This window comes from Procambarus clarkii, chromosome 38 (genome assembly GCF_040958095.1).
Source record: "Procambarus clarkii isolate CNS0578487 chromosome 38, FALCON_Pclarkii_2.0, whole genome shotgun sequence".
In the NCBI taxonomy this organism is placed as follows: Eukaryota; Metazoa; Arthropoda; class Malacostraca; order Decapoda; family Cambaridae; genus Procambarus; species Procambarus clarkii.
In genome coordinates this window covers 12,874,048-12,986,288 of record NC_091187.1, presented here as the reverse complement: position 1 = coordinate 12,986,288, position 112,241 = coordinate 12,874,048, and the positions used below count along the sequence as shown (strand labels likewise).

The 112,241-nt window shown below is 42.2% G+C and overlaps 4 protein-coding genes and 1 pseudogene across 8 annotated transcripts; 2 read left to right on the top strand and 3 right to left on the bottom strand.

Annotated features, from left to right (window-relative positions):
* The first annotated feature begins 10,603 nt into the window (after nucleotides 1-10,603).
* Nucleotides 10,604-12,584, top strand: LOC123772012 (DNA/RNA-binding protein KIN17 pseudogene; annotated as a pseudogene).
* Nucleotides 12,585-13,786: 1,202 nt separating this feature from the next.
* LOC123771951 (cocaine esterase) lies at nucleotides 13,787-29,575 on the bottom strand. Its single transcript, XM_069337733.1, has 12 exons — nucleotides 29,475-29,575; nucleotides 26,544-26,790; nucleotides 26,142-26,273; nucleotides 24,477-24,630; nucleotides 23,096-23,281; nucleotides 22,212-22,405; nucleotides 19,255-19,438; nucleotides 18,634-18,717; nucleotides 17,498-17,598; nucleotides 16,344-16,426; nucleotides 15,735-15,935; nucleotides 13,787-15,044 (listed from the first exon to the last, which is right to left on the bottom strand). Exons 2-12 carry the CDS (start codon nucleotides 26,736-26,738, stop codon nucleotides 14,846-14,848), a joined length of 1,713 nt encoding a protein of 570 aa, XP_069193834.1. The 5' UTR covers nucleotides 26,739-26,790; nucleotides 29,475-29,575; the 3' UTR covers nucleotides 13,787-14,845.
* Nucleotides 29,576-32,935: 3,360 nt separating this feature from the next.
* Nucleotides 32,936-47,220, bottom strand: Uev1A (Ubiquitin-conjugating enzyme variant 1A). The gene is made up of 4 exons (XM_045764793.2): nucleotides 47,006-47,220; nucleotides 40,719-40,861; nucleotides 35,944-36,069; nucleotides 32,936-34,551 (listed from the first exon to the last, which is right to left on the bottom strand). Exons 1-4 carry the CDS (start codon nucleotides 47,022-47,024, stop codon nucleotides 34,411-34,413), a joined length of 429 nt encoding a protein of 142 aa, XP_045620749.1. The 5' UTR covers nucleotides 47,025-47,220; the 3' UTR covers nucleotides 32,936-34,410.
* A 237-nt stretch (nucleotides 47,221-47,457) lies between these two features.
* Nucleotides 47,458-78,234, top strand: Art7 (arginine methyltransferase 7). 3 transcript variants are annotated; one of them, XM_045764792.2, is made up of 15 exons: nucleotides 47,458-47,585; nucleotides 50,675-50,884; nucleotides 53,329-53,470; nucleotides 54,090-54,239; nucleotides 55,212-55,274; nucleotides 58,920-59,078; nucleotides 59,508-59,633; nucleotides 61,284-61,408; nucleotides 61,988-62,166; nucleotides 65,870-66,035; nucleotides 68,895-69,091; nucleotides 71,870-72,015; nucleotides 75,249-75,476; nucleotides 76,729-77,004; nucleotides 77,996-78,234. In XM_045764792.2, the coding sequence occupies exons 2-15, from the start codon at nucleotides 50,697-50,699 to the stop codon at nucleotides 78,173-78,175; spliced, it is 2,325 nt and encodes a 774-aa protein (XP_045620748.2). In that variant the 5' UTR covers nucleotides 47,458-47,585; nucleotides 50,675-50,696; the 3' UTR covers nucleotides 78,176-78,234. The 3 variants fall into 3 exon arrangements, with proteins under 3 accessions (XP_045620748.2, XP_069193827.1, XP_069193828.1); XM_069337726.1 differs by lacking the exon at nucleotides 47,458-47,585 and adding an exon at nucleotides 47,699-47,877; XM_069337727.1 differs by lacking the exon at nucleotides 47,458-47,585 and adding an exon at nucleotides 47,704-47,725.
* A 3,686-nt stretch (nucleotides 78,235-81,920) lies between these two features.
* LOC123771955 (uncharacterized) lies at nucleotides 81,921-97,422 on the bottom strand. Of its 3 annotated transcripts, none has more exons than XM_069337723.1 (4): nucleotides 97,377-97,422; nucleotides 88,139-88,336; nucleotides 84,653-84,822; nucleotides 81,921-84,222 (listed from the first exon to the last, which is right to left on the bottom strand). In XM_069337723.1, exons 3-4 carry the CDS (start codon nucleotides 84,812-84,814, stop codon nucleotides 82,642-82,644), a joined length of 1,743 nt encoding a protein of 580 aa, XP_069193824.1. In that variant the 5' UTR covers nucleotides 84,815-84,822; nucleotides 88,139-88,336; nucleotides 97,377-97,422; the 3' UTR covers nucleotides 81,921-82,641. The 3 variants fall into 3 exon arrangements, with proteins under 3 accessions (XP_069193824.1, XP_069193823.1, XP_069193825.1); XM_069337722.1 differs by having other exon boundaries at nucleotides 97,364-97,419; XM_069337724.1 differs by having other exon boundaries at nucleotides 88,139-88,267; nucleotides 97,274-97,393.
* Nucleotides 97,423-112,241: the final 14,819 nt, after the last annotated feature.

Sequence of the window (112,241 nt, the reverse complement as noted above, 5' to 3'; positions counted from 1 at the left end):
AGAAGGTCCGCAAAATAACAATTCACTTAGGGTATATTACACTAACAGTAGAAGTCTAAGAAATAAAATTAACGAATTAAATGCTCTTGTCTGCACAGAAAAAATAGATATTATTGCACTTACCGAAACGTGGATGAATGTAGAAAATAGAGAACTATTAGCTGAATATCAAATATATGGATTTAAACTATTTCACACAGATAGATATATTAGACGAGGAGGTGGAGTAGCCATATATGTTAGGGACAATTTGAAATGTAGTCTCAAAGAGGGAATCAAAACAGAGCCACACTCAGAAACTATTTGGATTGAATTAAACGAAAAAGCTAATAATATTATAATAGGAGTAATATATAGGCCACCAAATTTAGACAGAATGGAAGCAAAGCATCTATGGGATGAAATATCTAGAGCATCTAGATCTAACAGTATTTATGTCATGGGTGACTTTAATTTTAGCGGAATAAACTGGTTGAACAAAACAGGGAATAGTGAAGCAGAAGATTTTCTGGAATTAATTGACGATTGCTTTCTTACGCAACACATTAAGGAACCAACACGGGAAAATAATATTTTAGATTTAGTGTTAACTAACAGGGAAACGCAAATTAATGACATCGAAATAGGGAGTGAGCTAGGGAGCAGTGATCACAAAGAAATCAGATTTAGCATAGAATGGAATAGACCAGTAGGAGAAAATTCTGTTAAAGTGCCAGACTTTCGAAAAGCTGATTTTAATAGCCTAAGAAATTTTTTGGGTCAACTTGATTGGAAAGGCTTGGGTATGGGGTGTGGGCCGGTCTTGGAGCGAGACATGAACCCAGCGATAGGTGACTTAAATGGGGATTTCGATGTGGATTCAATATATAACTTATTTATGAATATTCTAAACAAAGCACAGGAACATAGTATACCATACAAATTTAATAGATCGAATACTAATGACCCAAAGTGGATAACAAAGAATTTGAAGAACCTTATAGGTAAAAAGAGAGCTTGGTACAAAAGGATTAAAAATGGGGAGGTCACTTTAGAACAGGAATTCGTACAACTGGTTAGAAATGTTAAAAAAGAGATAAGGAAAGCAAAAAGAAACTATGAAGTTCGCATAGCAGGGCAAGCAAAGACAAATCCTAAAGGGTTTTTTCAGTTATATCGTACTAAGACTAGGGAAAGGATAGGTCCATTAAAAACTGAGACAGGTCAAATAACAGATAGTGATGAAGAGATGAGTAGTATTTTTAATAAATATTTTGTATCTGTATTTACTAAAGAGGAACTTAACAATATGCCTTCAGCCGAACAAGTCTATGTGGGTGGGGACGAGGACAGGTTGACGAGTTTAGCAGTTACCAGGGAGGATGTTCTTAAACAAATAGTAAAACTCAAACCAAACAAATCCCCAGGGCCGGATGAAGTGTTTGCTAGGGTGCTTAAAGAATGCAAAGAGGAGCTTTGTGACCCACTGTCAACCATATTTAATAAATCAATAGAGTCAGGCAGAGTGCCAGAGTTTTGGAAAGTTGCTAATGTGATACCAGTTTTTAAGAAAGGAGATAGATCACTTGCGTCTAACTATCGACCAATTAGCCTAACGTCTATTGTGGGAAAGTTACTCGAATCTATAATAGCAAATAAAATTCGTCTTCATCTTGAAAAACATAAATTAATAATTGAGTCGCAACATGGTTTTATAAATGGCCGTTCATGTTTAACAAATTTGTTATCTTTTTATTCTAGCATTGTTGAGGCAGTTGATAGTGGTAAGGATTGCGATGTTGTATACCTTGACTTTAGCAAAGCTTTTGATACAGTGCCACATGAAAGACTGATTAAAAAAATAGAGTCTCATGGTATTGGGGGTGCTATATTAAGCTGGATTAGGGCATGGCTATACCAAAGGAAACAGAGAGTTAGTATAAATGGAATCAAGTCAGAGTGGGAAAATGTTGTAAGTGGAGTGCCTCAAGGCTCTGTCCTGGGACCTCTGTTGTTTATAATATATATAAATGATTTAGATTCAGGTTTGAGTAGCAACATTTGCAAATTTGCCGATGATACGAAAATCGGTAGGGAAATTAATTCGGAGGAGGACTCACTATCACTTCAAGTTGATCTAGATAGGGTTTTGAAATGGTCAACGGATTGGCAGATGCAGTTTAATGCTGATAAATGTAAAGTTCTGAGGTTAGGTAATGATGATAGAGTTACAAGATACGAGCTAGATGGTGTTGTGATTGCGAAGTCGGATTGCGAAAGGGATCTGGGAGTTATGATTAGTAAGAATTTAAAACAAAAGGATCAATGCATAAATGTTCGTAATAAGGCAAATCGGACACTTGGATTTATTAATCGCAGCGTTAGTAACAAGACACCTGGTGTGGTTCTCAAGCTATATCTTGCTCTAGTTAGGCCCCATTTAGATTATGCAGTTCAGTTTTGGTCGCCATATTATAGAATGGATATAAATTCACTTGAACGTGTCCAGCGTAGGATGACTAAGTTAATTCCCCAAATTAGAAATCTTTCATATGAAGAAAGATTAACAAAGCTTAAGTTGCATTCACTGGAAAGGCGAAGAGTTAGGGGTGACATGATAGAGGTTTACAAGTGGATGAATGGACATAACCGGGGGGATATTAATAGGGTATTAAAAGTATCAACACAGGACAGAACACGAAACAATGGATATAAATTGGATAAGTTTAGATTTAGGAAAGACTTGGGTAAATACTGGTTCAGTAACAGGGTTGTTGATTTGTGGAACCAATTGCCGCGTAACATTGTGGAGGTGGGGTCCCTCGATTGTTTCAAGCACGGGTTGGACAAGTATATGAGTGGGATTGGGTGGTTATAGAATAGGAGCTGCCTCGTATGGGCCAATAGGCCTTCTGCAGTTACCTTTGTTCTTATGTTCTTATGTTCTTATGTATACCTTGACTTTAGCAAAGCTTTTGATACAGTGCCACATGAAAGACTGATTAAAAAGATAGAGTCTCATGGTATTGGGGGTGCTATATTAAGCTGGATTAGGGCATGGCTATACCAAAGGAAACAGAGAGTTAGTATAAATGGAATCAAGTCAGAGTGGGAAAATGTTGTAAGTGGAGTGCCTCAAGGCTCTGTCCTGGGACCTCTGTTGTTTATAATATATATAAATGATTTAGATTCAGGTTTGAGTAGCAACATTTGCAAATTTGCCGATGATACGAAAATCGGTAGGGAAATTAATTCGGAGGAGGACTCACTATCACTTCAAGTTGATCTAGATAGGGTTTTGAAATGGTCAAAGGATTGGCAGATGCAGTTTAATGCTGATAAATGTAAAGTTCTGAGGTTAGGTAATGATGATAGAGTTACAAGATACGAGCTAGATGGTGTTGTGATTGCGAAGTCGGATTGCGAAAGGGATCTGGGAGTTATGATTAGTAAGAATTTAAAACAAAAGGATCAATGCATAAATGTTCGTAATAAGGCAAATCGGACACTTGGATTTATTAATCGCAGCGTTAGTAACAAGACACCTGGTGTGGTTCTCAAGCTATATCTTGCTCTAGTTAGGCCCCATTTAGATTATGCAGTTCAGTTTTGGTCGCCATATTATAGAATGGATATAAATTCACTTGAACGTGTCCAGCGTAGGATGACTAAGTTAATTCCCCAAATTAGAAATCTTTCATATGAAGAAAGATTAACAAAGCTTAAGTTGCATTCACTGGAAAGGCGAAGAGTTAGGGGTGACATGATAGAGGTTTACAAGTGGATGAATGGACATAACCGGGGGGATATTAATAGGGTATTAAAAGTATCAACACAGGACAGAACACGAAACAATGGGTATAAATTGGATAAGTTTAGATTTAGGAAAGACTTGGGTAAATACTGGTTCAGTAACAGGGTTGTTGATTTGTGGAACCAATTGCCGCGTAACATTGTGGAGGTGGGGTCCCTCGATTGTTTCAAGCACGGGTTGGACAAGTATATGAGTGGGATTGGGTGGTTATAGAATAGGAGCTGCCTCGCATGGGCCAATAGGCCTTCTGCAGTTACCTTTGTTCTTATGTTCTTATGTTCTATAACCACCCAATCCCACTCATATACTTGTCCAACCCGTGCTTGAAACAATCGAGGGACCCCACCTCCACAATGTTACGCGGCAATTGGTTCCACAAATCAACAACCCTGTTACTGAACCAGTATTTACCCAAGTCTTTCCTAAATCTAAACTTATCCAATTTATACCCATTGTTTCGTGTTCTGTCCTGTGTTGATACTTTTAATACCCTATTAATATCCCCCCGGTTATGTCCATTCATCCACTTGTAAACCTCTATCATGTTACCCCTAACTCTTCGCCTTTCCAGTGAATGCAACTTAAGCTTTGTTAATCTTTCTTCATATGAAAGATTTCTAATTTGGGGAATTAACTTAGTCATCCTACGCTGGACACGTTCAAGTGAATTTATATCCATTCTATAATATGGCGACCAAAACTGAACTGCATAATCTAAATGGGGCCTAACTAGAGCAAGATATAGCTTGAGAACCACACCAGGTGTCTTGTTACTAACGCTGCGATTAATAAATCCAAGTGTCCGATTTGCCTTATTACGAACATTTATGCATTGATCCTTTTGTTTTAAATTCTTACTAATCATAACTCCCAGATCCCTTTCGCAATCCGACTTCGCAATCACAACACCATCTAGCTCGTATCTTGTAACTCTATCATCATTACCTAACCTCAGAACTTTACATTTATCAGCATTAAACTGCATCTGCCAATCCTTTGACCATTTCAAAACCCTATCTAGATCAACTTGAAGTGATAGTGAGTCCTCCTCCGAATTAATTTCCCTACCGATTTTCGTATCATCGGCAAATTTGCAAATGTTGCTACTCAAACCTGAATCTAAATCATTTATATATATTATAAACAACAGAGGTCCCAGGACAGAGCCTTGAGGCACTCCACTTACAACATTTTCCCACTCTGACTTGATTCCATTTATACTAACTCTCTGTTTCCTTTGGTATAGCCATGCCCTAATCCAGCTTAATATAGCACCCCCAATACCATGAGACTCTATTTTTTTAATCAGTCTTTCATGTGGCACTGTATCAAAAGCTTTGCTAAAGTCAAGGTATACAACATCGCAATCCTTAAGAACATAAGAACATAAGAACAAAGGTAACTGCAGAAGGCCTATTGGCCCATACGAGGCAGCTCCTATTCTATAACCACCCAATCCCACTCATATACTTGTCCAACCCGTGCTTGAAACAATCGAGGGACCTCACCTCCACAATGTTACGCGGCAATTGGTTCCACAAATCAACAACCCTGTTACTGAACCAGTATTTACCCAAGTCTTTCCTAAATCTAAACTTATCCAATTTATATCCATTGTTTCGTGTTCTGTCCTGTGTTGATACTTTTAATACCCTATTAATATCCCCCCGGTTATGTCCATTCATCCACTTGTAAACCTCTATCATGTCACCCCTAACTCTTCGCCTTTCCAGTGAATGCAACTTAAGCTTTGTTAATCTTTCTTCATATGAAAGATTTCTAATTTGGGGAATTAACTTAGTCATCCTACGCTGGACACGTTCAAGTGAATTTATATCCATTCTATAATATGGCGACCAAAACTGAACTGCATAATCTAAATGGGGCCTAACTAGGGCAAGATATAGCTTGAGAACCACACCAGGTGTCTTGTTACTAACGCTGCGATTAATAAATCCAAGTGTCCGATTTGCCTTATTACGAACATTTATGCATTGATCCTTTTGTTTTAAATTCTTACTAATCATAACTCCCAGATCCCTTTCGCAATCCGACTTCGCAATCACAACACCATCTAGCTCGTATCTTGTAACTCTATCATCATTACCTAACCTCAGAACTTTACATTTATCAGCATTAAACTGCATCTGCCAATCCTTTGACCATTTCAAAACCCTATCTAGATCAACTTGAAGTGATAGTGAGTCCTCCTCCGAATTAATTTCCCTACCGATTTTCGTATCATCGGCAAATTTGCAAATGTTGCTACTCAAACCTGAATCTAAATCATTTATATATATTATAAACAACAGAGGTCCCAGGACAGAGCCTTGAGGCACTCCACTTACAACATTTTCCCACTCTGACTTGAGTCCATTTATACTAACTCTCTGTTTCCTTTGGTATAGCCATGCCCTAATCCAGCTTAATATAGCACCCCCAATACCATGAGACTCTATTTTTTTAATCAGTCTTTCATGTGGCACTGTATCAAAAGCTTTGCTAAAGTCAAGGTATACAACATCGCAATCCTTACCACTATCAACTGCCTCAACAATGCTAGAATAAAAAGATAACAAATTTGTTAAACATGAACGGCCATTTATAAAACCATGTTGCGACTCAATTATTAATTTATGTTTTTCAAGATGAAGACGAATTTTATTTGCTATTATAGATTCGAGTAACTTTCCCACAATAGACGTTAGGCTAATTGGTCGATAGTTAGACGCAAGTGATCTATCTCCTTTCTTAAAAACTGGTATCACATTAGCAACTTTCCAAAACTCTGGCACTCTGCCTGACTCTATTGATTTATTAAATATGGTTGACAGTGGGTCACAAAGCTCCTCTTTGCATTCTTTAAGCACCCTAGCAAACACTTCATCCGGCCCTGGGGATTTGTTTGGTTTGAGTTTTACTATTTGTTTAAGAACATCCTCCCTGGTAACTGCTAAACTCGTCAACCTGTCCTCGTCCCCACCCACATAGACTTGTTCGGCTGAAGGCATATTGTTAAGTTCCTCTTTAGTAAATACAGATACAAAATATTTATTAAAAATACTACTCATCTCTTCATCACTATCTGTTATTTGACCTGTCTCAGTTTTTAATGGACCTATCCTTTCCCTAGTCTTAGTACGATATAACTGAAAAAACCCTTTAGGATTTGTCTTTGCTTGCCCTGCTATGCGAACTTCATAGTTTCTTTTTGCTTTCCTTATCTCTTTTTTAACATTTCTAACCAGTTGTACGAATTCCTGTTCTAAAGTGACCTCCCCATTTTTAATCCTTTTGTACCAAGCTCTCTTTTTACCTATAAGGTTCTTCAAATTCTTTGTTATCCACTTTGGGTCATTAGTATACGATCTATTCAATTTGTATGGTATACTACGTTCCTGTGCTTTGTTTAGAATATTCTTAAATAAGTTATATATTGAATCCACATCGAAATCCCCATTTAAGTCACCTATCGCTGGGTTCATGTCTCGCTCCAAGACCGGCCCACACCCCATACCCAAGCCTTTCCAATCAATTTGACCCAAAAAATTTCTTAGGCTATTAAAATCAGCTTTTCGAAAATCTGGCACTTTAACAGAATTTTCTCCTACTGGTCTATTCCATTCTATGCTAAATCTGATTTCTTTGTGATCACTGCTCCCTAGCTCACTCCCTATTTCGATGTCATTAATTTGCGTTTCCCTGTTAGTTAACACTAAATCTAAAATATTATTTTCCCGTGTTGGTTCCTTAATGTGTTGCGTAAGAAAGCAATCGTCAATTAATTCTAGAAAATCTTCTGCTTCACTATTCCCTGTTTTGTTCAACCAGTTTATTCCGCTAAAATTAAAGTCACCCATGACATAAATACTGTTAGATCTAGATGCTCTAGATATTTCATCCCATAGATGCTTTGCTTCCATTCTGTCTAAATTTGGTGGCCTATATATTACTCCTATTATAATATTATTAGCTTTTTCGTTTAATTCAATCCAAATAGTTTCTGTGTGTGGCTCTGTTTTGATTCCCTCTTTGAGACTACATTTCAAATTGTCCCTAACATATATGGCTACTCCACCTCCTCGTCTAATATATCTATCTGTGTGAAATAGTTTAAATCCATATATTTGATATTCAGCTAATAGTTCTCTATTTTCTACATTCATCCACGTTTCGGTAAGTGCAATAATATCTATTTTTTCTGTGCAGACAACATAAGAACATAAGAACATAAGAACAAAGGTAACTGCAGAAGGCCTATTGGCCCATACGAGGCAGCTCCTATTCTATAACCACCCAATCCCACTCATATACTTGTCCAACCCGTGCTTGAAACAATCGAGGGACCCCACCTCCACAATGTTACGCGGCAATTGGTTCCACAAATCAACAACCCTGTTACTGAACCAGTATTTACCCAAGTCTTTCCTAAATCTAAACTTATCCAATTTATATCCATTGTTTCGTGTTCTGTCCTGTGTTGATACTTTTAATACCCTATTAATATCCCCCCGGTTATGTCCATTCATCCACTTGTAAACCTCTATCATGTCACCCCTAACTCTTCGCCTTTCCAGTGAATGCAACTTAAGCTTTGTTAATCTTTCTTCATATGAAAGATTTCTAATTTGGGGAATTAACTTAGTCATCCTACGCTGGACACGTTCAAGTGAATTTATATCCATTCTATAATATGGCGACCAAAACTGAACTGCATAATCTAAATGGGGCCTAACAAGAGCAAGATATAGCTTGAGAACCACACCAGGTGTCTTGTTACTAACGCTGCGATTAATAAATCCAAGTGTCCGATTTGCCTTATTACGAACATTTATGCATTGATCCTTTTGTTTTAAATTCTTACTAATCATAACTCCCAGATCCCTTTCGCAATCCGACTTCGCAATCACAACACCATCTAGCTCGTATCTTGTAACTCTATCATCATTACCTAACCTCAGAACTTTACATTTATCAGCATTAAACTGCATCTGCCAATCCTTTGACCATTTCAAAACCCTATCTAGATCAACTTGAAGTGATAGTGAGTCCTCCTCCGAATTAATTTCCCTACCGATTTTCGTATCATCGGCAAATTTGCAAATGTTGCTACTCAAACCTGAATCTAAATCATTTATATATATTATAAACAACAGAGGTCCCAGGACAGAGCCTTGAGGCACTCCACTTACAACATTTTCCCACTCTGACTTGATTCCATTTATACTAACTCTCTGTTTCCTTTGGTATAGCCATGCCCTAATCCAGCTTAATATAGCACCCCCAATACCATGAGACTCTATTTTTTTAATCAGTCTTTCATGTGGCACTGTATCAAAAGCTTTGCTAAAGTCAAGGTATACAACATCGCAATCCTTACCACTATCAACTGCCTCAACAATGCTAGAATAAAAAGATAACAAATTTGTTAAACATGAACGGCCATTTATAAAACCATGTTGCGGCTCAATTATTAATTTATGTTTTTCAAGATGAAGACGAATTTTATTTGCTATTATAGATTCGAGTAACTTTCCCACAATAGACGTTAGGCTAATTGGTCGATAGTTAGACGCAAGTGATCTATCTCCTTTCTTAAAAACTGGTATCACATTAGCAACTTTCCAAAACTCTGGCACTCTGCCTGACTCTATTGATTTATTAAATATGGTTGACAGTGGGTCACAAAGCTCCTCTTTGCATTCTTTAAGCACCCTAGCAAACACTTCATCCGGCCCTGGGGATTTGTTTGGTTTGAGTTTTACTATTTGTTTAAGAACATCCTCCCTGGTAACTGCTAAACTCGTCAACCTGTCCTCGTCCCCACCCACATAGACTTGTTCGGCTGAAGGCATATTGTTAAGTTCCTCTTTAGTAAATACAGATACAAAATATTTATTAAAAATACTACTCATCTCTTCATCACTATCTGTTATTTGACCTGTCTCAGTTTTTAATGGACCTATCCTTTCCCTAGTCTTAGTACGATATAACTGAAAAAACCCTTTAGGATTTGTCTTTGCTTGCCCTGCTATGCGAACTTCATAGTTTCTTTTTGCTTTCCTTATCTCTTTTTTAACATTTCTAACCAGTTGTACGAATTCCTGTTCTAAAGTGACCTCCCCATTTTTAATCCTTTTGTACCAAGCTCTCTTTTTACCTATAAGGTTCTTCAAATTCTTTGTTATCCACTTTGGGTCATTAGTATACGATCTATTCAATTTGTATGGTATACTACGTTCCTGTGCTTTGTTTAGAATATTCTTAAATAAGTTATATATTGAATCCACATCGAAATCCCCATTTAAGTCACCTATCGCTGGGTTCATGTCTCGCTCCAAGACCGGCCCACACCCCATACCCAAGCCTTTCCAATCAATTTGACCCAAAAAATTTCTTAGGCTATTAAAATCAGCTTTTCGAAAATCTGGCACTTTAACAGAATTTTCTCCTACTGGTCTATTCCATTCTATGCTAAATCTGATTTCTTTGTGATCACTGCTCCCTAGCTCACTCCCTATTTCGATGTCATTAATTTGCGTTTCCCTGTTAGTTAACACTAAATCTAAAATATTATTTTCCCGTGTTGGTTCCTTAATGTGTTGCGTAAGAAAGCAATCGTCAATTAATTCTAGAAAATCTTCTGCTTCACTATTCCCTGTTTTGTTCAACCAGTTTATTCCGCTAAAATTAAAGTCACCCATGACATAAATACTGTTAGATCTAGATGCTCTAGATATTTCATCCCATAGATGCTTTGCTTCCATTCTGTCTAAATTTGGTTAGAATGACAAGAGCATTTAATTCGTTAATTTTATTTCTTAGACTTCTACTGTTAGTGTAATATACCCTAAGTGAATTGTTATTTTGCGGACCTTCTCTTTCCCTGATCGTTTTGCCTAAGATGACTAAGTTAATTCCCCAAATTAGAAATCTTTCATATAAAGAAAGATTAACAAAGCTTAAGTTGCATTCAATGGAAAGGCGAAGAGTTAAGAGGTGACATGATAGAGGTTTACAAGTGGATGAATGGACATAACGAAGGGGATATTAATAGGGTATTAAAAGTATCAACACAAGACAGAACACGAAACAATGGGTATAAATTGGATAAGTTTAGATTTAGGAAAGACTTGGGTAAATACTGGTTCAGTAACAGGGTTGTTGATTTGTGGAAGGTGGGGTCTCTCGATTGTTTCAAACGTGGGTTGGACATGTATATGAGTGGGATTGGGTGGTTATAAATAGGAACTGCCTCGTATGGGTCAATTGGCCTTCTGCAGTTACCTTTGTTCTTATGTTCTTTATGCAGTTACATTCATTTTTATGTTAAAAGTTGTAGCATGGACGTCTGTCTTTTGCCTGGTCTTTGCCACGGACAGTCTTACCCGGACCACAGGACAGGTGGAATGCACCTCACTCACCACATAAATACGCCGAGATAGAGCGCGAATAGCCAGTCTTTCCCGAGCCTGTGAGCTACGAGTAAAAGTGGATCTACTCTTGCGATAGTCGTCGTTCAAATATTCCTCTGCTAACTGCAGTGGTCCCTACAAGCGACGATTCCCAAGTAGAATCGTTTCTTTATCTTTCAGAATACTGAGCCAACATGGGGAAGGCAGAAAAAGGTACGCCAAAAGATTTGGCTAATAAGATGAAGGCGAAGGGTTTGCAGAAGCTTCGGTGGTATTGTCAGATGTGCGAGAAACAATGCCGGGATGAAAATGGCTTCAAATGTCACACTATGTCTGAAAGTCACCAAAGACAACTTCTTCTCTTTGCTGAGGACCCTGATAAATACCTGGATAGCTTCTCTCAGGAATTTTTGGATGGTTACACCAGTCTCCTTAAACGTCGATTTGGCACAAAGCGTGTTCATGCCAACAACGTATATCAGGAATATATTCATGATCGACATCATATTCACATGAATGCCACGCAGTGGGAAACTCTGACAGATTTTGTTAAATGGCTTGGTCGTGAAGGTCACTGTGTAGTGGATGAAACCGAGAAAGGTTGGTACGTGGCTTATATTGACCGAGATCCAGAGACAATTAGAAGACAAGAGCAGATGAAAAGACGGGAAAAATTTGAGAAGGATGAGGAAGAAAGAATGCAAGATTTCATTAATAAACAAATTGAACTAGGACGCTCAAAGCTGGCTGAGGATGGTGAGACTCAGTTTACGGAATTACAACGTGATGAAGGGGAGACTATAGCTCTCAACATCAAGTTAGGAGGAAGTAAATCAGCTAAGCCAAAATTGGAAGGAAATAGTGCGCTAAAGGCACCTTCAACTAGCAAGATAAAGATTCAAGAAAAAATAAAAAAGGATGTTAAAAAGAGGACAGCTTTAGATGACATAATGGAAGAAGAGATGAGAGGGAAGAAATCCAAAGAAATTTATTCTAAAAGGCAGCTGGATGGAAAGTCGCAGTCTGAGGAAGGTCCTTGGTTGGTCAAAAATATTGTTGTCAAAGTGATTACAAAAGACTTAGGTTCCAAATATTACAAGCAAAAAGGGGTTATTCGAGAAGTAATTGATAAATATGCTGGTTTAGTGAAGTTATTTGAATGTGGAACTAAACTAAAACTAGACCAGGCACACTTAGAGACTGTAGTCCCATCCATAAACAGAAAAGTACAGATTGTTGGAGGTCGATACCGGGGACAAGAGGCTATGCTCAAAAGCATTCAAGAAGCGTCCTTTAGCGCCACTTTAGAGCTACAAGATGGCAAGATTATAAACGAGGTTCCATATGAACATTTAGTAAATTATATCACTCCCTAACGAATTAAAAAGTTGTCAAACCTACGAAATATTCAAAAGTAAAGTAAAGAAAATACCTAATTTCATCCTCATAGTTTCCTACCTAGTGCTTCAAACTCGCATTGTATCTTGCGCTACCCGCTCCCCCAAAAATATGTCTAAGCCACACAACTTTGTTTTAATCATTGCTATCATTTTATATCACGCTTTAATCATTGCTATCATTTTATATCATGCTTTAATCATTGCTATCATTTTATATCATGCTTTAATCATTGCTATCATTTTATATCATGTTTTAATCATTGCTATCATTTTATATTATGTTTTAATCACTGCTATCATTTTATATCAGTTGTCATGTTATGAACGCAAATTTCACTGAACAAGTCCGTTCAGTGCGTTTGCACTGAACGGACTACAGTGCACCTAGAAATAATCCTCAAATTATGCTACTATGTACCTGTTGATAATCATTAAACTTTACTATAATGGACCTCCTAGTTTTCTTACAATGTACCTGTTAACATTTTTCAATTTTGCTACAAATTACCTTCTTAATATTATCTGTTAGATTAAGGACCCACTATGCGTGTTAGTGACTTTACAAGAATGTAAAATATACTCTGTTATATATAAATGTTATATATACTCTCATAAATCCAATGTATCTTGTATTATATATATATATATATATATATATATATATATATATATATATATATATATATATATATATATATATATATATATATATAAAATAAAGATTCAAGAATTATATAAATACGCAATAAAAATAGAAAAAGTATGAGTACATAATAAACTAAACCTCCACGTACCCCTTTATAATTACTGGTGATCGCTCTCACGAAAGTATAAAGGTTGTTCCTCCGCCCGTGGCAGACAGCAGCCGACTGCCGCCTCTTCCACAAATATCGGGAAAGGATAACAAGGGAACGCCCACTCCGCCCAGCGACAAACTATCAGAACTACCATTTAATATGGTATTTACCTGAGGGGTCACTATCTCTAGTGCAGCACCGCTCCTGTGCCAGGTAAGTCTACTACGGGCTCACCATAGCCCGTGCTACTTGGAACTTGTTCTGAGTAGCTGAATCTATAACAACAACATATCTCTAGTGGCCTCGATGGGGACAAAGTCGGTGACTTGTTAAATATACCCAAGGAATTTTTTTTCCAGCCGTCAAATACTATAAACGATGTAGGCTATTAAAATTTATTGTACGTGTACCATTGTTTATAATGGTAATACTTACATGCTGCCATACATCACGATAGTCGCAAATCTGGCACAATGTTGAGATTTTTTTAGTATATGTTAACACTTTCTTGAACAATTCTCATTAGGTAAATATTAAAAGGTCACGAAATCTTAATTTATGGTTCAAGAAACCGTTGACAAAATTCTTGTTTTGACTAACCAGTAAAAAAAACATCGGTCACTTTGAAATTTTGTACGTTGTGCCACAACGTACAAAAAAATGTTGTACTAAAACTAATATAGAAAATGTGAATGATTTATAGAACAACATATTTTGTCCATTGGGGATTTTGACGTCAAAATGCTTTTATTTGAGAGGACAGGTTGTGAGAACCCTGCCCCAAGCTGTTATTTTTCTGCTCATTCCAATCCTCTTTCACTTTCCTCTATCTTTATCCCCCCCCCCCCTCACCACCTCTCTTCGTCCACCAACCCCCTCAACATTTCTGTCTTTTTTTTTCTCTATACTTCTTCCTATTTCGTTTTCTCCCTCTATACTTCCTCTTTCTCATACATCTAAATGTTTCATTCCCTGTTCTCTCATCTATACCTTCTCACCTTGACCCACTTTAATAAACAAAATAAGCTCTTGGAATAAATATGAACAATGAAACTTGAGAAAAATTGGCTACAAAAAAAAATCTCAAAGATGTCGATAATTTCCTGTCTCGGTAGATAATAAATTTTACGTATATATGAACAATGAGCCAAATGAAGAAACTATTTATCACCTAGTAATTAATATAATGAACAGATAGCACAGGAAATGAAACTAGGAAATGCATTTGGTATTTTCGAGTAATATCAGATCGTCATGAAATTCCTCCTCTTGTGTCAGCTCCTGCAGGATGCCGTGGTGATGGTAGGTGTGCATGATGTTCTTAGGACTACTGAATTGATCGTGGATCATAGTCATGAAGATCCTCCTGCTCTTGGGTCAGCTCCTGTAGGGTGGTAGGTATGGATGTTGTGTTCTTAGGGCTGGTGAACTTCTCGTGGATCATAGTTCGTCATGAAGCTCCTCCTGCTCTTGGGCCAGCTCTAATAGGATATCGTGGTGGTGGTAGGCGTGGATGTTGTACAGCATCTGTGCGTGCTCTGGGCTGGTGAACTTCTCGCGGTAGAACGATCCATCCTCGCCCAGCACTAACGTCTCTTGACTCTCAGTTGTAAACAGGGGCCAGTCTTCCCGAGGAACTCTGCCAAGAGATTACAACATTAAGTGAGAGTGTAGTGAACCGCTTATTGCATTAGATATTATATTTATTTGAATATTTACTAGCGCAGTGAAATATTTTGTATGTGTTAAAGCTAATAAAGTAGTCGAGAGACAATTTGCAGTAATTTTAAAATCATCATAGTTAATCAGTTTTAAACAAGGGATACCAAGAGAAAGATGGAGTTCGAAGAGTGGCCATAAAAAATAAGATTAATGAACAACAAATAATGAAGGTTAAAATACTGAAAAACATATAATGAAGGTGATTAAGAGCATATTCACAAAGAAATCACATTTACGTGAAGTATAATAAATTCTGTCTTCAGATAAATTAGACCCTTCGTTATTTCGAGGAATTTTTCCAGCTGAATTAAAACAAACGTGGTGGTTTCCGTTCCACTGAGTGCCCAAGAGTTAACCTTGTATCGCCGATACTCAATATAGTTAAACAAATCTTTATTCTAACATCAATTACATCACATAACAAGTGGCTGCAAAGTACTTTATGAACGTACCAGACCATAGTGTTTCGTATATGAGCCAAGGGCCAACGTTGTTTAAGATTCGCTACCTGGAACAAAAGGTTCCAAGTAGCACGGGCTATGGCGAGCCCGTAGGGCCAACGTCGCCCGTAAATCAACCTGAACATAACATTTCACAGAGTCCTCACCGCCCATAAGCATAGTTCTCCACGATGTCAATGAGATCCCGGCTGATGACTCGCTGCTCGCTGGAGAGGTTGAAGAGTCCGTGCTCCGGCAGGAGGAGCATCATCTCGTCCCCGTGGCCCACGGCGGGAGGCATGGGCGGCGCCTCTGAGGGATCCGGGTGGCGCAGAGTAAATAGTTTGGGTCCTCCCATGTATTCGAACCTGGCCAGGGATACAAGAGTGTGTTGTAAATGATACAAGTCATATTATACATAAGAAGGTTCGCTGACGGGTTATAAAGCCTACTTAACCTTACCTAACCCAGCCGAACCCAAGCTAAAACATCATAATCTAAGGCCCATTATTTACTGTTTTAAGCCTATTTACACGTTAAAATATACCTTCTTGTATATAAATAAATAAATAAAAGCCTGACATGTATGAATACACTCTGGTTTCCTGTCTCCCGACACAGTGAATTAGTAATTATATATAGCTTTGTGTGTACTTTGGTGCGAGTAGGTTGGGAACCTACTCGCGTACCACTTGTTGCTATTCATTCTTTATTTAAGAGCTCTACTTCCACTTTCAATAATGATGAGTACTGATCCTGGACACATGTCTACCAACCTTAACACGCGGGTCAACACGTGCTCTGAGAGAAGGTTGGCAGCACTGAGGATTCCCGCCTTGAACTGCAGGTCTCCAAACATCTGCAAGATAATATATTAATTATATTTGACAAAGTATTTGATACATACATTATCATAAAACAGGTTTCTCGATCTGTTACACCGTAAACAATGCAACTGTTTTGCCTAATCAGAAACGTTAGTAAACAACCCACTTACCTTGTCGAAGCAGATGCATAAATATCATCAATATTGCGGTGGTTTAATTTGTACTAATACGCCGCGAATTTAACGGATTGGTCGATTCAGTAAAAAAACTAAAAAAAAAAAACACTACCATTTTCAGTCAAAAATAGATGAGAGCATCTATTGTCATTAGTGAAGTATTAACACTGAGAAAAAGGTGAATAATATTGCAAAAGATCATAGATATTAGATAACAAAACTTTGCAAATATCCCTCGTCCATTTATTATATTATTCATAATATAGCAAGGAGCACAAGGCATTACACATAGCATACACTAAGAGTCATCCATAGCTTCGGCTTACTCAAAAATCCACAGATTAGGCTTGCTCAAACAGCCACAGATTAGGCTTGCTCAAACAGCCACAGATTAGGCTTGCTCAAACAGCCACAGATTAGGCTTGCTCAAACAGCCACAGATTAGGCTTGCTCAAACAGCCACAGATTAGGCTTGCTCAAACAGCCACAGATTAGGCTTGCTCAAACAGCCACAGATTAGGCTTGCTCAAACAGCCACAGATTAGGCTTGCTCAAACAGCCACAGATTAGGCTTGCTCAAACAGCCACAGATTAGGCTTGCTCAAACAGCCACAGATTAGGTTTGCATACAAATCCACAGATTAAGATTGTTAAAACATCCATAGATTAGGCTTGCTCAAATATCCACATATTAAGTTTACTCAAACATCTACAGCTTGCTGAAATATCCATACATTAGGCCTGCTCAAACATCCATAGATGCAGGGAAGAGGTAGTATGAATGACATAAATGACGTGACACGGTAGAATCCACTTCATTCTCAAGATTTAAATGAAGAGAAATACAAATTGTAATGTTTGATTCATTTGTAATTAATTATCATACTGAATCAAAACATTTCTGTATTTACACTGATGACAACTTACTTGTGATAGACCCGGGAGGATTTCGTCGATGTTGTTAAACTTAATTCCTGGAAAATAGAACTCCGCAAACTCTTCCTCGTGTGTTGTGAAGTCAGAAATATCTGTTGAGGATAAGACAATAATGTGATTACAGTACTCACCTAGTTGTGCTTGCAGGGGTTGAGCTCTGGCTCTTTGGTCCCGCCTCTCAACCGTCAATCAACAGGTGTACAGGTTCCTGAGCCTATTGGGCTCTATCATATCTACACTTGAAACTGTGTATGGAGTCAGCCTCCACCACATCACTTCCTAATGCATTCCATTTGTCAACCACTCTGACACTAAAAAAAAAGTTCTTTCTAATATCTCTGTGGCTCATTTGGGAACTCAGTTTCCACCTGTGTCCCCTAGTGCGTGTTCCCCTTGTGTTAAACAGCCTGTCTTTATCAACCCTGTCAACACACCGTGTGTGTGTGTGGATAGGCAGGCAGGAGGGTTACTAAGTAGACAAAATATTGAACTTCTTACAAGGAAGGAAGCATTGTGATGGTATGAAACATTGATTTACTATATCAACTATATGTAGTTTTTTCCTTGTAAATTAATGTATATATGACTCTTATTTATTATTTAATAAAGAGAAAAATAAATTATGCATTCATATCTACAAGTGCATCCACCTTTATTCTGGGGTAATATATTGACTTAGAATAAATATACTTTAGGCTTGTATTAAGAACACCCCCCCCCACCCAAGGTCCAACCACTGACCCCCCCCTCATGATGCAACCCCACAACAGTTGCCTAACTCCTGGATACCTCTTGACTGCTGGGTGAACAGAGGCATTAGGTGAAAGGAAACATGCCTAACCACTTCTGACCCACCCCCGGGGATCAAACCCGTTATAGGATTTCAATGATAACCTATAGATCCCGAATTCAATTCCCAGTGGGACAGAAATGGTTGGGCAAGTTTCCTTTCATCTGATGCGTCTGTTCACTTTCAGTAAATAAGTGCCGGGACTTAATCAACCGTTGTGGGTTGTTAGCCTGTGATGTACAATTTATATAGCCACTAATTACATGCAGCGTTTCGGTCATGTTTACAGCAATTACTGTATCGAGTTTTACATTTTGAGATAATACTTATCACCTACCGTTTTCCTTGAGTAACAACTCAAGAAGTTTACCGAGAAACTCCTGGTCATTCGCTAGCTTGTACTCCATCAACTCGTAAAATTCTGCAATACCAAAAGCATTCGTTAATACCACTCTGACCTGTATTAAAACAAAGATAATACAATAATTAGTTTTACCACCATTAAAGGTATAATCCATGGTTCGGTAGGCAGGAAACTAGTGCAAAAGTGTAAGCCAATTCTCTGGGGGCGGAGAAATTAGCTAGTCAGAGTAATCCATGGTTTGGAAGGCGGGGAAACTAGCACCAATTGTTGAACATACATAGATAAACATTATACAAAAGCCTCGTCCTTTCTTACCCATGTCAGTGTCGGTAGCTATAATAAACTTAATATCTGATAAGCCCTTCAAGCTACAAATCTGAAAATAAAGGAATTGACGATTTTTTTTGACGATGTTTCGCTCCGTCCATTATCAAACTAGCCGACGACTTCGCCGGCAGCAATCAAAATAGTCAATTCCATTATTTTCAGATTTGTAAGTTAGTAGTCTAATTTTCAGCCATGTTACTGCAACTATCTGGTTACTGAACGTACATAAACGTCATATAACAACCTGGGTTGCTTTTGTCCCCTCACCCATGTCAACGAGGTAGCTGCCGACATCTCTGGTCACGCCCATGAGGACGGGCACCTTGTGGAAACTGCCTTCAGTGAGGCCCTTGAGCGGGTGCTGGTGAAGGAAGAGGCTGCTCTCGTCGCTCTGCTCAGCCTTCTGCACGTGCGGCGCCAGCCTGTGGTTCCCCACCAGTGGGTCGCGACCCTGTAGTCACCATATTAACTGTTAACTCCAACAAATTTAAAACTAAATTCACTTATTTATTTAAGTTATGCCCAAACGCTCTGGGTAATTAGTGGCTTTATATGTTATACAATTGCTGTACCTACTATGTAACCACTGTAGTATATGTACCACTGTATTTTATAAATATTATTATTAGTATTATAGTTCTCACAACAGCAAACACGTAGCAAACAATCATTTATATTTGTATTTTTTGCATTATTTTAATTATTATAATTATTTCAATCCTTGGACTTGGCGGTAGAACGACGGTCTCGCTTCATGCAGGTCAGCGTTCAATCCCCGACCGTCCACAAGTGGTTGGGCATCATTCCTTGCCTCCACTCCATCCCAAATCCTTATCCTGACCCCTTCCCAGTGCTATATAGTCGTAATGGCTTGGTGCTTTTCTCCTGATAATTACCTATTATTAGCTCTCTCGAGTCTGGTTTGTTTTGTTAGTCCTGAGGCCCTCAACCTTACTTAGTTCCAAGATGGGTTTTTGTCATTTCAACTTTCTCCGAAGCAATTTACCTGAGGGTTACTAACAATAGTGGTTTCGGCGGGGACAGGAAGCTGGCGGCTTGTCGAAGGTCCCCTCATTTGCACACAGAAATCACAATAGCGTGATGCATCAAATGAGCAAATCCACAAGGGCCGTGATGAAGTTTCGAACTTGCGCTCGGGATGATCCCAGACGCTGCCTTAGTCGACTAGGCCACGACATGGTAAAAGAATTGTAACCGGGAGTTCCACTGACCTCACGCGGATACTGCAGCCTCTCCTAGACACAAACCAGGGTTTCACATAAATCCCCCATGCACTCGGGCTCTGCCAACAAGCTGTTCTACCTCTCCGCCCTCACTTCAATACACTCATCTTCAGAAGACCCTGTCTCCTCATCTTCAGAAGACCCTGTCTTCTGAAGATGAGGTCACCATCTTCTTATGGTCTTTTGAAAGTGATGCCTCAAGGCCTGGATACAGTAGTCCAGATGGTGGAGGGCTCACCAAAGATTTTAAGGGCCTTAATAACCACCACCTTTTCTTTGAAATTAGAGGCTCCTAGGATTATTAGTCCAAAGATTTGGTTGGTTTTTTTCCTATCACAACTCTTGCTTGTTTATCGTTTCAATGGCTGGTGTTTCATAACTTCTTTAGGTCCCTTTCTCCAAAAGTCTGCTGCACAGGCATTGTTGGTACGGTAGTCATGATAAGTAATGGTATGTATATATACAACATCTTGCATTTGTTAATATTGAAAAGCCTTTGCCTGTCTTCTGACTATTCGTGGAGATCATGTATTGTTTTTCGAAACCTGAATAGTTTCCGCTCCCGATTTTACCTTAGATTTTTATATCATATACAAATTTGATGGTGGATTGTGATTTTGTCATCTATATTGTGTATCTATTACAAAAAAGGGTTGGCCCTAAAATGGAACCTTGTAGTACTCCACTCAGAACATTTTCCCATCAGATTATCTTCCATTCAGTTCAACTCTTAGCTTTATTTTAACAATCTGTTATATCTATTTTTACCCATTTTATTTTTATCAAAAGCTTTATTGAAGCCGACGTAGATTACATCTACTGGAAGTCCTTTATTTGCATATTTGCTGCCGTTTCCATAAATGTAAACAGCTTCGTTAGGCACCGTTTCCAGAAATGTAAACGGCTTCATTAGGCACCGTTTCCAGAAATGTAAACGGCTTCATTAGGCACCGTTTCCAGAAATGTAAACGGCTTCATTAGGCACCGTTTCCAGAAATGTAAACGGCTTCATTAGGCACCGTTTCCAGAAATGTAAACGGCTTCATTAGGCACCGTTTCCAGAAATGTAAACAGCTTCATTAGGCACCATTTCCAGAAATGTAAACAGCTTCATTAGGCACCGTTTCCAGAAATGTAAACAGCTTCATTAGGCACCGTTTCCAGAAATGTAAACAGCTTCATTAGGCACCGTTTCCAGAAATGTAAACAGCTTCATTAGGCACCGTTTCCAGAAATGTAAACAGCTTCATTAGGCACCGTTTCCAGAAATGTAAACAGCTTCATTAGGCACCGTTTCCAGAAATGTAAACAGGTTCGTTAGGCACCGTTTCCAGAAATGTAAACATCTTCATTAGGCACCGTTTCCAGAAATGTAAACAGGTTCGTTAGGTGGGCAGGATTTATTGTTGACACAATCTATATTGTTATCCTTTTACAAGATTGTAAAAAGATGGTGTAATGTAAGGCCGATTTGTTTGTAGTTTCCAATCTAGGGGAAATTTTCCTTTGTCAAGAATTCATCGGACAGTTCTTATACTATTTTTTAACGAGGTAGGAATAGTGAATGAATTGGTGGGGGGTTTGAATATTGTTGCCTTCGTTTTCTATATTGCTGTGAAGCCTATAATATCCTTTGGTAAAAGCTTGTGAAACTCAAGAATGGGAATCTGATATTGATGATGAATTACTATATTTCTATTGTTATAATTATTATTAATAATAGTGACAGATTCAGAGAAACCCCAAGTCGAGAGTACCTGGTTGTAAATCACTTAGCAGGATGTGTTTCAGTGAAAACTAGTAGGCTAAGGCTTAAGATGAGCTAACAAGAGTCGGCTCCTGTACGCTGCCTAAACACACTAATATCAAACAACGTTTCGCCTATAAGGACTTTATCCAATGCAAAAATCTTTCCTCTACAATTAAAACCTATCTTCTTTGTGTTTGCATTATGATTACCATCAGTATTATAAGCTTTACCTCGATAACAATTTGAGTAGGTTCGAGGAGCTCTGCCTGGTCGAGCTCCTGGAGGCACTTGAGGAAGAGACTCTGGTCGTAGGCTGGACACTTTAGTATGTTGGCCAGAATGAGCATGAAACGATGGGGCCTGGAGTTGAGTGCCCATGGTGACAATGGCGACCCGGACAGTGATAACACGCGCTGGAACAGACCTGTTACACACCTTCGTTACTAGGCTTATTGAGCACTCACAGTGGAACAGACCTGTTATACGCCTATGTTACTTGGTTTATTGAGCGCCTACACTGGAACATACAGTACCTATAATTCTAGGCTTATTGAGCACCCACGGTGGAACAGACCTGTTAGTCACCTATGGTAATAGGCTTACTGAGCCTCTACAGTGGGACAGGCCTTTTGCACACCTACGTTACTAAGCTTACTGAGCAGATATAGTAGAAAAAATCTGTTGCACACATCCACGTTACTATGAGTTTATTGAGCGTTAAGGGTGGAACATTGCTAGGCTCAATTTAGTTTATTATACACCTAGTTATTCCTATCCCGTGAGTAGTAATGGAAAATGTTACAGACACAAAAACAAATCAAGAACTGAAGGTAAATACAATAATGTAATTGTTACTATGAACATTAGTACTAACGTTGGATCAGCCCAATAACGGACGTGCGTTACTAAGTTTATTAGTTAAAATAAATATGCACGCTGTAATGTTTAGATAAATTCGTGAAATGATTATGGGCAAACACCAAAATCTTGATTTGATGAATATCATACAAGTAAGTAAGTGGTTATCAAAAGAAGGCACCAGGGCGGGAAGGCTATGTAGCACCAGAATATCATACGAAAACAAACCAAATCAGAAATTCGAGTGGTGTCCCACCTTGCGATAGCGGAGACAGCATGTGGTAGATAGCGGCCGCCCCGCCTCCACAGTCTCCAGCAAGGGTGACTTCCTCAGGATTGCCGCCAAAGGCAGCGATGTTGTCGCGCACCCACCGAAGTGCTTCTACTTGATCCAGCATCCCCATGTTGCCTGGAATGCGTCCGGTGCTGGTGGCGAGAAACCCTGGAAAAAGGCTTTGTTAATGAGATTGTGCAGCCTAACAAGAGTCATTATACATTTTTCATTACATTTGGGAGTGTAATGTTACTCGGTTCGTATTTATTCGCTTGACTGAGGGCCATTTGTATCCTCAATATATATATATATATATATATATATATATATATATATATATATATATATATATATATATATATATATATATATATATATATATATATATATATATATATATTCAATTTATATACCACCTTGTGCATCTGTTTGGTAGCGTGTATCATTTTCTTTAACGAATAAGCAATACCTGAGCATCTAAACATATCATCTCTTAGCAATTGTGACGACCTAAACCTATACATTCTATATAAGAACAAAACTGATCCTTGTGAATATTATTCCTAGTAAACCTTCCTGCGTAATTGCTAGACATAGACAGCATAACTATATACAGCCCATCCTCCTGTTTTGGTAGTATTTAGCATAGTAAATATACCGACGTTACACGCAATTAGAAAGCAGAAATCTGTACTATTGAAATTGGACAAACTGGAAAATATTTTCTATGTTGCAAAGGCAAACTAAACTAACCGAACCTAACCTTCCTAGGCCTAATACACGCTATCTGAGGCCTAATTGAGTATATATGTGCTAGGCTTATGAATATTTAAGATTGTTTTTAAGCTTCATATTTGTTCGGCTCTATAATCTGAATAGTACAAAATTCTATTTTTTAATTCCTTAGTACGTCAATATTTGTACCATGTTGCACGTTATAAAAATTACTATATAAACAGGATGGGTTGCTCTATAGCCATATCTTACTATATTTAATTCGTTTCTAATTCGCGAATATTAAATTTGGATGATTGTGTTAACTTTTATGACAATTTTGTTAAATATTTTTGTAATTGAGCAGTAAACTGGATTTGTAAAGTGATTGGAACAGAAAACCTATTAAAATACACATTATAATTTAATTACGAAAAAGACCCTTAGAAAAATTAAAATTACACTGCAGCATTAGCATACTCACTAGAAATTACATATACTGTACAACTATGTAACAAGATTAGCATAACATTATATCAAATTACCAATAATAACTTTTTAAACTAACCAGCTAACTATCTTTTACAACTTTCTGAACGATGATACTCAGCCTAGATACTAATATTATCACATACAAGAGTTGTGGTACCTAAGAGACCCAGTCGGTACTGGGGAATGACGAGGACGATGTCCCGGTCCATCAGGAAGGACTCGTCCAGAGAGGCGGCGCCGCCCACCACGAAGCTGCCGCCATGGAGCCACACCACCACCGGCAGACTCACCACATCATCCGGAGCCGGCACCTGCCACATGCCTCGCCAGGGGAAGCAGGTGGACCGCCAGAGGAAGCAGGTGGACCGCCAGAGGAAGCAGGTGGACCGCCAGAGGAAGCGGGTGGACCGGCAGGTGGACCGCCAGGGGAAGCAGATGGCACGCCAGATAAAGTGGGTAATTATATGTTAACGAAGAATCATGATACATTGATCTTATTATTGCGAGGATAACATAATTAGCCTAGTCTAAATTGATTCTGTTGTCCATAGGCCACATTTGTATCTTCAAATCTATATCAGTAACATAGAATGCCTGTGTTTGTCAGAGGTTGGAAGCCTCGCCCAATTATCCACGATGGATCATAATGGGTAGGGGAGTGTCATAGGCTAGTTGGTTTCGGCCAAAGTGAAACGCTTGAAGAAATATAATTTATAGAGAGACTTCCTTCCCTATGCGATTTTCCTAAGTCATAATATTTGTTGTGTTATCCGTAGAATTGTTCAGCACTTACAATGCTTCTAAATAATATATTTTCTGAGAGAGGGAGAGGACGAGGTGGGGAACAGGAAAAGGCAAGGGGAAAGAGACCCGGGCACAGCCGGCTACCCCTTTCTATTTAATGTACACTAAGAACATGAGTAATGAAGACATGACAGAAGTATACAAATGGATAAATGGGTATAATAATAGGGATATTAACACAATGCTATATACATATATAACAATAAAACATGAAACAATGTATACAAACTGGATAAGTTTACAAGTTCAAAATACCTGGGTAAATACTGGCTTTGGACCAAATTACTGATAACGTAGCAGATGTGGGTTGGCTTCATTCTTACAAGCTTAGGTTAGATATGTATAATATGAAAAGACTTTGGCTTGGGTATAAATAGAAGCCGTCTCGCATGGGAAAATTAACTACCTCTCGCAGGACGAGTACCAGGTGCACAATAAATTACCTCTCAAAATGAATACGAGGTACACTATAAACTACCATCTGCAGGATGAATACAGTTGGCTTTGTTCTCGACCCACAACCATGGATCCCGAGCTTAATATCCGTGCGGGAGAGAAATGATTGGGCACGTTTCCTTTCACCTGATGCCACTATTCACCACTATTCACGCAGTAGATTGGTACTCGGGAGGTAGGCAACTTTTTTTTTATTATTATTTTCTACCACAGACGTGGCCACACATTTACCCACACCAGCATATATACATTTTCTTCTGTCCTCCATGGACAGGGTTAGAGATCTGTTAAACATATAGTTCAGGGATTTATTGAACAATCAACCACACAAGGTGATTGTAGTGCTTCTAAAATGCTAAGTTAACCTACATACGAAAATACATAGATACACAGATTTACGTCTGCCCTACATAAAGTGTTCGATGTATATATGTATATTAATGATTCAGAGGCTTCCTGACCCCAACAACAAGAATTTAACTTACCACTCTACCGAAGCTCCCTCGACAAAGACAGACACCCACTCACACAAATTACAAGGAGTGCAATTAGCAATAATTACCTTGGGAGTGTATACATATAAATTGAGACAATCCTCAACACCAGCAGTTATGCCGAGGGCGGCCTGAGCGCACGGCTGTTTGGGCTGAGTAGCGTCCAGCACTCCTGACCATTCTGCTCCGGCAACCGTCGGCTGAAATCACAATAGCGTGATGTATCAAATGAACAAATCCACAAGGGCCGTGACGAGGATTCGAACCTGCGTCCAAGAGCATCCGCTGCCTTAATCGACTGAGATCGATTAACCCTCCAGAGGTTAATAGGCCTAAGCCCATCATCAAATAAACCTAATACATTTAAGATGTATATGATTGTATAACAGAAACAGATTGACTGTGCCCTACGGTAACAATTTTTGGTATTTACTCTTAAAATATATTTGTACTAATTACATTTTCCTTACCATAAATCTGTTCTTTCCAACTGGCGGCTGGGCGTAAGGAATGGCATTGAAAGCGTGGTATTCCCGCCCACTCTGGCTCTGCCTGACCGCGCCCCTTACCACGCCCCCGCCCACCGTTACCTCGGCCGCACATGCACCACGCCCACACCCAACAACCAACACCCACGCCCACACCCACGCCAAGCCACGCCTCATATCCGCAGTCGATTACCTTTGTCTTTTCAGTTAAGAACAATCGACCATTCCTCTGAAAGAAAAATATATATTATCTTTACATTTTAATTTTGTATATAAAGTTTTATTTATGCCAAAAAGGATATAATTATTTGTGAATTATTTCTTCAAGAGTAACTATCAGGTTAGGTTAGAATGCAGCGAGGGAGGGGGGTGGGGGGGGGGGCGGGAGGTTAGACTCAAGTCTTTAACATTCCTTCAATTCACAATTTAAGTGGTGTAGCAGATCTACAATAAAAAAAACTAAGCCCGCATTACTATGTAGGAACCGGAAAGATTTCTATATATAATGGACGGATTGAAGAAACGGTGCCTAGGAACCATCGGGGATCGAACGCCGACCATGCAAAAAACCTACCTGTCCAAGCAGATGGCCATAGCAAATGTAGAGAATACAATAAAACAAGTTATTAAGGAACTGGACATTACTTCGGAATAAAAATGATGGCTTGTTAATTAACAATTTAAATCCCGTTGAAATCAAGTTATCTTGAGATGATTTCGTGTCCCTGCGGCCCGGTCCTCGACCAGGCCTCTACCCCCAGGAAGCAGCCCGTGACAGCTGACTAACTCCCAGGTACCCATTTACTGCTAGGTAACAAAGGCATCAGGGTGACCTCTGCCCATTGTTTCTCGCCGGCGCCCGGGATCACGCGTCCAGTGTTCTGTCCGCTCAGTCACGGGCTCCCGTCCCTATATATGGCAACCGTTACATGAGCTGTGTATTTTAAGTTAGATTCAGGGTAGCCTATGAATCTATAGCTTATGTACCACCCCGTTCTCACAATAGACATGCGTCTAAGTTGAAGCAGTTTTGCCTAACCTTAAGCACTAAAGTTCTATGTATAGTTAGGTGCGGATTAGGTTATGTGGCTAGGTTCTGCATGTTGGCCATTATTGGGATTTGCAATAATTACATGCAACCCGTCCTCACACTAGGCTGTTTAAAGCAGCAGCCGTCCTCCCTACACGCATTCATCAATTTTAACATCCAGTGTATTAAAAATAGGTTTGTTCTCATATATATAAATTAATAAAATTATACATAAAAATTATATGTATAGTTAAACGTAGGCTAGGTTAGGTGTTTAGGTTCTGTTGGTAATTATTTGTATTTGAAGTACGTGGGTGAAGCATTTATAGAACTGCAACCCGTCCTCGACTCAAGTCCATTACATCCAGCGGTCAGCTCCACAGACGCATTCATAAATTTTTACATGATGTTCATTCAAAACAGGATTTTTCTCAGATATAAATTATTATAATATATTAACATATTGTGCATATATAGATTAGGTTAGGTGTTTAGGTTCTGTTGGCGATTATTTGTATTTGTAGTACGTAGGTGAAGCATTTACAGCGTTGTGGTTCGAACAAAATTCGTGTTAATATATCATAATATGAATTTATATTTGAGAAAGGGTCTGTTTTGAATGAACAATGTTAAAATTAAGAACATAAGAACATAAGAACAAAGGTAACTGCAGAAGGCCTATTGGCCCATACGAGGCAGCTCCTATTCTATAACCACCCAATCCCACTCATATACTTGTCCAACCCGTGCTTGAAACAATCGAGGGACCCCACCTCCACAATGTTACGCGGCAATTGGTTCCACAAATCAACAACCCTGTTACTGAACCAGTATTTACCCAAGTCTTTCCTAAATCTAAACTTATCCAATTTATATCCATTGTTTCGTGTTCTGTCCTGTGTTGATACTTTTAATACCCTATTAATATCCCCCCGGTTATGTCCATTCATCCACTTGTAAACCTCTATCATGTCACCCCTAACTCTTCCCCTTTCCAGTGAATGCAACTTAAGCTTTGTTAATCTTTCTTCATATGAAAGATTTCTAATTTGGGGAATTAACTTAGTCATCCTACGCTGGACACGTTCAAGTGAATTTATATCCATTCTATAATATGGCGACCAAAACTGAACTGCATAATCTAAATGGGGCCTAACTAGAGCAAGATATAGCTTGAGAACCACACCAGGTGTCTTGTTACTAACGCTGCGATTAATAAATCCAAGTGTCCGATTTGCCTTATTACGAACATTTATGCATTGATCCTTTTGTTTTAAATTCTTACTAATCATAACTCCCAGATCCCTTTCGCAATCCGACTTCGCAATCACAACACCATCTAGCTCGTATCTTGTAACTCTATCATCATTACCTAACCTCAGAACTTAACATTTATCAGCATTAAACTGCATCTGCCAATCCTTTGACCATTTCAAAACCTGATAGTTGATAGTTGTGTCTTTATAGCTGGATAGAATGGACTTGGTCTGAGAACGGGTTAATGTGTTCTCGCATACAAAAAGATCGTTAACCAAGCCGCTAATTCAAGTTAATCAAGATGTTAATTTAATTCCTACAGCTGAGCAAAGAAGTTTAGGCCCTATTGCCTTTCACCAGATGCCTCTGTTCACCTAGCAGTAAATAGGTACCCAGGTGTTATGTATCTTGTGGCTTCCATCCTTGGGAGGGTCAGTAATTGGCCAAAAGGGACCTTGATAAACCTAACAGTCACTTGTTCCTGGTTAATAACAATGGAAAACGTTGGGAACAATGGGGGGAACATTTGATAAGCCGCCGGCTTCCTATCCCCATTGAGGCCACTAGAGCGGCCGTTAGGTAAAATCAGGTAAATAACAATCCAACTATGACGGGAAGGCGCTCACCTGTGTACAGCTTGGTGGAGGCAGACGGGTGTGTGAGCCGGCGGAGGGCTGGCTGGTGAGTGAGACCCGCGCCACCTGCTGCAGCACACTTGTGTATAGGTGGTGCAGGTGGTGCAGGTCACACGCTGCTCCCATGTCCTGGGACACCACGCTGCTCCCATGTCCTATTATACATGCAGTACAAATATATTTTGAATGAGTTAAGTTGGTTGAGCCTACAGCTCTATCAACTGAGCCACCATCACCCCATAATAGGAAGGATTCCTGAGGCACTTATCTGCTGTCCAACTGGCACTTTAGGACTTTCCTGGGGTGTCACTTTGGCTTGAAGGTGTTAGGTGATCCACCTCCTAGTCATATAGGTTGCTATCCACCATATCGTGTATAATAATATTTCATTCACCTGGATCATAGAAGTCTTGAACCGCACACCACAGAAGCAGCAGTCTGCAGCTCTACCAACTGAGCCTAAGAAAGAAACGAGAAACTTAGTGGACCGGCCAGAAATTCTAGTTATTTGCTGAATATTTCAACATTCGAATATATAATTTGGAGTCGAGTTAGTTATTATCTTTTATACTCTTTAAATATTGTATTATGAAAGGAAAGGAACTATCAGGAGAAAGCACCAAGCCATTACGACTGATTAGCACTGGGAAGAGGGTCAGGATAAGGATTTGTGGATGGGGGGTGGGGAGGAATGGTGCCCAACCACTTGGACGGTCGGGGATTGAACGCCGACCTACACGAAGCGAGACCGTCGCTCTACCAGCCCATGTAGTCAGGCTACTGTATTATGAAACCCGCGGAGATTAAGATTAGATAAGCTCATTAGAAGTTATAGAAAAGCCTCGCTAAGTGTGGGATTGTGTCAGGTGCGTACTTGAGACGGTACTAGTACAGTGGCTGTACGTTCCTCACTCACAATTGAAGGTCCTGTGTTCGATTCCCATGCGGGACAGAAACGATTAAGTTCGCTTCCTTTCACTGATGTCTCTGTTCACCTTGGAGTAAATAGGTACCCGGGAGTTAGGCAACTGTTGTGGAGTTGGTTCATGGGGAGGGTCAGTGGTTTAACCTTGGGGGTGACCTCGATATCGACACAAGTCTAAAGTATACACATATATACACAGGCTTCCTGTCCCCAACAAAAATGAATTATACAGGTTAACGGGACTTCAGGATTATAAAATAATTGTTCGATATTCTTTACAACACAAGAAAATATGAACATACAAGAAACGAAATGTAATTAGTTATTATAAATTGATTATTTGGGTATAGCTAAGTATATCGCTACGAAAAGATGGAAATAAGGAAATAATTAAATAAAAAAATTAATACATGTTTGGTTAAATATGACTGCATTGCTGGCGTCATTGATCTTATAGTGTAAATTTCTATGCTTCTAATTTCTTAGTATCAGTAAAAAGAATAGCAATCAAGTTATTAAAATTCAAGGTAAAGAAACTAGTAATTATTGAAGAATTTATTTTCTACGTTTAATTCCTCTCTGGAACTTCTTCAGATAAAGAATGACTACATCATTAATGAAGATTAAGCCACCCAAAAGGTGGCACGGGCATGGCCCGTAAGTGGTGGCCCTTTAGAGCCATTACCAGTATCAATAGATACTGGAGATCTGAGGAGGCGAGACTGTACCCTGCGTGACGGGAGATGTCTCCCGTGATTACATGATTGATTGATGAAGATTAAGCCACCCAAGAGGTGGCACGGGCATGAATACCCCGTAAGTGGTGGCCCTTTCGAGCCATTACCAGTATCAAAAGATGATACTGGAGATCTGTGGAGGCGCAACTGCACCCTGCGTGACGGGAGATGTCTCCCGGACCAAGTGGTGACCAAATGGTGGATTACATGATGTACACTTTTTGGTTAAATACACGAGTCTCGAAGGAATGTAGGGTGATGTGAAGGGTCAATCAAACATAGGTTAAGGGGCAATTAAACACAGGGAAAGGGGGGGGAAGAGTCAATCACACATTGGGTTAACTATGGTGGGTACATGTCAAGACCTCGGCAGAGATTTCTTCTTTCTCAATTCACTGTCAGGGATTGCGGGCGGGACAAAAATGGCCGAGTATATTTTCTTCCATCTAATGCCTTTAGTCACGGAGCAGTAAATGGGTACCCAGGAGTCAGGCAACCATTGTGAGGATGCATCCAGGGGAAGGTCATTAGTTGGACCTTGAAGACCAGACCACACACTAGAAAGTGAAGGGACGACGACGTTTCGGTCCGTCTTGGGCCATTCTCAAGTCGATTATTGGACCTTGATACAAGCCTAGGTATATATACACACACGTTATATGACAAGAGTGCTGGGAAGATGAAGGGGGAAGGGAACTATCAGGGGAAAGCACCAAGCCATTATGACTATAGACAGCACTTGGAAGGGATTAGGATAAGGATTTGGGATGGGACGTGGGAAGGAATGGTGTCCAATCACTTGGACGGTCGGGGGATTGAACGCCGACCTGCATGACGCGAGACCGTCGCACTACCATCCAGTCCAAGTGGTTGGTCACCTAGACAAAGAGGAGCAAGAAAAAAAATAATTAAAATAAGAGCCAATTACGACACAAATAATCACATGTAAATATCATCAATTTTACAATGTTGGAATGTTATCCGTTTGGAGCAGTATGTAGTGCTTCCTCTAAGTTTCAAGACTCGCAGCTCAATGATCTGCTGTATTTTTAACGTATAAGATAAACAAAACTCAATTATCCAGGTTTGCACTACTTTTAAATGAACAATAAATTTATCACTTATTCATAGATTTTTATTGGGTTAGTAGACATTTGCTAAAGGTTGTAAAAGAAAAGAAAATGTTAAACTATCAAAACTAGGCTGAGAGTCGGCGTGTCAAACAGCCTGATTGACCTAATCATCGACCTGGCCTCAGAATCCTCAAAAGGTAACCAACCATCCATTATTCACTGTATGGTCCAGTCAAAACAAAAAACCTGCACCACCTACACCAATTTAAAACTAGTTTTATTTACATTAACAACATCACCGCTAAACTTGGCAGTAGGATAGTCATTTAATTCATTAAAACTCATTTTGTTTCAAGTACAAGCTGTTCTCTTAACTAGATATTAATTTGCTTTGCAGAGTAAATTATATTCATTCTATTCACACACGACATAACATTCAAATCTGATTAAAGATTGCTTAAAAACACTATAAAGTGTATGTTATAATAGCATCAAGATGTATAGATACATTAGTGAAATACAATACTTGTTACAGGAAGAAATTATAAAAAAAGGCACCAAGCCACGAAGATTACATAGCACCATCTAAATTGCAAGATATTCCTCTAAATTGCAAGATATTCAAAATATGCTAAACATCACTCGGGATGCCAAAATGTGAATGAGACATCAGGCGAGAATCATCAAAGGTTGTTTAAGGAATAGAAACACTGTACCTATATGGAGTAGAAATTTTTATTATCTTTACTTCTCACAATTTAAATCATTACAATGCCTTCAAACGGAACCTTGGGCGGGGCAAAATGAGCTTTTTCCCATGATGAATGAAGAGTGGGGAAAAAATTTAGGAAACCTGATGTATTATAAAATAAACCAAAGTTAACAGTACCCTAGAGATCCTTAAAGACAGATTGTACTACACTAATGTTGCCCCCTAACAATGCACTTGCTGAATAGTAATATAAGTTAATAAAAAGCTTGCCAACTTGAGGCAAGCGTGCCATGGATGGATGGGTCCAAAAGTGGAGAACAGGGAGAAAGTAAATGTATTAAAAATGCTTGGAATAATTTAAGTCCACCAATGATTATAACTGAATACAAACCAAATAACTTAACTGGACATACATTTTAATTTAACATATACTGGTTGTACAGTTTACTCCAAAAATTATAGGTTATCATAAGGTAACATTTCCATCATATAATCATCACTGAGGGACAAGTGAAGGAATCTAGATATGACAATATATATGAACTTTGTAAACACAAAAACAAGACTTGTGGGAAAGCATTGTGACGGTAATTCACAGTAGCTGGAAAACACAAAGCAGTCACATGGACTCTGCACCACAGATTGCATGCTTGCCGCCTACTGTCTGTTGCAGTAATTTACTTCGGAAACAGGATCATAAAAAGAGCAACCATGGACGAGGTATGAAGAGGTGAATGGACACTGTAAACCCTCGTGTACATCGAAGCAGTGTATTTCCTAGTGTGGTGGCTCCATTACAGGGTCATGCACACACATGCACCATGCTGCTAAACTTACCCTATACCTTTTTAGATATTACGCAACTAATAAAGAATTGGAATGAAAACTTTATTTAAACCATAACCAAACCCTGAGCCAGTACCTAAATCTTACCAGTCTTCTAGGTAGAAAGGCAAGTTAAGGCTACAAATACACTGACCTCTGACGTTTTGTGATAACTGTCTTAATACATTAGCTACAATTACGAATGAAACAGCAGTTGACGAAACTACTGATTCACATCAAAGAATCAACCAAATCTTTACTAAAAAAAAATTTGATAGTATCAATTGATATGGACATGCTTTCAATACAAGTGTGGTATTCATTAACAATGAGCATTTACTAGCCTAAGTGATTCAATTTCACATTCTATCAAGCATTTTTCAGGCTCCCATGCTAAGCATGATATGATCAGGTTTATGTACCCTTTTTAATCTGATAAATCTTTTAAATCCCAAGGCCTCGGTAACATGATAAAAAAAAGTGTCAGCAATAATGCCTATTCTTCAATGAGGTCCACTGGTATAAGAAACTCAATGTATGGGCAACACCCTGCAACTAGCAAGGATGCTACCAGTGTGCAGCAACCCTTCCACGAGAGAAGAGTGTTGGTGGCATAATGGAGGGGGTGGTGGGGGTGGTTAGGTACAGTGGACAGCTAGTAGTTGGTGCCCTCTGGCGGCTGTGTTAGCTTCATATTCTCCTTCTGGGTCATAAGACGCCTCAGCTCTTGTAACACTGTCTTAATTGTGTAACTTCTTTGCCAGCGTCCCAGTACAGACACATGTCGACGATCCACCTGAAAGCAAGCAAATCTCAGAAAACAAAACATGGAAATTCAATACATTTCATACTCTTACTCCAAATTTGTGCTCCGATAACAATAAATCATCCTAAAACCATGTCCTAGCACTCCAATGATTCAAGATGAATCTTTTCCAAACTTGACTTATTTCATAATATGAGGCAGGCTTAAAAAATCATGATCATGAGTGGCCGGTGTACAGGCTACACTTCCTGAATAAAATCAGTTACCAGACTTTATTACATTCATGTTACTCCCTTCAAGTGCTAACCTTCTCAACTACTTTTCTCAGGATTGGTATGGGTACAAAAGTATGTTGGCCCAAAAATTATTTACAATTTTGCTTTTATAAAACTAATAATACAAATCTAGAGCAGAGACGACATTCAACAAAATGACACCAGAATGGACGCCATACATACAATACCAAGAGAAGTTAACGAAATGGCAGTCTCGGGAACAATGTTACATGCCAGTTGCCTAGACACCCTGGTGCCAGTATTCAGAAAGATGGGCACTTTACCCATTACACAGTGATAACTGTGTAAACACGTAATATGTTTATAATATCGAGGCATTATTACAAACATATAGAGCTAGAAATAACCTGCCGTGACCGATTATCTGCATGCAAGCATACATGCTCTTGGCGGTGGTGAGAAAGAAGCCAACACTAACACTTCCACTAAGGTCCAGTAACGAGGAGGCCTAGTCTAAGACTAGGCCGCAGGACGCTAAGCCCCGAAACCATCTCAAGGTAACTGCAAGGCAAGGTGTGTACTCGCCTCATTGTGGTTTTTAAAATATAACATTTACTTCTGGAGCTTTTCTGAACTCCTTCATTCAAAACACTACATTCCTATATGTATTTTTTACATTCTCATTAGTGTTGTATTGTTTGGCAAGACCGACTTGTACGCGGTTGGACAAGTCATTCACAAATTAGATAGTTATGGTCCTATGGCTAAGTATTGACAGGTTCTACTTGCTACGTCCCTTCAGGAAGGTAGAGGAAGTGAAGGAGATAAAAAAAAAAAAAAATCGGCAAAAGACCTGATGGTAGCATGATCACCCAAAGTGTTGGTATTTGTAACTTGCCGTTCAATACAATCCAAGCTGTGCAGATATATATACTCGAGGTTATTTATCATGCTCAATATAATAATTAGACTATGTAATTTCTTGAACATTTGCAAATGGGACAGGTTCCACCAAAAAGCCTTAATTTCTTAGCATACTTGTCTAAATCATAATTTAAAATAGGACTAATTTGCATATTTAATCAGGCCTCCGCCTCTTGAAAGGAATGTTGTGATCCGATGGAGAAACAGGGTACAAGATTAAAAAACAAAACATTAATAGCACAGCACAATAATCATAACTTACAACTCCAGTCTGGCTGTTAACTCCCTGCATGTTGATTCGACTGATAAAGCGAATTGTTGGTGGATCATCCGGATAATTAGACCCACATTCTACTTTTAAGGAGTACATCCTATTTTCAAAATTAGTCTGTAAAGATAAAATATTTTAGTCGTTAGATAGTAAAATGAAGTTTTCCTATTAATATGAATAATATTAAAGATTGACCTTATGACAAAAATTTACATAATTGAAGTATAGTGTACCAGACATCTGGCAATGGGTTTTCCAAATTGAGGCAATTCTTCACGCTGTTACATTTGTGAATTCCAATGTCACATCTGGAGGTTTGTGTATATTAGGATAATAATGAGGTTTAAGTTCTCTACCTTGATTCCAAGTACCTCTTACACCTCATTTGTGGAGTTCGAGAGTTCTGTACATTCAAGTTTCTTTAATATACAAACTAACTCCTATATTTGACCTATTTACGCTCACACATCTATATATGTGTACAATATAAATAGGCACCAGAATTCCCTGTCCATGCACTCTTGTTTGACTGCTCCAAATACTGAAAATGATTAGCAGGCCATTTTCAGCAGAATTTTGTTTTATCCTTTTTTATTAAGTCTTGCATGTTGGTAAATACAATGGGCTTTCCAATTTGAGCAATTTCTGTGATGTTTTAAGTTCTTCTCCATCAATCCTGATTTAGGATTTTTTAATCAATTTGTCCAAATTTGGTAGTAGTAATGATGTAAGGTAATTACCCAAGTGTAGTTACAGAATGAGAGCTATGCTCGTGGTGTCCCGTCTACCCAGCAATCTGTCATATAACACTTTGAAACTAAAGACGGTTTTGGCCTCCACCACCACCTCACCTAACTTGTTCCATCTACCACTCTGCAAAAGTGAATTTTCTTATATACCTCCGGCAGTTTTGTTTTGTTAGTTTGTTTTATGACCTCTTGTTCTCACTGGTTCTATTCTGCATTTTCTTCCATGTCGTTCACTCCAGTACGTTGTTATTTTACTGTGCAGATTTGGGACCTGTCTCTCCAGTATTTTCCATGTGTATATTATTTGGTATCTCTCTCGTCTCCTTTCTAGTGAGTACATTTGGAGAGCTTTGAGACGATCCCAATAATTTAGGTGCTTTATCTCATCTATGCGTGCCGTATTAGAAGCTGTAGTCACCCCTCCAATATGTTCCAGTTTCCAGAACAACCTCTTATGTGGAACTCTGTCGAAAGTCTTTTTAGGTCCAGATAAATGCAGTGAACCCAACCACCTCTTTCCTGTAAAATCTGTTACTATCATCAGCAGGGAGCCGGTCGGCCGAGCGGACAGCATGCTGGACTTGTGATCCCGTGGACAACTTTGGGACATGATGCCCAAGAAATGCTGGCCCCAGTTGAGCCATCCACGTGTCATCTCATGAGGGTCCTTCTGCGAGAGAATGGCGTTCTGATTGGTGCTCTGTCAGAAGGTTGTTACTTAAATGAGCAAGGTGTGGGCTTGGTTGGCTTGGCCTTAGCTCTCCTCATTCTCAGGCAAGCAGCAGGACAAGATGAGTGCTCTCTCTTGAGCTTAGAGAGTCACCCTTGACGATCTACAATTGCTTATTATAGACACATTCTGGTAGAGACGACTCATCATTCATCGATGGCATCAGAAAACATGTATGTGTGGTGTACCTGTTACTGCTCGAGGAGGTCATTATTACCAGTGTTAAGGTTAGGTAGCGTTACATCACCTGAGTATGAGGGTGATGTACGAGTAATGCCAAGAGATGGTACTGTGTATAGAGTTGCCTCTGCCAAATCTGTCCTACTAATGAATCCTCCAAATATACTAGCACCACATCTTATAAATTTTGATGTTGCTTATCTCTGGTCTCCCTACACCACCAGGTAGAGATCAGACATGACCTATATCTGGCAAGATCTCCCAAGATCTTGCCTAAGGCATTTTAGGCTAGGCTCCTTAGGCATTTTATGTTGTAGATAACTACTGTGAGCAGCTTGCATGCCTGTCCTAGTCTAGCTGCACCCAGCAGCAGTCCAACATTAAAGTAATTTCAGATGCCTTTGTTAACCAATCTAAGCCTGCTGTTTAAAAATGAAAAAAGTACAGCATTGGAATTTTAGCTGTACTGTATTTCCAATTTGCATCTTTGGCAGCCCTTACCACTACCATTAAACAGGTCTCTATATTTCCTGGGAGGAGGTTACCTTGAGGTGCTTCCGGGGCTTAGTGTTCCCGCAGCCCGGTCGTCGACCAGGCCTCCTGGTTGCTGCTAAATCACTGGTACCTTCACATGCTATGCCATGCCATGTCTTAGTATGTATACTTGCTTATCAATATGCAGGCGATCAGTCACAATAGCGTGGCTAAAGTATGACGAGAATGGTCCAGGACGGACCGAAACAACGTCGTCCCTTCACCTTCTAGTGTGTGGTCTGGTCATCTTGCTTATCAACTTCTTTTAAATTTCAATTCATTGAAGCTCCAGTACAGGAGTAGCAGTTGGGCCACACTATCATAACCCTCCTCTTCATCTCTTTCCTTAATACCTGATACTCTCTTGGGAAGATCAAATGCTCCAACGCTTTCCATTTACTTGCATTTACATTTTTAAATATTAATACAGTACTACTTATTATTTTACCTGGCTGCTTCGGTTATGCTCGTGGGGTAGTGATTCTTTTAATTCCAAGTCCAAGCTTCAGAGGGGAAACAATGAACATTGAGCTAGTCATTCATGTCTGTTCATTTGAATGGGTGCCCCAACAGGCTGGGGCTGATCTATTTTTGTTGTATACCCTGTTGCTAGCTGCTGGTTCTTAACGTCTAAAGTTTGTGTAGGTGTTGTGAAATCTTGGGAGTGAGGAGGACAGAGGGACATAAGATCAGAAAAGTAACATGGTGGGTGAGGGTAATGGGGTGCAGGGTACCCACACACAAACATTATATATTTATTTATGTGTGTGTGTGTGTGTGTGTGTGTGTGTGTGTGTGTGTGTGTGTGTGTGTGTGTGTGTGTGTGAATGAATAAATAAATAAATAAATAAATAAATAAATAAATAAATAAATAAATATATATATACACACACACACAGTGGCACCTCGATTAACGAGTTTAATCCGTTCTGGCACCAAGCTTGTTATGTGGAAAACTCGTCTTAAGAAACAAATATCCCAATTTAAAATAAAGGAAATAAATTTAATCCATTCCACTCCCAAAAACATCCATACTTGTATGACATTTTATAATGTAAATATAATACTGCTCATGTAATTATAAATGTTTTGCTGTATTGTTTTCATGTTTACCTTATGAAGAGTCTTTGCTGGCTTGAGGGAGATGATGGGGAGGTGGGAAGGAGGAGGGGGGTTATGGTGTGGAAGGAGAATCCACCTCTGAGTCAGGCGGGCTCTTTCTTCTTGGGAATTTCACCCCACTGGGACCGGGTTGTGGTTCACCATCACTGGCTCCTCTTTTCTCTACTTTTGCAGAGAACGTGTCTATTGACAATTGCTTTTGTCTTGGTTTTAGGATGTCCCTAAAACGAGACAGCAAATTGTCATTAAACATGTTCACACACCGGGTTGTTACTGCTTTATCAGGGTGATGCTTTTCCAAGAATGCGGTCACCTTTTCAAACATTCCCAACACTTCCCTGATCTCACTGGAAAAGGCAGCATCCTCCCTTACCTCCTCCCCTTACTAATAATGCAAATTGTTGATGAGGCCCTGCCATACTCCCTTGTGAGATCAGTCACACGGACACCACACTCATGCTTTGCTATAATTTCCTTCTTCAAATCCACAGTAATTGTGTCTTTCTTCCTCTTGACAACATTATCTCTAGCAAGCAGCTTCTTTGGCGACATCGTGCATTACAAATTGTAGTCACAAAACCACAAAAAAAAGCGCAAATAAATGCAGAGGGATGCTTGTCATGCGTGAAACAACAACAACAACACTGGCGTTGGAGGCGTCCGAGAATTTACGAGAACCCGCGAGACGCTAGGAAGCACCATGTGGGTTTTGCTCGTTAATAGAGGTGATGTTTGTCAATAGAGACAAATTTGCTGCGAGGGCTCACTCGTTACTCGAAATGCTCGTAAATAGAGCCGCTCGTTAATCGAGGTGCCACTGTGTGTATATATATACATACACACACACACGGGGGCCTGGGAGCCTGGTGGATAGCGCGCAGGACTCTTAATTCTGTGGCGCGGGTTCAATTCTCGCAGCAGGCAGAAACAAATGGGCAAAGTTTGTTTCACCTTGAATGCCCCTGTTACCTAGCAGTAAATAGGTTCCTTGGAGTTAGTCAGTTGTCACGGGCTGCTTCCTGGGGTGTGTGTGTGTGTGGTGGAGGAAAAAAAAATAGTAAACAGTTGATTGGCAGTTGAGAGGCGGGCCAAAAGAGCAAAGCTCAACCCCCGCAAACACAACTAGGTGAATACACAACTGTTTCTAGCTTGAAGTGAAGACATTAAGGCTTTTTAAAAAGACAATGAAAAATATAATAGTGGCCTTGGAACTATGTTGCTCAATTTCAATACCTGCCAAACATCTATCCACAAATGGAAATTTTGTACTGTACTCATTAAATTAAAATATCTAGGCAATTCATTATTTATTGAATGAAACCTATCTGAGGGAAAATGATCCAACAAATACCAGAACACCTGATCACTGTATTACAAATAATGCAATGTGTAAATAGTACCAGACACAAACACGGTACTGAAACAAAGTGCCCGCCAACATTTTTGCTTACCCTGGGTGGTCCAATGATCATGCCTGTCCAACTGGTAAGGGTCATGTCCGAGTCGTCTTCTAGCCCCCAGGAGATGGTGCCATCTCCAACTCCCTTTTGTCCAGCCTCCAATTCCTCTAACAGGCGGAAGTTTCGCGGGACCACTGAAACGAATAAGCATGTATATTAATTATTATTTAAAACCTATGCAGCAAATTATTACCATGGTTTAACAAATTGACAGCAGCATTAGGGAAACCTAAACAAACTACCCCTGGCAAGGATGGTATAACTTATAACACCTTGAGCTTACTGAATGATGTCCCTAGTCACCATCTGATTGACCTCTATCAAATGAGCCTCTCACAAGGTATCTTGCCAAAGACATGGACACAAAGTCTCATAGTATCAATTCTTAAATCTAAAAAATTCAGACCCACTTCCTTACATTTTGCATGTGTAAAGCCTTTTAGAGAATTGTCCTCAATTGTGTCATGTTTCAGGTCACAGAAAAATTGACTCCTAACCTATATAGGTTTATGCCCAAGTGAAGCACACAAACATGTTTTGCTGAATATTTTGTATACTCAGGATAGGACACAAGCAGCCTTTATTGATCTAAAGTCAGCTTTCGATGTAGCAAATGGCAAAATAATATTAGAGCAACTTGCTGAATTGGGAATCAAAGGTAATCGTCTGAGTTGGATAAAGAGCGACCTATCCAACAGGCGTGCTAGTGTCCTATTTAAAGGAGTTAAAAGTACAAGAACATGCATTCGAACTAGGCACAACAAGGTGGTGTCCTAAGCCCTATGCTTTTTAATATACTTATGCACAAACTTAGCCATGATATACCTGTACAACCTACTGAAACTTATGTGTTATGCTGATGATATTTGTACTAAGGCACACAGTAAACCAAGACTACAGTACAAGTATTACTTGATGTATATTGCCTTTATACGATCTGGTGTTGATTATTATGCCTTACATCATAATTTTTCTCCTAAACAACTACAAGGTCTAGATGCAATGCAAAATGATGCCATGTTAATCATCCTATGTTGTCCTAGAACTGTCAGAATTGTTAACATGAGAAAGGAACTACAGATTACCTTTTATTTATGAGAAAATAGATCAACTTAATACTACAGTATAGCCATTCATCAAATACTATTATCAACTCTTAACCCTTAGGCAGCGGTCATCATCATGTGTCGATTCACAGGATAAATCGTCATATGACAATTTTATAATTATAGCCTGGGTTTTACACGTATGCAAATAAGTTGATTTATGTCGCCTATATCACGTATCCTTAATTCTTTGCCTTTATAGAGAATGTAAATTGGGCTTTGTCAATCTTTCTTCATATGACAGGTTTCTAATTTGGGGATTAACTTTTTTCCTCCTACGCTGGACGTGTACTAGTGAACAAATCCACAAAGGCCGTGATGAGGATTCGAACCGACGTCCGAAAGCATCCCCAGACGCTGCCCTAATCGACTGAGCTACGACATGGTAAAAGAATTGCAACCAGAAATTCTACTGAATTTACTTGGATCCTGCAGCCTCTCCGAGACACAAACCAGGATTTTACACAATTCCCCCCATGCACTTGGCGTCTGGGATGCTCTCGGACGTCAGTTCGAATCTTCGTCACGGCCCATGTGGATTTGTTCATTAGATGCATCACACTATTGTGATTTCTGTGTGTAATGAAGTAAGGGCGAAGAGGTAGAATGGCCTATTGACATAACTCAAGTACATGGGGGAATTGTGTAAAGTCCTGATTTGTGTCTCTGAGAGGCTGCAGGATCCAAGTAAATTCAGTAGAATTTCTGGTTGCAATTCTTTTACCATGTCGTAGCTCAGTCGATTAAGGTAGCGTTTGGGATGCTCTTGGACGTCTATTCGAATCCTCGCCATAGCCCTTGTGAATTTGTTCATTTGATGCATCATGCTATTTTGATTTATGTGTGTAGTGTACTAGCGAATTTATATCTACTCTATAGTATGGCGACTAAAACTGAACTACATAATCTAAATAGAGCCTAACCAGAGCAATATATAGCCGAAGAATAACACCAGGTGTTTTATTACCAACACTTCGATAAATAAATCCAAAATGTGATTTTTCCCATTGATTTTTTGGTTTTAAATTCTTACTAATCATAACACTCGGATCCCTTTTGCAATCTGACTTCACAATCTCGACACCATCTAGCTCGTATCTATTAACTCTTACCATCATTATCTAGCCTCAAAACCTTATTTTTGTCAGCATTAAACTGCATTTGCCAAAATGTTGACAATTTCAAAACTATTTAGATCGTCTTCGAAGTGAAAGCGAGGTTTTTTCGGTGTTTATTTCCCTTCTGATCTTCGTATCGGCAAATCTGCAAATATTGCTGCTCAAACCAGAATCTAAATCATTTATATACATTATGAATAACAGAGGTCCCAGGACAGAAATTAAGGGACTCCACTTACAACATTTTCCCACTCTGATATAACTGTTTCCTATGTAGCACTGTATCAAAAGCTTTGCTAAAGTCAAGGTACACAACATCACAAACCTTACCACTATCAACTGCCTTAACTATGCTGGAATACAATGATAGCACATTTGTTAAAACATGAACGACTGTTAGTAAAACCCAAAAGAACTAAGGTAACTGCAGAAGACCTATTGGCCCACACGAGGCAGCTGTAACAAACTAGGCTGGTTGTAAGAATTATCCAGAGTGGTTTATTGACAAAAGAGAATGGGAAGCTGAGCCCGCGTGGTGACCTGGGACCTGACCCCAGGGGAATTCGCGGTGAAAATAATCGACCCTTTGTTCATAGCTTCGTATAATGAACCATCCTATAGTATTCAGTAATTTAGAGAAATTAACCTTTATTCATTTTGTATTAAAATTGTATTGTATAATAGTACTGGGTACAATATCAAGAGTATTCTAATTATTGAGTTAAGTCACCATCAGTGACGTCACGAATCAGATCTAAGTTGTAAGGCGGAGTGACCGGCGGTCATAGGTCATCAGGGTTGACATGTCTACTATTTCTCAAAGTTCAATTAACCATTTTGGGGAACGGGAACAGCTCTGCCGTTAGATGCTTGTGTAATTTAACTTCAGTAAAATAATTCAACCAGTCTGGATCAATTAAGTACAACAGAGGTTAATTGTTATAACTTAAACCTTGCTAGTAACTTGGAAAACTTAGACTATGCGGAAGGATACAATGCTCTAGTCTGGGGTAGACCAGACGAGGAGAAATCAGTGTGGAGTCCAGATCAACTGGGGGAGGTCAACCATCTTACCTCTCCCCCAAGACCAGCCCAACATCTTTAGCTGGTAAAACATAGAGGTATAGTTGCTATTTGTTATTTATAGGGATAGTCAACTCATTGCATTCAGGTCAAGTAGGGAGTGTTAAAGTGACAGGGAGTGAACATATTTAGATTTTTAGTTTTTCTTTTAATAAATTAATTAGTTAATAATTTGCATTTTTATTGTTTCCATTTGTTTATGTTTACTTGTCCTGGTCACGTGGTCCACACGAGGCAGAGTTGGATTGGGCGCCGATTCTAACACCAAATCGGAAGTCATCTTTACTGTGTAATTTATTCCACACTCAAGGTCATCGGTTATAGTGGGGATCAAGCCCCAAGGTTGATTAATTAGCATGATCGATCCAGACCTCGATCATTGCTCTGTGTTACTGGTCTGGTGGTGGCGGCGGAGGCGACTCTAGGGTTTTGCTCAAAGCCTAGGTCATGTCATACGGGTTGTAGAATCCTAAGTCGGTCAATCGTCTCAGGACCACGTGGCGTGGAGTCGGCTTTAGTAAAAGTTTTGGAGTCCCTTGTAGAGATTAAAAAGTAAGAATACGGGTAGAGGGGAAAAAGAAGAAGGAAAGTAGAGGAAACCCTCCCCGTGTTACACAGCTCCCATTTACAGTATATCCACCCCCACTCATTATCTAGTAATCTGCTCCACAGATCAACAACCCTGATTTCTATACCAATACTTACCCAGGTTTTTATTAAATCTAAAATTATCCAATATCAACTGTTTCGTCTTCTATTTTGTGTCGACATATTCAACCCAATATTTGCATCCCCTTTTGCAATTCCTATTCATCCACTTGTGCATATCTATTGTGTCACCCTTAACTCTCTGACTTTCTAGAGAATGAAAATTAAACTTTCAATTTCTCCTCACACTCTCTGAATAAAAAAAGCATAGTCATGGAGGAAACATCTAGATAAAAGTTCACATTTGTTTCTTAAATGTTCATTCTGGGCACAACTATAACAACTAACACTATATGACCTGATCAAACTACAAGACACACACCCAATGATCAAGCCAACACAGGAAACCCCCTCTCCCATGCCTGAGGCTTCCTCTCACCCCATACCCAAGGCTTCTTCATACCCCATGACCAAGGCTTCCTCTCACCCCATGACCTAGGCTTCCTCTCACCCCCATGACCTAGGCTTCCTCTCACCCCCATGACCTAGGCTTCCTCTCACCCCCATGACCTAGGCTTCCTCTCACCCCCATGACCTAGGCTTCCTCTCACCCCCATGACCTAGGCTTCCTCTCACCCCCATGACCTAGGCTTCCTCTCACCCCCATGACCTAGGCTTCCTCTCACCCCCATGACCTAGGCTTCCTCTCACCCCCATGACCTAGGCTTCCTCTCACCCCCATGACCTAGGCTTCCTCTCACCCCCATGACCTAGGCTTCCTCTCACCCCCATGACCTAGGCTTCCTCTCACCCCCATGACCTAGGCTTCCTCTCACCCCCATGACCTAGGCTTCCTCTCACCCCCATGACCTAGGCTTCCTCTCACCCCCATGACCTAGGCTTCCTCTCACCCCCATGACCTAGGCTTCCTCTCACCCCCATGACCTAGGCTTCCTCTCACCCCCATGACCTAGGCTTCCTCTCACCCCCATGACCTAGGCTTCCTCTCACCCCCATGACCTAGGCTTCCTCTCACCCCCATGACCTAGGCTTCCTCTCACCCCCATGACCTAGGCTTCCTCTCACCCCCATGACCTAGGCTTCCTCTCACCCCCATGACCTAGGCTTCCTCTCACCCCCATGACCTAGGCTTCCTCTCACCCCCATGACCTAGGCTTCCTCTCACCCCCATGACCTAGGCTTCCTCTCACCCCCATGACCTAGGCTTCCTCTCACCCCCATGACCTAGGCTTCCTCTCACCCCCATGACCTAGGCTTCCTCTCACCCCCATGACCTAGGCTTCCTCTCACCCCCATGACCTAGGCTTCCTCTCACCCCCATGACCTAGGCTTCCTCTCACCCCATGACCTAGGCTTCCTCTCACCCCCATGACCTAGGCTTCCTCTCACCCCCATGACCTAGGCTTCCTCTCACCCCCATGACCTAGGCTTCCTCTCACCCCCATGACCTAGGCTTCCTCTCACCCCCATGACCTAGGCTTCCTCTCACCCCCATGACCTAGGCTTCCTCTCACCCCCATGACCAAGGCTTCCTCTCACCCCCATGACCAAGGCTTCCTCTCACCCCCATGACCAAGGCTTCCTCTCACCCCCATGACCAAGGCTTCCTCTCACCCCCATGACCAAGGCTTCCTCTCACCCCCATGACCTAGGCTTCCTCTCACCCCCATGACCTAGGCTTCCTCTCGCCCCATGACCTAGGCTTCCTCTCGCCCCATGACCTAGGCTTCCTCTCGCCCCATGACCTAGGCTTCCTCTCACCCCATACCCGAGGCTTCCTCTCACCCATACCCGAGGCTTCCTCTCACCCATACCCGAGGCTTCCTCTCACCCATACCCGAGGCTTCCTCTCACCCATACCCGAGGCTTCCTCTCACCCATGCACCACGCCCACAAACCACTGTACACTGATTCATCAGGAATTAGGAACTCGGGGTTATGAAGGGTGTCGGAACATGGAGCAAAGACAAGATGAGGCAATTGAACACCTTACCAGTGTCCACATTCCTCGCCCCTCTCTCTCTCTCTCCCCCACGACACCAGGAACTGATCAATCTATCATGTGGGATAAAATATTTAACATTATAACGGATGTGAGAGTTAAATGTTAACAGGAAACTGCGAATGTCAAAATCATCGTCTTGGCCAGTGTTTTAACTTCCTCATTTAGGGCTACTCCTCTCTGCTTCTTATTACACCTTAAAAGCATCTCAAGGAGTGAGGGATTAAGGACATAGCGGCTGTGATAATAGTGTAAGGAGAAACGTGACTGCCCCTCGAGACGTTCAACCACCGCCTTAACCTGTGTTGGGCGCCGCCATTTTCGCAGAACAGCCGCCCACGTCGCTGCTGGAGGGTGAGAGGTGGGTGAGGTGGATGAGAGCCTCGCCTGGAGGCTGAGGTGGGTGTCACAGGGCTCGCTAGACGAGGCAAAGGCCACACCAAATATGACTCTCAGCCGCCGCCGCCGGGACCAACAGCTCGCTGTAATGGCCAGCGTTCCAATACTATTTCCCTGCCCGTGTTTATGTTGTCCACCTTACAACACCCTTATTTATACACTTTTACACGCCTATATCCACTCTCTCTCCTGCTTATAACCTTCAAATAATTCATACAATATTATTTAATATTTACGTCCAGCTTAAGCAACATATTAGAGGGAAAATAGCGTGTAGTATTGAATGTGAATGACTCGCAAAATATATATGGGTTAAGTCAAATGATTCAAATATAATGGAAGAATTGTCAAGAATATTATACAGCTTGAGATAAAGGATTCAAAATAGAGCCCAAGTTGAGGGGTTCAAGTTTTAGGGAAGAGTTAAGTTTAGGAGAGTGGAGGTGGGAAGGCGGCCTCAGCTCCTGTCTTGGGCTAACACGTGAGGGCAGAATTTTGTCTTTTATTGGGTCTAATGGCCTCGTTGGTAGGCCTAGGAGGCCTCGGGGGGCCACACACATCTATGTCTCTATGATAACCTGCCGTGGGAGGGCTGTTACTCTGAGCACAGTACTGTGGAGGGTGATTGAGTGATAGATATTTGTAGGCTTGTCAGCCTCAGGCATAAGAAAATTCTAGACTTCTCTATTTCCTTTTCTTACATTTGTTGTAGCAAGATGAGTGCTTGTCAAGATCATCATTAAGGAAATGAGCCTAAAGGATAAGTATTGCTGGTGTGTACAGGTGGTGTAATATCTCGCTGCTTCGTACACTTGAAAAAAAAATTGTCATTAGACGTTTCGTCTATTAAATCTATTTAAACTCATTTGTAAATAGATTTTGGTTTTTAGTTAGATGTATCTATGGTTATGTTTAGGAAATAACTATTATAACCATCAAAGCTCTACCTTACAAAGTGACCTGTATTTGGGGGTTGTACTTGGTGTGTTTGTTTCATTACTGGTATTGTGTATTAGTAATGTCTCATTCATAAGTTTTTTTGTTATAATTTGTGTGGTATGTACTTGTATGTATGATGACAGAATGAGAAATGTGGTAATTTAACGAAGAATTATTGAAACGTTTGCGTGATTCATCCAATTTTTTTATTATTATTTATTTTATTTATTTTTTATTCTTATTTTTATTTTATTTTTTATACCAGTCTGCGTGGTGTAGTGGTAAGACGCTCGCCTGGCGTTCCGCGAGCGCTTTGTCATGGGTTCGTATCCTGGCCGGGGAGGATTTACTGGGCGCAATTCCTTAACTGTAGCCTCTGTTTAACGCAACAGTAAAATGGGTACTTGGTTGTAACAACGATTCTTCGCGGCGGGGATCGTATTCCAGGGACTTGCCCGAAACGCTACGAGTACTAGTGGCTGTACAAGAATGTAACAACTCTTGTATATATAAAAAAAAAAAAAAACATATTTAGGTACATGTGGTCTCCGTGGCACAGTGGTAAAACAGACATCCGCTTGGCGAGCGCTTCGGCCTGGGTTTGTATCCTGGCCAAGGGGGATTGACCGGGTGCCAATCCGTAACTGTAGCCCCTGTTCACCCAGCAGTGAATGGATAGCTGGTTGTTAAACGATTTGGTGGGTCGTATTCCAGGTAAAAATTTGGAGTAAGGACTTGTCTGAAACGCTATGCGTGCTAGTGGCTGTACAAGAATGTAACAACTCTTGTATGTACAATATAAAGAACAAAATGTGCATTAGTGCAGCTACCCTTGACTATACGAAGAGACTATACAGTGTGCGTTTCAAGAACTAGCTCCGTGATGCTAAAAATCTCCATCACACAGGATGCTTAGTCATACAGGGCCATGTGATCAATAGTCTGCACTGGCACACTCTGCCTGCATTATGATGATGACATCATCAAGCACACCAGTGTGAATAAAGTCTGTGATACTAAACAGTCCCCATGTTGCAGGATATTTAGGCATTGTCCCAACAGTGAGGTGATGTGAAATATGTGCAGTCTAACCTGATACCAATTTGTACACCTGTATATACAATATAATTGATACAGTTTACTTCAAACAGCTGATGATAAATTGAGATACCTGTAGTTCACTTCAAACACCCATTGATTAACTGATAGTTTACTTCAAACAGCCATTGATTAATTGAGATAGTTCACTTCATACAGCCACTGATTAATTGATACAGTAGTTCACTTCATACAGCCGCTGATTAATTGGTAGTTCGCTTCAAATAGCCGCTAGTTAAGTGATAGTTCACTTCATACAGCCTCTGATTAATTGATACAGTGCACTTTAAACAGTCACTGATTAATTGATACATTTCACTTTAAACAGCCTCTGATTAATTGATAGTTCACTTCATACAGTCACTGATTAATTGACATAGTTCACTTCATACAGTCGCTGATTAATTGGCATAGTTCACTTCATACAGTCGCTGATTAATTGACACGGACCGAAACGTCGTCGTCCCTTCAACTTCTAGTGTGTGGTCTGGTCAACAATTGACACAGTTCACTTCTAGGGGTCAGGATAAGACTTAGGGACAGTTGAGATAAGTTTGGGTTGGGTTGGGTAAAGTTAGATAAGTTTTACAAAATTTAGCGAGCTGTCATGTGTACGATGTGAGTCAAACATAATATGTATTAGGAAGTATTTAAACTAATTATAGCAATAAAAACAATAGTGATAAAACTAATAATAATAGTCCTTGGATCATACCCCAAGCATTTCGATCGAACTACTGATTCCCAGGATGCAACCCCATAACAGTTTCCTAACTTCAAAGTACATACTGCTAGGTGAATATACACATTAGGCGAAAGGAAATGTACCCAACCATTTCTGTCCTGCCCAAGATTCTGTACTGTGAGTCAAGAATGAAGCCAACTTGTTGGGTTGTTTCATTTTATACAATGGTTCTAGTGCTGTACGTTTTAATAGACACTTGTAGCCATTTTCTGTTGATTGGTTGGATATGAGTAGTCGTATACAAGTCACGTTGTACTCAAGATGGTTCGCAGCAGGATTTTAAACCATACCTAACCTTTCCAGACCTAACTTAACGTAACACAACCTAAGCTAAGCCATATATCCTAGCCTAACGATATACACCTGTACAGTATATGATTTTGACAGTCGTGAAAAAAAAGCCTTGTCAAAATGTTGTGTACAATTTAACTATACCCTGAATGATCTTACCATAATCTATTTTTCTTTAAATTGAAAGCACATTTTAGCTGTTGTGTATGATGTTTTCTCCAACTGGCAAATTTGTTGGTTTGATTTTTTGCAAGATATTTTTGCTATGTGTTAACTCCTTGAATTCCTTGAATTCAGAAATATATCTACCGGTAGTTAAATCTAGAGGATAGAAATACAGTAGAAAACAGTAAAAACCATGAATATGTGATATCTGCTTTGGGCTGACTGTGATAAGTTCATACAGGCTGCATAGTAACATGGTTTTTAGTCATTTTATTATCATTAGCACATGAGCAATGAAACGTGTAATAATGGCTATTTTGTTTCTTGAACAGGTGATTTTGTCACGATGATTTGATGGTGCACCGACTGCAATGGTGGCTACGCGTTTCTCTCCAAGCAAACCCTAAATATAGCAAGTGGCCTGTGGTTAGAGAAAGTAAAGCATGTTTTGAAACTATAAGCAGAGGGAAGAACCCTTCTACAGATCCGATATTGGCGCTAGCCAAAAGTAAACCTACTGGAAATAATTGTGTCCCTTTTTTGTGAGTAGTCAATCTTAGTTTATATGTTTTTTTGTATAAATTGTTGTGCCAGCCAGCCAGTGTGCTTATTAATTAGCTTGTAACCTTTTTTGCAAATCTCATATTTTACCTTAGCAGGACCATACAATCTGCGAGCGTTGTGCAAACATATTTACGTATCGTACAAAGGGATTCCTTGGTTTTTATTTATTTATTTATATTTTTAACATTTTAAGTGGTGCAATATCTGCATAACACCTTTGTCCTTGCTATGCCCAATTCTATAGTTGAGTTTTGGTCACTGTTCAATAGAATGCAATTATAGTCACTGGAGCATATGAAAAAAGATGACACAGTTGATTCCAGGAATTTAATGCCTCCCATATGAAGAGAGATTAATCTTTAATCTGCATTTTCTCCTTGTCCTCTTGAGGGGGGGAAAGGGCAAGATGGGAGTTTGAAATGGTCATGGAACCCAGGCATATCAAATATGTCCCATCTGTGTGTCGTGAGCTCAGGGTACCTTGTGAAAACTGCCCAGAAGGTGCCTTTTCATTGCACTCAGTTCTCTCATTTTTACATTCATTTTGTAAAGTATTGTATATTAAATTGTATTTTATACCTATCTGTAATGAAGTATTAGCAGCATTTCTCATGGTCTAGATACTGTTCTACATACTGTATGTAGGGGAGTAAGGATGTAATTATTAAACAACTCAACACATTAAAAGAAAGGAAAATGGCAATTGTTATGAGTGTTATGACAGGCCAGAGCATAGTCGCTGTCCTTTCTTTCACGTGTGGGTTGGGTTATATATTTTCAGCCACATTATTGTGACTTTTCTGCTTGTAATTACTGTATTAATTTTTATTATCAGTGCAGATAGTGCTCATGTTATGGAGAGATACTTTGAACAGTATTCAGGTGTCACTTTCACAATCATAAGTATGTCACTGTAGTACCAGCCATATCTAATACCCAAAATGAAATGTGATTACCCACTTAGCAAACTTCATTAAGCTGATTGAGCTCAGGACAAATATACAGTATAGTATGCAGCTCTGTAAGAGCTTGTTAATCCAGATTCCAGTAACCTGACTCTGAGTAACCTGAATTAATTTGTGTTCATCATTTTAGAGTAAATGGCAGGAGCAACTGGGTTATGGTTAAAAAAAATTATCTTTTTCTGTGGAGTCCATTTGACTCTCCGGAGCTATACCGGGCTGGTGTATATATATTAGACCGTGGCAACAGTCAATTGATGGAGTTCTAAGCCTACTGGGGACCACGAACCAGAACCTAGCCCCCTCAGAGAGGCACGAGGAGCAATGGCCTATAGATACCCCCATGTAGTTGGAAGCAGTCTATATCTGCCATCTACCAGGTCAGGCACCCAGAAATGTAGGAATCCCAAAACAAACTACAGCTGGTTAAAAATTACAAACTGAAAGCCAAACGAGCAAGCAGAACTGCCAATCAGAAAACAAGCAAACAAGCATGATGTCACCACAGGCACAACGTCTCCAGGAGGAACAGAACCAGCCGCTATGCGTATTATAAGACACGGCTGCACAGTACGTTGTGCCCCCTGCCAGTGATGATACTACTTCCTACCCAAGACCAAACAGTGGTAGGAAAATACCACAGCGGACCCCAAGGGCGGGCTATCACCAAGCAGTAAAAGAACCCTGCGGAGACAGTTCCTGAATAGTTTGTGGAAGGGAACCCCAAACCGCAAGGGCAGTACTTCTTCTGGAAGTTCACCTGTCTCACACACTGCCACAAGGCACAGCACTGCTCAAGGATTGGAGCCAGGGTCGATCGACCCCCACCCAACACAACAGCCTCAGAACTAGGGTTGGGTAACTGGCACAGGAGGTCTGGGACCCCCTTTTAACTCCTGGGGAGGGAGGAGCTGCACAGACAGTGACATTAGCGGCTGTGATGATGTTATGCTGGTTTACTTGTTATCTGATTGGGGAGTTCTGCTTGATCGTTCGACTTTCAGTTTGCAATTTTTAACCAGCTGTAGTTTGCTTTAGGATTCTTACCTTTCTGGGGTGTCTGACCTAGTAGATGGCAGATATAGACTGCTTCCAACTACATGGGGGATATCTATAGGCCATTGCTCCTTGTGCCTCTCTGAGGGGGACCACCAGGTTCTGGCTCGTGGTCCCCGGTAGGCTTAGAACTCCATTGATTGACTGTTGCCATGGTCTTATGTATGTACATCAGCCCGTAATAGCTCCGGCGAGCTTCCGGGTCTCACCCCGAAAATGGCTTTTCATTATATTCAACTCTTGTTTTATGGACATTACTGGTAAGAAGTTCAGCTAGGTTAATTGAGATTACTGTACTGAGCATAGACAGTATACTGTATATAACTAAGGAATAATGCTTGGCACAATTTCTTAGTTTCTCAGCTGTTAATGTTAACTCTCTTTCTTGTGTTTGATCCTTGTAGTGGAAGGAGAATGAATGTGTTCACTCAGCAGCTGAACCCTATAACAGGGAAGCTTGAGTGGGGGATACAACCTGAAGACTATGACTACAAGCAGGAAGTTGCACGATCTGCATATGCTGACATGTTACACGATCAGGAGAGGGTAGGTTACCATTTATTATGTATTGCCTGAAGGCCGATAATAACTTCCTAGTAACTTCCAGTTATTTTGTTATTGTTCCAAAATTTGACTTTGAAATTAACAGAATGGATATATTATGGTCTCTTGATTTTTGTGATGATATACATTACAAGAATAATTAGGTGAACATTCCAGTTTCAAAATTATAAATTTAAGGACTATTTAAAAAAAAATTTACTTTCCCTATCTCAGGTGATGTTAATGTCAGCTCTTCAACATTCATGTAAAAATTCACAGACAGATATTTTAATATGCAATGCTGTTTGTAATACAGTATAAAGTAATCATTGATGCTTATTTTGGTACCTTATTATAATTGAAGGTATCTATATCTGTGCACTAACTTATATAAGCATTAACATTTACATTTACACATTTCCAGTACCAAATAATCTGACAAAATTTGTGGATACAATTTTAGAATGCTGCAGGATAAAGAAAAATCATTGTAGTTATTCTCGCATTGTCTTAATTCTTGTAAATATTTCTTAATACTCAAGAGTACTGCAGTGATAGTATAAATTTCTATACAACCGTTTTTATTTCTTGGTTAATTCAGTGAGTGTTTTTATATCAACAGAATGATAAATACTTTGAAGGACTACGGCGGTCAATTGCAGATCTACGAAGACGAGGGCAAGAGGTGCATGTGCTAGACATTGGCACAGGTACTGGACTGCTCTCTATGATGGCAGTTGAATGTGGGGCAGACTCTGTGACAGCATGTGAGGTACGTGCGGCTAAAATGCTTGAATTGTGAGCTGTTGTGTATTTCTTTGCAGGTGCCCACAAGAGCTTCCCAGAGCATATGGCACTGGTATTGCAGGCTCCCTTTTGGCCTTCTCAGGGTTTGTTTTAGTGTGCCATTCTTGTCCTTTGTTTCTACAACTTCATTGAGGTGTATATCCTATGGATAATACTAATATTTAAATAACCACTAATACTGATGAATAATTGATTTATAAATATGTTGTTTGAAGAGGTGCCAAGCCTGCAAGTCAGTGCTGTAGTGAGGTAGGAGTGGGTGGTGGTCTCTTTACATTAGTTCTCTGGGCACAGAGGGCTTGGAAATTCTTGGACAGGAGTTGATCTTCTGTTGTTATGTTAAAGTGCTCACAGGTAAGATCTGCACCTGATTCTTAAGTTATAAATTCCTTTCACGTGCACGAAATGTAGCAGAAGGGTTAAGAAAATGTGGTCTGTATGCACCTTCAGTACTCTTTTTGAAAGTGTTGAACAAAAGTACTGATGGTACCTTACAATTAATGGAGGTGGACAATATTTACACAAAGAAAAGTTCTAGGGGTTAAATCTAGAGTCTGATGGGCACTTGATTGTGTTCGATAGAAGGTATACTGCAGAGTGGCTGTTGGAAGAATTTATAAGATGACAGTTGCGAGAGAAATACAATGGTCTCTGCAGGGGCTTGTCTGTGTGGTCCATATATTCATATTGAAAATTTGCAATAGAAAATGTGTGCTCATTGTCTTAGCTTATTAGAGTTGTTCTTAACTTATTGCAGTTATGCATTCTTAGTCTGGGCCTATTGCAATTGTGGAATACTTTGTGTAGAAAAGGTAAACATAATTTAGCAAGCTTATTTTTTGAAGGATTATTATTTACATTTGAATATTGTTGGATATTAGTTATAAAATTTGTATTAATATAAAATATATTTGTATAATTTTGTCTCTGTTTACAGGCATTTCATCCCATGGCTGAGTGTGCAAAGAAAGGAATAAAAGCAAATGGATTTGCAGACAAGGTAGAGTAACAATATTTATTGATATACTGTATATGCAGTATTTAGTACAGTAACATTAAAAACAAATATTTGCCTGTTTTAGATCATTGGATTTATATCATAGATGAGTTATACTGCTTAGTTTCTCTCTTTCTCTCTCTCTTTTGGGTAATATCCAACTCTTCCCAATAATAGTACAAGAGACATCCAAGGCCGGTCATAATTTATACCTCGGTGCAGTTGGTGTCTTTTCAAATGTCTCTGCCGGGGATGCTAAACCCCCTCTCAAAGTGTACCTCTGTTTCAAAGAGACCACTGAGCAGCCCACTGCTAATTGGTAGACGGCCTGCATGGCCACTACCAGATGTTGCCATGTACATGTTAACAGTAATGAAGATTTACCCATCTCATTTATTTTGGCTCTATTACAACACCTGTTAGTAGGCAGAGACCTTATATTTAAATTAAACAATTTGTGTTCATCCTTAGAATCATTCGTATCGTGTGTAGCGGGCTCCTGGCATTACTGAATGGTTATGCAGTTATTTGCATATCTCTTGATTATTTACCAGATGATTTTACAGAATTATATTTTCTATTCTGATCTGGTTTGTGCCTCAGCTGTGGTCGTTCTCCATTTTGAAGTTGTCCCTTGTTTTTTCTTGTCTGTGGCTTGACAGTTGGGTTAGGACAGGCTGTGAATACATATCTTGCAACCAGGTCTTCTGATTGCAGATATTCCCAGAAAGCTACACAAGGTAGGTTCTGGGACCTAGTGTAGGCTTTAGTATAGTTTTTGTGCTGCATTGTGTGGTTTACCATGATTAATTAGTACATTTCTGGGCATGATTCTGTGGGTGTAGTTTTTTTCTGGCATACTTGTTTTGTAAAAGATAGCTTGCTCCTTTTGGGGCATCTGAGCCTTGGTCTCTGTAATTTGCATGTGAAAGTGCCATCAGCCTTGGAACTTTGACATGTTGATGTTGATGGTCCCAATTCTCAGCTGTGGTAAGTTATTTGAGGAGTGTTTATAAGTTTTGGTCCCAGCGACTTGAGAGATACTAGTATTTCAGTCATATTTCAAGACTGAAACGTTCCTACTGGTTTTCTTTCCATCTCTAGGTGCCTCAGCTGCTACTATGGTAGGAAGCACCTGGCTTGCAATTGTTTTCCTATTACTGTCTGCTTCCACTATTTTCAAATGAGTAATGGCATCTTTCTCTACCCAGGGTGGGGAAGTTGGCAGTGTTGTTCGAGTGTGTTCTATTGTAGACATTAGGGGTCTGGTGTAGGAATATTTTCCTGGAGGCATTGACTGTGGAGCCAACCTGGTTTCCATTTGATCCCTTGTGGATATTAGTGACGACGTCGAGCCCCTGCACAGGGCATCGATCCCTGGGGCCCTAGGACTACGAATCCTGATCGCTGTCCACTCAGGTGTCAGGCCCTTGTCAGGACCCCTGTTGTGTGTGCTTGTCCTTGTATTTGATGTTGTGATGTGTGTGCTTGTCCTTGTATTTGATATTGTGTCGTGTGTGCTTGTCCTTGTATTTGTTGTTGTGTTGTGTGTGCTTGTCCTTGTATTTGATGTTGTGTTGTGTGTGCTTGTCCTTGTATTTGATGTTGTGTGTGCTTGTCCTTGTATTTGTTGTTGTGTTGTGTGTGCTTGTCCTTGTATTTGTTATTTTACCTGTGTTTATTATAGTTTTGGTGGAGAAGTATCTGGATTTCCTCAATGGGTGACTCTGCTACAATGTTGCCAAGGAAGTTGGTTTTCTGGAAAAATCCATATTCAGATTTCCTCTTCGTCTCTACACCTTATTGCAGCTGACTTAATGGTTCACACCTGCGTTGTGGATGTGGTCAAGTTCCTCCAAGACAAGAGGTTTCTCCTCTTAGTTGCAAGCTGAATGGACATAACAGGAAGAATTGAGCATTTTATCGCCATCTGTGGCAACTGCAGTCTTGTTCAAAATATTTGTGCAAATTCTCTGGGATTTGACTTTGGACTTCTTTGCTATGTCTTGCTTGAAGGGTAAAATTAGGCTATATTTAAAAAATTTTAATGTTTTCATCACTCTTTGTGTTTTGAAATGGAAATGGTTGAGTTTGGAAACATTTAAACATTAACTTTACTTGAACCTTTATAAAAATAACAAAAATATGTCCTTGACAATTGCACTAAAACGTTTTTGCTGAAACCAGGTGAGCAGTGCAGTGGTTAAGCAAGTGTGGTTCTCTGAGACTCTGGTGTGCTTACTGTTTAAGCAAGTGTTGTTCCTGTGCCCTTGTCACTAGTTGGGTTGGACTCCATTGATGGGTTGGGGTTAGGATATTAGCAGAGTTTTCAGAATTTGTCTTCATAGGTGTTGTTTTTGGCTGCGATCCCCCTTATTCCGAAGGGCATTCCTCAGCTGCAGGCAGCCATTTATTCCACTACCCTGCATCTATATTTGGGGAAATGTTGGGTAGAGAGGTGATTGGAGTGACCCCATTCCATGCAGTTTCAGTCCCAACTCTTTCTTATGGTCATGTGAGAGACTCCTATCAGGAGGAAGATTTCTGATTTGTCAATGGTTAATGCCCACATCTCCTATTCCCTTTCAGGTGACCACTGTGCTTGAGGTTTGCCAAGTGGTTTAACATCATTCTTGGGTCATTTCCTTGGATATCCAGCATGCCTGTTGGCATTTTCCTTTGGGTACGAGTTTCAGGGATTCGATTGGTTTAAAGGTCGATCACACCTACCACTCTCAGGCTTTTCCATTTGGGTTGAACTTTGTTCACAGAGCTTATTAAAGACTTATTGGTTCCATGGGACCCTTGATTGTTGGTGATCAATATCTTGTTCTATCTTTGCAACTAACTCTTTTTGGACTCCCTTTTGGACTATGGTGAATATTGGCTCAGTAGATGAAGCTAGACCAGTGATTCTCAAAGTGGGTGGTACTACCCCTTTCTTGCTGTGGGTTAGTTTTCAACAGTGCAAAATTTATCACTCTACTGTCTAGTTTAGAATAGCTAAAAATAATGCCATTGATTGTACAAAAGTGAGTAGTGGGAGGAAGCAAAAACAGTTTGGAATGACGTGAGTTAGACTTTACAGTGTTTTCACACTCCAACTATGTGACAGTATTATTTGTAAGTTATCACTGTATGGTAAAGTCTGGCAAGAAACTGGGGCCAGATTCACGAAGCAATTACGCAATCACTTACGAACCTGTCCATCTTTTCGCATTCTTTGGCAGCTTTGTTTACAATTAATAAACAGTTAATGAGTTCTGAAGCACCAGGAAGCTGTTTATAGCAATAACAACAGTTGATTGGGAAGTTTTCATGCTTGTACACTGTTTAATAAATGTAACTAAAGCCATCAAAGATTGAGGAAAGATGTTCACGTTTGTAAGTACTTGCGTAACTGCTTCGTGAACCCGGGTCCTGGCAAGTAATGTCCTGGATGGACTTGGGCACCAGCTTATAAAAGAGTATTTTATTTTACTGACTCCATTTTTTCTAAAATCCATAAAATTTTCTCACCAACAAAACATTATTTTACATGCATTCCTTTGTAAACCACAATACTATTGTGTAATTATACACTGATGTTCTGTGTATGAGAATTATTTTAACATGGGTTAAGGATTAGCATGATCTTTTATTTTATAGGTTCATCTAGTTCCTAAACGGTCAACAGAAATTGAAGTTGGACCAGGCAAAGATATGGAAAAGCGAGCTAACTTGCTAGTCGCTGAAGTCTTTGACACAGAACTGATTGGTGAAGGAGCTATTGATACCTACCGACATGCAAGGGATGTGTTGTTAACAGTACGTAAAACATATTTTCTCGTTTTATGTCCATCTGATTTCCAGGCTTTCCTTACTTTGTAGACCTAATCAGTATGACGATTTAGAAAGTAATTATGCGTACACTTACAAAATCTGTACCTCTTTCCTCAATCATGGCGGCTAAGTTTTCATTTATTAAAACATGAACTTCAAAGTCCTATGAGATTGTCTATAACATTAATAACCTTGGGTTTTAAATTTCTTGAACTCTGTAATAAATACAGAATCAGCCACTAAGATCAAGGAAAGATATACAGGTTTCATAAGAACATAAGAATGAAGGTAACTGCAGGAAGCCTATTGGCCCATATGAGGCACCTATTTATAACCACCCAATCTCATTCATATACAGGTAATCATGCCCTAATTTTTCAACAGATTTTGAATTAAAATTTATTTCCTTAACAGGAAGATGCACTCCTGGTTCCTTCAGAGGGCACAGTATATGCACAGGTGGTATCATCAGAGATGCTGCAAAGATGGAACCAAATCCAGCATGTTACCAGAGTTAAACCTGGGACTACAGAGCAAGAGGTGTGTAGATGAGGAATGGTTTTCTGTCACTCTGGTGTATAATACCTGGAGAGGGTTCTGGGAGTTATACTCTTTTCCCCCAGCCCAACCTGGGGCCAAGCTTGATTTGCAATGACTTGGACCAAAGGTTGTTGCATGGAGCAGCCCACAGGTTGCAATATTCACTGCAACCCAGTTGGTCCAGCACCTCTTGGAGTAACTGCCCTAATTATTTCTTGAGCATGTACACTTTTGTCTGGTGATATTACCAAGAGGAGCACGGTACACTACTTGTTACAAATTGACATACGATACTGCACTCAACTGGCTAATGCCAACAGTACTAATGCCAAATTATGTTATTTCCTGCTACTGATTAGGTGTTGGTACTTTTTGCATCATATGCTGTATTTTAATTAGTTATTCCTTAAAGGAATTCCTCTTGCTTCTCACATAACTGTTTTTCTTTGTTCAAAACTCTTCATATTGCAGATATTAGAACCTTCTTAAAAGTAAAGTTATATAATTACATACAGTATTTATATCATTAAATTACAGGCAAACCTCATTTAACAAATACTTACACTTCAAGGATTTGCTGTAATGTATTGCATTAATTTATCCAATTACAGTGTTTATAATATAATAAATATTTGATGCAACAAGTAGTAAAAATCCACCACTGTTTGGTTCATGGCGACATATATAGCTTGGTTGCTCAAGACGTTCTTGTTTACATCCATCCATCCCTACTACTAATGAATTGGTTTAGCTCAGGAACAAACTAATTTTAATTGAAAGAAATGATGTTCGTGATGAAGGTCAGTAGGAAGAATGAGCTTGTCTTATGATGTTATATCATGTAATGACAGCTGATATATGCATCCGCACAAGACAGTGGGGAAAGGGGAATCAAATGTGATGAAGATGTGTGTTCTAGCCTGAGTCTCGTATGGTAGTGTGCCTAGCCTGCCTGCTGACCTGATGTGGTGCGTACTTGCTGACCTGCCTTTACCTTGCTTGGATTTGATGGGAATGAGGAGGAGCAGGCTTTAAGCTCAAACACAATATTACAGTCCGGTTCTCACCACTCCTTTATTTATACATGTTCGTACAAAAACACACTTGATGTGCATTTCTTACGTTTACATTTTGTTTCAAAGTGGACAATTTTGAGTCGGAAATGTATAGCATCTGCTTTTAAAAAAGCAGTCAATTAGAAAATGTTTTTTGTTTGCTGGATATTTGACTACTGTATTGAACACTTTTTGAGGAATGCATTTAGTTTAAAAATTGAGGTGTCTGTCTACTGTATTATCAAAAGCAAGGTATAGTATATAATTTACTTGGGTGGATTAGATTTCATTTAGGATGTTCTTTCATGCTAAATTAATCTAGTAAAAAATAAATTCTGTGCCATGTGATGTTAAAGCAGCCCGTCCTCCTAAAGTTTCCCAGCGTCAAGAAACTCTCATTCTAAAGTCCTCTCTCCTAACCTACCAGAGGACCCAGAACAAAAAATGGGACAGTGTCATTTGTGGGAGCTGCTGGAATTTTCTAGTACAACGATTTTTGCCGTTAAGTTCAGTATACATCAAAATGTGACGTTGTATTAGGAGTACGGGTTGGCTAAAGAGTGTTGCTATATAAATTTTTTCTTCTCTGGTGAAGGTGTTGGTATCTGTGCCATCGTGTGTTGAGCAGTGCCCAGGAGCCGCAGCTGTGCACGACTTGCAGTTGTCCCAGGTGCCACAAGAATGGTTTACCCCCATGTCCCACCCGCTACCTGTGTTTTGGTTAGTTCTGGTCCATGACAACTTGTGTTGTTTTAATTTTTGTGAAATAAACAAATTATTTTGTTTATTTTGATACATTTAGTTAGTCAGTTATAATTTTGAAGTTATTGATATTGGTATGTAATTACTTTAAGGTAACGCACAATATATATAAGATGTTTATGCAGTGTATTGTCCCTTTTCTGTTGCTAGTAGAAGCATCTAGGAATAATAGATTCTGCATGAATCTTCTTCTCAAAGTAGGGAACTTCTTAGTTTCTTGAAGAGCCTCAATTTAAATTTTTTTCTATTATATACCGTTGAATTTATACAAAATATTCTTTTTTTAGCTATTTGAAATTCAGTCGCACTTCTGAATGTAAAACTTTATATTTTAATTATGTTCTTGGTACCGATCATTTGTATCACCGTGAAAATTTTTTATTTAACCGTATTAACCTAAAAAATGTATCTGTATTTGTGCTCGTAGAAGTGGTCATTTTTAAATCCGTTTGTGCAGAACTGGAGGACTTATGTAGATTATATAGTGTTTTAAATATAAATAATTATTGTAACTTTATTTGTATGTGTCATTGGTAGGTTTGACTGGAGCGGCAGACAAAAGGATATACCCTGTGACGAGACAACCCGCGTCAAGTTCAAGACTTTGGCATCAGGGAACTGTGATGCTGTGCTTATGTGGTGGGATCTAAGGATGGACCAAGATGGGGAAGTCATACTTAGCTGTGCTCCTTACTGGGCCCATCCTGACCTAGCTGGTGGGCATATTGCATTTGTGTATACTGTGTATATCTTATGTGAACTCGCCAGGGTTTTTTTTTTCGTGTTATCATTTGCATCATATACAAAGATTTTCAAGTGATGTATTACTCCTCACGTAGATCATTTATGTATACAGAGCACCACTTGGTTTCCGAACCCCTTGGGGACGAGACCCGTCGGTTAACATGTAAGTTCGTATACGAGAAATAGAGGGGAAAAAATAAACTAGAAATGTAAAAAGAAATTTTTCCGAAAAAATTTACGAAAAAACTCTAGGGGAAAAAATCGACAGGTTCATAGCGTAAATGCGACTGTGTTTTGTTTGTACTCACCAATAAGTGAAGTCCTGATCCGCTTTATAAAAGTCCTTAATTGTTCCTAACTGATTATTAAGACGTCTGGCAAACATCCTCTGGATGTTTCCTGCCAGCCTGCAGGCACATCCTGCCTAAAATATACGATGATGTACTGTACATTTAAGAAACAAATCTGGGTCACAGGTCTGTGGAGTGTGGTTAGGCTTACAGAGTCAGCCGGTCCCTCCCCCACCACCGATACACCTCCCCCTCTCCCCCCACCCCAAACCCATACACACACACACACACTCAAAGGTCACGTGGTTCATGGTTCACTTCAACACCCATATATCGCTTCCTGCCTGCCTGCCTCCTTCCCAGCCTGCAAGCCTGCCTGCCTGCCTGCCTCCTTCCCAGCCTGCAAGCCTGCCTGCCTGCCTGCCTCCTTCCCAGCCTGCAAGCCTGCCTGCCTGCCTGCCTCCTTCCCAGCCTGCAAGCCTGCCTGCCTGCCTGCCTCCTTCCCAGCCTGCAAGCCTGCCTGCCTGCCTGCCTGCCTCCTTCCCAGCCTGCAAGCCTGCCTGCCTCCTTCCCAGCCTGCAAGCCTGCCTGCCTGCCTGCCTCCTTCCCAGCCTGCAAGCCTGCCTGCCTGCCTGCCTCCTTCCCAGCCTGCAAGCCTGCCTGCCTGCCTGCCTCCTTCCCAGCCTGCAAGCCTGCCTGCCTGCCTGCCTCCTTCCCAGCCTGCAAGCCTGCCTGCCTGCCTGCCTCCTTCCCAGCCTGCAAGCCTGCCTGCCTGCCTGCCTCCTTCCCAGCCTGCAAGCCTGCCTGCCTCCTTCCCAGCCTGCAAGCCTGCCTGCCTGCCTGCCTGCCTCCTTCCCAGCCTGCCTCCTTCCCAGCCTGCCAGCCTGCTTCCTTTCCAGCCAGCCTGCCTCCCTCCCTGCCATCATGCTAACGGGTAGTGTGTGTTAGGCTTATCTTCGGGAATGAGCCGGTCTCGCCCCCACCACCAACAAACCACCCGCCCCCCTACATCCCATCTCTCAAGATCACGCGGTTCAACCGCGTGACTACCACTCACTCCCTGCTGCGCCTGCCTGCCTGCCTGTGCCTGCCTGCCTGTGCCTGCCTGCCTGTGCCTGCCAGCCTGCCTTTCCCTCCCTAATTCTCACTACTTCCATCCCTTCCTGCCTACCTCCTAGCATCTCTCCCTACCTCCCCCTCCCTCTTAGCATCTCTCCCTACCTCCTAACATCTCTCCCTACCTCCCCCTCCCTCCTAGCATCTCTCTCTCCCCCTCTCTCACTGATTCTACCCCCCCCCCCCCCTCATTCATACTGCCTCCCACCTAAACTCCATCGTCCATCCACCCACCAGTCAGCCATCACTGATGCAATGCGTGCATTTGGAGCCAACATGGTGCACAGATGTTTCTTGATTGTGCAGATATGTAAAACAAAAGCACAGAATGAACATTCCAGCCTTATGGCAATTCAAAATAATAGGAATAATAGGCCGTGAATCTGTGAAGTCACAGCGGGCAAACTGGACCATCTCCCACCCACCACAACAAACCGGCGTGACGCTTGGCGGACCCCTTCCTACCCGAACTTTGTTCGGGTAGCATGACTCCCCAACCCCAATCGGGAAACTGGAAGTTTCGGATAACTAAAGTTCGGAAACGAAGTGGTGCTCTGTATAAGCATTAGTAGGAATCATGTTGTGGCATCCCACCACTTACCATTTCCTGCTATGCCTGGCATTTCCTCTGTAGCTGTAACTCTGCTTTTTCTCTGCCAGGTACTCTATTACCTAGTCTAGTACCTCCTTAGTTTTGTTCAAGCTGTTTCTCCATTTTGTTATGAGGATGTGTCAAAGACTTTGATTATCTAAAATTATGCAATCCACTCTTTCTCCTGCCTCATCTTGGTGACTGGCATATAATCGAATTTAATTCGCCAGGCACAATTTGCCCTCTTGAAACTTATTCTCTGTTAAGAGGTTTGTCATCTCTAGGTATTTCACAACCCTTTAATTATATTTTGTTTAGTATTTTGCAGGTGATATACATTTTTCACTGGTATGTGATTGAGGACCTCCTGTCTATCTTAAATATTGGTTCCACTTTCAGTGTTTTTCAGATGGCCAACAGTTCTTCATTTATGAATGTAACATTAGAACCTTCTAACCTTTAGTTTGAAGGTTACAGAATATTCCTGCTGCCTTTTTCATTTGCCAAGGAGACAAGTGATTTGGCCCTACATCCTTACATTTGTCAAATTTAATTGGTTAGTTTATTATTTCTTTCTTGGATACTAGCATATTACTCAATATTGCCACTACTCGTTTTCTGTTGCCCAGAGCAGGTCTTCACTTGTTTGGTGTTGAAAACTTCCTTGAACATTGGGTTTACTGCTTACAAATTTCCTTTATTTTCTTACAAGCTGAACAGTGGTGCTGTTAGCTTGAGCTGCATGTTCTACCCTTGGCTGCTTGCTCTGTACTGAGGCCTTCACACCCAGGAACGAATGATTTTTTCTCAAAATGGCATCTGTTTACTGGGGGACCTGAAAGCTAATGGGGACCCCGTGTATGTGGGGGAGGGAGGGGCGAGTTTTACATCTTATGTGATATGTTACAGCATCCTTAGATGACTGGTACAGGTTTTCAGACGTGCCTCTGTTATTCCTGTATGACTTGCGCAACAGAAGGGTAAATCCGTGTTGGCCTCAGTAATTTGCTGTCTCTACTTTTTCCATGCTTTATCCTCTACTGTATTTGTCTGCATTGTTGTATTATGGTTTAATCTAGCTCATCCAGTCTGCCTCTTTCCTAAGTCATACATATTTTCCAGTGGCCTCTTTGCATATATGGACAACTTGCTCCATAATATCAACTTCGCACGCTCGTTGATTTTACTTACAGAAGGAAGTCATTTGCCTTTCTGTATAGTGAATATTATGAATGTGTGTCTGACACTGATTTACAAAACTAGCTCTCTGTCTCTTTAGCATGGCACACGACAGAAGTGAACAAAACTCTGTTACATTACATTTCTCTGTTGAATTAATGTATAAGCACAGCCCTTTGTCACCCTAATGGAGCAGATAATTAGTTTTATATCTGACACACACATTCATTGAAATAATACCCCTCTAAATTAAATTTAATTTACATACAAATATTATCCAAATTTCAATTGTTGAAGAATATATATATATTTGTTATCAAACAGAACTCTTAATAAATTATGTATTAGGTAATTATTTGTTGAAGAACATGAAATACAGCTGACATGAATGATAAATTGTGAAAAAAAAGTAACGAAGTACAGTACTGTACTGTATTTTCTTGTTATAATTTTGTTTTTATGTAGTTTTTTGTAACATGTTGTTTCCATTGTGATCAGATAAATGTTGGAAAGGCAGTAGTGAAGACATTCCTTGGAGAGACCATTGGATGCAGGCCGTGTATTATCTTCCCCAGTCTCGCAAGGTGTCCGAGGACACTACACTGACGCTCCTCTCTGCACATGACGAGTACAGTCTCTGGTTCAACATACAGAAGGATGAGAGGTTCGTGTTTTCAGGTAGCATGATTGGAATTAAAACATTGTAGTGTTAGTACAGTATGTGTTATAGTGAGGGGGGGTTATCTTGAGATGATTTCGGGGCTTAGCATCCCCGCGGCCCGGTCCTCGACTTGACCAGGCCTCCTTTTTGTTACACACACCCCGGGAAGCAGCCTGTAGCAGCTGTCTAACTCCCAGGTACCTATTTACTGCTAGGTAACAGAAGCATCAGGGTGAATGAAACATTTTGCCCATTTGTCTCCGCCTCCACCGGGATCAAACCCGGAACCTCAGGACTACGAATCCGAAATGCTGTCCACCCAGCTGTCAGGTGCCTACCTTTCTAATGTGGGGTGGTACTAATGTGTAAATAAAACAGTGTGTACAGGAATCCTGTACCCATGTCAGGGGTCCTGCATGTCAGCTACTTACCTTCCTAGGATGCAACCCACAGTAGTTTCCCTAACTTCTTAGTACCTATTTACTGCTGGGTGAACAGAGGCATCAGGTGAAAGGAAATTTGCACGACCATTTCTGTCCCGCTTGAGGATTGAACCCAGGATCCTTGAATGTGAGTCGAGGATGTAGATCACTGTACCACCTAACAAATATAAATTAGGTATTTTATTTTTTTTACTAGCTATAATTGGGATAAATGTAAATACACTATTGACAGAAAGATGCTTGTAGATGAAGAATTAAAAGTCAACCCATGTGCATTTTGAAAAGCATATTTTGGGCTTATTATGTTCTATGTATACCCATTTCATTGTTTATTTGTGTGAGCTCAATATGTCATTTCGTTACATTCTACATTAAAGTGAATTTTAAATTAAATTTGCGTATTTCCTTAGGTATCTCATTCAATTACTCCCTATGGCAAAATCCAATTGATATCCTTATGATATTACAGGATATATGTCATATCAGCACAGTGGTGATCTGTGCTGATATTTGTACTAACCTTTCCTTTTTGAGGCTAACCTTGAAAAAGAAAAAGTTTCCTTTTTTCAAACTGTCTCTGCCGGGGGTCACTCTGGTGCTTGAGAGAGACTGGAGAACACACTATCCCGCTGAGAATGTGGTCAGAAATGCACAATGAAATTTCAGGAACGTGATGCAACTACGAGAAAATGTTAAAGTTCTGGGAAGTTCAGGTATTTTTGCAGAAATGCTCATTATGTAAAGTTGAAAGCTTCTGCAGGTACACCTTGGCATCAAAGATACCTCCAAGCCATGTCCTTGCTAATTACTGATCAGTCCACACGGTCACTACCCCTCAGTTGCCACATGGTGGCAGCACAATAAATCCATATTGTGTAATCATCTTGACATTCCATCTTGCACCTTGACTAGACTCGACTGCAAGATGTGTGGGCATGTGACACCCATATTCTTGTACAAATAAATTGTATTATTGTTAGTTTAAACACTGTTCAAATTGCCAAATCTGAATATGAAACTGATCCAAGAGTCATGAGTAGGAGGAATCTGAGGCCAAAATATATATGCATAAATGTTTTAAATAAAGCAAGCGAGATACTGGGATTCATATGTAATGTTATTTGTCAGGTTTATTTTGTCCTTGTTTTACAATTGGCTTTATTCTTGACGCACAATTGGGGATCCCGGGTTTGATTCTCCAGCTGGACAGAAATGGTTGGGCACGTTTCCTTTCACCTAATGGCACTGTTCACCGAGCAGTAAATAAATAGATACCTGGGAGTTAGGTAAGTGTTGTGGGGGTTGTGTCCTGGGAGAGGTCAGTACTGTTGTTCGACCTTGGGGGTTATTGATAAAAGTCTAAAAGTACTGTGTATATATATTCAGTATATATATGTTGTACCTAATAGCCAGAATGCACTACTTGGCCATCTATGCAAGGCCAGATTTACCTAATGAGCCGAGTTTTCCTGAAGTTATATATTTTTATAAAAAAGCACTTATGAAATGATAAAGCTTTCCATTACATTTTATATATGATTTCCTTTTTCAATTTGAGTTCAAACTAACATAGAAAAGTTACCTAACCTAACCCATCCTATCTTAACCTAACCTAAATTAACATAACTATGTCAGTAATTCATGTTCTTAATATAATATAGTAATATTAATTCAAATAAACCAATTGTAATTTTTTTTTAAATAACAAAAATCACTCAGCCTATTAGGCAAATTGGGCTTTGCATACTAAGCCAAGTACAGTACTGCATTCTGGCTATTAGGTACAACTTATACAAATATATATATATATATGTGCTGTACAATGTTGTACAAACCACAGTCGACTTTAGATTGGTCCAGGACGGACTGAATCGTTGTTATCCCTTCACTTTCTAGTATGTGGTTTGGTCAACATACTTCAGCCACGTAATTGTGACTCGTCGCCTGATTATATGTACTGTATATATATATACAATATATATAATCAGGTTTCCTGTCTCCAAAAAATTGAATTATTAATTAAATTTAAATTATGCAGTTCAATTTTGGTTACCATCCTATAAAATGAACATAAATTTACTTGAATATGTTCAGTACAGAGAAGGATGACAAAATTATTTCTAGAAATAAGAAACCTTTTATAGAAAGAGATTTAAAAAGTTTAATTTGGTAAAATTTTGGTAAAAGTTGGTAAAATTGCTTTGTAGTACTGTAGTACATTAATAGTAAGAGTAGTAAGCCTAGTAATAACAACTGTTGATACAATATTAACAGCAGTAGTTATAATAACTGAAATTGAGAATGAACTTTTGTTCATTATTTCATTATTGTTCATCAATATTATTCATCTCAAAGATTTGCAAAGCCTTTGTTTCTACCCTTATTTTTCATATCATGGATATTACGTGTGTGATTTCAGTGAATATGTATGTGAAGACCGGCCAGTATGTGAGTGTGGTATTCACATTGTAAATTCCCGGACTCGTCTGGGGCAACTCAACGATCCTCGCAGAATAGAAATCTATGTCCGAGTCTTAGAACGATACATTAAGCCTGACAGCGTCTGCTTAGCATTGGGAGATGGTTGCTTAATGGCTATAGCAGCGGCTAAATTAGGTAAGCAGAAATGTCCTTTTTATTGATGATCTGATGTCTTGTCTCAAACTATGTATGATACGTATAAGGTGAGCAAGTGGAATTAACTTTGATTCTAAAAAACTTTTGATTTCTCTGTGAAAGGCTCGTTTGAAAACTATGGAATTCAAGAAAAATAATAGGCAAATTATTTTATTTTGCGAGAAGCTTGTTTAGACAGAAAAGTGCAAGCACAGATAAGTGATAAACTGTCTAGATGGGGCCAAAACATTAATGAGGTCCCACAAGAATCACAGCTGGCCTCGACAATGTTTTCAATTTACATAAATGACTTGTCCGAAGGTGTATTGGCATTCTGATTGATATTTAGGACCTTTTGAATATCATTTGACAGTTTCCTGTCAAACAGAATGCAAAGAGTAACAGTCGATCAAATAAGATCAAGTCCAAGTGCAGTGTAAAGGAAAACTTCTGAGACCCGCTCCAGGTACCAGAGGATCTTACCTTCTCCCGTTAAGATGATGTTAAAAAAAAAAGAGTCTTCCCAATTTTGTATTTGGGTATATTGTATACTAATTGCTTAATTATTAACCAGAAGGTATGAGTAAGCACATGAATTGGTTTGCACATGGTACAAGAATCTTGAGCAGAGTATAAATGAAGAAAACAATGAGACTTGTCCAAAAGAATTAGAGAAATAGAATACGTGGAGCCAGAGAAGGAAATTTCACTTGAATGTAGGCACTGGGATGTTTAAAATAGATACATTGAAGAAAACAGTTGATCTTTTGCTAGCCACAACTTTTGCATCGGGAGGAAAGTTAGAAGCAATCTTGTTTTTCAAGTACCTTTTAGATTATTTTCTTCCATCATCATATCTTGGAAGGGGTAATGTTGAATCACATCTACTTCATTGGGAAATTTGCAAATAAAATTAGTACTGTACAGTATAGTACTGTATATATGTAGCAGAAGTACTAGTGCATTTAGCAATAATATTTAGATGCATGCTTTTCTGGGCTAGTTGCAATAGTTTCCTGATGTATTTGGCTCTGATACCATAGACACACCCATAATGCTACCAAGCCCACCAATCATTGGGTGTTTGTTCTTGATTTAGGGGTGACAATGATCGTAGGATCAGATGCGTCCTGATTACCCGGTTTTGGGAAATAATAAATGGGATGGAATTCCCTACAGCCTCTTCGGACTACTGGCATGGCCAACGAAACAAAAAATATGGTAAAGGATCTCAAATCTGGGTTTGACATCCCTCGCATCAGCCCTGTGTAAGAAAACAAGAGCTGTGAGAAAGAAAATATATAACTGACAAATAGCACACTGAAGCTTCACATGCACACCATAAAACCTAGGGCAGTAAAGAAGAACTCGGAGTATTTGGCATGCGTGTGCTGGGCCACTGTAAACAACTGCCTTACTGATCAAGTTATCACAAAACACTACTGTTCCCAGGCCAGACTTGAAGATTACAACTCTTGAAACCCACTAAAGATAAACTACAGGATTCACATGTTTAAAAACAGGCTAGAATAACAGAGAAGATACTGAACGGATTTGGAGTGTTTGATAAATAGAAACCAAGGTTTGTAGAGAATAAGTCACAATGATGTGGATGAAACCAATAACCCATCCCACTAAGACCCACAATAAGGAATGATTCCAGAGACCTGTCTGCTGCCCAACTGGAATATTAAGACTTCAAAGCATTTTATAGTAGAGTTCAGTACTGGGAAGACAGAATGCCATGAGTGTAGTTCTCATCCTGTAACTACACTTAAGTAATTACACACAAAAATTTCATGTGGAGATGTTGTGGATCCTGTTGAGGGAGCTGATCGGCCGAGCGGACAGCACGCTGGACTTGTGATCCTGTGGTCCCGGGTTTGATCCCGGGCGCCGGCGAGAAACAATGGGCAAAGTTTCTTTCACCCTATGCCCCTGTTACCTAGCAGTAAAATAGGTACCTGGGTGTTAGTCAGCTGTCACGGGCTGCTTCCTGGGGGTGGAGGCCTGGTCGAGGACCGGGCCGCGGGGACACTAAAGCCCCGAAATCATCTCGAGATAAGAGATCCTCATGAAGCTATGACTTGATGAGGGTTGAGGACGTACCGAAATGTCGTCACTCAAATTTCATTTCATACATGTGGGTTGGGTTATTAAAGGGTTGTAGTGGGAAACAAATGGCAAATGGATTCCCATATTGTTTCATATTTAGACCAAACTTTTATACTTGAACTCTCCAGAGATAAGTGTTTAAAATTGCACCTTCTGCCATATTATTTTCTCATTGTTAGTATTAATTTATGATCTTCACACCATATACGTGCTGTCTACTTTTAATATTGATGACTCCAGTCTACACTCAAGTCTCAATCTTTTTGCAACTCGGTAGATTAATAATTTTGCAATCTAGCTTTTAAGTTTAGCCTGACTTGGTTCTTTATGTGAAGCACTTGGAACTTAGATTATATCATAATAAACTTCATAAATGTTTTCTCATCTCTTTCAAGCAGACTTGTAGACTGCCAGCTGCACGTTGAAGACTATTTGATTCTGAACCTCAGTCTAGTCACCCATGTCACGGCATACTCTATATAGACACTTTCGACTTGCTGGGAACTTCACATTACTGTAGTTGCCATAACTGTAGTTATATCTGCTGTATTTTCAGCTCTACAGTATTGTATGTATTTTTAGTTCCTGCGCATGCTTTAATTGATCAGATTGACTTATTCTGTAATTTAGAATTGTATATGTGACCTTTTGTGACTTGTACAGGGGCTCGCCATGTTTATGTGACGGAAGGAAGTGAAGCCAATAGACGAGTGATGCAGGAGTTCATCACGGCAAATGATGTTCAGCACAAAGTGACCGTGTTATCGGAAGATGTTTGCAACACGTCTGTAGACCAGTTGGTGTCACCGGTGAGTAATTAGGAATCCCAAGTAGGGATCCTTTTGTTTTGTCTATTAGTTTGTATTTGATGCTGTTTCTTTGTAAAGGTTTCCATTCTGTATCTTTAGGTCTCATCAATTGACTTTAAGTTAAGTTAGTCATTTTTATCTTAAAATATGGTTGTTACTGAAATTGGTCAATGTACCAGTAGGTCAATAATATCTACATTTGATAAATAATAGTATAGGATAAAAACCCACACTTGTGTAATTTGTGAAATTTATGTAAAGATTTACACCAAGGCTTTCACGTTCTCCTGAGAGCTTTGTCAAGGTCTGAGTGTGTGATCAGGTCGAGACTTGCAACGAGAGACAAAACAAAAACACAACGAGAAAGCAACGAAACAAAAATTAGTCAACGACTAATGAGGCTGCTATTCCGGGTCCAGTCTTCTTATCCTTTTTGATCTCCTGACTATATCACCTTATTCCCAACTGTGGATGCACCTGCGGTGATGTCATCTAAGGAATTATTACCTGGTGGAGGCCTGGTCGACGACCGGGCCGCGGGGACGCTAAGCCCCGAAAATACCTCAAGGTAAAAAACACCTCAAGGTAGGTGTCCTTTCTGTGATCCTGATATTCTGAGAACTGGAGTTATTATTAATAGAGGTGTTCATCTGGATGCTATCCCTTGTAACCTTCTCCATAGCGAAAGGAACGCGACTACTTATATTCATCCATGTTCCGAGATCTAATTTTAATTCGCTTAGAATCATTTTTCTAGTAAAACTATCCTTCGAAGTTAAGCTTTTGTTACCAGTGAAAGCCTTCAGAGTGTTTATTAGAACCCCTTCTACTACCCTTCTAGTTCTAATATTACTTTTATAGATTATTTCACACAAATGGTGTGAAGTATTTCATACAAATAATGTGAAATATTTCATACAAATAATGTGAAATATTTCATACAAATAATGTGAAATATTTCATACAAATAGTGTATAATATTTGAGGTGACTATAGTGTGTGATATTTGAGGGAAAAGAGGTGAAATGGTCAGGAGGTCAAGAAGGATAAGGTGACTGGACCAAAGATAGCAGCTTCATTAGACTTTGAGATGTAAGTCTCGTCCTAACCATATACAGTACTCAGACCTTGACAAAGCACTCAGGAGAGTGTGAAAGACTCGGTGTAAATCTTGACATAAAACTCACAAATTAAATAAGTGTGGGTTTTTTATCCTCTCTATATTTGATTTTATAACCTTGCAAAATCTTGAGAAAACCCCCTCTATATGTTCATGAAATCTATAACTTATCAATAATCTTAACTAAAGTTCCTTTCATTTCTTGCCAGTGTAGTCCAATTACTGGTAATTATTTGTTATTTTGTTTTTTGTTTGTTGTTGTTTTTCCTTATTTCACGTGACCTTGAAAATATCTCATCATGGCAATTCAGGCAAGTGCCATCTGCCCAATCCTCTTTCCTGTTTAATGTCTGTCCTCTTGTTATAGAACTCTTGGTAAGTTGGTGAGGCAGGATTTCCCATTTAGTGTCTCAAATTCCTTGTAGGGGATACATTGTGCTTGTAGTGTAAGAAAGTTTCTTCCACTTCCCTGCAGTGGAAGGGGGGGGGGGAATTATCAGGGAGAAAGCGCCAAGCCATTACGACTGTATAGCACTTGGAAGGGGTCAGGATAAGCGTTTGGGATGGGACAGGGGGGAAAGGAATGGTGCCCAACCACTTGGACAGTCGGGGATTGAACGCCGACCTGCACGTAGCGAGACCGTCGCTCTTACGTCCTGCCCAAGTGGTGGTCTCCCTGCAGTGGAAGACAGGAGCCAATGTCTTGGAAGACAGTAGCCACTAAACTACAGTTAGTGGCTCCTGTCTTCCTGCTTTCATAGATATTGGCACCACATTAGTCATTTTCCAAAATGCCTCCTTAATCAATGGTGAGATCTTATCTACATCTTTTGTTCAGATTGCACATTGGTAGATCGTTGCCTAAACGGGCTGGTTTACTCTTGTGCCTTTTCATGTGGGGTGAACTGGTGCCTTTTCGTGTGGGGGGGTTGAACTCTAAAGGACGGCTTTATTTGTGGCTTCTTGTGATTTAGTCCTCATTGTCCACATTTAAGATGTTTTGAACGTGTATGTAGACTGCCTGTCGTGTTTCTGTTAAATTTTGATAGAGTAGGAGATGAACAGTGTCTCCTTTCAGTGGAAATATGCAATGTTCAGAGGTGTAGAGATGGATCTCTTTGCCTTGGTGTGGAATGGCCAGCTGCTTCTTTACATGACTAGGCTTCTCAATTGTGTGATGTTTGTGATGGCTACATTTGGTGTTGAATTCAGTAGAAATTCCTAGGTCTCCTCTCTCCGTTCCAAATACTCCTCCCAGTGGTGTACAGACTGAGGACCTTGTGTTCTATATTGTTCTTCTTGCTATCACATGGCAGGGTTAGCCCTGATTCCCAGCCCTCCCTTCTAGTTGTCCTTGTCCTGTTCTATGTTTTGAAGCATTGCCTCCCAGAGGATCAGCAGTCGAACATATACAAGATGGTTCGAAGCTCACTGCTTACCTTCACTCATGGAAGGCATGTGAAAGATTTACAGGTGTCACATTTGCATCTTCCATTAAGGCAACAGTATGAGGTGGGATTGTGTACCTTCCACTTTCTTCAGATCCTTTAGTTGGTTGTCTTTGGTCACGGTGGCTGTGTTAATGTCTTTTATGTTTTGAGTTTTTGAATTTGTTAGATACTCATCACTGTCACCTCTTATTAGTTAGCATTGCAGAGCCTCTTCTGCATGTGTTTGGGGTGGATGTGTCCTCAACTTCTTTGTTAAATTAGCTTGGGCCTTTTTCTCATCTCTGGCTTGCTCACTTTCCTCCTTAAACCTCTTGGTCGTTAGCTCAAGTCTGGTCACTCTTGTACTCTTGAGGGTCTTCCCCTTTTCCCAAGAACTGTTCGTATAGTTAACATACACTTTTTAATGAGGAGGCTCTTTATTGGCTTTGCCTTCCAAAAATTGGGTTAGTGAACTTATGCTACTTGGCTCTGGTGATTGTTCTATTGTGAGAGCTTTTTTCCCTCTCATTTCTGGCTAAGAAGATGTCTGCTTTCAGGAGAGGCCCTCTGGCTGTTGATACCTCTGATGTTTATCCTTGGCATACACTGTGCTGAGGTCCTGCACCAAACATATTTATTTTTATTGATATATCTAATGTGTACTTTTTCTTGCTGAATTTCAGGCAAGTGTAACATTTAGCGAGCCATTCTTCTCGACCTCTCTCTTGCCGTGGCATTCCCTGTACTGTTGGTACATGCGCAACAGCTGCCTTCATCTCCTAACTCCTGGAGCTGTTAGAACCCCAGCCACTGCCACGATCTGGGGGGTACCGGTGCAATACAGAGACCTGTGGAAAATTCATGCACCACTGCATCAGTGCAATGGATTCAAAATGGATATATTTGATAAGGTAACTTGATATTATTGCTTACTTACAGAGGCTTAAAGAGATAGATCTCACTCCCCTGTAATCACCGATAGGCGAGTACATGTTTTAAGTTCTACCAAGTGGGTAAGGATTGTAAGGTGTATGCTTTATAAATGTCCCACTATTGACTTGGGTTAAAATTTTGCATTTTAACGTGTTATATTTGGCTACACTTTTAAGCTGGATTTTTATTTTATTGTTTTAACTGATGCATATATTTCAGAATTTTCCTGCTTGCCCCGCACAAGACATCACGTTATCTCTAATCTCCCCTCACTCTTTTGCTTTGGCACTGCTGTTTTGGTCTCATACTTTTCTTGTGTCAATATCAGGTGATTCCTCAGTAGCTATCCAGAGCGCATTCACTAATATTCTTAATCCTTCAGAGTGTACCAGTTCTCTGAGAATCAGGTCTTTAATGAGATGAGGGAAGATTGACTCAGAAAACAAGGAAAACTGACCAGAAATCTCAAATGAAACAAACAAACCCATTTCTTGAAAGAAGGAAATGGAAAGAGGTAAACAATACAAACAATAGTTTGCAGCCCTGATGCCTGAGCATACATTTTTTACAGCCCCTGAGACCTGGGACACCCAGACCAGAGGTGTGAAACACCCAGCCTGGGCTGAGCAGCACAGGAGACCACCACTAAGCAGGATGGTGTGAGCACCCCTACTGAAAACCTCAAGGGCACAACCCAGAGACAAGAAGCAGATCACACTAAGGCCAGGACTACCCAGTCCAAAAGACCCACGGAAAATTGGTCAAAGGGCCCAGAGTTTGAGAAGCTGTAATATAGAAACGAGGATGAACACCCTTACCTTGCGATGATTTTGGGGCTCAATGTCCCCGCGACCTGGCCCTCTGTCCTGGGGAACAGAGCTTGGAAAAGATGTGGCACACAACCTGCAGGAATCTCCCTGGGCACCCACATCACAGCCCCAGAATGCAGAGCTCGGAGGTCACGAGGCACAACACCAAGACAATGAGGCAAACAGCCCAAAAATCATGGGCATAAAGTGTAAGGTTTCAGGGTAAACAGTCCAGGAGCTCCATAGTCAAGGTGGTTGCTATCCCTTACCTGCTGCTGGTCTGGGAAAAAAGCACACTCTGTATTGTTTATTGTTTGAACCATCCACTCCCTTCCTGCATCCATAGCATACATTCATAAGTGTAAATTTCTTAAATTAACTCCTCTTATTCTTCCATTTAAAGTACACGATTTCATTTCAGCTAATTGAGTCGGCTTGTGAAGAAGCAGATGAGAGGGTCGAGCCACAACCCCTCTGGGAATATCCAGCTAAATCCCGAGGACATCCTGTTTGTCTTTTAACGCTAGACCTGTCTGCCACCATTCCAGACAATCCTGTGATATGTGTTGGCTCAATCCCACTGCCAAGTCCTGGTCTGGTCAATGGCATGGCTCTCTGGGCAGACTGGCATATGACTGATAAAACTGAGGATATTATTACTACAGGCCCTGTAGAACCAGTTGAATTAGATCAATATGTAAGTAATACAAAAAATATATATCTTATTTTCATTTGGTAATTAAGCATTTTAATTAAGCAACAGTCTCTTGCTTCAAAATGTATTGGTGCCTGGCTTTGTGGATTTTCAGTGCTCTACTGTGTAATAATTTTACATAATCCCATTTTAGATACATAAATGTTCAATGTTACCTAATGTCCATCTTGTGTCTAAATGAATCTAGGACCTTCTCTAGTCATTTAAAATTCTTTCAGATATTTAGAACATTTAGAACCTGCATTCTGAATTGACTCAAAATGCATGTACATTGTAAGTGAAAATATTAAAAAGTTTAAAACAAAAAAAGTGATGAAAGGTGTTGTATATGAATAAATTAGGAGAAAGAGGCATTGGAGAAGTATAAGTACACTGTGTATGTTTATGGAGGTGTTTGCCACGTGATGGCTTTGGGATCTATGATGTGTCTTAAATGTACTGTTTGGATGAATGTATATGTCAGCAAAAGGAAGCAAAGAAAAATACGACCAAATTCTTGGGACAAAAAGAAAGCTTATTTTTGGGGGAGGGCAGGGAGTGAGATGAATGACATGATTATAGGAAAGTAAAAGTGTAATGGTAAGGGTAGAAAAATAAAAGAAGGGGATCAATAGTCATTGGTTAAAGTAAGAAAATGAGTGATACAGAAATCTCATATGTATAGATGACGAGACGCTGTAAGGAAACAATAAAAAGCATATTAAATGTGGGTTACAGTATCAAATGACAAGAAAAGCTGTTAATGTCATGTGGACTCTACCATTCCCAAAATAATTGGATTAGCATTACAGCCATTTCATACGTAAATATAATTTGAATGGTTGATAAATAAATAGCCAATCATTTATTCCCTCCTAACAGTCTGCTTCTACTCAGTCTTGTCCATTGCTATATTTCATATGATGGTCTGCATGCATAAGTAACCCTGTTTTCTCTTGCACACAAGTGAATTAATTTCTTGTTGTTTAAACAGATCAGATGGGATGTATATAGCCGACAAGGGGTGTACCTATTCAGAGAGCCTGTGACCGTTGACAACATGCAGCCATGCAGACTCCACTATTCTGTTACATTCCAGCCCTGTGATGGGACTCTGGGGTTTGATTTCCAGATCAAAAAACATACAGGTTCTGGTGAAGACAGCGATAGCTGATCAGCCGAAGAAACGCATTATAATTTTTTGTTACAATTCAGATAAAATTATCTAATCTCGCTCTCTCTTTTCATGTTCATCCTAAAATTAGTAGTCAGTGATGTCAAGGGACATTACAAAATAAGTAATTGGTATGAATAGCAATTGATAAAGTTATTAGCATTCTCTAGTATTGCAAAGAATGAATGTAACTCAAATACTCATAATGTTTACTGCATATATATTATATGGTAGGAGTGCCACTATAAACAGTGTGCAAGAACAACTTGCCCGTCACTGGCTTGATGCCTCCTTTTGATAGTTACCTTTGTGCCTGTCACTTTATTTTTGTAACATAGGATTGAATATTTTCATAATTTGGTGTATGTGTTTTGGAATATTCATTCCTTCTATGCACAAATATTTAAAACTAAAAAAAAGTGAGAAGTACTTTTGTATGAAGGACACTATAGAGTACAGTATTGGTATTCATACTATATGCACGAAACTTTGCTACCACATCACCAGGACAAGATTTACTTTGATGCAGTGTTCTCTGATATGAGATAATCTCAGCCAACAGAGCCACAGTTAACACAGGTAGTTTTCACATGGCTCTTAGTTTTTAAAATTCCATCTTTTTAAGGAATCCTCGCCTAGTCGAACCCAAACCTCTGTATGGTAGCAGTGGCTTCACCTGTGAGACCATATAGTGTTGTAGTGCCCACAATAGGAAGCAACCAATCTGTATTTTAACCTTCCTGGGGCACCAGTGAGGTAGCCAGTAATATGTGGATAACATGTGGCTTACAGTTTAAAAGATTTGCACATGGGCATGGAATACTACTGTACATGACTGGTCTCCTGTGAAGGTTATGACAGGTTGAGTGACAGTTTAGCCCCTCATCATCTTCCTCCTGCTGTAAAGCCTCTGCTTAAAAACACAGTTTCTGGTGAACACACTGATAGAGATTAGGGTTCATGTAATAAGTCTGATTAAAATTGAAAATCTTAACTTAATAAAGATATCAATATTGTGGCTACCAGCTGTAATTATAGTCTCCTGGCACCCACCCTACTGCCACTATCACTTTTCTACTGTATTAATAGAACTTTTTTGTTCATGTAATACTCCTTCTGCCTGGCTTCGTATCTTTTGATAACTACCTCCCCCTGCCTGGTCAAGTCAGACAACTCATGCAGTTAGATCTTTTTTAGACACCCAACCCACAAATCTGAAAGTGAAGTAATTGATAAAGACTTTTCAGTTCGTCCTGGACCATTATCAAGTGGCTCAACTTGTTTATGGTTCAGGACAAACCGAAATGTCATGAGTTCCATTATTTTCAGATTTGTAGGTTGGGTGTCTAATTTTCAGCCACATTGTTGTTACTTATTGTCTAGCTATATTTTTCCTATTCATTTAATAATATCTCATTAAACCTCCCCCCCCCCCCCCCCAAAAAAAAAAAACACTAATAAGGAGAGGTAACAATACATTAGCACATACATTTAAAGCTGTACAGATGTTATTATTTCAACATTACTGTACCTTATATTAACAATATCTTGTTACCTTATATCAGTACTCTGATATTTTTGGATTAGATGTTAGAACTTGATAAGAACTAATAATAATGCTTCTTGTGATTTTGGAGTTTGCAAACGATGATGTACTAAGTAGCAGAGTAGCAATAACCATAGCACAACTATTCCTTTCTGCAGAAGCCACGAAATGAAACTGTCAAATAGACGTTCCAACAAAATTGAATACTGTAACCGTTGTGCATAGCTACCTAGCCTTTGAGTGGTTCAAGACAAGGTGCCATGTATAGAACGATGAGTGTACTTAAGAAGAATTGATACCTTCTTGCAGAGTACAAAATGTGATGCAACAGATTAAAGTTATTGTACTTAAAAGCTTGGGTCGAGAAGCAAGATCGAAAGCTGAAATTCAATTCTCACAATCACGAGAGAGGAGTGGGTGGAAAAGTGGTGTGGGTGTTGGGTAGAAAAAAAGAGGATAAGATTGGTTAGGTCAGAAATGCTCTCCTAATTGTGATTAGTCTAGCTCTCGTCTTATATCTCGACCTTCAATCTAATTGTGTACAGGTTCCTAAGCCTATTGGGTTCTGTTGTATCTATACAGTATATGAAGTGGTGTATGGAATTCACCACTACACGTTTTTTAGCGCATTTGTTTACGCTTGACACAAAAATCTTTTAATTTACCCATTTCCCTGAGGGCCACTAACACTAGTGGCCTCGACAAGGACAAGAAGCTGGGGGCTTGTCAAAAGTCCCCCTCCCCCCCATTTGCCCTGATGATCTTTTCCAGTCTGATTTTACAATGTCTGTGTACCTCATATGTATACTTTGTTTCCATCTGTGCCCCCCTTTATGTATCGCCAATCACTAATTGGCTGGTCATGTTCCAGGAAAACTAGTTGGATAAGGCTTACCATGAGCTGTGGGAAGGGAAAGCTCTCAGCCTGCTAACAGGAGTCAGCAGTCGTCTGCTCCTGTACCCACCTGTGTGTAAAACTAGTAGGGTAAGGCTTACCATGAGCTGTGGGAAGGGAAAGCTCTCAGCCTGCTAACAGGAGTCAGCAGTCGTCTGCTCCTGTACCCACCTGTGTGTAAAACTAGTAGGGTAAGGCTTACCATGAGCTGTGGGAAGGGAAAGCTCTCAGCCTGCTAACAGGAGTCAGCAGTCGTCTGCTCCTGTACCCACCTGTGTGTAAAACTAGTAGGGTAAGGCTTACCATGAACTATGGGAAGGGAAAGCTCTCAGCCTGCTAACAGGAGTCAGCAGTCGTCTGCTCCTGTACCCACCTGTGTGTAAAACTAGTAGAGTAAAGCTTACCATGACCTATGGGAAGGGAAAGCTCTCAGCCAGCTAACAGGAGTCAGCAGTCGTCTGCTCCTGTACCCACCTGTGTGTAAAACTAGTAGGGTAAGGCTTACCATGAGCTATGGGAAGGGAAAGCTCTCAGCCTGCTAACAGGAGTCAGCAGTCGTCTGCTCCTGTACCCACCTGTGTAAAACTAGTAGGGTAAAGCTTACCATGACCTATGGGAAGGGAAAGCTCTCAGCCAGCTAACAGGAGTCAGCAGTCGTCTGCTCCTGTACCCACCTGTGTGTAAAACTAGTAGGGTAAGGCTTACCATGAGCTATGGGAAGGGAAAGCTCTCAGCCTGCTAACAGGAGTCAGCAGTCGTCTGCTCCTGTACCCACCTGTGTAAAACTAGTAGGGTAAAGCTTACCATGACCTATGGGAAGGGAAAGCTCTCAGCCAGCTAACAGGAGTCAGCAGTCGTCTGCTCCTGTACCCACCTGTGTGTAAAACTAGTAGGGTAAGGCTTACCATGAGCTATGGGAAGGGAAAGCTCTCAGCCTGCTAACAGGAGTCAGCAGTCGTCTGCTCCTGTACTCTATTGTGTAAAAAAAAAAAAAAGTCATAGAAGAGACTTCGGCTAAAGTCAGAAAATTCTCAAGAGTAAAGATTATTAATGAGTTTGATCAAGCAGTTTGCAAATACTGCTAGAAACAAATATTGTGTCTAACTGCAAGACTAAATTAATATGTTCATTAAAGTAAAGAATTCAGTATTTATGCTTTATATTATAATACAGTATAGACAGAGCATTGTCTATATTTATGTTTTCAAATGTGCATCATGATGTGTTCGATTGTTTGCTTTAGGAAGTCGAAAATACCTAGAAAGAAATATACGGAAATCAAAATTTGCTCATCTGGAGCAGACTCTGAATCATATTCTGTATTTTGGAAGCACAACTGTTATATTGTTCCAGATCTCTATGAGTTTGTTTAATCTCTCAGTTTTTGTTTAATTAGCTGATTGCAAATTATATTAAAAATACTTGTTCATATACACTGACACAATACAGTATATCTTATCTTGAAATAAGAGAATTTATGATCTAGAAATCAATATAGCAAGCAGTTTCAGTAATCTTAGATAATTAATGACAGTTGCATTACTACGTATTATTACTACTTAAAATAGGCTTAGCCTATTATATTAGGGTATAGGCGTTACTTATGGGAAACATATAATATCACCTGTCAGTATAATATACCTGTCTTTAGGCTCAAATTGTATGTTATAACAATATTTTATCATCTCAATAATTTTTAGACACTGATAAAATCTTTGAGTAGGACGAGTATCAAATCCTCATCCTGGGTAGCCCCAGACCCGTGCCTTAACCCGTGGACTATGATGTGCAAAGGTTATTTAACCACGTTATTTAACCCTGTCGCCTGGATCCTCCCAAATCCAGTAGATCTCAGGTAAAATAACCTTCCAATGTCCATGGGTTAAGGCGTGCCTCTGGGGTTACCCAGGACACAAAGTTCGATCCTTCATCCTGCTCCAAAGATTTCTCATAGATATATCACATTATTGTGATTAACATGCGTATTCAAAGCATCATGTTTACAAACACACGGAAGCTGTGAGTTTACACCACCTCCAGGTCCCAGTTGTTGGCTTTTACACGCTCTATAAGGTCATTTACATCTTTATCATCGAGGTCCCAAACGTCCAGGTGTCCGAGGAGTTTAAGGCGTGGGCAGTTGGCGCACAGGACGTTGGCAGACTCGATGGTCAGAATGCAATTCAGTTGGTTATATAGATTATGTTTGTACTGACATTCGGCCGTAAAGCTTTCAAGATTTGGCAAGAGAGGAGCCACGCAGGCAATCAGGTCGTCGCGAAATTCGTCTACTATGTAATTCCTGTCGTCTGAGAGAGTGATGGAAAGACTGACAAGATTAGGGGCGCCAATGACAAGATTTTTAAACGCGTTGTACTCGATGAAACTGGAACGTACAAGGGTAAAAGAGCGAAGGGTCGGGATCCTCAGAGAGCAGTTATCGTACTCTTGTACAACTTGGAAGGTTGGGTGGCGGAGAGTAAGGTCTTTAACCTGCACTCGACCACGACTTATAGAAAACAGTAAAGGCCAGGCAACTTGGAATTCCAGATTGATATCCAGCGTTTCCAGGCACTTAAAGTTACGAACATTGAGGTGGAAGTCTGGCTGTGCAATTTTTAGCGATTTGACATTGAAGAAACTCTCGGTTACTGCCCTTGTTATTCCTTGAGAGACTATGAGTTCGATACTATTGAGCTGCGGTAAAAGATTTGTTAAATATGACAAATCTGGCATAGGTCTCCTGTTATAAGTATCAATGTCGCTCAGATGTTTTAAGATCAACTTCCGAGGAGGCTGTCGCTCATTCTTCAAGAGAGCGAGACTCACCAACATCGGGGCACCAGAAATGACTTCCAGTTCTCTCAAGGAGCAGAGCGCGCTGGCCACATGTTTAGCCAGACTGCCATCCTCGTCGTCCAGTCTGGGAAGCACTAGTGTCTGAAGGTGGGGACAGCCCCCTGGCCGCGTACCTGAGAAGTCTCCGGGTGCTCGATCATACAGGGCCCCTAGAGAGTTCATCAGCTCCCTCTCCTGTCGGGCGACAGCCGGGTCTTCCTTCACGGTGTTCATAGCAGCGGTGACGTCGCATTTACATGCAAGTTTCAGGCGGCGAAGGTTCCTGCAGTGACGTCCAATTATCCTTATCACTTCACCTGATACCAAATGCGGCCAGTGAATTGATGTCAAACTACCGAGTTTTTGGGCATTTTCGCCGAAGATTTTGATAAGAATGTTTTCAACTTTCACTGTATCAATCGCATTTGTTTCCTTTGGATCACGATTATTAAGCTTGCATGTGGAAACCCATTTCATGGTGTGGTGAATTAAAGGTGTCAAATCCAGCTTAGTTACTACTGGGTCGAGGAGGGTGACCAAGGCGTAACCCAGCGCCTGCTCCAGTCTCTGAACAGTCAGGCCAAAACCCAAATCCTTGGACTTCTTCTTCGTGCCCAGTTTGGTCAACATCTGTGCCACCTGCAGCAGCACCTTCTGCAGAACCTCCTCCCGGCGGTCCTTGGGCACTCCCTGGCCCAAGTACTGTTGGATCTTGATGATCTGAGTGGTCGGGTTGCTTGCCAGGATGCCGTCAGCTACTCGTGTCACCTACAACAGGATAAGCCAGTATTATAACGCTGAATAACATTCACAAGAACTTATGAATGCCTTAAATATATAATCTTCAGGCAGAGCCATCAGACGAGGCTAGAGTTAGCAAGGCTCGCTGCGTCCGATTAGGCTTGCTTTATTAATTTTCCCTGTATCTTCATGGTAATTTTGATAAACATCACGATTTTATATAAACATATATGAATGATAAGTCATCGAAAATCTACTGAATTTATTAAAGTTAAGCAGGAATAATTGGCCCATTTAGGTTAGGTGAAGTTCCAAAGTTTTGTTTTAAAATATATAAAATGCCAAAGTGATGAACTGAATACATGTATATGAAATGAATTTAATATAATATTCTGAAAACACTCGAGCATTGTATCAACAGTTATCTTAAGGTGGTCAAACTATGGATGAATCTCACAGGTTTTCTTGCTGTCCCTGACTTCTTGGGACGGCCGACCAGGCGCCTGGCGGCACCACAGAGGCCGCCTCCCGCCACGCTGACGAAGGCCGCCGCCAGGGTGGCGGCCAGCACGTCCGCACACGCCGCCTTCAACGCGGTCACAGACCTCAGGGGCGGCATCACTTGCTCTAAGGTCCGAAGGAAAACAAATCACAAACGTATCCAATCTCTTTGAAACCTTTCAACCCCATTATGCCCGTATCTTCAAACCCATCAGCCCGAAATGCTATGCGTGCTAGTGGCTTTACAAGAATGTAAAATCATTATTGCTATGTATTCTCTTTAACCCCCAATGTACCTTCTTGTATATAAATAAATAAATTATACTCATTCACAATCATTTCCGTCTTGATGATTCAAACACGATGGAAAGGATAGTTTAAAACAGCGGCCAATAGCATTATACAGTGGTTAATATCATAACACAGTGGTTAATATCATGATACAGTGGATAATGTCATAATACTTTATCTAACATCATAACACAATAATGGTTTATATCATAATACAGGGGATAATGTCATAACACAGTAGATAATATCATAATTTAAAAAAGTAGCAAATGTAAGAATTCTTGTATATATAAATAAAAAAATAAATAAAATATCATTATACACTGGCTAATATCATTATACAGTAGCTAATATCATTATACATTGGCTAATATTATACATTGACTAATATCATTATACAGTGACTAATAATAAACGAATACAATGACTAATATGTTGCCAACAAGAAATCAAATATTAAGCGTCAGTTCGTATACTGAAGATAGCGTGGGGAGAGGTGAAGATGGAGAAGCTCAGCAGGAGGGAGAAGCACCAATGTCCAGTGTATAATAAGCGTTTCCGACACTCCCCAGACGTAAGCAGGCAGTGTCAGGGCACCGAGACAGTGTCAAGGAAGTGTCTGGGCAGCGTGACAGTGTCAGTAGTGCTTTCTCTGTGTGAGAAACATCAACTTTTTTGGAAAAAATAAAAAAGTTTTGATTCGTGTGTGAGCGGGCGTTGCATCGCAGCTGACCTCAATTAAGTGATTTGAAACACATGGAATAGAATATAAATAGACATAAAGGGGGTCTCAATAGACCTGCTAAGTGATAGATGAGACAAAATCAATAGCCGTGAGAAGGATAGCCAACGGCTGATAGTAATTAATGACCATTGTTTCTTGCTAACGAGTGAATTGTGCTTCGTGAAACCCTACGTCAGAGATCAAGGACTAATGAAGGCGCTCCATAACAGGTAAGGAACACCGTACATATACAACAAAATTAAGTTGAATTTGTGCCGGTATCAAGCGTAAGTTACAAGTAATAGCAGTAATTCAGGTCATAGAATGGTCTCCTCATGGAGGGGGGGAGGGGGAGGGGACCACGCGGCCAGCTGATCAATGTAAACAAGGTGTCGAGTTCCTCGAGTCTGGAAGAAAGAATGTCTGTCTGTCTTTCTGTCTCTGCCTCTGTCTGTCTCCACCTCTGTGTCTGTCTCCGCCTCTGTATGTCTGTATCTGTCTCCGCCTCTGTCTGCTTTCTCTAGCCATAGTTTTAAAAGTTTATTTGTCCACATCTTGCCCGAAACGCTGTGCGTATTAGTGGTTTTAGGCATAGTATTTACCTGAGAACCACTAACACTAGTCGCCTCGACGAGAGACCACTAGTGTTAGTGGCTATCTTGCCGCTATCAGTGATCACTTGCCACTTGTTAGTGGCTTAGTGGCATATCATAGTAAATTCAATAACAATTATCTCCCGAGATAAATGAAATTGACGAGAAATATTTTTGTTTTGAAGTGAATGACCTCAGTGAGGCATGCTACCAAAACTATATTAACCGGGATAACACCTCTACTGGCCAGGATAACATCTCTACTGGCCAGGATAACACCTCTACTGGCCAGGATAACATCTCTACTGGCCAGGATAACACGTCTACTGGCCAGGATAACATCTCTACTGGCCAGGATAACACCTCTACTGGCATGAATAACACCCTTCCTGGCCAGGATAACCAGCCTATCCTCCTGTTTTGGTAGTATAGAAACGATGAGGACCATAGTACATATACGGACGTACAACGCAATTGAAATTAGAAATTTGCACTATTGAATTTCGACAAACCGGAGATTATTTATGTTGCAAAGAGAAACTAAACTAACCTAACCTTCCTAGGCCTAATACACGATATCTGAGGCCTAATATAGTACATATGTGCTATACTAGGCCTAGTAATATTTGTTTTTTAGCTTCATTTTTTCAGACTCGTGAATAGTACCAAATTCTACTATCTAATTGCTTAGTATGTCAGTGTTTGTACTATGGGGCACATAGTTACGAAAAGTACTATCTAAACAGGAGGATGTGTTGGGATAACACCAATACTGTCCCAGGATATCACCTATAATAACTTGGATAAGAGCTTTACTGGCCGGGATAACACCAGCATTAAGCTAAGTGTGTGTGCTTCTAGCGTCAATCATGTCGGGTTTCCAGCTGCTACATGGTGGAGAATGTGTCTTTGTGGTGGAGAGTGTGTCGTTGTGCTGGAGAATGTGTCGTTGTGCCGGAGAATGTGTCGTTGTGGTGAAGAATGTGTCGTTGTGCCGGAGAATGTGTCGTTGTGCTGGAGAATGTGTCGTTGTGGTGGAGAATGTGTCGTTGTGCTGGAGAATGTGTCGTTGTGGTGGAGAATGTGTCTTTGTGGTGGAGAATGTGTCGTTGTGGTGGAGAATGTGTCTTTGTGCTGGAGAATGTGTCGTTGTGGTGGAGAATGTGTCTTTGTGCTGGAGAATGTGTCGTTGTGGTGGAGAATGTGTCGTTGTGCTGGAGAATGTGTCGTTGTGGTGGAGAATGTGTCGTTGTGCCGGAGAATGTGTCGTTGTGCTGGAGAATGTGTCGTTGTGCCGGAGAATGTGTCGTTGTGCTGGAGAATGTGTCGTTGTTGAGGCTATTGATCTGACCCAGTTTGTACACAGTGATGGGGTGGCCATACGTTCCACTATTTATGAATATTTTAACAACTATGTCATTTTTGTTTATAGTATATAGGATTTATACAGGATCTATAGGGGGGTTTATATAGAAGTTATAGTATTTAGGGAATATAATAGGTTAGAGCTTTCTTCTCATAATTACCTTTTCACTCCAAAGCAAATTGTAACGCAGTCTATTTATGTAATTTTGTCTATAAATACTTTTAATCGTATAATTCTTGATAAAGTTAAATCGAAATCTAGCGTTATGACATAAAATTATAGACTACAAACTTGAAGGCTAATACTTGTATCCAAAGTCAATATTTTCTATTTCATCGTGATAAAACCGGCAGATATTTAGGATGTATAATTCTTAAACACCAAGATATAACAGCATCTCCAACTCCCAGCGTGACATCCATGATGACTCTGGCAGCCGGTACCCAAAGGTAACAACGTAACACTCACCGGTAAAGCTTAGGTTGGAGGGTAATTGACAGGATCACAGGTACGGCGGGAAGCCTGAGTCAACACTCCGGCCATAGGCGTCTCCTCCCGGCCCAGCCAGCGTCCTCCGTCGCCATGGTTACCGGACCTCTGTTGATATCATGTTTGTGTTCAACTATTTTCCTCGTGAGGCTGATCTTGTCAACCCGTTCTCAAGTTCTGCTGTGAACATTGGTTGAAGTTTAATGAACACTTTTATTTATCGGGCTTAATATTTGGTTGCAATAAACTTAGTAAAGGTAAAAACAAATTCAGTGAAGTTTGAATCACTTTATAATTATAAGTTTTTATCCTAGCCTCACAAGAAACTAGTTAGTGGCAGGTTGAATTTTTAAATATTTTTGCCTCTTAAGAGCGAATTCATTTGGCAATGTCACTCATCTGGTGAGTGAACATACCGCCATGTACAACACTCCCCAATAGGAAGAAAACCCGCTGGGTTGTTCATCCTGTCACGTGTACCCAGACGCAGCTGGGACTTGCTTAACTGTCTCAAGTGAACAGATCGTCAGACAAGGAGATTAACATTTACCAAACCTTTCAACTTGTGTTATCTTGCGGGTACAAAGTGGGGGAACCATTCTGGCTGTCTGGGACGGCCAGTGTTTTTCTAACTCAAACAATATCGGATTTAGTACACTACATACGGTTTATAAGCAGTCTCCGTGGCGCAATGGTAAAACACTCCCCCGGCGCTTCGCGAGCAATTTGGCCTGGGTTCGTATCCTGGCCGGGGAGAATTGACTAGGCGCCAAGCCTTAACTGTACATCTCTGTTCACTCATCAGTTAATGTGTATCTGGTTGTTAAACGATTTGGCGGATCGTATTTCCAGGGAAAATTAGGATTAAGGACTTGCCTGAAACACTATGCGTGCTAGTGGCTGTACAAGAATATAAGAAAAGCCACCTGCCTGCAAGCAGGCTGGCAGGCAGGCAGGCAGGCAGAGACAGGCAGGCAGACAAGCAGACAATCATGCAGGCAGGCATGCATGCAGGCAGACAGGCAAGCAGGCAGACAGGCAAACAGGCAGACAAGCAGGCAGGCAGGCAGGCAGACAGGCAAGCAGCAGACTTACAAGCAGACAGGCAGACAGACAGGCGCTGGTGGATAGAGTGCTGTGAAGTTGTCGAGCAAGTGGACGTCTCTCGCCGTTTGATCAACAAAACCTTGATGACTATGACGTCACTCGTGTATTGATACTTGTTGCTAAGGCTCGGGAAGGAGGAGCAGGGAGAGAGGAGGGAATGAGAGAGGAAGGAGGAGCAGGGGGAGAGAGAGAGAGAATGAGAGGAAGGAGGAAGGTGAGTAAGGGCAAATGATGGGAACGGGCCAGGAGAGGGACTCGAACTAAGGGCCACAGTGAGTTACAACTCAATCATAACAAACTTCATTAAATCAAACTTATCACAGCTGTCAAGTATCTTATCACCACATGGTACACTGATATCCTGGATTAAGCTGCAACGTCCGGTTTGAAGGGATTCACAGGAGTGTTCTCTCAGCCATACATCCTGAGGGCGAGGGGCAACATTTCTCCCCCACCAAACATAAACACTTCCCTCCCCAGTGTCTTGCGTCGGTTTCCACCACTGAGGGCGAGATGCTTATATCGTATACGGACTCAGACGGAACCGAGTCTGTGGAGGGTAATTTCCCCTGGATCCGTGTACAAACAGTCCCCTGTGAGTTGGTGTACGATAGTTTCCTTTGGTTCGAGTACGACAGTTCCCTCTTGGCCAATGTACGACAGTTCCCTCTTGGCCAATGTACGACAGTTCCCTCTTGGCCAATGTACGACAGTTCCCTCTTGGCCAATGTACGACAGTTCCCTCTGGTCCGAGTAAGACAGTTCCCTCTGGGTCAGTGTACGACAGTTCTCTCTGGGTCAGTGTACGACAGTTCTCTCTGGGTCAGTGTACGACAGTTTAGGCTGTCGTCGTCGTCAGCTGGCACGACTAAGAACACAAACAGAGCCACAAGCTGCTCCTTGTCCCGTACTCAAGTGCTTCACCGCGTCACTCGCCGTCGCTCACACCACTGAATGAACCATTCTTTCATGCATAGTATATTTTCCACTCATTACTTACGGTAGTTTATTTCGTGTTTGTAAATTAGCACACTTCCTAGACGCCACAATAGCCAAGAGTCGGCGTTCAATCCTCGACTAATATTATATATATATATATATATATATATATATATATATATATATATATATATATATATATATATATATATATATATATATATAATGTAATATATAAATGTTGTATTTGTAGTGACAATGTTGTGTTTTACCAGGGCCACACTGTGGCTTGCTGATAATGAACTGACACCACGTGTATGAACAGCCCAACTTGCACACCCGTGATTGCAAATTGCTGTGTTCTGTGCACAGTGTTTTCTGTACTGTGCATTCTGTGCACAGCACACAGTGCATTCTGTTCAAATTGCGTTTTTGTGGCTTTAAATAGATTTTAAGTGGACGAATCTCACTGTAAAACTTCACGATGAAGAATGTATATATAAAAAATAATAATGATAAAAAACCAACACTTGGATATTTGTGAAATTTATGTAAAGGAATTGACACGAAGTCTTAACCGCAGTCTCCCGAGTGCCTTGTTAAGGTCTGAGTGTGTGGTTAGGATGAGACTTGCATCTCAACGTCAATCAAATCAATCAATCTCAACGTCTTATGCTAAGTCGTACTTCTAAGGCATCATAGTCGTTGAATTGTTAAGTCTCATTCTTGACTAACCACTCAGGAGAGTGCCAAAGACTTTGTGTAAATTCCTTACATAATGTACATGCTGCTATGGCGGTGTGTCCACTCACAGGATGAGTGGCTCTGCCCAATACTGTCACTATGGCGGTGTGTCCACTCACAGGATGAGTGGCGCTGCCCAATACTGTCACTATGGCGGCGTGTCCACTCACAGGATGAGTGGCGCTGCCCAATACTGTCACTATGGCGGCGTGTCCACTCACAGGATGAGTGGCTCTGCCCAATACTGTCACTATGGCGGTGTGTCCACTCACAGGATGAGTGGCGCTGCCCAATACTGTCACTATGGCGGTGTGTTTACTCACAGGATGAGTGGCGCTGCCCAATACTGTCACTATGGCGGTGTGTCCACTCACAGGATGAGTGGCGCTGCCCAATACTGTCACTATGGCGGTGTGTTTACTCACAGGATGAGTGACGCTGCCCAATACTGTCACTATGGCGGTGTGTCCACTCACAGGATGAGTGACGCTGCCCAATACTGTCACTATGGCGGTGTGTCCACTCACAGGATGAGTGGCGCTGCCCAATACTGTCACTATGGCGGTGTGTTTACTCACAGGATGAGTGACGCTGCCCAATACTGTCACTATGGCGGTGTGTCCACTCACAGGATGAGTGACGCTGCCCAATACTGTCACTATGGCGGTGTGTCCACTCACAGGATGAGTGGCGCTGCCCAATACTGTCACTATGGCGGTGTGTCCACTCACAGGATGAGTGACGCTGCCCAATACTGTCACTATGGCGGTGTGTCCACTCACAGGATGAGTGACGCTGCCCAATACTGTCACTATGGCGGTGTGTCCACTCACAGGATGAGTGACGCTGCCCAATACTGTCACTATGGCGGTGTGTCCACTCACAGGATGAGTGACGCTGCCCAATACTGTCACTATGGCAGTGTGTCCACTCACAGGATGAGTGGCGCTGCCCAATACTGTCACTATGGCGGTGTGTCCACTCACAGGATGAGTGGCTCTGCCCAATACTGTCACTATGGCGGTGTGTCCACTCACAGGATGAGTGACGCTGCCCAATACTGTCACTATGGCGGTGTGTCCACTCACAGGATGAGTGACGCTGCCCAATACTGTCACTATGGCGGTGTGTCCACTCACAGGATGAGTGACGCTGCCCAATACTGTCACTATGGCGGTGTGTCCACTCAAAAGATGAGTGGCGCTGCCCAATACTGTCACTATGGCGGTGTGTCCACTCACAGGATGAGTGGCGCTGCCCAATACTGTCACTATGGCGGTGTGTCCACTCACAGGATGAGTGGCGCTGCCCAATACTGTCACTATGGCGGTGTGTCCACTCACAAGATGAGTGGCGCTGCCCAATACTGTCACTATGGCGGTGTGTCCACTCACAAGATGAGTGGCGCTGCCCAATACTGTCACTATGGCGGTGTGTCCACTCACAGGATGAGTGGCGCTGCCCAATACTGTCACTATGGCGGTGTGTCCACTCACAGGATGAGTGGCGCTGCCCAATACTGTCACTATGGCGGTGTGTCCACTCACAGGATGAGTGGCGCTGCCCAATACTGTCACTTTGGCGGTGTGTCCACTCACAAGATGAGTGGCGCTGCCCAATACTGTCACTATGGCGGTGTGTCCACTCACAGGATGAGTGGCGCTGCCCAATACTGTCACTATGGCGGTGTGTCCACTCACAAGATGAGTGGCGCTGCCCAATACTGTCACTATGGCGGTGTGTCCACTCACAGGATGAGTGGCGCTGCCCAATACTGTTACTATGGCGGTGTGTCCACTCACAGGATGAGTGACGCTGCCCAATACTGTTACTATGGCGGTGTGTCCACTCACAGGATGAGTGACGCTGCCCAATACTGTCACTATGGCGGTGTGTCCACTCACAGGATGAGTGACGCTGCCCAATACTGTCACTATGGCGGTGTGTCCACTCACAGGATGAGTGGCGCTGCCTAATAAACTCGCCCCTCGGGGCAAAATTTAATAATTTAAATTTAATAATAAATTTCACAAATACACAAGTATGGATTTTTATCTTTTGTTATTAAGTCTGTGTGAAGACATTACCACTACTAATTGTATAGAATTTGTATAGAATACTAATTGTATAGAATTTTATATGTATGTGATGTATAAAATAACGTCTTATAATGGCGAGATAGTAAGCACAGAAATTATATATTATATTGAGCCATTAATTGCCTACAGCGTTTATGGTATAGATATGATTATTTTTATTAAGATTTTTTAATCAAATTGAGAGCCGAGGCTGGAGAGGTGGATACGTCCCTCTTGCACAGACATGTGATTTATTGATTGATTTATATACAAGAAGGTACATTGGGTTTGTGAGGATACATAGCATAGTGTTTACACTCTTGTAAAGCCACTAGTACGCGCAGCGTTTCGGGCAGGTCCTTAATCTAACAGATAATTTTAAGTAGGTATATTCTAGCAGAATTAATAAAATGATAACAATGATCGATCACAACCCAAAGTTGTTATTGTTATAAACAACCTCGTAGTGCTGCGGAGCTCATAACCTGTTGAATATATGTCAACAAAGCCGCCATGAGTGGGGAAAGATTGATAGGTTTCGTAAGTGACCCACACCTATTTTCTAAGATTATAGATATGATGCTATTATAGTAGTCAATGGTACGGGTATTGTGAAGCCTTTTGATGCTGGTAATGGTGTTCGGCCACCTTAGTGACCCTTAACCCTTAGACCTTTGACCCTTAACTGTATGGTCTCACAGGTGAGCCATACCAGACGTCAGGCCATTAGACATGAAGGTGAGGAATGTGGGGTGGGGCTACACCACACTGTGGCCCCCCGGTCACAGTGTGGGGCTACACCACACTGTGGCCCCCCGGTCACAGTGTGGGCCACTGTGGCCCACTGTGTCACAACCCGCTACAAAGACAGAGAGAAAGATCTGGGGGTTGATATCACACCGAACCTGTCTCTAGAGGTCAACATCAAAAGGATATCATCAGCGGCATATGCTAGATTGGCCAATATTATAACTGCCTTTAGAAACTTGTGTAAGGAATCATTCAGGACCCTGTATACCACTTACGTCAGACCAATCCTTGAGTATGCAGCTCCAGCCTGGAGTCTATACCTACTTAAACACAAGACAGAGAAGATTTATAGGCATGCCTCCAGACTAGTCCCAGAACTGAGAGAAATGAATTACGAGGAAAGGCTGAGGGAGCTGAACCTCGCATCCATGGAAAACATAAGAGTAAGGGGAGACATGATCGCCACTTACAAAATTCTCAGGGGAATTGACAGGGTAGACAAAGACAAACTCTTTAGCACGGGTGGGACACAAAGGGGACACAGGTGGAAACTTAGGACCCAAATGAGCCACAGAGACGTTAGAAAGAACCTTTTCAGTGTCAGAGTAGTTAACGGATGGAATGCATTAGGAAGTGATGTGGTGGAGGCTGACTCCATACACAGTTTCAAGTGTAGATATGATAGAGCCCAATAGGCTCAGGAACCTGTACACCAGTTGATTGACGGTTGAGAGGCGGGACCAAAGAGCCAGAGCTCAACCCCCGCAAGCACAACTAGGCGAGTACACAGGACCCACCCCACACAACATGTGTCAACAGACTCGTCACCATCAACACCTGTTAAGAAAAACACGTGTTCGTTCCCCACTACAAGATCATCACAAAAAATAGATTCGAGCCATTGTGACAGTACTGGAGGTACTGCGTCCTCCCCAGGCGGTGTCCTCGCGGCACAGAATGACCCGCAGGACCCGACTCTTGTCCTCTGTGCCGCCAGCCGCCGCTGGACCCGACTCTTGTCCTCCTGTGTGCCGCCAGCCGCCGCAGGACCCGACTCTTGTCCTCCTGTGTGCCGCCAGCCGCCGCTGGACCCGACTCTTGTCCTCCTCTGTGCCGCCAGCCGCCGCCGTCACTCACTCCACAACCAACTGTTGAAAGACAAATTTGCTTCTGTCCTTCATGCTAAACGGAGTACAGGGGGGGGGGGGCGGGGTGATGTAGGCACTGACCCTACATCACTCCTCTTGATGGTGGGGACATCACTGATGTCACCCACGGGTCATCAACGTACATGTACTCACCTAGTTGTGAGTGCTGGGGGTGGAACTGCGGCTTTTTGGTCCCCAGGGGGCGTACACCCCCCCACGGGTCCCCAGGGGGCGTACACCCCCCCACGGGTCCCCAGGGGGCGTACACCCCCCCACGGGTCCCCAGGGGGCGTACACCCCCCCACGGGTCCCCAGGGGGCGTACACCCCCCCAGGGGTTCCCAGGGGGCGTACACCCCCAGGGGTTCCCAGGGGGCGTACACCCCCAGGGGTCCCCAGGGGGCGTACACCCTCCACGGGTCCCCATGGGGCGTACACCCTCCACGGGTCCCCAGGGGGCGTACACCCCCACGGGTCCCCAGGGGGCGTACACCCCCACGGGTTCCCAGGGGGCGTACACCCCCAGGGGTCCCCAGGGGGCGTACACCCTCCACGGGTCCCCAGGGGGCGTACACCCCCCACGCGTCCCCAGGGGGCGTACACCCCCCACGCGTCCCCAGGGGGCGTACACCCCCCACGCGTCCCCAGGGGGCGTACACCCCCAGGGGTCCCCAGGGGGCGTACACACCCACAGGCCCAACGTATATTTAGTACCAATCGGAACATCACAACATGCAAGGGAAGCGCAATCAACGCATGAAGCAACGTGAGGGACATCGTGAACAACTTTTCCCAAGCGCTTGGGAAACATTAACAGCAACGCATGGGGACAATATGAAGACTGCACGGGAACAACGCAAGTTGAACGGATGGGACAAGTTAACGCACGGCAGGAGGAGGAGTGGGACGACGCTGTACAAGCCGTGGAACAATGACGTGCGGGAGGCGGGCCAAGACGAGTCGACTGGCCCAGTTCCTTGGAAGGAGGACGAGGTTAAACGCTCAAGATTCCTCCCACCAAGTCATGGCGGGAGAATGTGGTAATTTGCCATGTTTTCCAAGCACACCAAAACATGTATACTCGTGTTGGCGTGTACCGAGACCTTTATACACCAGTATTATTAGTATTCATACAGATATCACAACGTGATATATATCAAATGAAAAAAATCACAAGGGCCGCGGTGAGGGTTCGAACCAGTGTGTACCACGACATGTACAGTTGACTAGAGCGAGTCTGGGAACACCCAGGGAACAGGTTCGAATCCTTATCTAGGTTCTTGTGGATTTGTTCATTATTAGTATTTGTTACGGCCACTTTGGGCCAGTAACTGGGTTCTTGCCGTTATAATTTTTATATCCAACCCCAAGTCGGTGGGAAGTTTTCGAGAAACTGGCTGTGGCAAGTAGTGGCGCATAGAATAAAAGGGAGGAAGGTCTGACGGGAGACATCTCCCGTCACGCAGGGTGCAGTCGCACCTCCACAGATCTCTAGTATCATCTATTGATACTGGTAATGGCTCAAAAGGGCCACTACTTACTACTTATTCATGCCCGTGCCACCTTTTGGGTGTCTTAATCTTAAATCAATCAGGGGGGAAGGGATAAACAATACACTATTACACCTTCACCCATATATTAACACCTTCACCATTATATATATTATAATAAAGTATTACTACACATGTTTACAAAGTGTCGTTTTCACGCAGGACACAATACAATGGCTGTGTTAATCAATCCCGGTGAATCCACTTTCCAGGTACACGTCGTCCACACTTAATGTCAAACACCGGCGAGTTCACCTTCTTTAACATGGGCCAGTCCACACACACTGTATCGCATACACGACGTGCCAATACTCCATCTCCGCCCTCCAGATGAACACTGGCAGAGGGTGTCAGCCACACACTGACAGGGGTCTCGCACAGTCACATACAGGGGTAGCTAGCACCCTGGCAGGAGTCTCCAGCAGCTCTCGTGCAGCACTTCTCAACAGAAGCACCACTGTCGTCGCGTAACTATTCCTGGCCAATCCCGGGTATGTGGGCCCGTCAACACTACATAAAGCAGCAACTAACACACTACACACAGAGATCACACTAACGTGATGCATTAAATGAACAAATCCACAAGGGCCGTGACGAGGATTCGAACCTGCGTCCGGGAGCATCCCAGACACTGCCTTAATCGACTGAGCTACGACGGTTAAAAGGGTTGAAACCGAAGTTCTACTGAACTTACTGGATCCCGTAGCTTCTCCGAGGCACAAACCAGGCTTTTGCACAACCCCCCCCCCCCCCTGCACCCGAGCTATGTCAATAGGCCGTTCTCCCTCTTCGCCCTTACATCATCACACGTCGATTAAGGCAGTGTCTGGGATGCTCCCGGACGCAGGTTCGAATCCTCGTCACGGCCCTTGTGGATTTGTTCACTAACACACTATTCTAACCGACGGGGGACACTTTGTCCTCTCACAGGACCAAGAGGTCTTGGACTGCCCAAGGTGAACTGCCCTCTTGTATGCAATCGCCTCCTTATGTCACCTCAGTGAACATAAAGCGTCGTTAGCTAGACAGTATACTGGATAACTAACTAGGATAACACCCTTCCACCGGGAAGTTGAAATTGTAATTTATAGCCACAACCTAGATGGTGTTGATATCATTACGCCACCCACCAGAGGTCATCTCTCATCGATCTCACATTCTGACTGAGGCAGGAAACCGGAGCCCTTCACCGTTGCCACGCCACCACCAACAGATGGCGTTGTCTGCATAGCACCCAATACCGGGGAGTTGGAGTGCAGGTCCATAGATGGCGCAGAAATCGCCACTCCATACTCCGGCGACGGTGTCGATACCGTAACAGTATTATTATTGCTATTGAATACAATGCGATTAATACAATATGTTTTATAACATGCAGCTCCCAATAGCATGTGTAATAACATTTGTTTAAACTTAGAGGAGGATTCGAACTATGATCTCACACATACAAGGCTGTTGTCATGTCTTGGCTCCAGCCCGTCCTATAAACAAAGACCCAAAGTCCATTCCATGCACCCGCCAAACCCGCTGTTTATGAATGAAAAACGGTTTACACACGAAACACACAACCCGTCCTCGACGCAAGTCCATTACATTCAGCGGTCGACCCCACAGACGCATTCATATATTTTAACATGCTGTTCATTCAAAACGGGAATTTTCTCAAGTATAAATTAATATTATAATATATTAGCATATTGTGTATAAATAGGCATAGGCTAGGTTAGGTTAGGTGTTTAGGTTCTGTTGGTGATTATTTGTATTTGTAGTACGTGGGTGAAGCATTTACAGCGTTGTGGTTCGAACAAAATTGGTCAGTGAAGCACTTGTTCCGGATATGTTCGAACGTCAGCAGTTGTGAGTCGTGTGTAAACCGCTTTTCATTCATAAACACCTGGGGGTTTGGCGAGTGCATGGAATCACTTTTGGATCTTTGTTTGGAGGACGGGCTGCCTATAAACAAAGACCCAAAGTCCATGCCATTCCCGCCAAACCCGGTGTTTATGAATGAAAAACGGTTTACACACGACTCACAACTGATGACGTTCGAACACTTCCGGAACAAGTGCTTCACTGACGAATTTTGTTCGAACAACAATTCTATAAACATTCTGTAAATGTTTCACCTACGTACTACAGATACAACAGCCCATCCTCGCATACAAAGATCCAGCCGCTCTTTAATCCAGCCACCAAACCCGCTGTTTATGAATGAAAAGAGGTTTACACACGACTTACAACTGATGACGTCCGAACACTTCCGGAACACGTGCTTCGCTCACGTCCTCTGTTCGAACCACAATTCTATAAATGCTTCACCCACGAACTTATAAATACAAATAATTACCAACAGAACCTAAACACCTAACCTAACCTACGACAAACTATACATACAATTTTTATGTATAAGAATATGAATTTATATATGAGAACAAACCAATTCTTAATACACATTATGTTAAAACTGATGAATGCGTCTGGGGAGGACGGCCGCCGCTTTAAACAGCCTAGTGTTGTGTTGATTTAGGGGCGACGACGATCGTGGGATCGGATGCGCCCACAGCCTAGTGTGAGGCCGGGTTGGATACAAATAATCGCCAACAGAACCTAATTACCTAGCCTAACCTATGCCTATATATATGCACAATATGCTAATTATATTATAATATTAATTTATATTTGAGAAAATTTCGGTTTTGAATGAACAGCATGTAAAAATTTATGAATGCGTCTTTGGGGTCGACCGCTGGATGGAATGGACAGTCGAGGACGGGTTGCTTGGCATGTAGGACAGTTAGTATTATTGGTTTAGGTTGAGTTGGGTTGAATTGGGTTTTTAAAGATTATCAGTAACCTACCTTGCGATGGTTTCGGAGCTCAACGTCCCCGCGGCCCGGTCCTTGTGACGTAGAAAAGTCATACTTTTCTCAGGTTTTAGACCCTACTCGTCTATCCAGACCGCTCGCTGCACACAAGTCAAAACTGCAAACTGCAAACTCAAATGAGCTGAAAGAATGTAAGGAAATTTTGCTTTTTCACCCATAGGGTTGTAATCCAGTGAAACCGCCTACCCGCCTTAAACGCCAAAACTGTGCTGGGGTTTAAAATAGAGCGGGAAAAGATCAGGGCAAATGAAGGAACCTTTGACAAGCCGCCAGCTTCCTCATCAAGATCACTAGCATTAGAGGCCCCCTCAGGTAAATTCAGGAAATACTCGTACCCTGTACGGGAGGTCAACAAGTGGAATGTACTGAAAGACGAAGTTGTGGAGGCCACCTCCATCCACACCTTTAGGGACAGGTTGGACAAAGAGTTTGAAGGTCAGCAATGAACAAAGCCACAAGGGCCGTGACGAGGATTCGAACCTGCGCCCGAGAGCATCTCAGACGCTGCCTTAATCGACTGAGCTACGGCAGGGTAAAAGAGTTGAAACCGAAGTTCTACTGAACTTACTGGATCCTGCAGCCTCTCCGAGACACAAACCAGGGTTTTACACAACTCCCCCCTCCACTCGAGTTATGTCAATAGGCCGTTCTCCCTCTTCGCCCTTACTTCATTACACACAGAAATCACAATAGCATGATGCATCAAATGAACAAATCCACAAGGGCCGTGATGAAGATTTGAACCTGCGTTTGGGATGCTCTCGGACGCAGGTTCGAATCCTCGTCACGGCCCTTGTGGATTTGTTCATTTGATGCATCACTCTATTGCGATTTCTGTGTGTAAGATGAACAATAGTTGAATTATAAGACAAGGGGTAGAGCGAGGCTCTATAGTAGGCGGGGCAGGAGCTCTAGACCTCACTCCCCTGTGGACATTGATTGGTAAGTACTACACCTGTTGCCAAGCTTTGCCATTGCAACCTGACTACAGACCATCCCATCACCTCCCTACCCCTCCCCATCACCTGCCTACCCCTCCCCATCACCTGCCTGCCCCTCCCCATCACCTCCCCGCCCCTCCTCATCACCTCCCCGCCCCTCCCCCATCACCTCCCTACCCCTCCCCCATCACCTGCCTGCCCCTCCCCATCACCTGCCTGCCCCTCCCCATCACCTCCCCGCCCCTCCCCATCACCTCCCCGCCCCTCCCCCATCACCTCCCCGCCCCTCCCCATCACCTGCCTGCCCCTCCCCATCACCTGCCTGCCCCTCCCCATCACCTCCCCGCCCCTCCCCATCACCTCCCCGCCCCTCCCCATCACCTCCCTGCCCCTCCCCATCACCTCCCCGCCCCTCCCCATCACCTCCCCGCCCCTCCCCATCACCTCCCTGCCCCTCCCCATCACCTCCCCGCCCCTCCCCCACGACCGTCTTCCACATAAAAATAAATGATTTCCGCGGACATGTGTTTTTTTGTGCTCGCAGATGTTACCTGGATGGTGTCTGGTCTGCGGCGAGCAGGTGTTACCTGGATGGTGTCTGGTCTGCGGCGAGCAGGTGTTACCTGGATGGTGTCTGGGCTGCGGCGAGTAGGTGTTACCTGGATGGTGTCTGGTCTGCGGCGAGCAGGTGTTACCTGGATGGTGTCTGGTCTGCGGCGAGCAGGTGTTACCTGGATGGTGTCTGGGCTGCGGCGAGTAGGTGTTACCTGGATGGTGTCTGGTCTGCGGCGAGCAGGTGTTACCTGGATGGTGTCTGGTCTGCGGCGAGCAGGTGTTACCTGGATGGTGTCTGGTCTGCGGCGAGCAGGTGTTACAGGGATGGTGTCTGGTCTGCGGCGAGCAGGTGTTACCTGGATGGTGTCTGGTCTGCGGCGAGCAGGTGTTACCTGGATGGTGTCTGGTCTGCGGCGAGCAGGTGTTACCTGGATGGTGTCTGGTCTGCGGCGAGCAGGTGTTACCTGGATGGTGTCTGGTCTGCGGCGAGCAGGTGTTTACCTCACTCTCACGGGGGGGGGGGGGGGAAGGTGTTCCAAGCTTACCTCACTCTCACGGAGGGGGGGGGGGGAAGGTGTTCCAAGCTTACCTCACTCTCACGGAGGGGGGGGGGGGAAGGTGTTCCAAGCTTACCTCACTCTCACGGGGGGGGGGGGGGAAGGTGTTCCAAGCTTACCTCACTCTCACGGGGGGGGGGGGGGGGAAGGTGTTCCAAGCTTACCTCACTCTCACGGAGGGGGGGGGGGGAAGGTGTTCCAAGCTTACCTCACTCTCACGGGGGGGGGGGGGGGAAGGTGTTCCAAGCTTACCTCACTCTCACGGGGGGGGGGGGAAGGTGTTCCAAGCTTACCTCACTCTCACGGGGGGGGGGGGGAAGGTGTTCCAAGCTTACCTCACTCTCACGGAGGGGGGGGGGGGAAGGTGTTCCAAGCTTACCTCACTCTCACGGGGGGGGGGGGAAGGTGTTCCAAGCTTACCTCACTCTCACGGAGGGGGGGGGGAGGCGATGGGTAAGGAGGGGGAAATTGTGGTTACAAAAGGAATGAGCGGGAGAATCTGGCGGTGTTGCTGGAAAGGTCTTTGTTCCTGGATTCACTTTCACTTGCCCCCAGGAGTGTACACTGCTGCCCTCGTGTGTGTACACTCCTGCCCCGTGTGTACACTCCTGCCCCGTGTGTACACTCATGCCCATTGAGTACACCTGCCCATTGAGTACTCTTGCCTTGTGTGTACACTCCTGCCCATTGAGTACACCTGCCCATTGAGTACTCTTGCCTTGTGTGTACACTCCTGCCCATTGAGTACACCTACCCAATGAGTACTCCTGCCTCGTGTGTACACTCCTGCCCCTGATACAAGGAGTTGTAATGTGCTGGTAACCCACTACAAGCCCCAGCACATTATCAGTGCTACACGCCGCCTTGACGTGGTAACGCTGCCAGCTACCGTGAGAGGGTACGCCACATCGTACACCACACCGTTCGCCAACTGGTTTTAAAACCTCCCTAACCTATCCCAACCTAGCCTAATCCAACTTAACCTAACCCAACTTATCCTATTACAACCTCTTCTAACTAATTCTTCCCAACCTAATAATATACACGCTTATAACAAGCAGGAAACTAGTTTTGTCGAAGACTCTTTTGTACGATGTGTACGAGTGAGGATCCATGAGGCATGGAACCGTCCGGTGTTCCAGAAACGAAGCTCCTTGGGCCCTGGAACCGTCCGGTGTTCCAGGAACGAAGCTCCTTGGGCCCTGGAACCGTCCGGTGTTCCAGGAACGAAGCTCCATGAGGCGTGGAACCGTCCGGTGTTCCAGGAACGAAGCTCCTTGGGCCCTGGAACCGTCCGGTGTTCCAGGAACGAAGCTCCTTGGGCCCTGGAACCGTCCGATGTTCCAGGAACGAAGCTCCTTGGGCCCTGGAACCGTCCGGTGTTCCAGGAACGAAGCTCCTTGGGCCCTGGAACCGTCCGGTGTTCCAGGAACGAAGCTCCTTGGGGCCTGGAACCGTCCGGTGTTCCAAGAGTGTTTTACATGGCGGGGGAAGATCACCGAGCGGACAAAAGGAAGTTACGAAGCATATAAACACTATCGAATCTGTGTTTCTTGGTTCGCTTGTCTTGTGGCGGGTAATACACAGTTCGTGCCTCTCTCTCGCTGCAAGATTTCAAACTTTCCTACCTTGTTTGGGACGCGAGAGTTGTGAAACATGAGGCTTTGCCTGTTGTGTTATGATGCTGACTGTATTGTGTTGTTGGCTCTTTGGTCCCGCCTCTCAACTGTCAATCAACTGGTGCACTCACCTAGTTGTACTCGCCTAGTTGTGCTTGCGGGGGTTGAGCTCTGGTTCTCTGGTCTCGCCTCTCAACTGTCAGTCAACTGATGTACAGATTCCTGAGCCTACTGGGCTCTATCATATCTACATTTGAAACTGTGTATGGAGTCAGCCTCCACTACATCACTTCCTAATGCATTCCATTTGTCAACCACTCTGACACTAAATTTTTTTTTTCTAATATCTCTGGCTCATTTGGGCACTCAATTTCCACCTGTGTCCCCTAGTGCGTGTGCCCCTTGGGTTAAATAGCATATCCTTATCTACCCTATGAGAATCTTGTATGTGGTGATCATGTTCCCCCTAACTCTTCTGTCTTCCAGCGACGCGAGGTTTAACTCCAGTAGCCTCTCCTCGTAGCTCATACCTCTCAGCTCGGGTACTAGTCTGGTGGCAAACTTTTGAACCTTCTCCAGTTTAGTCTTATGCTTGACTAGATATGGACTCCATGCTGGGGCCGCATACTCCAGGATTGGTTTGACATATGTAGTATACAAAGTTCTGAATGATTCCTTACACAAGTTTCTAAATGCCGTTTTTATGTTGGCCAGCCTGGCGTATGCCGCTGATGTTATCCTCTTGATATGAGCTTCAGGGGACAGGTCTGGCGTGATGTCAACCCCCAAGTCTTTCTCTCTCTCTGACTCTTGAAGAATTTCATCTCCCAAATGATGCCTTGTATCATCTAGTCTCCTGCTCCCTACACCTATCTTCATTACATTACATTTGCTTGGGTTAAACTCCAACAACCACTTGTTTGAACATTCCTTCAGTTTGTCTAGGTCTTCCTGAAGCCTCAATCAGTCCCCCTCTGTCTTAATCCTTCTAATAATTTCTGAACACACACACTCTGTGTGTGTGTGTGTGTGTGTGTGTGTGTGTGTGTGTGTGTATGTTGGAGGCGTGCACAAGGTGGCATTATTGAGTTGACAACAGTAATCCTGGCAGGGGGGGCGTGTGGAGGTGGTAGGGGGGGGGCGTGTGGAGGTGGTAGGGGGGGGGGGGTGCTAACAACAATCTCGTATCATTAGGGATTCGCGGAACAAAGAGAGAGATGTCAACACCGGGTTTAGCTGACCCCAAATGGTTGTTGGGGGTCCCCGATGTTCACCATCCTCTCGGCGTTGTTTTTCTCCCTCTGTCTTCTGTTTACCTTCAAGGCGTCCTCCCCATCCTCCTCCTATTCCCTTACCTCTCCTCCGACTTCTCTATCCATCGCCTTGTATCCATTTATGCCATTATGGGTTTTTTTTATTTTGGTTTGTGCGTTGTACTTGGCTACACTGCAGCTGTTGGCCTAGTTAGCCAGCCAGTTGGCTCGCCAGCCAGTTAGCTCGCCAGCCAGTTGGTTCGCCAGCCAGTTGGCTCGCCAGCCAGTTAGCTCGCCAGCCAGTTGGTTCGCCAGCCAGTTGGCTCGCCAGCCAGTTAGCTCGCCAGCCAGTTGGTTCGCCAGCCAGTTGGCTCGCCAGCCAGTTGGCTCGCCAGCCAGTTAGCTCGCCAGCCAGTCAGCTCGCCAGACAGTTGGCTCGCCAGCCAGTTGGCTCGCCAGCCAGTTGGTTCGCCAGCCAGTTAGCTCGCCAGCCAGACAACACACCAGCCAGACAACACACCAGCCACACAACACACCAGCCACACAACACACCGGCCACACAACACTCCAGCCACACAACACACCAGCCACACAACACACCAGCCACACAACACACCAGCCACACAACACACCAGCCACACAACACACCAGCCACACAACACACCAGCCACACAACACGCCAGCCACACAACACACTGTAACACTGTAAAAGTGTTTGGTTTAGTTTAATACATACATAGAGTACATGAGTCACAGACAGGGATTAGAGAAGGCGCCAGTTTGTCCACCGGAAAGTCACACCTCTAAAAGTTAATGACCCCAAGTGACCTGAGGTCAGATCATGCGAATTTTACCTTACTTCTGCTAATCTTATAATTGTAGTCTGGTAGCCTTCAAACATGCCGACGTTTAAGGAGTGGCTTGGTAGAGTGCCGGAGGCTATCTACTTGTGGGCGGAGTTAGTTACTAGGGTCCCCAATATATACTCGGAGAGCTATCAATTCGAGAGCATTAAGGACAGAGAAGAACGGCAGTCAGCAGAGCAGAGAAGACAGCCCTAGCAGGGAGGCTGTCGGCCGGCAGGGCGGGGGTCTCCGTCAACTACAGACCCCCCCCCCCGCTCTCTATCCAGCTATAGGCACACACACTTGGTGAGTTGAGCATTAAGGTGACTTGGTCGTGTTTTACAAGTCATTGTAACGGGGGGTGGGGGGAAATAGCTCTATCTTGTCCATTATTCCACCCCCCAGTTAACTAACGAGGCCGGGGAAAACAGCTCTCTCTAGTCCGTTATCCCGTCCCCAGTTAGCTAACTATTCTAGAGCACCCTCCAGAGTTCCTAAGACGCCTCTCTCGTTCAACACCTTGTAACCTAGGTATTTGACTACCTAGGTGCTAAGACTACAAGGCGCCGTAACTTGATCAGTTACCCGAAACTCTAGAGAGAACTCTAGAATACATAATCATTGCCACAAACGTATAAGAGAAAATGAAAGGAAAGAAATGAATAGTGAAGTAATTAGTGAGGGTTTGGGGTGAGAGGTAGGGAGGTGGGAGGAGTGAGGAAGGTCATTAGTTGAAAGTGAGAGTTTAGAGAGGGGTGGAGGGAGAGGTGTAGATAGGTAGAAGTAGAAGAGTAAATAGTAGAAGTAGAAGAGTAGATAGTAGAAGACGAAATGCTGCCACCATCCATTCTAGATCATCATATACAAGACAAGGAATGGAACTTGTCTGTATCACAAAATTCTCAAAAGATGTTATCAAGGTCATTATTAGTATGTCCCATCTTTATCATGTACTCAGTAAAATCATGGAACCAGTAATCCCAGAGGCTTTCTCACCTCAACTCAACTCTAGGGGACACAGTAAAGGCAATGTAAATAATAAATTCAATTATATTTCACATACTAAGTATCAATTTAAGCAATGTTCAAGATATATATATGTAAAGTGAGTCATCCTCCAAGAATCTGAGAACACTACAACTGACTGCCCCTGATCATCACACAACACTTGTAAAACACGACCAAGTCACCTTAATGCTCAACTCACCAAGTGTGTGCCTATAGCTGGATAGAGAGGGGGGGGGGTCTGTAGTTGAAGGAGACCCCCGCCCTGCCGGCCGACAGCCTCCCTGCTAGGGCTGTCTTCTCTGCTCTGCTGACTGCCGTTCTTCTCTGTCCTTAATGCTCTCGAATTGATAGCTCTCCGAGTATATATTGGGGACCCTAGTAACTAACTCCGCCCACAAGTAGATAGCCTCCGGCACTCTACCAAGCCACTCCTTAAACGTCGGCATGTTTGAAGGCTACCAGACTACAATTATAAGATTAGCAGAAGTAAGGTGAAATTCGCATGATCTGACCTCAGGTCACTTGGGGTCATTAACTTTTAGAGGTGTGACTTTCCGGTGGACAAACTGGCGCCTTCTCTAATCCCTGTCTGTGACTCATGTACTCTATGTATGTATTAAACTAAACTAAACACTTTTACAGTGTTACATCACCAGCCACACAACACACCAGCCACACAACACACCAGCCACACAACACACCAGCCAGACAGCTAGTCTCAGTCACTCTCTCCTACCAATATTTACTGTATCTCTCCTCTGTCCTTTACTCTCCTTCTCTGCCTCTCCGTGTGTGTGTGGGCTACACGGCCTGCGTGTTGGCCACCACTTGCTGCTTCACTGCCTGTAAGCCAGTGGTTAATACTGACTGTTTGTGTTGCACACTCCACTTACCCGACTTGTATTGTAGCTCATCTTGCTGCTCTCTGGTTGTTGTAGTTGTTCGTGTCCTTGTTGATGTAGTTGTTCGTGTCCTTGTTGATGTTGTTGTTGGTGTTCTTGTTAATGTAGTTGTTGGTGTTCTTGTTGATGAAGTTGTTGGTGTCCTTGTTAATGTAGTTGTTGGTGTTCTTGTTGCTCTAGTTGCTGTTTTTGTTGCTCTAGTTGTTGATGTCCTTGTTGCCATTGATGTAGTTGTTGTTCTTGTCGTTGTTGTTGTTGTTGGTAACGTCTTCATTGCTAATAATGTCGGTGGTCTTGTGTTTGTCGTCTGTTGTTGCCAGGTCTTGAGGTATTTGTTGTTCTTGTTGCTGTGTGTCTGTTGCTGTGTGTCTGTTGCTGTGTGTGTTTGTCTAGTCCCTCCTGGAGTGTCTCTACTGTTAGTCCTTGTTTGGTGTCTCTATGTCCTTGTTTAGTACCACTGTGTCCTTGTTTGGTGTCTCTATGTCCTTGTTTAGTACCACTGTGTCCTTGCGCACTGACAGTGTGGCCTTATCTCTTGACACACACAGTGTAACCCTTCATATAGTCTAAGGCAGGTGTGTAAATGTCCAGGTACCTTAGTATCACACACCTGGCTCTTGACACACACAGTGTAACCCTTCATATAGTCTAGGGCAGGTGTGTAAATGTCCAGGTACCGTAGTATCACACACCTGGCTCTTGACACACACTGTGTAGCCCTTCATATAGTCTAGGGCAGGTGTATAAATGTCCAGGTACCTTAGTATCACACACCTGGCTCTTGACACACACAGTGTAACCCTTCATATAGTCTAGGGCAGGTGTATAAATGTCCAGGTACCTTAGTATCACACACCTGGCTCTTGACACACACTGTGTAACCCTTCATATAGTCTAGATGACATTGGCTAACTCTTGGGTACCAATTTTATTCTCTCTCTCTCTCTCTCTCTCTCTCTCTCTCTCTCTCTCTCTCTCTCTCTCTCTCTCTCTCTCTCTCTCTCTCTCTCTCTCTCTCTCTCTCTCTCTCTCTCTCTCTCTCCCTCCCTCGCAAAATTCCCTACCCACCCATGACCTAATTATCTGCTTGGAGATGTCGTCAGAGTCCTGGGCAGAGTAACCTATTGCGTTGTTAGGAGTCCTCTCCCTACCCCTCACCCCCCCCCCTTTTCCATTACCCCTCCCCTCATGCCCCTCTTCCACCCCTCCCCTCATGTCCCTCTTCCACCCCTCCCCCCTTGCCTCTCTCCCACCCCTCCCTCTCCCTGTGTTAGTCCTGCAGTTGCGTCTTAATTATTCGTGGTAATTGATGGTTTTGATGAGGTGGTGTTGATGATTTGAAGAGGCACATGTGAGGGGACTCTTGCGTAGATGTATAGGACTGTATTGAGTAGATGTATAGTAGATGTAGATGTATAGTAGATGTATAGTACTCTACTGAGAGTTGTGATGGGCGGGCTGTCCGCCTTGTAGCCCCTTCCCTAGGACCCGTCCTCACCCCTTCCCTAGCAGCCTGCACCCCTTCCCTAGGACCTCTTCTCAACCCCCCCCTTCCCTAGCAGCCTGCACCCCTTCCCTAGGACCTCTTCTCAACCCCCCCCTTCCCTAGCAGCCTGCACCCCTTCCCTAGGACCTCTTCTCAACCCCCCCTTCCCAGCAGCCTGCACCCCCTTCCCTAGCAGCCTGCACCCCCTTCCCTAGGAGCCTGCACCCCTACCCTAGCAGCCTGCCCCCCCTTCCCTAGCAGCCTGCACCCCCTTCCCTAGCAGCCTGCACCCCTTCCCTAGCAGCCTTCACCCCTTCCCTAGCAGCCTGCACCCCTTCCCTAGCAGCCTGCACCCCTTCCCTAGCAGCCTGCACCCCCTTCCCTAGCAGCTTGCACCCCCTTCCCTAGCAGCCTGTACCCCCTTCCCTAGCAGCCTGCACCCCTTCCCTAGCAGCCTTCACCCCTTCCCTAGCAGCCTGCACCCCTTCCCTAGCAGCCTGCACCCCTTCCCTAGCAGCCTGCACCCCCTTCCCTAGCAGCTTGCACCCCCTTCCCTAGCAGCCTGCACCCCTTCCCTAGCAGCCTTCACCCCTTCCCTAGCAGCCTGCACCCCTTCCCTAGCAGCCTGCACCCCTTCCCTAGCAGCCTGCACCCCTTCCCTAGCAGCCTGCACCCCCTTCCCTAGCAGCTTGCACCCCCTTCCCTAGCAGCCTGCACCCCTTCCCTAGCAGCCTGCACCCCTTTCCTAGCAGCCTGCACCCCCCTTCCCTAGCAGCCTGCACCCCCTTCCCTAGCAACCTGCACCCCTTCCCTAGCAGCCTGCACCCCTTCCCTAGGAGCCTGCACCCCTTCCCTAGCAGCCTACACCCCTTCCCTAGGAGCCTGCACCCCTTCCCTAGGAGCCTACACCCTAGCATTTTGTGGAGCGTTAGTATTGTTTCGAGCGCAGGACACACACACACACACACACACACACACACACACACACACACACACACACACACACACACACACACACACACACACACACACCAGGAACCACTGGAAGAGTTTGAGATTACCAGCGGGGAAGTAAGGAAGTGTTTACTAGAATTGGATGTGACAAAGGCTATAGGTCCAGATGGAATCTCCCCTTGGATACTAAAGGAAGGAGCAGAAGAACTGTGCCTCCCGCTCTCCATGGTGTATAACAAATCACTGGCAACAGGGGAACTGCCAGAAATTTGGAAAGTAGCTAACGTAGTCCCGATATACAAGAAAGGGGATAGACAGGAGGCACTGAATTACAGACCAGTGTCCCTAACCTGCATACCATGCAAGTTGATGGAGAAGATTGTGCGAAGAAAGCTAGTGGAACATCTGGAGCGAAAGATCTTTGTAACACAGCATCAACATGGATTCAGGGATGGCAGGTCCTGCCTCACAGGGTTACTTGAATTCTACGACCAGGCAACAAAAATAAGGCAAGAAAGAGAAGGGTGGGCAGACTGCATATTTTTGGATTGTCAGAAAGCCTTTGACACAGTGCCACACAAGAGGCTAGTGAAAAAACTGGAGATGCAGGCTGGAGTGAAAGGGAAGGTACTCCGTTGGATACAGGAGTACCTAAGTAACAGGAGACAACGAGTCAGTGTGAGGGGTGAGGTCTCAGATTGGCGAGACGTTACGAGTGGAGTACCGCAGGGGTCAGTCCTTGGACCTATACTGTTTCTGATATATGTAAATGATCTTCCAGAGGGTATAGAATCGTTTCTCTCAATGTTTGCCGATGATGCAAAAATTATGAGGAGGATTGAAACTGAGGACGATAGTAGGAGGCTACAAGATGACCTAGACAGACTGAGTGAATGGTCCAACAAATGGCTGTTGAAGTTCTACCCGAGTAAATGCAAAGTAATGAAACTAGGTGGTGGAAATAGGAGGCCAAACACAGGATACAGAATGGGAGACGAAGTACTTAATGAAACGAACAGAGAGAAAGATCTAGGAGTTGATATCACACCAAACCTGTCTCCTGAAGCCCACATAAAAAGTATAACGTCTGCGGCATATGCGAGGCTGGCTAACATCAGAAGAGCGTTCAGGAACCTTGGTAAGGAATCATTCAGAATCTTGTACACCACATATGTAAGACCAATCCTGGAGTATGCGGCCCCAGCATGGAGCCCGTACCTTGTCAAGCACAAGACGAAGCTGGAAAAAGTACAAAGGTATGCCACTAGACTAGTCCCAGAACTAAGAGGCATGAGTTACGAGGAAAGGCTGCGGGAAATGCACCTTACGACACTGGAAGACAGAAGAGTAAGGGGAGACATGATCACAACCTACAAAATCCTCAGAGGAATCGACCGGGTAAACAAGGATAAACTATTCAACACTGGTGGGACGCGAACAAGGGGACACAGGTGGAAACTGAGTACTCACATGAGCCACAGAGACGTTAGAAGGAACTTTTTCAGTGTCAGAGTAGTTAACGGATGGAATGCATTAGGCAGTGATGTGGTGGAGGCTGACTCCATACACAGTTTTAAATGTAGATATGATAGAGCCCAGTAGGCTCAGGAACCTGTACACCAGTTGATTGACAGTTGAGAGGCGGGACCAAAGAGCCAAAGCTCAACCCCCGCAAGCACAAATAGGTGAGTACAAATAGGTGAGTACACATATATATGAATGGTTTGGGGTGTAAACAAATTTCCTTATGTTCATATTCTTCGAAGAAACGGAAGATAAAATGTGGAACCAAAGAAAGATGCTTAGAGGGAGGAAGTTATAAAGCAAGGGAGAATCAAATGAAGCAAGGGAGAATCAAATGAAGCAAGGGAGAAGCAACTGAAGCAAGGGAGAAGCAAATGAAGCAAGGGAGAAGCAAATGAAGCAAGGGAGAAGCAAATGAAGCAAGGGGGAAACAAATGAAGCAAGGGAGAAGCAAATGAAGCAAAGGGAGAAGCAAATGGAGCAAGGGAGAAGCAACTGAAGCAAGGGAGAAGCAAATAAAGCAAAGGGAGAAGCAAATGAAGCAAAGGGAGAAGCAAATGAAGCAAGGGGGAAACAAATGAAGCAAAGGGAGAAGCAAATGAAGCAAAGGGAGAAGCAAATGAAGCAAGGGGGGAAACAAATGAAGCAAAGGGAGAAGCAAATGAAGCAAGGGGGAAACAAATGAAGCAAAGGGAGAAGCAAATGAAGCAAGGGGGAAACAAATGAAGCAAAGGGAGAAGCAAATGAAGCAAGGGGGAAACAAATGAAGCAAAGGGAGAAGCAAATGAAGCAAGGGGGAAACAAATGAAGCAAAGGGAGAAGCAAATGAAGCAAGGGGGAAACAAATGAAGCAAAGGGAGAAGCAAATGAAGCAAGGGAGAAGCAAATGAAGCAAGGGGGAAGCAAATGAATCAAGGGGAGAAGCAAGTGAAGCAAGAGAATGAAGCCACAAATCAACCTCTCAGTTACATTCACCTTATACAGGACGTAACCCGGATGGTAGTTAGTCAATACACACAACACGTACAAAGGTGATTTACCTTCTTGAGGACCTAGTCTGCCTGTCCCCCACACTGTCTCCCTCTTGATCTTATTGTTAATGGGAACTTGCCAAACAGGAGCCATGGATGTTATCCTGGACCATATCCTGCTGTGTAGGGGGTCATGGGTGTTATCCTGGACCATATCCTGCTGTGTAGGGGGTCATGGGTGTTATCCTGGACCATATCCTGCTGTGT

What these genes read in the sequence shown, in the direction of transcription:
- LOC123771951 (XM_069337733.1), bottom strand. Translation starts at nt 26,738, where the DNA reads ATGAGGCGTGGCTTGGCGTGGGTGTGGGCGTGGGTGTTGGTTGTTGGG. An exon ending in CAGCTACCTCGTTGACATGG is followed by an intron (nt 18,718 to 19,254) that starts GTGAGGGGACAA and finishes TTGGTATTGCAG; the next exon opens with AATTTTACGAGTTGATGGAG. An exon ending in GTTGTTACTCAAGGAAAACG is followed by an intron (nt 17,599 to 18,633) that starts GTAGGTGATAAG and finishes TATCCTCAACAG; the next exon opens with ATATTTCTGACTTCACAACA.
- Uev1A (XM_045764793.2), bottom strand. An exon ending in TGATCATTGGACCACCCAGG is followed by an intron (nt 36,070 to 40,718) that starts GTAAGCAAAAAT and finishes TTATCTTTACAG; the next exon opens with ACTAATTTTGAAAATAGGAT. An exon ending in TTAACAGCCAGACTGGAGTT is followed by an intron (nt 34,552 to 35,943) that starts GTAAGTTATGAT and finishes GCTTGCTTTCAG; the next exon opens with GTGGATCGTCGACATGTGTC.
- Art7 (XM_045764792.2), top strand. Translation starts at nt 50,697, where the DNA reads ATGGTGCACCGACTGCAATGGTGGCTACGCGTTTCTCTCCAAGCAAAC. An exon ending in CACCCGCTACCTGTGTTTTG is followed by an intron (nt 61,409 to 61,987) that starts GTTAGTTCTGGT and finishes TGTCATTGGTAG; the next exon opens with GTTTGACTGGAGCGGCAGAC. An exon ending in AACATACAGAAGGATGAGAG is followed by an intron (nt 66,036 to 68,894) that starts GTTCGTGTTTTC and finishes GTGTGATTTCAG; the next exon opens with TGAATATGTATGTGAAGACC.
- LOC123771955 (XM_069337723.1), bottom strand. Translation starts at nt 84,814, where the DNA reads ATGCCGCCCCTGAGGTCTGTGACCGCGTTGAAGGCGGCGTGTGCGGAC. An exon ending in CAGGGACAGCAAGAAAACCT is followed by an intron (nt 84,223 to 84,652) that starts GTGAGATTCATC and finishes ATCCTGTTGTAG; the next exon opens with GTGACACGAGTAGCTGACGG.